The sequence below is a fragment of the Pinus tabuliformis genome, chromosome 3_2 (genome assembly GCF_031772625.1).
Source record: "Pinus tabuliformis cultivar Carrire ecotype Pingquan chromosome 3_2, CPIR1, whole genome shotgun sequence".
NCBI lineage: Eukaryota > Viridiplantae > Streptophyta > Pinopsida > Pinales > Pinaceae > Pinus > Pinus tabuliformis.
Window position 1 is genome coordinate 1,128,444,485 of NC_142302.1, and position 144,179 is coordinate 1,128,588,663.

At 37.4% G+C, this 144,179-nt stretch overlaps 1 protein-coding gene and 1 pseudogene across 1 annotated transcript; both read left to right on the forward strand.

The window, feature by feature from the left end:
* Positions 1–14,892: 14,892 nt before the first annotated feature.
* LOC149184641 (proteasome subunit alpha type-3-like) lies at positions 14,893–110,968 on the forward strand. The gene is made up of 11 exons (XM_089417639.1): positions 14,893–15,128; positions 32,421–32,503; positions 32,610–32,649; positions 32,839–32,922; positions 34,156–34,229; positions 34,425–34,511; positions 34,683–34,767; positions 53,880–53,926; positions 54,117–54,182; positions 55,097–55,187; positions 110,430–110,968. Exons 1-11 carry the CDS (start codon positions 15,108–15,110, stop codon positions 110,499–110,501), a joined length of 750 nt encoding a protein of 249 aa, XP_089273765.1. The 5' UTR covers positions 14,893–15,107; the 3' UTR covers positions 110,502–110,968.
* Positions 89,074–99,531, forward strand: LOC149184642 (uncharacterized; annotated as a pseudogene).
* Positions 110,969–144,179: the final 33,211 nt, after the last annotated feature.

Sequence of the window (144,179 nt, forward strand, 5' to 3'; positions counted from 1 at the left end):
CAAATTGTTTAATACAATTATCAACATTATTGAGTATATCTTAATTATAATAACAATAATATGTTTATGCATAGACATTATTCTCAGATAATTAAAATATCTGATTGCACAGCCAGAAGCATTTACATGCTTTAGTGATTTTTGCTATTTCAATGTCCCAGTATAACCATGACAATTTTTTTTTGCCTCTATGGGATTTTTTGACTATGATTTTACATTGAAACCTCCCATAATCTCTACAAAATTGCCCCAAAATTTTTACATACTTGCAGCACATAGAAAAACATAATATTAAAAGAGGGCCCAGTTTCAGCTTGGTGTTCTGGATCACGTCTTGCCGCAGAATAAACCATCTCTGGATGCAGTGCAACCAGCCTCCTCCGTCTAGACTTCCATACTAGTATCCATGTTACCACATTTGGAACCCAGGTCACCCATAAACAACTTGTTTCCACTGGCATTCAACTTCCACATGAGAAACTAAAACTTTAAACCTGAAATCTTCCTGTCCATTCTCATTTGCAACTACTCATATTTTTTCTCCAGCAAATTGAATTTCACTTCCTTCTCGTGTTCCACAATCTCCAACCTTCTGGTTGAGAGTTCGACCATGCCTATCAACACTTTGATAAAATTATAAAATGATTGTTTCCACCTTTCTAGCTCTAGATCAGAGGCATGTCCCCCAATCATAGCCATATTCATTCTTACCAGACTCAAAGTTTGAAAGCACTGGACGAACCAAGAAGTAGAAGGGAGAAGTGAGGAGAAGCCAAAGAGCTCGTGTGAATTTATCATTTCTTTCGCACTTATTGATACAAGTCCTAAGAGGAGGCATTAATTTTGAATCTTCTCAGATTCATAAGTTTACAATAGAAGAGGGATTCACCATACAAAATACTTCCAAACCATAAGAATGAACCAAAGAAATAAAGAATAATGTTATAGGGAATTTCGATCGGATAAATGACATGAATGAGCCCATCAAATCCCAATTAAAATGAATCTTTGCACTGTCTGGTCTGCAATAACTAAAGATCAAAGGAAGAGACATGGAGTACTCTTCCCCTCCATGTATAAGAAGCCACTTGCAGACAATGCCATTTGGATGAGATACTTTACTCCACACATTTCTTATGCCCATTCCATCCCATTCAATGATGCCCCCGTGACTCAAGAAGCGGCTGAGATGATTCACTTTCACATAGGAATTGGATTAAGGGATGGGGGAAAAGAACCCACGATCATTATTAATATCTAATATTCCTAGATCGAGCTCTGCTCCACGATTGGCCAACCTATATGCATCTTCATTTAAATGTCTGGGGATGTGGAATATGGAAATCTCTTCAAAGTTCTATATTTGCAATGAAATCCTTTTCACCATTATTGTGATGGAAGAACCTCTTTCATAGTTCAATTTGGAGATCAACCTTATGACTACCATTGAATCCCCAAGAACCTTTAATCTCCTTACTCCTTTGCATATGACGATGTCCAGACCTTTCCATAATGCCAAATATTTAGCGTGATTATTTGATGCAATGCCCAATCCCTAAGAAAATTTAATATTTGATTGTTCTCTGGGGTTGAAGATCACCCCTCCCACTCCTGCCATGCCTGGGTTTCCTTTCAAGGCTCTGTCTAAAAACAACATAGCTGATGATTGAATTATTTTTTCGGATTAAAAATCCATGACTCCCATTCTTAGGTGGGGGATTTTAGGAGCATTTGGGTGGGGATTGAAGCTGGCAAGTTGATCTGAAGGAGTATGGATATCTATCCAATTCCTCTCATCTGAAAATAATTCCTCTACAACCGATGCTTTGAGGCCTTGACTGAAATTGACTCAAAAAGTAGGAAACGGGATTTCGTGGTTGTGAAATGAAGAGAGGGGAGCTCTTCCTTAAAGATTGTTTTATTCCTTTCTAACCAATTAGAACAACACAATAATTTTGGCAGAGACACCCAAATTATCTTAGAAAGAGAAGACTACATTCTCTCACTTGGGAGATTTTTTGTCCAATTTTCAAACATATCCTGCCAACTGAGAGGAATAGAGTTTACAACATGCACTTTTTCAAAATCCAATTATTAAACAGATAAGGAGAAGGAATAATGATGGAATAAATGAGGAATAGATTCTTCCTCAGATTTGCAGAGAACGCACCACGAAGGACCATGAATATTCCTGCGCTTGAGATTTTCAGTAGTAAGAATTTTCCAATGAACCATCATCTAACAAAAGGAATTTACCTTAGGGAGTGCATCTTTATGCCATATATTTTTCCAAATTTTCAAGGGAGCAAGGTGTGGGAGCTTGTGCAATAATAACCTGAAACCTTCCTCGACAGAGTAATGAAGGGATTTATTAGGTTTCCATGTTCAAATATCCATAAAACCATAATAAGTGGGAGCAATGCCTTTCAGAGAGGAGATCAGAGAAACCCACTGATTGTGAAGATACACCCGTGGAGCAGGACACTCCTAGCCTTTCCAAACACTAGACTTGTCCTATATGGAAATGCCTTTTTGTAGAAAAACCTATAGACTCACAAGCTCATGTAATCTACTAAAACAAGAGACAATAATCTACTTCTACTCTTTACAACGGAAGCCCATAAACATTGAGCAAAAAATAATCAATAGAGGAAGAGAATCAAAGGCATATAACACAATAAATATCGGGGGAAATCCACAACTCAAAACCCCACTATCTGTTTTGTATTAATCCGGAAAATCGAGATGAAAATACAATTCTTGTTCTCTCTAGAACAATCCCAGCACTTAGCAAATTCAATCTCCAACTCATAAGCAAGCTCAAGGCCAAAGCTTAACCAATTCACAAGCTCTCCAAGTCTCTATTCCAATGTGTAACACCTATGAAGGATAGCTTGTATTTAAAGGGAAATAAAGCCTCTAAAAATAGCGCAATCCCTCAAGGATCAGTTCCTGAATGCATGCACTATCAGTGCAACTCAGAAAAATCTAAAACAATTAGTACACTGTCCCTGCACTATAGTCTTAATTGGGTCTTTATAAGAATCAACATGCACAAGTTTCTGATGGTGGAATCTTCAGTTAACTAGAGTAGCACTAATTCACTAGTGTCCCAATTGACTGTTTACTCACTATTAGTTCCTGAAACTGATTGGAACTAATTTAGCTGGACTTAACTTAATAAACTGAGTTAACTAATTACAACTCATTCATAACTCATCCTTAACTCTGTTGGGTCCCTATAATACTAGTGATTACCCCATTACTATTGTAGTTATACCCCTTATTTATATTGTTGTGCCCCTATTACCCCCATATTGTTATTTCTGTGCCCCATAGAATCCCTCTATTATTATTTTTGTGGCTTTATATTATTATTGTTAGGTCGGCTGGATTATATTGTGACTCCTTAGACTCCTATATATAGAAAGGAGGTTTTGTCATTTGTATCATCCAAGAATTGTTCATTTATGTAATGTAAAAGAGGTTGCCCCCTCGAAGAGGCTGAATTCTAAGGCGTTGATCTATCTTTTCTATCTTTTCTTGAGCTGGTTTCATAACATTTGGTATCAGAGCTTTGGATTCTAGGGTTTCGCTGCTCCAAACAAGTCATCGTGGAATTTTCGCTATAACTTTTTTCCTGTGACGTTTCAGAAGTCGCAAAAAAAAACCCATTTGAGAAGAAATCGCGCTGAACCTTGGGTCCGAATTTCAGATCTTTTCGCGCGATAATTGCGGAGATATGCTCTGAGGAAGTTGGTCTTTTTGCAGACTCCTGAATTACATTCAAAACAGGTGACCTGGGGAAAATTGTCATAACTTTCTCTCTAGGGATCGGATTGAAATTTTGTAAGAAGGTACAGAAAGAGGATGGACTGTAGTTTCTTGTATGTGTGTTTTAGATTCAAAGGTTGAAACAGTGACTCGTGGCACGTCATACAAGTTCGCTCTACTGAACCAGTCTAAAAGCAAGTCACTGTGGGAGATTTCACATAACTCTTACTTGGAGAATCCAATTTGGCTCAGACTTGTGGCATTGGAAAGAGGACGCAGAAGGCTACTACAGGTAGCAATTTCAGAACTGGATGATTCGAAATTACAGAGATACATCAGATTCAATATCAGGCTTCTATAAAGTGAAAAAAGGTGTGTAGTTTTTTTTTTAACTTTTTATGTAAGCTTGGTTTAACAGAATTCAAAGGGCATAGTAAAGCATTATTATCGGTAACTAATGCCCCGAGGAAAGAAAATGCAAACACCTAGTAAGGAACCTGAAAGCTCTAGCATGACTCATGAAGAAGAGGAAGAAATGCAACATGATATATCAAAATTACAAGAACAAGTGCAACAAATGTCACGCTCACAAAAGCTAACAGAAGCTAAGATAAGTGGCGTGGAATCTAAGATAAATGGCGTGGAATCTAATATAAAGGGCATGGAAGCTAAGATGGAGGATTCGATGGTAAATTTGAAGATAGATTTGAAGACAGACATGGAAGAATTGAAGAACTTGCTACAAGAAAGGGTCACTAATGGTGAAAATGTAGTAAAGGAAACTCATGATGAGAACAAAAGAAATGTTAATCATGATTCCATAGACTCTAATGTTGGATCGAAGACTCACCATGTTCCAAAAATCGATATGAGGAAGTTTGATGGCAAGGATCCCGCCACATGGATATTACAGATGGAGCAATTCTTCGATCTCAATAATGTGCAAAACACACAAAAGGTACGTATGGCAACTTTATATTTGGAACCAAATCAGTTTGTATGGTATCAATGGCTTTGTTCTCGTAAACAATTTATCACTTGGGCAATTTTTACGGAAGAATTGATAGCACATTATGAGGATACAAAAAGCAACACTTTTTTTAGCCAATTGATAAGTCTCAAACAAAAGGGTTCAATAATGGAGCACATTGAGGAGTTCCAAAAATTGAACATAAGGGTAAAAGATATTCCAGAGGAGCATAGGATTGATGTGTTCATAGGGTCTTTAAAGGATAATATCCAACATGATGTGCGCCTTTGGGAACCTGATTCATTAGAGAAGGCATTCAGGTTAGCAAGAAAAATGGAAAGCAAAATTATGGCAACTAGGAAGCATACCATTCACAACTATAAAGATGGAAGTGTTGTTGCCCATAGTCTTCCACAACCTATAAGGTTGACACCACAACAATTGGAAGAAAAAAGAGCAAAAGGGCTTTGTTACAATTGTGATAGCAAATACACAAAAGGTCATAAGTGTGCTGAGAAGAAATTATTCTACATAGATTGTGAAGAGGAAGAAGAAAAGGAGCAAGAAAGGTCAAAAGAAGAGGATATATTCCAGGAACAAAGCCTAGATGAAGAAAAAATAAATCTGACCATATCTTGTAATGCATTGGCGGGAATTACCACTCCTCAAACCATCAAGATAGAAGGACAAATCAAGAAGAAAAAGGTAATAGTGTTGATTGATTCAGGAAGCACCCACAATTTTATTCATTGTAGGGTAGCAAAAGAATTGAATTGCTTCCTATATCCAGCACCAGAGTGTCAAGTGATGATTGCAAATGGAGGAACAATAAATTGTTCTGGAAAGTGCCATAATATCAAGCTATCCATGGGAGAATATGTATTGACTAGCCCAATGCTTTCCATTCCAATGGGAGGTGCTGATGTTGTACTAGGAGTCCAATGGCTACAATCCTTGGGTACAATAGCTTTTAATTTTCAAGAACTTTTCATGAAATTTTCTGTGGAAGGAAAGGAAGTTGAATTAAGGGGTATTGCAGGGAAACCAGGAAAGATAATCAGCTCTAATGGCATGACAAAGCTTCTAAAAAAGGAGCAAAGAGGTGTAATTGCACAATTATGTTCGCTAGATGTTTCCACATTGGAATCATCTATTTCTCCAGATCTCAAAAAGTCCTGGACAATCATTCCAAGGTATTTGAGACTCCCAAAGGTCTCCCACCTATGCGTGATCATGATCATGCTATTCATCTGATTCCAGGAAGTGTTCCTCCAAACATCAGGCCGTACAGATATCCATATGTCCAAAAAAGTGAAATTGAACGTATGGTTGCAGAAATGCTAGAGGCTGGTATAATTCAACCGAGTCAAAGTTCTTTCTCAGCTCCAGTAGTATTGGTGCACAAGAAGGATGGATCATGGCGCATGTGTCCAGATTATAGGGAGCTCAACAAGCTCACTATTAAAGATAAGTTCCCCATTCCTGTCATTGATGAATTACTGGATGAATTGCATGGATCAATTTACTTCACCAAGTTGGATCTTCGTTCGGGATATCATCAAATCAGAATGAAGATTGAAGACATTCCGAAAACGGCATTTAGAACTCATGAGGGTCATTATGAATTTTTGGTCATGCCTTTTGGCCTTACCAATGCACCTTCAACATTTCAAGGTTTGATGAATTCAATTTTCAAACCATTCCTTAGAAAATTTGTGTTAGTATTTTTTGATGATATACTAATCTACAGCAAGTCTTGGAAGGATCATGTTGAACATGTTGACAAGGTGCTACAACTATTGGAGGAGAAACAATTATATGCAAAAAGATCCAAATGTTTCTTTGGAGTCCAGGAGGTGGAATATTTGGGTCATATTGTATCTCATGAAGGAGTTAAGGTAGACCCTAGCAAAATTAAAGCCATTAAGGAATGGAAAATCCCCACATCCATAAAGCATCTGCGAGGATTTCTTGGGTTGACAGGGTATTATCGCAAGTTTGTTAAGAATTATGGGAGAATAGCAGCACCTCTAACAACATTATTGAAGAAAGATTCATTTTCATGGACTCCAGAAGCAACAAAGGCCTTTGAACATCTTAAAGAGGCAATGTGCCAAGCACCGGTCTTAGCTACACCGGACTTCACAAAAACCTTTATTGTGGAATGTGATGCTTCAGGAAATGGAATTGGTGCTGTTCTAATGCAAGATGAAAGACCCATTGCTTTTGAAAGTCGTCCAATCAAGGGAAAGTTTTTAAGCAAAGCTATTTATGAGAAGGAAATGTTGGCAATACTCCATGCACTTAAGAAATGGCGACCCTACCTAATGGGAAGACACTTCAAGGTAAAAACGGATCATGATAGCCTTAAATACTTTTTAGAACAAAGATTATCCTCTGAAGAGCAACAAAAGTGGGTCACAAAGATGTTGGGTTATGACTTTGAAATCATCTACAAAAAAGGGAAGCAAAATGTGGTGGCAGATGCACTCTCAAGAAAGGATGAGGATGTGGAAGCATTGTTGTGTGCCATTTCTATTATCCAACCAGATTGGATAAACGAAGCAAAGGAGGAATGGAAGAATGACGAAGAAGTGTGGGCACTTATTCGAAAGCTACAACAAGATTCCAGTACTTCTGATACATTTAGCTGGCAAAATGATTCGTTATGGTACAAAGATCGCTTATACCTCTGTAAGAATTCCCAGCTAAAACAAAAGATTCTTATGGAATTGCACACTTCTCCCTTAGGAGGGCACTCAGGATTTTTAAAAACTTACCACAGGGTTAAGAAGGAATTTTTTTGGGATGGCCTTAAATCAGATATTCAAAAGTTTGTGGCGGAATGTTTGGTTTGCCAACAAAATAAAGTTGAAACAATTAAGACACCGGGTCTATTACAACCTTTATCCATTCCAAGCCAACGTTGGGAGGAGGTTTCAATGGATTTTATCACAGGTTTACCCAAGTCTGAGGGAAAGAGTGTCATCATGGTGGTAGTTGACAGACTTACCAAGTATGCACACTTTTGTGCATTATCACATCCATTTAAAGCCAGTACAGTTTCTACTGCATTTATGGAAACAATTCAAAAGCTACATGGAAACCCAAAGATTATTGTAAGTGACAGAGATCCCATTTTCACTGGAAATTTTTGGACAGAATTATTTTCTTGTCTTGGTACTCAGTTAGCTCATAGCTCATCTTATCATCCTCAATCTGATGGGCAAACTGAGATAGTAAACAAATGTTTGGAAGGATATCTTCGTTGCTTTGTATCTGATAAACAGACACAATGGGTCAAATGGTTGCCTCTGGCTGAATGGTGGTATAACACTTCCTTCCATACAGCAACAAAAATGACCCCATTTATGGCACTTTATGGGTACCAACCACCATCCATCACATCATATTTAAGAGAAAATTCTAAGGTTCAGGCAGTGGAACATCACATCGAACATCAACAACAAGTCCTCCAACTCTTAAAGGATAACCTCGTGTTGGCACAAAATAGAATGAAACAACAGGCAGATCAACATCGCAGTGAAAGAAGTTTTGATGTAGGTGATTGGGTATTCCTACGGCTACAACCATATAAGCAAATGTCCCTAAAGCAAGCTAAGAAGGATAATAAATTATCACCAAAGTATTATGGTCCGTACAAGGTGTTGGAAAAGATTGGTACTATGGCATACAAATTGGAGCTTCCTGCAGCTTCTCGATTGCACCCAGTTTTCCATGTTTCATGTTTAAAGAAGGTTATAGGCGACAAGCTCCCAGTTCAAACAATATTGCCAGAACTTGACGAGGAAGGAAAAATTATATTGGAACCGGAAGCAGTCACAGAAACAAGAACTCGACAGCTACGAAATCGATCAATTTCAGAGTATCTTATCAAGTGGAAGAACTTATCCGCTGAAGATTCCACATGGGAGGATGAGAATTTTATGCAGAAGTATCCAGAACTGCTCAAGCGTTGAGGACAACACTTTTTTGAAGGAGAGGGGCATGTTGGGTCCCTATAATACTAGTGATTACCCCATTACTATTGTAGTTATACCCCTTATTTATATTGTTGTGCCCCTATTACCCCCATATTGTTATTTCTGTGCCCCATAGAATCCCTCTATTGTTATTTTTGTGGCTTTATATTATTATTGTTAGGTCGGCTGGATTATATTGTGACTCCTTAGACTCCTATATATAGAAAGGAGGTTTTGTCATTTGTATCATCCAAGAATTGTTCATTTATGTAATGTAAAGGAGGTTGCCCCCTCGAAGAGGCTGAATTCTAAGGCGTTGATCTATCTTTTCTTGAGCTGGTTTCATAGCAAACTCCTATAAGTTAGGGAGAACATATACATGTCTTCTAAAAGACTTCCAATTCAAATTTCCCAAATTAATTAAGTTATTTAAACTTAATTAATTATTTTCAAATTGCTATGAGAAAAATAATTCTATTTTAATTCACAGTTTAATTCAAGGACAAATTAAACTGGAATTTCTTGTTGCCATTTCTCAACACTTTTAATCTTACAATGCCTTTCTTTGAAAACCATTCAATGAGTTCATTGATTTTAATATGGCCATTACTTATTTAAGTTGGGAGAAGGTTAACTTTTCAAAGATTGATTTGAGCCCCATTTCCTGCCTGCCATCCCAGGTTTTCAATCATTAAAGGGGTTGCAACCTTCCAAAGCTTCCATACATTAGAGCCATCACCATTCCACTGGGATTTTTTAGCTATGGGAAGACAAGATTTGTGGAAGTATTTATTTAGAAATGTCTCCTTCCACCATTCTTTGGAATTTGAAATCAATTTTCAAACATTTTTTTCCCCAATGCTAAATTCATGAATACTAGATCTTTAATCTCCAACTCTCCACAATCTCTTGGGAGGTGAACTATATTCTAATTTAACAAAAAAAAATTCTTATCATTGTTTTTACCCCCTGCCATAAAATCCTCTTGAGCATTGTACCAATTTGATTAAGAATGCTTTTAGGATAAAGGAGACCAGAACACAAATATATCGGAAGAGCTGATAAAACAAATTAGATTAGAATAGTTCTCCCGACTATATTTAATTAATTTGATCCCCAATATTTAATTTTCTTCTTAAATTTTTGAACAATCTCCTCCCAATATTCCCAAAAGGAGATCCCCAAATAAATTGGGACTCCTAGGTTTTTGAAGGATTTCCAACTTAGTTGAACTAGAAAATCCAAGGCTAAAGCTATCTCTTGCAAGGTTGAGTCAGAGCAATTCCACATGTAAAGATGGATTTTCCTTTTGTTCACCAAACCCCTTGAGATGTCTAGATAGTCATCTAATATCACCTTGAAACTTTTAACTATTATTTTTTATGCTCCTCCAAAAAGAATCATATCATCTACAAACTACTAGTGATTGATGTCTTTGACATTCCTGGCAATATTAATTCCCGACAAATACCCATTTGTTATAGCTTTCTCTAATTTATACTTAGACTTTCTGCCATAATGATATACAATAAGGGAGAGAGTAAATACCCTGTCGATGTCCTCTAGAAGTTTTAAAGAATGACGTGGCTCTACCATTAATCAAGGGGGCGATCCACGGAGACCCAATACAAGTTTTAATCCAGACAATGAATTCTCTACAAAAACCCAACTTTTCCAGAATGAGAAAGAGGAAAGAATGTCTTACCTGGTCAAAGGTGTTGGCCATATCCAATTTTAGTATAAAACATGGCTCACCCCAATCCTTACTCAAGTGAATGGCCTCTTGCACTAGAAGTTATCCAAAATGTGTCTTTGCTGAATAAAGCCCCCTTGGTTTTTAGAAATTATTCTCACCAAAATTTTCTTTAGTATCCCTACTATAACTTTTGATAATATTTTATAAGAGGCATTGCATAATGAAATAGGGCGAAAGTGAGAAAAAATCATTGCATTAGAATCCTTAGGAATCAAGGCTAGAAAGGATGAGTTTATGCTCCCTCCACCTTTGCCTTTGCATTTTGACCAATTTAACATTCTAACCATATCATTTTTAATCATAGGCCATAAAACCATATAGAAACTATTAGGGAAGCCATATAGGCCAAGAGCTTTATCTATATCCGTTGACCATATCTCGCCTTCATCAATCTCTTTGATGAGCTGGAGATTTTTGGAGTCACAGATATTTGGAAGAAATGTGGACAAAAATTCTTCATCCTTACAAGAATCCATCTTGCTTCCTGAAAAATATAAGGCATGGAAGTGTGGGAAGGCTTCTGCCTTTATTTCAGGGAAGGAAGAAATTTTCGTTTTGCCCTTGGGAGTAATCTCTCTCATCTTATTTCTTAATTCCTTTGCTTTTGATTGTTTGTGAAAGAATGCCATGTCCGGGTCACCCACCTTTAACCAAATGCTTATAGATTTAAGCCTCTAAAGTTCCTCCTCTTTTCGATTTTCTTGGAAGATCTACTTATTTATTTCCTTTTCCTTCTCCAGGTGCTAATACTCAACTTCATTGTTTTCCATACTTGTCAAGTGTTGCTCCAATTCTTTTACTAATTCGAATTTATGCTTACTAGGGGGAACACACACTTCCTTTTTCCAAGTTCTCAGAGCTTGTTTGACATACTTTAATTTCAATTCCCAAATAGAGACTGGATAACCACAAATAGGGGAAGTCTAAGCCTGTTTGGTGATGTCCACAACTCCCTCTTCCTTCAGCCATCCAGGGTTATATCTAAAAGGAATAAGACCCAAGTCTTCCTTCTTTCCTAGCTCCAACAAAATCAAATGATGGTCTGACTCACTCTGAGCCAAAATTGATGAAGAGGAGTCCAACCCTTGAATAATCCAAGAGTTATGGATTAAAAAGTGGCCAAGACGAGCCCAAATGTGACTAGAGCCACTTCTCCTATTCAACCAAAGTATTTACCTTTGTTGGGTCTGATATCAATTAGATCTCACTCAACAATGAGATCCTCCATATTTTCTCTAAAAGGGTCACATACCACATTTCCTCCTCTTTTATCAGAAGCAAAAATAACTGTGTTAAAATTGCCTCCAACAATAAAACCATGATTCCATTGTTCATCTTTGAGTGAGTTGAGCTTATCCCAAAATTCTACTTTATCGCCATATAACACTGGAGCATAAACATTCACTACCTTAAATATTTCCTTATAACCATTCCTTTCCAAACTAAGGGCTATCTAGTGAGAATTCTCTTGACTGCCAATAAGGAAAAATGATAATTTATCCCAAAAAATGCTCAGCCCCAGAGGCACCCTGAGAGCTCTATGAAACTCCACCATTGTCTTTCTAAAAACCATTAGTCGCATTCATAAGCTAAATATCTTCTAGCTTAGTCTCTGCAGAAAAAGTATAGAGGGCTTCTTTGCTTTTAACAAGTCTTTGACCGATAAGGATTTTGAAGGGCTTCCCATACCCCTTATACTCCATGATAAGAGCTTCATAATTTCTCAGGAGGTGATTGAGATTTGATACCACCTTCTACTATTCCTACTAAGCCCTTATTCCTCAAGGACCTTAATATATCATAAATTTGAGGTTTTTTCCCAACTTCTTGTTTTGCTCCATTTCATTCTCTTTAATCTCTTTTTTGGAGTGCCTACCCCATTTCTTAGTGGCGCTCTCAGTGTCTTAACTACTTTCTTCGTCTATCCCACTATAATTCAAATTCGAGTTTCTCATAATAATGTTTCTTGGTCCACCTTGAGGAACGCCCAAAACTTTGGGAGAAGATTATGACTACAAAATCTCATAGAGAATATGACCTTCTTCAACAAATGGAATGTCTCTTTTAGGGTTAGGGATTTGAGAAGTCCCAATCACTTATGTACCTATGTCCTTCGACAAGTCCTGATTTCACCCTCTTCTTGAGTTTATACCTCATTTCCACCCACAAGTGAAGTGGGTTGTATTTCCTAAGCGGGTTCTTCCAACTGATTCACCTCGGGGGACTGCGAAGCCCCAAAAGGGTTTGTTGAAGAGGAGGGAACATTATTGCCTTAGGGAGCATTGGTTATGCTCATCGCCACATTCCGCATATTACCTCCTTTCCTTTGGGTTTTCCATTGCTCCTCTTGGGGCTCTTAGTCTCCTTTATTGGCTTGGGCTTTTTTACAGTCCCAAGCAAAGTGCCCATATTCATGGAAAATCCAGGACTTGAAGGGAAGTTATTCATAGTCCATAACTTGGTAGTGTTTCCAATCCCCCACTATGAGGAAGATTTCAACAGGGAGCCCCTTTTCTAAATCAACTTCGACGCATATCTTGGCACATGCAAACTGACTGCTGTTAGGTTCAACTCTGTCTAAGTACTCTTTGAGATAGTCATCGCTTTAGCAAGAGAGGAAGCCGGGGAAATTTCACCCAAACTGGAACACCATTGGGGATATCCTCAACGGAGTCGAAGTCTAGAGACCATTTGTTCAGATACATTCCCCCGGTCCCAAAGAAATAAGGGTTGTTTCTAAAAACTACTTCTTTTTCTTCCTTTTAGCTCGAATATAAAAGCAAGAAATCATTCCCATAGGCGTAAATGCCCAAATTTCCTCTCATCATCAACTTCCAGGTTTTTTTGTCCGTTGCTTCATGGACTTTGATGACGACCACATCCCAATAAATTTTCTGACCAAAGGCCAAGCATAAAAGCCAAAGTAGTGCGACGAAAACTAGAAGGCAGTGCAACTAAAGGAATGCCTTCCACCCTTTACACGAACTTGGAATGCTAGCCCCTGGTCCGTGGTCCTCAGATTTTTTGGAAGAGATGTGATCAGGGCGTAAAAGGCCACCGCATCATCTGATGGAGGGGGAGGAGGCCCCTCCAGGCAGGCTATGCCGGAGACACATAAGGGAATTGAGTAGGGTTTTTAGGGTTGCAGATAAGAGCAAAGAAAAAAAAGCAAAATGATGAAGAATATTGATAGAATATTATTATTATCAACAAAATTAAAATTTAAAACTTGTATTCATCAAAATTTTCATCTTAATGTTTACCTTTTTATTGGTTTTCTCCATGCCATTCTCTTATGTTTCACCACTCTTGTTACAATGCCTCAACCTATCTACACATAATTGATAGTAGTGATAAAGATGCTTCTCATTCTCTACACATCTTAGGATTGAAGGCGAGATAATGGAAAGGCTAGACATGCCTATCTTCTCCATCCGCAACATGAGCACCTTTTCTAATATGTCGTAACTTTTTAATCTTGCCTAATTTCACCATAGATATCAACAACAAAAACTATTTTAAAATTTTTAATACTCTCCAAATAATAAGCTTTGATACCCATTCATGCTATTTGACTTCAATTTTTAGTCCCTAATAAAGTCTCTCCCCACCTTTATAAAATTAAGCTTTAATAATTAACTAACATAAATTCATCTCAACTTTATTAATGCATTCTCTCCCACCTTTATAAAATCAAATTTTAATAATTAATTAATTAACATAAATTCATTTTAATCCAAATTTATTAAAAACTTAAAAATAAGTCAATTCTTTCCCCTTAAAATATATAAAAATAAAATAAATTCATAGAATGATTTTTTGACAAATTTCATTTAAATGTACATTACTTTTTAAAATATAAATTTTAATATACCATGACCCATATGTTATTAAAAGTAATTAGGATGCCTTATATTAAATAATATTTCATTTTTTTGTAAGTTTGGTAGGACTCTCTTATTTTCAAGTTTTACATGTCCATTATTCACCCCACTATGGGGGAAGGTAGCATAAGATTCGAACCCAAAATCTCCCATTCAGTAAAACTTCATTCCACAACGATTATGACTTAAACTACCATAGAAAGACAACTTAATATTTCATTAATCCCATATTGAATATAGCTTTTTTATTCAACTTTTCACTTTCCTTGTCCATATCCATAAAAATTAAAAAATTGATAACACTATACATAAACAAATATTACATACCACCATTTTCACATACTTTCCCAAATTCAATAAACCTAGCATAAACATATATATCGAAAAAAATTAACTTCATTCATAAATTGAACTAAATAAAACTTGACGACGAAGTCATCGAACACACCTTAAATCAAAACACTTCGTTTATAATTTGACCTTTTATTATTAAATTTTTAGGACGTTCAGAAATAAAATGAAAATTACATATTTATTTTAAATTCAGTGTGTCAGGACGCCACTGGTCTTCTTCGCTTTTGCTTTTTTCCTGTTGTTGGTGGGTGTTATGAAAGCTTGATGAACAAGTAAGTCGTGAAATCTCAGAGTATCTCGTCTGAATCTCGGAGCCGAAGCCTAGGAGCTCGACATCACTAAGAACTATTTTTGCCTTCACGTGCTGAGCAGTTCGTAGGACCAATATGGGTAGCATTGGAACCGGGGTGCGTTTTATTTAATATATATTTTTTTGATCTCATTTTTCTCTGCTCCTGCCACATTTCATGCATAATTTTATCTTCAATAACCAGGACGTAGGACTGGATCTATTTGCCTCAAATAACTTCCATTTTCTGGTCTCCTCTGAACATTTCGAAAAAAATTAGGGTTTATCGACTCTTAAAGTTATAATAGGTAGGTTTAAGTACGTTTAGGGTAACCTAGGCCGTTCACTGTAATGGATAGCTTCAAGCCCCTTTGTGCTTCATCCGTACTTAAATCATTCAAGTCTCCTTACACGACAAACTTAGGGTTTTTTGGCTATTCTTGTTAGAGTTTGTTTATTCCCTGTTGGTATACGCGGGGTAGATCGTTATATATGTTAAAGTTGTTGTTACCGTAAACTCTAGGCGAGGTAAGAAGGGGTAGCTGGAACATCCTTCAATGCGATGGTTTACGGTTCAACCATTTAGAGCTACCTGTTAATTACCTGGTCAGGCAGCTCCATCTTTTACAACTATGGCATAGAGTAAAGTGCGATTCAATTCTCCAGATGTAAATATATTGATTGTTTTGTTTTCCCCGGTCCTTCAAAGCCTTAGTTTATCGGACTGTACAGAGGAAAAGGGCGAATTCGTATGTGTTGGGGCACTCGTACATCTTGGATTTTATTGGACTAGAATTTTGTCCGAAAGTAGAAAAAATTCAAATACCCTTTTGTCTTTAGCTTTTGGCCTCTATAATTGACGCGTGAGCTTTTCCATCTGCTTGTGGCAAGTTTGGTTCGCCTATAGAGAGTTTCAGACTTGGAACTCATTCTTTTGGACTATGAAGTAGCATATAACATTTGTTGTGTTTTTTTTGGGTTTTCTATGGGAAATATCTTTATATTCCATATGAGGTATATACATGTTTCAGTCCTCAGAAGGACTACAACAAGGCTTGAAACCATTACAACAAAGCTCATCATGTCACCTGCCGGAATTTAATGTCGGTGGGGAGAATAACAATCATTTCTCTGACCTCCTGAGATAAACCTAATTGACCATATAACATGGTGGTTGTGTTAGCATCGCAACCATTAATGACTATAACAAATGTAATTTTCCCCATACAATGGATGCATAATTTACAATTATAAAAAACTAAGGCTTTTAGCCAGATTTGGTTTGATATACAGACCAAATCTCACATTTCACAGGAATATTTTACTGCAAATTCTTTCTTAAAGGAGATTCTCAAACTATGGAATTGCTTTCCTAGTTTGACATCCATTCTTGAAAATTATATGCTTTTCTTTGTGTTGACACTTAGCTTATTGAAGCTCCTGACACATATGGCTGCAGGCATAATCATAATTACTTAATGGTCTGGTCTGAAATGGCCATTCAAAGATGGATGCGATAATTCTACAAAAACGCTCAAGCAAAAATACTTAATGCATAGATAGAATCTGAAATCAGCCATTGATAAATACAGTTATGCTACATCTACTTCATTGGGAGCAATTATGGACACACCATGAAATTTAAAGCTAAAGTTAACTGTTCCTCGTAATCGGCATAGAACAATTGAGATCTTGATGGTAGGACCCATCTGCTGCCTTTAGTGACTTTCATAGGGTACTAAATTCATGATTCTTGATGTTTTGGGTACTGTCAAGATTATTCTCATGTGTGGGGCAAGTGGGCCAAGTGATGGGGCTTTGCAGCTATAGATCCATGGTATTACACCCTGTTGAAGAATCTAGGGCAATTCATGGCTTAGTGATTCTTCTTAAACTTATTGATAACGTTTGTGTTGTCTTTCTCTATTTATCTTCGTTATGTTAGTGTGTTCTTCAAACAGTTATCAAAATAGAAGATCAACAATAGAACAAGTACACAATATGTTGGCTCCAAGCTAGGGCAAAACCTCTCCTCTTGAGAGTAAAACCCATGAATCTCTTCTTATAGATGTTTAGTGGATGAATACCAAGACCCTTGACAAAACTTTGACTAAAGATTACCTCCAATATGTTTGTCACTATCCCTTGCACTATTCGGTCTTCGTTTCACAGTCTCTTGTCTTTATGACACTGCACTCCTTCAGATTTCGGCCTCCTTATACATTTGCCTTCTTATCACAGTCCACTGCTTCTCGGCTACCACAGTTCTTCACTTTATCTTGAATGACACAGTCTTTGAGACAATTTGTTGAGTTCTCCGCTATACTGGCAGTGATAGGACAGCCTTATACGGAGAGAAGATAGATCATCCGAGCTTCATCGAGAGACAAGTGTCATCAAGAGATAGCTTATGTTCTGGGCTTCACCGAGGGATGACTTCACAGAGAGATAGATGACTTCTCCAAGAGATAGACTGTGTTCTGAGCTTCACCGAGAGATAGACTAGTATACGAGCTTCACCGAGAGGAAGGTATGTCACTGTGGTTCACTATGTATTTCTTCTTCGCTTACTTCTTCAGAGATGATCCGAAGTTTTGTCTTTGTGATGCCACTTCATATATTATATATATAGGTCAATGTTGACATACATTAGGCCAACTTGTGAGCCATAAGTTGGGCCGACTTATCAAGGAGATCACTGTCTTCATTTAGCCGACTTGTAAGGGATAGTGACACTTGTTTATTGAAGCGTAGATCTTTGACAACATGACTTCAATAATACTTATGTTAAGACACAAAATCCTAAAGACATCAAGAAGATGTCTTCGACCTATGGTAAACACATCTTGCTCATGAAACCCATGATGCAAGGAATAATAATAATTGTTTCTTTTCTTTACATAATATTATATTTACAAGTCATAATGAAAACCGAACCTAGTTACATTTTCTTCAACACCCCCTCTTAACTAGGGAGTTATTCATTTAAATGATACAAGGCTATTCATCACTAAAGAGATCTCATAAAAAGAGTCGGACTAGTAATCCATCTGTATAGCATCATGATAACCAACATTGTCACATAGCAAGGCCTTGACTAACAACTCTATCTCTTAATAGATCAGAGCACAATATTGGTGAGACCAATGATGATAGACACCTTCATCATTGTCTCTCAAGGTACATACCCACCCGGGTGTTCACTGAGTATGACCTTCTAGGACTATTCTTATCTTGGGTCCCCAATCCTCAAAGAATATCGGTCCTCTTGCCTACTCTTATCTTGGATGCCCTACACATCCTCAACAAGTATCAGATGCCAGATGATTACTCAATCCTCCATCCTTTCTTCAAAATGAAGACAAGGATGATGTGTCTATCTCTCCCTCTCAACTAGGGAGGATATGTCAACAAGCCAAGCTTATTTTCGAAATACATAAGTTTTTTATTGGGTAGAGACTTCGTCAGAATGTCTATAGTTTGATCATCGGTGGGGATATACTCCAGCTTCAGCACACCACCCGGTACCAACTTTTGAATGTAGTGGTATTCGTTGTTTATGTGCTTCGTTTTCCCATGAAATACTGGGTCCTCAGATGGTCTTATACAACTGGTATTATCACAATGTATGACGGTAGGGTCCTACTTGGCTTCATCACTACTTAATGCCACTGTCTCTTGCTTTTTGCTCATCCAAGAGACTATAGAGGATCCTAGGTTAAAACATCCTCTTGTAGTGCTTCTTCCATCCTTCTCGCTTCCACCCCAATTAGAATCAGTGAATCCTTCTAGATTTACACTTCTTCCCTTTTCATATTTTAGGCAATAGTGGATGGTTCCTTGTAGATATCTTAATATGTGTTTTGCAGCTATCCAACGCTCATGTCTCGGTTCTATTTGAAATTGGCTGAGAATGTTTACTGCAAAACATATATCTGGCTGAGTATTTACTAGATACATCAGAGATCCTACTAGTTGTCTATACTTGGTAGGATTTACTGGACTGGATTCAGAGTTTCTTAACATCTTCAAGTTTGTGATCATCAGAGTAGTCATGGGTTTGCATTCCATCATATCAAATTTCTTTAGTAATTCGATCACATACTTCCCTTGTCCTAGGTAGATTTCATTTGGCTCTTGCCAAACTTCTAGACCCAAATAGTAGTGAATGAGTCCTAAATCCTTCATGTCAAATTCTGTTGCTAGCAATTTCTTATATTCTTGAATTCTTTCTTCGATCCCAGTGATGAGAAGATCGTCTACATATAGAAGTATGATGACAGGTTCATCCATTTCTATTTTGATGTAAAGGTTTGGATCTGCAGTACTTTTCTTGAAACCCAATCTTTGCAAGTATGCATCCATTCTGGCATACCATGCCCTAGGAGCTTGCTTGAGGCCATAGAGTGCCTTCTTTAATCTACAAACGTGAGTCTTCCTTTCCTTTACTTCATATCCTAATGGTTGTTCGATATAGACTTCTTCATCTATGGTGCCATTCAAAAATGCTGCTTTGACATCCATTTGATGTACCTTCCATCCCATGGATGTTGCCAGAGATATCAGAGATCGGATTATGGTGTACCTTGCTGTGGGAGCAAAGGTTTCTTCATATTTAATGCTTGCCTTGCGTTTGTCAATGCTTCCATCGACAACGTGCTTGATTTTATATAACCATTTGGAGGTTACCACTGACTTGTCATCTGGTCTTGGGACAATTTCCCAAATTCCATTCTTCATGATAGATTGGTACTCCTCATTCATTGCATCTTTCCATTTTTGATGTTTGGCCGCCTCTTCCTAAGTATCTTTTTGGTTTCTTGCTTTCCTTGAAAGTTCGGTTTGCCGTGTGACCTTCTGCTTCTTGAAGAGTGGATAACCAGTAAGGTCTTTTTCTTCCTTCGGGGATAGTGATAGGTTCACTGGGACCTTCTTCTTCATGGTGAGAGATTTCTTCTTCATTAGATGCTTCCTCTTCAAACATAGGGAGATCCTCTTCATCAGAATGAGATCCTTGGATTTCTTGAAGGCAATGCTTTCATCAAAGATTGCATCTCTGCTTACTTCTATTTGGTGTCCTTCCTTTATGTAGATTCTGTAGGCTTTGGAAGAGTTGCTATATCCAACAAAGATTCCCTTCTTGCTTGTAGGATCTAGCTTCTTCCTTTTGTCCTTGGGAATGTGGATATATACTGGACATCCAAATATCCAGAGATGATCAATATTAGGTTTATTTCTAGTAAAGACTTCTTCAGAAGTGATATTGCCAAGAGACCTGTGAGGCCTTCTATTTTGAATATATATTGTGGTTTTTGTTGCTTCTCCCCACAAGAATTTTGGTAAATCTTGATCATGGAGCATAGCCTTGACACTTTCCTCTATAGCTCTGTTCTTACATTCAGCTACTCCATTTTGTTCAGGGTTGTAGGGAACAATGAACTCCCTCTTATTCCCAGAGTCTTTACAGAAAGCAGTAAGTTCTTTGGAAGTATATTCACCTCCATTATCTGATCTCAGGATCTTTATCTTTCTTTCTGTAAGATTTTCTACCTCTGTCTTGAATTCTTGAAATTTTGTGAATACTTCATCCTTTGTTTTAAGTAGATAAACCCAAGTTTTTCTTGAATGATCATCGATGAATGTAACATAGTATAGATGACCTCCAAGAGATTTGGACATAGGCCCACATACATCAGAGTGAATGAGATCCAGAATCTCTTGGGCTCTAGATGTGTTGTTAGCAAATGGTTTCTTTGTACTCTTTCCCAGGGCACAACCTTTGCAGACTCCTTCATGTTCTTCTTTAAGATTTGGAATTCCATTTACAATGGAATTTAGGGTTGGTAGAATTTTGTAATGGAGATGGCCCAATCTTCTATGCCATAATTCACATGGGCTTATCTTAATGTGGACAAGTGCTTGATTTTGAGGAGATGAGAGTTTGTATAGTCTGCCTTCTCTAACTCCAATGACTCTAGCTTTTTCAATGCTTGAATCTTTGGCCCAAACTACTACTTTACCATCAATAAAAGCAACTCTATCTCCCTTTTCTTCTAGAGATGAAACTGAAATTAGATTTTTGTACAAACCTGGAACATATAATATGTTGTTGAGATGAATGTTACCTCCACCTTCCAACGCAATTGATGTTGATCCAATTCCTTTGACGGGATAGCTCTTGTTGTCACCAAGCTCCACTGAGTATGAAGATTTTCCTTTAGACAAGGTCTTGAGTTGCTTGTGATACCCGGTCATATGCCTTGAAGCTCCACTGTCTATTACCCATATGTTTTCATCTTGGAATGTTTCGGAGAGAGCTGAGAACAATCCTTCATTTCTTGAATCTTTTGGATCTTGGGAAGAGAAGAATTTACTCCATACTGTTTTGAAGTATTGCTTGATTAGTCCAGCTAAAGATGAGCACTTCTTTACTAACTTTTCTATGATATAGTTGATCTCCTTCATGCCCTCTTTGAACCATAGCTTTGATACCATGTTGAAGAATCTAGGGCAATTCATGGCTTAGTGATTCTTCTTAAACTTATTGATAACGTTTGTGTTGTCTTTCTCTATTTATCTTCGTTATGTTAATGTGTTGTGCAAACAATTATCAAAATAGAAGATCAACAGTAGAACAAGTACCCAATATGTTGGCTCCAAGCCAGGGCAAAACCTCTCCTCTTGAGAGTAAAACCCTTGAATCTCTTCTTATGGATGTTTAGTGGATGAATACCAAGACCCTTGACAAAACTTTGACTAAAGATTACCTCCAATATGTTTGTCACTATCCCTTGCACTATTCGGTCTTCGTTTCACAGTCTCTTGTCTTTATGGCACTGCATGCCTTCAGATTTCGGCCTCCTTATACATTCGCCTTCTTATCACAGTCCACTGCTTCTTGGCTACCACAGTTCTTCACTTTATCTTGAATGACACAGTCTTTGAGACAGTGTGTTGAGTTCTCCGCTATACTGGCAATGATAGGACAGTCTTATACCAAGAGAAGATAGATCATCCGAGCTTCACCGAGAGACAGACGTCACCGAGAGATAACTTATGTTCTGGGCTTCACCGAGGGATGACTTCACAAAGAGATAGATGACTTCTCCGAGAGATAGACTGTGTTTTGAGCTTCATCGAGAGATAGACTAGTATATGAGCTTCACTGAGAGGAAGGTATGTCACTGTGGTTCACTATGTATTTCTTCTTCGCTTACTTCTTCAGAGATGATCCAAAGTTCTGTCTTTATGATGCCACTTCATGCATTATATATATGGGTCAGCATTGACATACATTAGGTCGACACGTGAGCCATAAGCTGGGCCGACTTATCAAGGAGATCACTGTCTTCATTTAGCCGACTTGCAAGGGATAGTGACACTTGTTTATTGAAGTGTAGATCTTTGACAACATGACTTCAATAATACTTATGTTAAGACACAAAATCCTAAAGACATCAAGAAGATGTCTTTGACCTATGGTAAACACATCTTGCTCATGAAACCCATGATGCAAGGAATAATAATAATTGTGTTTTTTCTTTACATAATATTATATTTACAAGTCATAATGAAAACCGAACCTAGTTACATTTTCTTCAACACACCCTTTCGAGAAGTATAAGTATAAGGGTGAGTGATTCATTCTTGTTGTCGTATGGCTTGGAAAGAGAGTCGAGAGAGCTTGTGAAGGGTCGAGAGGGCTTGTGAAGGACTAGAAGTGTTGAGAGGGCCGAGCGAGCCAACAGGGGTAGAGGATCTGGAGCAAGAGGCTCCTAAGGTTGAGTATGGACCAAGAACACCAACAATAGGGACATACCTTGTAGATTTGGAGGAGGAGCGAGATGTTCCTTTGAGCTCTACCAGGAGAAGGTCGAGTATGCCTCAGACCTTGGAGGGCAGAGAGCATGTGGTGGTCGGCAAGAGAGCATCTTGTGGAGGAGAAGGTCGAGTAGGCCTTAGACCCCTTGAGGGCCAAGAGGGCTTGTGGAATGTGGCTTGGCAAGAGAGTCGAGTAGGGCCAAGAGGGCCTAGAGGGTCGAGCAAAGCACAGAGATGTACAGGGGCACGAGACATTGAGAGAGAGATTCTCTAAAGTAAGTAAGAGATTTGCATGAGTAATATTGCAAGTTTTTTGTGAGTGAGATACTCAGTTATGCAGAGTCCGAGGCTGGAGTACGAAGCAGCAAAGGAGATCCAGATTAGCCAGATCGAAGACAATTATGGGGCTTGATTTGCTGGATCAGATCCAGGGTAATTGTTGTATATGTAATTTAAAAAAATCGCGATATTTTCTGCAATTTTTCTATTTTCAAAAAATCGCCAAAAAATTGCGATTTGATTAGAAAAAATCGTGACTGGCGGAAACAACAGGTTTTAAGAGCTGATTTTGGGTTTTTTTTGTCATTTTTTTCAAACAGTGGGCAATTTTGAGAGTTGAGGAGGAGAGGAAGTCATTTACAAAGGCAAGAGAGGAAAAAGCGAAAGAATTTAATATGCCAAGCAAGAAAAATTCGAGTTTGGACCAAGTTTCATCAGCAAAGCGTGGTTTCTAGGTATGGGCACCAAATTTGGCCTTTTTTTTTGGTTTTTTTCTTGTTTTGCTTGGGTTTGTATAACCCATTGATGTTCAACGATTTTTGAGTGGATTTGATTGTTTTTTTTCACTTTTGTTGCATAGAGTGGAGAGGGTTCATTTTGGTCAAAAATGCAAAAACTTGATTGTTAGATTTATAAGTTTAATTTCTTCTTGTGCTCTATTTTTTGCATCATTTTTGCTTGGGTTTGAATGTGCATTTTTTCCATTATTGTTGCATTGAGTTGAGGTTTTTTTTGTTGTTGTAAAAAATTCAATGTGTTGTATTTATTTTTATTTTTTTTAACTTGCAATTCTTCTTGTTCCCTAGGTTCAACTTCAAACTTCATCTTACATTAAAACTCAAGAGTTCAACAAAATTACAAACATGCCAAATCCTTTGTGGGAATTTAGTGAACCTGATGGAGGGTTTGACAGATCAAACTTGACTTGCAAGTTGTGTGGGCATCATATGACGGGGGGGTATATAGATTGAAGTATCACTTTGCACAAATCCTTGGACATGAGGTAGGGCCTTGCACCAATACAAATCTGGAAATCATCCGAAGAGCCCTCAGATCATTGGAAGAAATAGAGCAAACCAAACTGTCCAAGTCAGCTCTGAAGAGTCAACTAGCAGGGAATAGAGTGTTAGGAGGTGAATATGAGAGTGGCACTGGTTCTACTTCAGCATCAGTATCTACAACCAACCCTGTAGCTGCCTCATCATATTTTGTTCCTAGAACCACGTCTGGTTCACAACCATCTATCTCTTCAATTATTACAAAAAAAGAGAAAGAAGAAGTTGACAAGTTGTTGGGCAAGTTTCTTCTTTGGAGTGATATTCTTTTCAATGTTGTAAGGAATAATCCATTTTTCCATCCTGCTGCTGATGCTGTTGCAATTGTTGGCCCAGTTTCCATCCTGCTGCTGATGCTGTTGCAATTGTTGGCCCAGGGTACAAAGTCTCTTCTTATGATGACTTTAGAGGCCACATTCTTCAAAATGAAAAGGTTGACTGCACCAAGAGATTGGATGAGTTTAGGGCATCATGGGCACACAGAATGCACTGTGATGTCAGATGGTTGGACCGATCAAAAGGGTAGAAGCCTTATAAACTTCTTGGTTAATTGTCCCAAGGGGACAATGTTTATGAAATCTATTGATGCATTTGCACATATCAAAGATGCACGATTATTATGTGATTTGCTAGATGTGTTTATTTTGGAGGTGGGTCCAGAACATGTTGTCCAAGTCATAACGGACAATGCTGCAAATTATGTTGTTGCTGGCAAGATGCTTATGGAGAGGCATCCTACTTTATTTTGGACACCTTGTGCTGCACATTGCATTGATTTGATGTTGGAGGACATAGGAAAATTTCTTTTGTCAAAGATATTGTTGACTCATCAAAAAGCATTACAAAATTTATATATAATCATGCATTTGTGCTTCATTTGATGAGAACATTCACCAACAACAAGGAGTTGGTGCGCCCCACCATTACACGGTTTGCCACCAGTTTCATATCTCTTCAATCCCTCTTGAATTCTATGTGGGATGTGAAGAGAATGTTTCTTTCAGATCAATGGCGTGCTTTGGCATTTAGCCGCAAACCAGAGGGAGAGGCCATATGCAGATTAGTTTCATACCAAGAAAGCTTCTGGGTGGGAGTGCAGGAGGTGTGCAACATTACTGAACCTTTGGTAAAGGTTCTTTGATTAGTTGATGGTGACAAGCCCGCAATGGGCTACTTGTATGAGGCCATGGATAGGGCCAAAGAATCCATTCAGACCTACTATGATGATAAGGGAGATGAGGGGTTTCAGAAACAACTCCTCCTATGGGAAGTGATTGATGAACGATGGAACAACACACTCCATCGTCCCATTCATGCTGCAGGGATCTACCTGAACCCTGCATTTGCTTACCCTTGTGGGTTCTTATTTGATGTTGAGGTCATGGATGGATTCTTCACCTGTGTTTAGAGGATGGTGCCATCTCTAGTAGAACATGTAGAAATCTCCAAAGAAATGGAGATATACAAGATGGCAGGTGGCACATTTAGTTTTGACATGGCTGTGGTTAATAGGAAGACTAAAATGCCAGGTATTTTTTAGTTTGTGTCAAATTTCATTGTCTCTTCAAGTTCATAACTTCATACTTCGCTTCAACTTTCAAATTTCATTTTTTTTCTTATGTTTATCTTATTTGTAATTTTGTTGTAGATGCATGGTGGAGAAGCTATGGTGGCAGAGTACCCAATCTGCAAAGGCTTGCCATTCGAGTGCTCAACCAAACATGTAGCTCCTCAGGATGTGAGCGCAACTAGAGTGTATTTGAAAAAATACACACCAAGAAGCGCAACAGGTTAAAACTTAAAATATTCCAAATTTCCAATTAATTTTTTGAATTCATTAAATAATAATTTTTTATAATTATTATTTTATGACCCTTGTACAGGTTGGAGTCCCAACGACTTAATGACATGGTTTATGTCTACTACAATCTTTGAATGTGGGTGAGGCAACTTGAGAGGACATTTAATTATTGAATTGAGACTTCTGTGATCCATATCAATTTTTTTGAAGAATTCTTCGGCGAAAATCACATGGAGAAATTTCTGTCGACGCGTTTCGAACCAACTAGTGTGGTTCATCGTCAGGACAAGTTGAATGAGCAGATCAGGCTATTAGATCTGCTTTCAACTTAGAAACCTGCAAGCGTGCCCGTTCAAAACGATGAACCTTAGATGCAGTGGCTCCTCCGTGCAGGGAATTAATTATTGAATTGAGACTTCTGTGATCCATATCAATTTTTGCGAAAATCACATGGAGAAATTTCTGTCAACGCGTTTCGAACCAACCAGTGTGGTTCATCGTCAGGACAAGTTGAATGAGCAGATCAGGCTATTAGATCTGCTTTCAACTTAGAAACCTGCAAGCGTGCCCGTTCAAAACGATGAACCTTAGATGCAGTGGCTCCTCCGTGCAGGGAATTAATTATTGAATTGAGACTTCTGTGATCCATATCAATTTTTGCGAAAATCACATGGTTGGATGGGGTTGACACCACTGCTGCATGGAGGGTTGAGGCTGAGAAGCCTCTTATGGAGTCTGCTGCTGATTGGTTAGAGCAGGAGGTAGTGGATGGGGTAGAGGAGGAGGAGGAGCAACAGGGGGAGGAGGAGGAGGTGACACCGCCTACCTAGGCTACCCCTGCCACCAGTAGAGGACGTGGTCTACCTCTTGTAGCTCCTAATTTTTCAACTTCTATAGCACAACAGAGTCCACTGCCAACTCCACCACCATCTACATCTAAAGGGAAAGCTATTGCATTTTCTCACAAGAGGGGCAGAGGAAATCAATAGTATTAATTATTTGGTTCATTTCATTGTATATGACATTATGACTCATGACATGATTCATTGTTATGTGTGATGTAGCACTAGAAATGATGTTACACATCATATGTATTAGTTTTTTTATCATATTTATGTGTCAATGCATTTATTTTATGTTGTAGATGCTTTAGATATTAAAAAATTGAAAAAAAATGAATATTTTTGTGTTTGCCGATTTTTCCGATTTTTTCCCCTTGCTGACTTAATCCCGATCGCGATGTTCACACCATTCGTAATTTCCTTGAGGGCCATTGTCCCAGTAAGGGAGCCTAGGTAGGTTTTGAGAAGAATTTAATGAAGAACTGTTGATTGGGAAAAACTTGTGTGTAATATGTTTACTGTGCATGATCCAATTGCTAGTTTTATAAGTTACACTGTGCATAATTTGTTTCTAGTTAGACACATCTGTGTATTTCAGTTAATTAGTTGGGTTAAAGTTAATTTGAGACTGTTACTAGATTTGTTGTGTGTGTGCACCGAATCTAGTGCCCAAAATCTAACAATGACTGCTTTCCAGGGCTTAAAAGAAAAGCCCTCTCACCATTTTAGTGCATTGCATATCGCATTTTTTAGGGTGAAAAAGTGGAACTGCTTGATGTTGCATGCATGAGATTCATACGTGCTTTAGCTTGCTGGTGGAAAAAGATGATACAAAATCGTCTTTAGGCATAACCTTAGTATCCACTTGCTTCATATCTACTTGGAGCTCACTTCGAGAATAGACATTCCTATCCCCTCATGTCAATCCATCGAACCTCTTATGACAAATGAGGGAAAAAATTGCAAAATAGAAAGGCTTACGTCGAGCTTAGGGATTATTAGGCTCGAACCAGTGTTCCATTGGAACTCATGCCCCAGGGTGGGGGGCATGTTCCCCACGATTCCCACACTCTTAGGACGAGGGGGAATGCTTGGGAAAATGTTTCCTCGCATCCCCCTTTTGGGCAAACTTAGGGAGATGCACAAGGGAAATATTCCCCAATGTGGGGGATGTGTTTTCCCAAAACGGGTGCTTGTGGGAGTCCCAATGTTTTAAAAACCGGAACCAGTGACTGGACCGATCCACCTAATGAATCGGGTTTCGAACCGGAACTGGTCGAACCAGGATTAGTTAGGTCTAAACGAACCGGTTTTAAATAAATACATTAAATAATTAATTTTAATGAAAAAACTATATTTAAAACCATGATTCCAAGCCAATAGAGACAAAATATGCAAAGATTGCTCATTTATATACCATGTAAAGGTGAATATATCAAAATGGCACCGAGTGCAATACATATCATCGACAAAATACATAAGCAATGAGGCTCTAAATGGCCTCTAGAGTGCAAAAACAAAGCCTACAAACTATGGGGCCACTGGCCTACTACAAGTCTACATATATGATAATAGTGATCAACATTATCACTTGAAACTTCTCATGAGTCATCATGATCAAACTCAGTTGGTTGAGTCTCGACTCCCAAACTTTGCAACTGCTTGAGTCACAAACTTCTCTATTGGTTCATTGAATTGAGTCTCAAACTTCAGAAGTTATTCTACCCTAATATGCCTTATTGAGTCATTTGGTGCTTCACATGGCTTTACATGGCCTCCTATCCCAACCAAGTGTTGCTTGAACTTGTTAATACCCCCTCCAATAGATTTTTGGCAATATTTACAGATCATTTTGCCATCAATCATATCACAATGAACCCATGCAGTATCCTTGGCTGTTGGAGGCATGATGACTACTACTTTTAAACTCTTTGTTGTTCCATTACTCTAGCAAAAACTCAACACTCTCCAAGCTCCCAATCAAACTCACAAATACTCCAAATGAGATGTGTGAGACAAATGAGAGGGAGAAGGGCCTTTTAAAGGCTTGGAGAGGGTGTTTTTGGAGGGATAGAACACTCACTTTCCCTCCAAAACACCCTAAACGCTTGGGAAAAGGCGCTGCGTGGGTCCTCTGCAGCGCTGGCAGCTAATCGGCCAGTTTGACCACAAACCGGCTGGTTCCATACTAAACTGGCTGATTAGGTCAATTTTTTGGCAAAATGGTGGGTCAAAGCGGGTTTTTTTGTCGGTTTGACCCGGTGGGCTTGCTAACCGGCCGGTTTGACTAGTTACCGGTTCAGACCGACCGGTTTTTAAAACACTGGGGAGTCCACCCTCAAAAAGTGCTAGGTGTCTTTATGAGTGGGGAGGCCTAATATTCAACCCTAGAGCCCTACTAATGCTATGTAAGTAATGTTAAATTCTTAAAGTAAAAGTTTTTTACTTAAGATTTTCACATTACCATTAATTGACTAGGGAACTTTGAGAGGTTTTACTTCATTGGATTTCATATGGAGAAAGTAGAATTTTAGATCTCACTCAAAATCCAGCGGACTTAACAGTTTTCATGATTTCAGGATTGGGGGGATTACAATGTTTCCATTGGATTCTATCATGTATGAGGGTATGGAACTAGCATTTAATCAAGAGCACCAAGCCCTTTGTGTACCTTGATGTTGGTGGCATTGGTTATAGAACTCCTTTGTCATGACCTTGTAAAATTATACCCATCACCCAAACAGAATTGCACCCCTGCTATATATATGAGAAACTTTTGCATATTTGTGTATAATGGTTTGGATTCATATGGATTCACATGAATATTTACTTATTTCTTTTCAAAATTTGAATATTCATGTATTTTTTGGTTGACCGGTTTTTTGTTCTTTTTTTTTTTAAATCCAGTTCTTAGTTTTGGGTTTGACTGATTCAATCACCAATGCAGTTCTGATAACATTGATTCATTATCCATTATCCATTTTTAATTTTCAACTTTTGAGTCTTGACTTTAGATACTGATGATCTTAGACCAAGTCTTTGACTCGTCACTTTTTACTATTTTTGAGTTTGAGTAATTTCAATGTACTATTCCAGTCTCTAGACTTTAGTATCTACTATTTTTTGATGCTGACGACGTTAGACCAAGTCTTTGACTCGTTACTTTTTACTATTTTTGAGTTTGAGTAATTTCAATTTACTATTCTAGTCTGTAGACTTTAGTATCTACTATTTTGCTTAGTACTAATCATATTCTAGAATAATTTCAATTTACTATTCTAGTCTGTAGACTTTAGTATCTACTATTTTGCTTAGTACTAATCATATTCTAGAATAATGAACGATGAATTTAAATCAATGTATGCAATATTTTACAATTTCTATTTCACTGAATCATTTTTGATGTATGAATCAATATATTTCATTATTGAATTTGAATTATGATACATATATATAGATAGAGAGAGAGAGAGAGAGATCCCCCCATCCCCCCTTGAATTTCCCTAAAATTTGGAGGTGCTCCCACACGCCCCCCCTGTGTGTTTCCCTGTTCATGTGTTCTCCCATCCTGGAAACTTGGTGGAACGATTGGCTCGAACTGATGATTCCACCACATCAAGGTGACTCTCTATTGCTGATCATACTCCTTTCCTGCCCTCACATGGAAGAATTGATTGTATAATATGGTAACTAGCTTGGTAGATTAAAATTAGTTGAGGAAACTGAATTATTAATGGTGATGGATAATGATGAATTCATTCCCTCATCTGCAGAATGAAAGTATTTTTAATATATTCTGTCTTTTATAGACAACTAGTGCTCTTTACTATACAAGTTACCCTCACATGTCCTTCAATCAATTCTGAGAAAGCAAAATGTGTTTTCAGATGCGTGTTGCATGAAGGATAGTACTTGGTTCAACTTAATATAGACTAGATTTGTTATAAGCCATTGTCACTGGAGTGCATGAAAGCCACTGCAGACATTTAAAAAATCAAAAGGCTACCCAGTTTGAGCATTTGATGATTAAAGTTGCAATACCTGGCACAGAACACGTAAAGAAATTTAGTGAAGTCTAGAGATACAGTAAATTAAGATATTTTGTTGCAACTTTGCTTGCTCTAGCATTTGAACTTGATTTCCTGCAACTGCTACACAAATTTGTGATTTCCTGTTTATGCCTAAATACAAACTGATTCATAGCGACATTCATATTAGCACTTCTCTTGCCATATGTGTCTTAGGCCTTGACTTATTTATCAATACAAGCCCAAACCAAAATTAAAGTTCCAAGCTTTACCAATGGAATTACCTACCATGAACTTGAAACTACATAATCTTTCTTTCGTCCATAAAAAATGAACCCGTTTACATATTTCAGTGTCCTTGAAGTTCCTGATTCCCCATTTCTTTGCTCAGAGAATTTTTGATCGAGTGTTACACATGAAAGGAGAAATTCCATGATCAGGGCAATTCTTTTGAGTTAGCTATTCTGATATTATAGATGATACAAATCCACCTGATACAACTTCACTGACCCTGTCAATCTCATCTACCTTCAGTGCTATTCTGATATTATAGATGATACAAATCCACCTGATACAACTTCACTGACCTTGTCAATCTCATCTTCCTTCACTGATTTGCAATATGGTATTTTTGCTGGAAAAAAAGTAATTGTTTTACTGGTTACCAGAAAGGTGGGAAGAATCTAAGGTCTTTGATAACTTGGAAATCTAATATCCAGTAACAGTCCCATACACAGCAGAAACTGGATTATCTATTTTCCCATAGACCGGGCAACCTAAAAACTAATAACAGTTCCTTGATAACATAATCAAATTCCAGACTGTCCATGGTCTGTCAAGACCAATACTATGCCATATCAATGGCTTTCTTGTATTTAAACCAAAAACAATACATGGAACTAACAGAGACTACCTGATCATCCAAAAAGGCTTTTATCTGGAGGGCAGAGGTTTGCTAGTGAACTAAGGACTTGCTTCCGGTGCCTTCTCTGCTGGATTTCTCTTGGCAGGATCAATTCCATTGAGGATGACAGATGTGAAGCTGATATGTCTCCCCAGCTTTGCCCAATATGTGCCCAATTCAAATCCCAGTCAGTTTCAGTTTCTTGGAGGTGACTGCTGAGGAGAAGCATCTTGTCCTTAACTTTTGATCTCTTTCAGAGACTTGCTGTGGTGACTTGCTCAACTGTTCTTCCCAGGATTTCCATTTTCAAATCTAAATTCTGCTTTTTCCATTTTCCAGAAATCTAAATTACTATATTTCAGAGAAGACGTATTTGAGGTCCTAATAGTGTACACTCTTTTTTTTTTATTGAAGGTGCTATATGCACTCCTTCGTTTATATTTCGTATGTGTGAAATCACCAATTCTGCCTTTTGGTCACTTATGCATAATCTACTCTTTTTTTTTGAAGACAGGGTAGCTGCATATATGTTGTGGGCACATTATTTACTGTTTTGATGTGGGCTTTGAGCTGATAATGAGTCAAGGATCTCTCTTTTTTAGTTGGGATTGTGGCTGTGATAGTATTTACTCTTCTTCAAATGCTTGTGATGCCTTTAACATATGTCTGGTGAATGACAGTATGATTTGTCAGTTACAACATTCTCCCCAGATGGGCGAGTCTTTCAAATAGAGTATGCAACAAAAGCTGTCGATAATAGCGGGTATAAAATTTTTCCTTTACTTTTTGGTCAAATAGTTCTGTTTCTTTTGCAATTGCTTGAATCCAAAAAATAACTCTTGATTTTTGATAATTACACTGCATTGCAGAACTGTTATTGGCATAAAGTGCAAAGATGGGATTGTTTTGGTATGCTTTCTTGCATGTCTTATTTTCATTTCCTTATGTTCTTTACATTCACAGGGATATCATTTAATTTGTCTTTTCTGTTTTATATCTATTCAAGATGCCTTCTATATCTCCATCAATGTTGATGACATTCTATCAGGTAAAGAAAAATAAAACTCATAATGTTTGCTTCTTGAACAAGAATGGCAGGGGGTGGAGAAGCTCATTGCTTCTAAAATGCTTCTAGAAGGATCCAATCGAAGAATTCATGCTGTTCACAATCATGCTGGCATGGTATGGAACCGGTCTTCATCTTATTTAATGTTTATAGCAATTTATCGTCTTTTCATGGATATCTGATTGAAGATATTCTTGAATTCCTGAAATATGTCGATGAAATACTTATTGAAGACCTTCCCAACACCTGTTAGTCTTTCATTGTCCATCTTTTTTGGAATTTCTGGAAAAAGGGTGTTAAGAAAGAATCTTGAGTCTGGTCATCTTTTATGACATAAATCCCGTGGTTGTACAATTGTTCTAGCTTTATATTGCCATATTAACTGGATACCACCTGAAGTTATAGCAACAGGCCTGTGGTTTATGCCAGAGAAGTAAAACCAATCTGTTTATGAGTTCTATCCTGACTCGGTTCAAACCCATTATAAGTGGTTCATGCACAGTTTGCTCTCTTTGGCATAGAGTAAAATGACGAAAACATGGTTCCAGGTCTGAAACAGGGCATTTCTACCCTGAGTCGAATCTGCTAGTTTGATCTACTATAGCATCCTCCCTCACTCTGGTACTAATGTCATTGAGTTTTGGTGTAATACCTTGTGAGCAGTCTTTGGCTTGTGGTTGCTATCTATGTGATTGGAAGCCATCTCACTACTGTGGCATATTTCTATGTTGGGATTTCATTCTACATCAATGCTTCTCTTCTGGCAATTGGATTGTGCTCTGGAACAAGATAACATTCACTGTGTCCTACTTCCCGATGGCCTAAATTCATCCAAGTGAATCTGGATACATATTCTATTATGTTGATATTTAGTAAATTTTTATGTACCTGGCGTAAGGTCTGGCAGAGACTGATTCAGATGTGATTACCATGTGAATCATGGATAGTGTTTTTATGGATTTTCGGGTGTTTGCCAATTTCCAAAGTATCTTTGATCCTTGCTAAATAGTAAATAGTAAATACTACATTAACCTTGTGTACAAGCATAGATTGGTATGGAAATTTGTTATGGTTTTTGGTGGTAGCTAAAAATAGTAGTAATATGCTAGTGTTATTTCTAGTTGAAAGCTGATTGTAGTCAGGTCTTAAAATGGCTCACTGGCAATGCATTTGTCTGTCATTATAGCATTGGTAAGGGTATATTGCAATTGCAGATAGGGACCTGAAAAAATGGAGAGGGGGAGTTTGAACATATATGTCTTCAGCTCTGGTTTTCCTTTTAATGAAACTATGATTTTGCTTTTTTAATAACAAATTCTAACTGTTGCATAAATTAATATGTTGTTCAGGGTGTGGCTGGATTGGCAGCAGATGGTAGGCAAATTGTGGCTCGTGCTAAATCAGAAGCAACGAGTTATGAAAAGTATGAATTTCTGGTTTATTATAGTTAGTTTTAATATTGGTGCTCACCTGTAAAGTTTAGGAACTCCTTTGATATGAACCTTCATCTTGATTGATGAAGAAAATAATTTTTCTCTGGTAAAGATATTATCCTTTCTAGATGCAGATCATGGACTTTTATGGAGTTAATTAATTTATTAATATCTTTCACGTGCAGCACTTATGGTGAGCCGATCCCTATTAAGGAACTTTGTGAACGTGTTGCCAGTTATGTGCATTTGTGCACACTATATTGGTGGTTAAGGTCAGAATTCTGTGTCTATCAATAAAGAGCTATGCAGTATCATTTATCTTTCTCTTCATGATTTTGAGAGAGTATCACGAGGAATCTCTTGCATGACTGAATTTGGAATTGTGGACTGAGATTTAGGCTTTGTTTTTGCATTTAGCATGACAGTTATCTGTAAGCCTGCAGGCCTTTTGGATCTGGAGTTATCCTTGGAGGTTATGATAGAGATGGGCCCCAACTATATATGATTGAGCCATCAGGAGTAGCCTATGTAAGTCTGTTTGGTTCCAGTTATTCTCCTTGTAATCTGTTTGGTTTGGTTCTTCTTTCCTTATTCCAGTTCACTATTTTGGTAGCATGTATGAATGTCATACTGTAAATTAGCGTTGAAACTAATCTTGCAATAATCTAATACTATTATGAAACTATTATGTCATATCTTTCATACTTGAGTTGGGAGGGTCTTTCTCTTATTTTGGATGGATTGCATTGATCTTAGTAGTTACTGTTAAACGGCTCAATGGAAGCATTGAGACCTTCATAACCGTGACTCAGATCTGGGCACCTTGCTATCTGAAATGGGATTGGATTTGTTGCTCCCACTTATATGCTTAAAATGTTGTAACTTTGAAGCTATTGGCTTGTTATCTGAAGATATATGTACTGATTTTAAAGCACACACTTGCAGCAGAACAACTTCAAATGTGATGTGAGAAAAATGCCAAACTTGTATGGACCAAAAATTATGTTCTCAACGGGCTACTATCAGCTTTATAATAGATGCCACTAGTGTCTATTACCTGCTCCTTTGTTTTTCATAATGTGCACTGATAACTGTGAAGATGCAGTAAATGCATTTTGTTGACATAAGATCACAAATTAATGATTCATCAAAGATGACCATGGCTGATCTTTATGAAAATAAAATATTGTAGGCGGTTATTATGTAAGGTTTCCCTTCCATTAGTTAGTGTATATTAAGTAGTGCCGTGATGCTTGTAAATAGATCTATTCAATCCTATTTTTTGCAGCTTGTCAATTGTTATGTAGGTGTCCCTTCAATTAGTTAGTGTATATTAAGTAGTGCTGTGATGCTTGTAAATATATCTATTCCACCCTCTTTTTTGCAGCTTGTCAGTTGTTTTCTATGACTTGCAATAAAACAATTAACAAACACTAGAGTCTTAGACAATCTTGACATGTACCTTTTTATTTTGTTTTTGGTAAATTATATTAGTCAAATTGCGATACAAATTTTACAGAATAATCACAGTGCCTATTGGAATCTTGGATACAATTTAGCTCCTGAAACTGATAGTCATTTTTCTTGACTTTTAAACATATGAAACATTCCACTATTCGAGTATGCTAACCAATTGTGTAAGATATATCCAAATATTCTTACTTTTGACTGGCTTAACAGTTGGCTAAATGATGGATAGAGAGAGGAAAGGCCAACAGGTCTCCTTGTTTATCAGTCCACTTTTTGCACCTTCTCTACAATAAGTCCTAAATTGGATAGGTTCTCATCCAACTTCTCTAATAGATTGGATTTGAAATTGCCTCTGCCTCTTGTGTGCTCTACATCCTTTCTTACTTGGTTTCATTCCCTCCAAAGTTCATGAAACTAGATTTGGTCTGCAGCTACACTGAAGCAATTGTAGTTGACAAACAATTTGGTGGAATTGTGTAATGTTCTTACTCTTAAATTTCTTGAAACTCTGCAACTATTTAGATGAATTATTGAAAATAAGGCAATTGTAAACTGAAACGAAATTTACTTTCACCAAGATACAGAGTTTCTTAACAATCATTAAGCAGCGAAAAAACTCTAGAGACAAAAACACATGCACACAAATTGACACACTTGTTTACCTAGTAAACCCAAATGGGAAAACCTGCTTTTTTTGTTGTGGTATTTTATTGATAGTTCTTGAGCAATTGGATCTATTACAATTCACTGCCTTCTACAGCTAGCGATCTGTTTCTGAGAATACACTTGTTCTCCTGCTGAATAGCCTTGACTTGCCCTTGCAATCCCTGGTCTCTGCGCCTCTTTCCTTGCGCATTGGCAACCACTATTTCCTTGCACAAATCCTCCTATTTCCTAGCACAAATAGCTACTCCTATTTTCTAGCGCAATTCCCCTATTTCCTTGCGTACTTGTGGCCTCCTATTTTTTAGCGCACAAGCTCTTCAAATCTGCACACACACACAAAGAATGATCTCACAAAATTGTGATGATCCTCTGTCTTCGTCCTTCTCTTTATATACCCAATTCAAGCATGCAAGTGGCCCTAGCTCAATTTAGAAGCTCGAGTTGTGATTGCAAGTTAACTGAGAGTTCTACTGGTTCTCTCTCCAATCAACACCTGGAGTCTTAACTCATTCTCTCTCCAATCAATACTGAAGACTAACTCGTTCTAACCGAACTTGTAACTGCCACCTTGTCTTGTAGTTAAACTGGAGAAGACTCCACGTAACTGAAGTCTAACTCATGAATTCACACCATGCTATAGAAAAGACAAACTCATGGTCTTCACTAGCTAAGGCACAAGCCAAAAGACCTTCACTCGCTACATTTTCAACACTTACTGTTTATTTTTGGGACAGCTGCGGCCAGTGTTCCCAACTACTCTAGTTGGCCCTCAAAATAAATCGAAAAGAAGAAATTTAAAATTTAAATTTCTAATTTAATTTACTTCCAAAATGCTGAATTCGACCCCAAAAGATTAGGCCAACCCAACCATAAAGACATACCAATTGGGGCATCTTAGATCACTATAAAAAGGACACTCGACCTCCTCCATTTGAGACCCAATTCAGATCATCTTGTGAAGAAGAAATAAGCTGCAGAGCAAGGAAGGTTGAGTAGCATCAAGAAATAATTTGTTCTGTATCTTCTCATCTAGAAGAAGAGGCCAAATTACTTACCTGTGTGTTGGAGGAAGAGAAGAGGTTGAATGTATTAATCTATCTGGTGCTTCAAGGAGGCTGAAGTTTTGATCATATTACAGTGTGTGTAAGGGAGATCTGAGCCCTAGAAGAGGGCTAGATGATCCCTTGTTTAAGCCACATAAAGATATAATAAGCCACCGAAGTTCTAGGTCTAGTGTGTATTGAGAAAGAGGGTCGAAGCCCCAGGAGACCTTGTAATCTCAGGTTGATATAAAGGCAGGGCTGAGACCTTGAATGTAATGTCCCCAACCGCTTAGGAGGCATATGGGGTATTTCTGCTAGCCTAATAAAGTTCACGTAGGCTGAGGCGGGGGGGAAATTAACTAAGGGAACATGATTCACTTAGGGAAAACATTAATAAATGCTAAAGTCACAAAAAGGGGGACATGTCTTAGGCTAATGAAGAGTCACTTTTAATTTATAAAGTGAAAAAGCCACTAAAGTGACAAAAATGGGGACATGTCCTAGGCTAATGAAGAGTCACTTTTAATTTATAAAGTGAAAAAACCACTAAAGTGACTTTATAAAAATAAAAAGGTAAAAAATTGGCAAAAGTGGTGGACAAGTTATAAAAAGGGAAATGGAAGAGTTTTTTTTCATTCTAGTTGTTTGCCTTTTGAGAAAAATGAACTTTGGAGAGCTCTTGGAGAAGAGACTAGATTTTTGGAAATTCTACTTGCAAATTGCTAGTTTCAATGTTGAAACCATACACCCTAGCTAGTTGGAGAGTGAGATCACTCATATTTCACCATTGTGCTTCATTAAGGAAGAAGATTCAAAGAAGATAAAAGAGGTAAATGTGTTATCAATTGATTTTATCTTCTAACTTCAAGTTTCTTATATATTTTTGACAGACTGAGAATACCCAAGAAGACATCAAACTTCCAAGCTCATATCTGGTTATAAGGAGGACGAGTTTACTGTTAAAGTGGTTGGGAATCTTTGTTGGAGTGGTTGAGTTTATCTTTGGTAAAGGGTCGAGTTATTCTTATTGTAGTAAAGGTTGAGTCTACCATTTAAAAGAGTCATGTGGTTTCATTTGTTGGGCTGAGAATAAACCCAAGGAAAGGGTTGCGCATACCTTTGCTAGTGGACCAAGTTCTCTGTGGTTCATCTCTAGATTCTAGTTGTTTCTCAGAGCCACGACTACCACTATTCTCGGTCGAGCTTTGGACTGAAACCATTGAAGCTAGCCGCTCAGATCTCACATAGTGAAGAGGTTGAGTTATATATTGTTCTGCGTTGAGTTCCTTTAGCGAAGAGTATGCTTTCATTCCTTGCGAGGTGACTGTGGTTGCTTGGAAAGAGAGCATGAACCTCCTGTCATACTTGTGGTTGAAATTAACACCATTTGTGTGACATACCCTGTGCGTATTGAGAGTAGATTTGGTCACTGTACCTGTGAGAGAGTTACTACATATTGTTGATGTAACCCATATTTCTCATATCTCTGTTTACAATCATTTTATATGCATATATCAGCTTTTAGATTGAAATATATTGTGGTGTTTATCATTGCTGGTGTAGCTTGTGCAATTTTTGAGTTTAAATATAAGATATGTTGTTGGACTAAAGTATTTTCCATGGGTATTTAGATGATGTGATGTTTGATCATTCAAATAAATTTAAGAAAATCACCTACAACTATTAGTCTTGACAATGTTTGTCTAAATGTGCCACTGAGAACTCAGTTCAAACTCAAAAATTTTAAAGGATAAATTTAAGATATATCAGGAGGGTATCTTACATTGAAAGATCGTTGTTCATTAGAGAAGGGGCTAGTCTAGCCCTAGGAGTTCTCAAGTTAACTTATAAAACTTAGATTTTACTTTTTGAACAAATTTCTCCTAAGAAAAGATTGCGGGGTTTTTCCTTGGTCAGTGTTTTCCCAGAGTAAATTTTTGGTGTCTTCTGTGCATTGTTTTTTATTGTGATCTCTATTGCCCTATTGCATTTATGGTTGGATTTTTCTGAAGTGTAATTGCTTAATGATAATCTAGAATGTGCTAAAGTAATAACAATATTATTAGAAATAATTATCAATTTTAGAAAATTTGTGCTTGTCTATATTGCATGTGAAAAATCAACATGGTATCAGAGGGAGCTTAAGAAAGGGCATTGAGGTCACTACTTGAAGTGACCTACTTTGAGATGATATGATGGTATCATGTAATGGATCAATGGAAATTTCTTTCAAGGAACAATGCTTGACTAGAACTTGCACATGAAAAGGTTTGATGAGTCTTGGTATCGAAGCCCTAGCTGTAAATTGATGAAGTCTAGGACCGAGAACTTCATGCATACATTTTTCGTTTTTGTAAAGTTTGCAAGACAAACCTTCATTCATGACTCTGTGATCATAAATTGTGTTCAAGCAAGCATGGATTAATTGTCCTTTTGAGTTGATGCAATTTGAACGAGGTCTCTCGTTCTGTTCTGGCTCTAAGCAAGATTAAGCCCCTCTATGTGTCGAATCCAAAAGGTACATACTCTAGCTACAGGTTAGGTTCAAGATTGTATAAGTATTGCTTTGATGACAAAGCATTAAACCTACTGTTGGATCTTGAATTGATGGCTTCTAGTGAGGACTTGAAATGTTGGTTGTATTGATTGATTAGCTTGACAAGTTAGGCTTGGTGTATAAAGTCGAGCAAGCTTGGGAAGGAAAGAGTTCCCTCCAAAGTTTGTGTCAGTTTACGTAATATGTATGCAAGGAGTGGCTTGCAACAAAAGGGCATTAGACACACTATACTATATGGGACAATATGATAGTCTTCTACATGGGCTTTTAGCTGGTGGCCTTGTAAACAATCGAATGCAAAAGTAGCACTGATGACAACTCAAGCCATTTCACATAGGAAGCCCTCATCGAAATAGAAAAATCAGAGTTCTTGTAATCTATTATGCATACAATGGAATTTTCTGGTTGCATTCCTTGGAACACTAGCTTGATGAGAATCTGAACTAGGGACCAAAATATCAACTGACGTGCAAACTGTTGCTATATCCTAACAATCCAAGGACATTGTGAATATGGTTGATTACAATGCCGGGGTATTTGAGTGATGTAAATGGTTAAGGACGGGGCCAATTTTGTGAATGTGACATGTTTGCAAACTCCATCCACTTAGATAAGTGGATGCCTAGCCTAGTATGCTGGAGTTTATTCTTTACACATCAAGGGTGTCAAAATGAAATGAAGAGTGTCATTAATGTATTACGAGGAGAGCATGCTTAACGCTTCACTACCAACACATTACAATATTATATATTGAGGATTGGTTGTTGGAGCGAGTTCGTTGGAATGCCATGGTATTATCTTTTTTGAAGACATCTTACTTTCATGAAGTATTGGAGATTTGTAAATGTGGCTCGACCTGCAATATTTTGTCTTTGTTGACATGACCGATGAAGGGAATTGTTTCTTTATAGTGCCAGTCCATAAAGAGGCAGAATACAAGCCTTACAAAGGTTATCTTGGATCATTGATCTTGATATGTTTTGCTTGGACTGATATTGATAGTTTCACTGAGATGAAAGATCCTCGATTGACTGATAACATAATGGAATAGGGCAATCACCTTGTTGACAAATTCATCACATATGCAAAGGCATGGGGACTCTGACACGTTATTTTCCCACTTATGGTTTTGGACACTTGGTTATGTTTTATGCATTTGCGATGGATTTGAGGAATTGTCCCACCTATATTGACTACAACAGGATAATTTGCGATTCCTAGGGTTTGTAAACCCTAGAAGTCTAGAAAGGTCATGACTTGTATTGAAGTCGTGGTCCCAAGGGTTTGTGAAACCCTAGAATGAGACCTAGAGTGCCAAATGTCAGTGGAGGTGGTTCTTGATTCATCTTTCTATTAGCATAAAGATGTCACAACTTGCAGTTAAGCCTTTGGTGTAGCTGGATAACTTGAAGAAATCCTAGCTCATACAATTCATGCAAGAAAGGAAAGAAAAACAACATGCATTGGTAGTTGATGATGAGGATGAGGATGAGCATTTCTAGCTTGATGAGTTTGTAGATGGATTTCAATGATTTCTGCAAGAAAGCAAGAATCAAGTGAGGTCTTTGCAAGTACAACATGAAGGTTGCCTAGGCAATAATTATGGTAGCAGATGGAAGCATCGAGAAGATCAAAGCAAAGTTTGTGGCAAGAGGATTCTTGCAGGATCTAGCATAAACACAACTAGATCAATTTGTGTTCAAGAGGGAGAAATTGTACTGATGACCGAAAGAGCTTCTATTCTAGAAGCAACAACCCAACAAGTTTGAAGGATGCCATGTTGGAGGAAATCGTGCCGAGACTTGAAGGGAAGCCAGTGTTGATTTCCAAATGGTGATCAACAAGATCAAGCATGTAGTAGATGGCAACATAGAGAAGTACAAAGCGAGATTCATGGCAAGAGGGTTCTCTTAGAAAGAGGGTGAGGACTATGGAGAGACATTTTCTCCAGTCGCAAATGGAGCAATAGTGGAAGGAAGATTTGCTTCTGTGATAGAAGAAGCAGTTAGGATCACCATAGGAAGCTCTGCTTCAGAGGGAGCTGACCTCTGTGTTTGAGATGATGGATCCAGATTTGATGCATTACTTCCTTGGTCAAGGGAAGTATTGTATTGAGACCCTTTAGAGATTTGGGATGATAGTCTGTCATTGAGATTGAGATTGTTGGACTAGATGGGAAGTCTCTAAGAACAATATGCCTTCTAATAGTGGACCATACCAGACAACATCTATGATTCAGTGATCAGAAAACACCAATGGCAGAGGGAGCATCTAGGATTGCCACAACAAGATCTATTTCAGTGTTAGAGGAAGCACCCAGATTTGATGCATTACTTCCTTGGTCAAGGGAAGTATTGTATTGAGACCCTTTAGAGATTTGGGATGATAGTCTATCATTGAGATTGAGATTGTTGGACTAGATGGGAAGTCTCTAAGAACAATATGCCTTCTAATAGTAGACCATACCAGACAACATCTATGATTCAGTGATCAGAAAACACCAATGGCAGAGGGAGCATCTAGGATTGCCACAACAAGATCTATTTCAATGTTAGAGGAAGCACCCAGTCAGGGGGACTGGAAAGCAACTGTGTTGATGGTTCCAGTGAAGGAAGCAAGTTAGTTTATGGTTGAGCTGAGGCATGCGATGCAACATGTGTTGAGGTACCAACATGGTACAGTTGGATATGGATTAAGATTTGTCTAAAATGATGAAGTACAATTGCAAGGATATACAAATTCAAATAGGGCAGAGAGTGAAGAAGACAAAAATAACACATCAGGATGTTGCTTCAGTTTGGGCTTTGCTATGGTATCTTGGATGAGCAGGAAGTAGACATCAATTGCACTAAACACTACAGAGGTAGAGTATATTGCGACTAGTTTGGCGAGTTGTGAAGTAGTGTGGCTTCGAGAGCTACTCACAGGATTGTTTGATCAAGTGCTAGAGATGACCTTGATAGGTTGAAGCACATTGAGATCAAGTACCACTACATTCGAGACATGGTACAAAAGGGAGCAGTGAGGCTCTAATGCATTTCTACAGACAAGCATGATGCTGACATTCTCACAAAGCCTCTGTCCAAGGGTGAAGTTTGTATACTTTAGGCACAAGCTTCGAGTAGTTGGGAATGCTTCCCTCAATTTTTGGGAGTGTTGATGTTGTAGCATCAAGGGACAAACATTCTCCCTAGGTCAAAGGTATTGACCAGGTTACCATGTAACATGGTTAGCGAGAATGGCCCAAAGATCATCATGGCCCAGAGTGCTCCCCTTATCAGAAGGTTTTGATCATATTGCCAAGAGGCGCTTGGCTAGTGGGTAGAGTGAGTGCTGAAATGGTCCAAAAAGCATCAAGGCCCAAAGTGCTCCCTCGGTTAGAAGGTTCTTACTATATTGCCAAGAGGTGCTTGGCTAGTGGGTATAGTGAGTGCCTTTAGCATTAGGCAAGTGTATTACCATTCAATTGGCATGTAGGAATGGTAATTTCCTAGGGTTTCACCATATGTTAGACGTACTGACCAGGGTCCAAGTGATGACTTGTTGAGCATGATGCTTTCCACATGAAGTGGATAGGTAAATTCAATCTTTTCTTAGGTAGGAGAATTTTTTCAACAAAATGGACATTTGAAGAAGTCAAGGTGAATGCTTCCCTAGCTAAGAGGGAGTGTTGATTTTTGGGGTAACTCCGGTCGGTATTCCCAGCAACTCTAGTGAGCCCTCAAAAGAAATCGAAAAGAAGAAATTTAAAATCTAGATTTCTAATTTAATTTGCCTCCAAAATGATCTAGTTTGCCGCAAAAGATTAGGTCGGCCCAGCCATAAAGACACACCACTTGGGCCACCTTAGATCATTATAAAAAGGACACTCGACCCCCTCCTTTTGAGACCAATTCGATAATCTTGTGAAGAAGAAATAAGCTGCAGAGCAAGGTTGAGTAGCATCAAGAGATAGTCTGGTCTGTGTTTCCTCATCTAGAAGAAGAGGCTGACTTGCTTACCTGTGTATCGGAGGAAGAAAAGAGGCTGAATGTATTCATCTGTCTGATGCTTTAAGGAGGCTGAAGTTCTGATCATATTACTGTCTAAGGGAGATCTGAGCCCTAGAAGAGGGTTGGACAATCCCCTATTTAGGCCACAAAAGGAGATAATAAGCCCTAGAAGGAGACATTGTAATCTCAGGTTGATATAAAGGCAGGCTCGAGACCTTGAAAGACTGCTGTTCATGAGAGAAGGGCTGGTCTAGCCCTAGGAGTTCTTAGGTTAACTTATAAAACTTAGATTGTGCTTTTGTTGAATTGAACAAATTTCTCCTAAGAAAAGATTGTTGGGTTTTTCCCTAGTCAGGGTTTTCCCAGGGTAAATTTTTGGTGTCTTCTGTGCAATTTTATTCTACTGTGATCTCACTGCCCTATTGCATTTATGGTTGATTTTTTCTGAAGTGTAATTGCTTAATGATAATCTGGAATGTGCTAAAGTAATAACAATATCATTAGAAGTAATTATCAGTTTCAGAAAATTTGTGCTTGTCTAGGAGCAACTTCCTGATGTCCTCCTGCTTTTTAGGTGCACGATGTAAAAATGTTAGCCTCGTTTCTCTTTTGTGGCGGCATTCTGTGAAAGAATCTGGGGCAAAGTAGTGTAGTGTGATTCTTCGTTACTTGATAACAATTTGTGGAGTTTTTTTACTTTTCTTGTTAGCTTATGCTTCTTCTTCTTATTAGTGCATATGTCTGTACTTCATCAAACTACTACCAAAACAAAATAACAAGAACACAAAGTCCGGCTCTCTACCAGGGACAAAACCTATCCACTCTTGAGAGGAAAACCCTTTTTAAGTTTTCTCTTATTGAAGCTTCTTATTTGAACAACTGCCAAACCCTAGACCCTTGACTAGGATATCATCTTGATGCAGGTGGAAACAATGGCTTCAGAAATCTCAACAATCACCCTGCTGTTCACCCTTTCTTTACAATTCTGCCTTTTCCTTTATTACTGGAATGCCTTTGAAAAAAAAGGCCAAAACAATGCTTTTCCCCTTTATAAATAGAAAGGTTCGCGATTCATCGAGATCGCGATCTAAATGAGCCAACGGTCTAGATTAAATCACAAGTCACAAGTCGCCGATGTAATGTTTCCCCTTTTTAAAAGTCCCGATGCGATATATTGCGCTGATCGCGTCACATATCGGCAATCGCTATTTCCCCCGGCTTAAGGCCTTATCGCTCCCACTCAAATGCTCCGACGCGATATATCGGCAGTCGCATGTCGCAAGGTTTCAAGGGTGGGGCCTTTACCATACGCCACTCCACTATTGCGATGCGATATTTCGGGAGTTGCTAATCGCAACTCTTGAAGACTTGGGTCCGCCTTCCTCTTAAATAAACTTGCGATGCGATATATGGTGATCCAACGGTCGGGGATAGTTCGCTCCGTTGGTTCAAACGGGAATCAACGACTGAGATCTGATCTGGCTCAACACTATAAAAAAATACAAAAGCTCGCGTTTTTTCCGTTAAGTCTGTGTTTTCTATTGTGAAGCGTGAAAACAAAGAAATCATCAATTCTCTCTCGAATACAAAGAAAACAAAAGCATAATGAGGATTTCCACAGGCTTGATAAATAATCACGCGCACAGCAACAATTTATTCATAATAACAAAAGTTACAGAGTCTCGGCCTTGGCTCGATTACAACATATGAAAAGACCTCTGTTTCAACGGAAATCCACACGCTAATTCTTGGCTCTCGCTCACTCAATCCCTTTCTCTCAGTCCCTTTGTCTCTCTCTATATTACATTTTTTCTTCCTTTGTTCAATCGAAGATTACTCTAACTGTGCTTAACAACTCAATCTCTATTTTTAATCAATCTAACAGTAAATCTCTAATTCCTAGCTCTACCACACACCTATGCTAACAACTTATCTTTGAACCTAAAATAAGACAATTTCTAACTATTACAATAATGAAATACAACTCATTTCTTCAATAAGTAAAACTGACTTTTGACCAATCAGGTCAATGAAATTCAACTTGTTTAGCCACAACATGTGAACAAACTTTCACATTGCTAGCTAAGTCTGGATGCTCCTGCATCAGACTCCCGGGGAAGAAAGAAATCATCCTTCATACTTTCAGGGCTTACTCCATACTTTTGCAACTCTGCTGTGGTTAACCAGCTAGAATCCTCCACTGGCTGTCCTTTCCATTTGACTAGATATTGAAAATAAGTCTGCCCTCTGGTTCTTTTGGATACTCTTTTCTCCAAAACAGCTTCTACTTCTTTCTTAGCTATCTTTGGCATTTGTTCTTCCCAGTTCAAGGTTTGAACTTCATCTTCTGTAATTTCCTCCTTTAGCTTTGTCTCTGTCTCTTTGTATGGATACAAATCTGCAATATTGAAAATAGGTGATATTCCAATCCCTTCTGGCAATTCAATTTCATATGCATTAGCTGAAAACTTTCTTACAATTCTACATGGTCTTATCTTTTTCATCTTTAGTTTATTGTAAGTCTTAGCAGGAAATCTTTCTTTTCTCAAATATACCATTACTAAATCCCCCACTTGGAATTATTTTTCTCTTATTTTCATATCCACTCTCTGTTTGTATTTGCTACTGCTTTCCTGTAATCTACTTTTGACATTTTCTTGTAGTCTTTGCATCTGCTCCACAACTCTTCAGCTTTTGCACTTCTTGTCTCCTGTTTACCCAAATTGTGAGCTCATACACACCTCTTGGATTCATTCCAAAAACAATCTGAAATGGACTCATTCCAGTACTTCGGTTTGGAGTGTCATTATAAGCAAACTCAGCCTGAGCTAGTGCTAAATCCCATTGCTTAGGATTTTGATACACTAAACTTCTCAATATGTTTCCCAAGCTCCTGTTTACTACTTCGGTCTGTCCATCTGTTTGAGGATGGTATGTTGAACTAAAACTGAGGTTAGCTCCCAGTTTCTTCCAAAGAGTTCTCCAGAAATGCCCTACAAACTTTGTATCTCGATCAGACACAATACTTACAGGTAACCCATGTAATCTTACAATTTCTGAAAAAAATAGATTAGCAATATGTGTTGCATCACTAGTCTTCTTACATGCAATGAAATGTGCCATCTTGGAAAATCTATCTACTACAACATAAATGGAATCATTCCCTCTCTGGGTTTTTGGTAATCCCAAAACAAAATCCATGCTAACTGCATCCCACGGTCAGTCTGGTATTGGCAATGGCTGATACAATCTTGTATTTTGGCTCCTTCCTTTAGCATGTTGACATATTCTGCACTTCTCAACAAATTTCTTAACATCAGTGTGCATTTTTTGCCAATAATAAAAGCATTCACCTAAGCAAAGGTTTTATCTTGTCCAAAGTGACTAGATAATCCTCCACTATGTTTCTCCTTTATTATGTTTTCCCTCATAAAACATTTGGGAATACACAACTTGTTGCTTTTAAATAATAAACCTCCTTCAATGAGATAATCCAACCACTGACTTCTGTTATGAACTATTGGATTCTGAACTGTTGTATAGATATCTTTGAAATCTACATCATCTTTATACATTTCAATCATTTCCTTAAATCCTACAACACCCACTTTGAATTCTTTCACAACAAAACTTACCTTGCTCAATGCATCAACGACTTTATTTGACTTACGACTCTTGTGTTTTATCACAAAAGTAAAGCTTTGCAAAAATTCTACCCACTTGGCATGTTTCTGGTTCAATTTCGGCTGGTTATTGATGAACTGTAAGCATGATTGTCCGAATACAATATGAATTCTTTTGGCAGCAAATAATGTCTCCATTTTTTCAAGGCTTGTACAATAGCGTAAAACTCTTTATCGTAAGAAGAATATTTCTTCTTTGCTTCATTCAATTTCTCACTGAAGTACGCTATCGGTCTTTGTTCCTGACTCAGAACTGCACCAACTGCAACTCCACTAGCATTTGTTTCAACTTGAAATACTTTTTCAAAATCAGGCAAAGCTAAAATTGGTTCCTCTGTGATTTTCCTCTTCAACAATTTAAAATTTTTGTCTGCTGCTTCTGTCCACTTGAACGACTGATTGATCTCCTTAATTGTTTCAAGAATTGGTGCACAAATCTGACTAAAGCCTTTGATAAACTTTCTGTAAAAACTTGCAAGACCATGGAAGATCCTTACCTCAAATATGTTTCTGGGAATAGGCCAGTTCCAAATTACTTGGACTTTCTCTGGATCCATTTCAATCCTTCTTTAGAAACTACAAATCCCAAGTAAACTTAATTCTTCCTTCATGAAACTACATTTCTTCAGATTTATCAGTAGTTTCTCTTTCTACAGAGTTCTTAGAACCAACTTAAGATGCTCTAGATGTTCTTCTTTACTTTTACTAAAAACTAGAATATCATCAAGATAAACAATAACAAACTTGCCTGCATATTCCTTCAAGACTTCATTCATTAATCTCATGAATGTGCTAGGTGCATTAGTGAGTCCAAAAGGCATCACTAACCACTCATACAACCCACTGTTTGTTTTAAATGCAGTCTTCCATTCATCGCCTTCTCGAATTATTATTTGATGATATCCACTCTTCAAATCTATTTTAGTAAAATATTTTGATCCACTCAAACAATCCATTAAATCATCCATGCGTGGCAAAGGAAATCTATACCTGATAGTGATCTTGTTTATGGCTCTGGAATCTGTGCACATACGCCATTCTCCTCCTTTCTTTGGACTGAGTACTGTTGGTACAACACATGGACTAAGACTTTCTTTGATTAGCCCCTTATCCATCAGCTCCTGCACTTGTCTTCCAACTTCTGCGTTCTCTTGAGGAGTTAATCTGTACGTTGCTTTATTTGGCAAACTTGCTCCTGGTATTAGATCAATATGATGACTAATACTCCTGATCGGTGGTAATGCATTTGGCAACTCATCCACAATAATATCAACGAAATCATCTAATAGAATTTTAACTCCTTCAGGCAAATCATCCAAGTTTGTGGAAGTTAAAATTACCTTTGGTCTTCCCACAATAGCAAAATGCAACTCCTCGTTTTTCACTACCTCTTGTAGCAGCTCCTTTCCGCTTATCAGCATAATACTACTTCCAGGTGTTCCTTTGTCAGCGTCGTCCTTCAATGGCAACAATGTATGTTTAGTTCCATCCTTCTCCAGAGTATAAGTGTTTCTCCTCCCATCATGAATAGCTTTTCGATCAAATTGCCACGGTCTTCCTAGTAATACATGGCATACATCCATGGGCATTACATCACATAATATCACATCTTTATACGTACCAATTTGTATCTCAACCTTGCATTGTTCTGTCACAATAATCTAATGTCCTTTCTGTAACCATGACACTTTGTAAGGAGTAGGGTGTATTGTCTTTGCTAGTCCGAGCTTGTCCACCATCTCTGTAGAAACAAGGTTGTCAGTGCTTCCACTGTCAATTATTACTTTACAACACTTACCTTTTGATTTACAGTAGTTCTAAATAAATTCTTCCTCTGCACTGGTTCTTCAATCTCTTTCTCTGTCTTAAGCAAGGTCCTTCTCAATAACATGGATTCTCCTACTTTAGGGGATTCTTCCTTTTCCATAAGTCGAGGTGGTTTTGGCTTTGCCTCAGCCACATTCGCATTCCTCTGACTTGCTGGTTTATTATGAGGATAGTCCCATGACACATGTCCCCATTCTCCACATGTATAACACTGAATATCTCTTCCTTAGCCTCTTCCTCTGGGCGCAAATCTTCCTCTGTTAAATTCTCCTCTCTGTGATGGTCTGCTACTTGAACTTCCTGCTTCATGCTGATGTTGTTGTCCCCTTGGTCTTGTAGTTCTTCTACCTCTTATGGAGCTTCTTCCTCTATTCCTCTGATTCTGTTTTCTCAATATCTTCTCTTCTGCCTTCAAACTTGCTTGATAGGCATCTTCAATAGTCTTCAGACTCAACAAGCTGATCTCATCCTGGATGTCATACCTTAAGCCATTGATATATCTGGCTACCTTCTCCATATCATCCTCTGCATGTCCTGTTCTAATACTCAATCTATAAAACTCTTCTGTATATTCTTTAACAAACATTCCTTTTTGCCTTAAATTCTGCAATTGTTTGAAAAGATTTAACTGATAATCTTTAGGCATAAATTTAGCTTTCATTTTACTCACCATTTTATCCCATTGCTTGATCTTGGACTTTCCTTTTCTCGTTTTGGATGTTTGTAATTCATCCCACCAAATAGCTGCATGACCCTTCAATCTGGTAACTGCAAATTTCACCTTCTTTTTGTTGTCAGCTTCCTCTTCATAGTCAAAATATTTGTACAATGAACTGATCCAATCCTCTAGATCTTTTGCATTGAGACTCCCTTCATATGTAGGAATTTCCATCTTTGGTTTTCCTCCCACTTTCTCCAACATGTTGATAACTCTGGTAGTTTCATTTTCCTCCTCTTCTTCTTCCTCAGAAGATTCTTCTTTAGCACTGTCAGCTCCTTCATTAGGTGTTCTTCTCTGAGCAGTCTCAATTGTTTCCATTCTCGTACGTAGACTCCAGATCTCTTCCAGTAGAACTGCATTTGCTTCAAGTCTTCTTCGACCAATGCCAGCTCCTCTCCTTGGCGGCATTTTTTCTGCAATCAACCTTAACTTCGGCTCTGATACCACAAATGACGCAGGCGGAAACAATGGCTTCAGAAATCTCAACAATCACCTCGCGGTTCACCCTTTCTTTACAATTCTGCCTTTTCCTTTATTGCCGGAATGCCTTTGGAAAAAAGGGCAAAACAATGCTTTTCCCCTTTATAAATAGAAAGGTTCGCTATTCATCGGAGATCACGATCTAAATGAGCTAACAGTCCAGATTAAATTGCAAGTCGCAAGTCGCCAATGTAATGTTTCCCCTTTTTAAAAGTCCTGATGCGATATATTGCGCCGATCACGTCACATATCGACAATCGCTAATTCGCCTGGCTTAAGGTCTTATTGCTCCTACTCAAATGCTCCAACGCGATATATCGGCAGTCGCATGTCGCGAGGTTTCAAGGGTGGGGCCTTTACCATATGCCACTCCACTATTGCGATGCGATATTTCGGGAGTCGCTACTCGCAACTCTTGAAGACTTGGGTCTGCCTTCCTTTTAAATAAACTTGCGATGCGATAAATGGTGATCCAACGGTCGGGGATAGTTCTCTCTGTTGGTTCAAACAGGAATCAACGACTGAGATCTGATTTGGCTCAACACTAAAAAAAATACAAAAGCTCACTTTTTTTCCGTTAAGTCTGTGTTTTCTATTGCGAAGCGTGAAAACAAAGAAATCATCAATTCTCTCCCGAATACAAAGAAAACAAAAGCATAATGAGGATTTCCATAGGCTTGATAAATAATCACGCGCACAACAACAATTTATTCATAATAACAAAAGGTACAAAGTCTCGGCCTTGGCTCGATTACAACATATGAAAAGACCTCTATTTCAACAGAAATCCACATGCTAATTCTTGGCTCTCGCTCACTCAATCCCTTTCTCTCGGTCCCTCTGTCTCTCTCTATATTACATTTTTCTTCCTTTGTACAATCGAAGATTACTCTAACTGTGCTTAACAACTCAATCTCTATTTTTAATCAATCTAACATTAAATCTCTAATTCCTAGCTCTACCACACATCTATGCTAACAACTTATCTTTGAACCTAAAATAAGACAATTTCTATCTATTACAATAATAAAATACAACTCATTTCTTGAGAGATCCAACCCTCTCAGTAAAACTGACTTTTGACCAATTAGGTCAATGAAATTCAACTTGTTTAGACACATGTGAACAAACTTTCACATTGCTGGTTAATTCCGGATGCTCCTGCATCACATCCAAGCATAAGTAAAATCCTTCCTCTTTTTGCACTATAACGTTCGGCACATTGACCTTAGTGTCCTCCTTCTGGCACTTCGTTCTTCTTTCAACTTGTTAGTAACCTTGTTGAACTTGCTCTAGTGAAGACACTATTGATGAGACTTTTCTTCTTTATGATGGTTCCTTTATTCTTTCCACCAATCAACTAACTTGGATGTAGGGCTGTTATGACTGTATAAAGAGATTTGATTCTCGCACGTGTGACTGTTTTCTACCCTAGAAAACAGTCCCTGCAACTTCAATCTTTGCTTGTAGAGAGAGGCCTTGTAGACCTTGTTTGCACCCAAAACAGTGAGATAGGATGACCTTTACTTTTCTGCTGCTATGGCCGCAGGCAGACCTTCCTTAACCTCGCACGTGTGGCTGTAGCTGCTCTAGAAACTGTCTCCTTATCACGCTGCCCTTGTAACCCTTTTCCTTTGCTTTTCTTCGTCCTCTTTCTTGCTTGCGGATTTCAGAGTGAAGTAATCTCAAATGAGGAGTGGACAGCCTCTATAAATAGAGGTCTGTCCCTCCTCTTTAGGCCGACTTGACTGTCCATTAGGCCGACTTGATAATTCATCTTTTATTTATCATTTTGCTGCTTGGAGACTTCGTTGTGGCTAGGAGAGGATTTGACTATGCTTGGAGGTGTTCCCATGACCTTGTATGTTGACATATATGATGTAACATGCCCTCAAAGGGTCTCATCATAATTACATTTTGACTTTGACTTTCTAGAAGCACTTTAAAATGTGCTTGACCTATTTTCAATGAGCAAGAAACTCATTGACAAATAATATAAAAATAATTTCTCTTTTCTTGAATAAATACAAATATCAAAATTACATTTATGAAGACCGAACCTAGTTACATTTCCTTCAACACATTCCTCTGTGCCTAGTACCAAGTATCACTTCAATTAGTCCTTGTTTATGCTCCTTCCTCTTTCTCTTGCAGCTTCAATTCATAGTTAGGACTTAGAAAACTGTTGGGCCTCCTTCGTAATGCAGGTAATAATAGAAATTTGGAATACTGAGTAATGGGTTCAATGTTCAAGCCGCTAGTGCTCTTATAGTTAGTGATTCTTCTTATTGTTTTTCTCCACACCTGCTTGTGTTATACCTAGTCATTTTCAACTTCACTGCTCAGATTGAATAATTTATCCATGTCACTTTGTCTTTCTTGGAACGTGATTAAATTGACAGCAGTGTTGTAAAACTCTTAATTATCCCAATTTTTATGTTGTTTAGTTTTTCAGGTGTCTGAGTTTGCTAATTTTGCTGAGTTGATGTCGTCCTCCAATTTTTTGCTGATGCTGAGTTTTGTGATACTGGTCGACTGTACTTTAGTATATTAAGTAGGCCATTGATATTTCAGTTAAATCCATAGTTAATGGATTTATAGATACTATTTTCCTTTAGCTAAATTAACTGTTAAATTGGAGTTTCCGCCTATTCAGTGCCTTTCCAGTGCACTTTTCAGGCATTGAATTAATGCCATTTCTTTTGCTATTTTTAGAGGCTTGGAGCTTTCCCTTTACCTATTTGGTAGACAATCAAGCCTGTTTTGCTGTGATACACAATAATTCCTTTCGCTAATTCCTTCCTAGGTTTATTATTTGAAACCCTGTCAAAAATCAGAATCAATCGGAAGGAAGCTGGGCATGCATTTTGTCCTTTTTTTGAACTCCTTGAGATTAGTCCGTTAGTGGAGCTTAGATTCTTTTTTCCTGGGAGCCATTGGACTGGGCTAAACAAGCTAGGCCAAAATTGATCTACGCAGCTATGGAAGAACTATTGTAGTTATTTTCTCTTATTATTGTTATTAATAGCCTCTAAAATATGCCAGTTATATTTGAGAGTCAAGACTACTGCATGCAATTTAGGGAGAGGATTATATCAAGGAAAGATGTTATGTTATGCTATATCAGAAATCAGATGTAGGTTAAATATTTGATATCATGGAAATTGAGTCTACTCACATGGCATTCTAATGCATGTGCAGCGATACTTTGGGACAGCTATTGGCAAAGGCAGGCAGGCTGCAAAAACGTGAGTTCAGTGGATCATGATTTTAATTCATATCAATTTCTTATCTAAATAAGAGCGTCCTTTATTTGGGTAATATCATTTTCTTGGCCTAGAGATACTCATATACACTCTGTTGAGAACATTTTGCCTGATGCTTATTCTAGATCTATTGATGAAATACATTTTAAACCATCTGTTGAAATGTCTACAGTGAAATTGAGAAGTTGAAGCTCTCTGAAATGACTTGCAGAGAAGGAGTAATAGAAGTTGCAAAAATGTGAGTGTCGGTATCTGTTTCACAGACAGATGGCTATCAATTTTAATTTAACAGAGTTTTTTAATTCATTTTTTGCCTAGCAGTAATGAAATAGTACCACTAAAGTGTTCACATTATAAATAAACCTGAAAACTGATATGGGATACCTTATTTCTGGGGACTTTCTTACAGTTTGTGAGCTTGATCTAGAGGTCAATTGTGGCTCATCAAAGCTTCAGAAAGATTTAGAAGGTTTTATGGTGTCTTCAAAGCAATGCATGGTTTAGAAAGTTTTTTTTCTTCAAAGCACTAAAGAGGTTTAATGAATGTTTTTGGGTTTCTTCAAGGCAAACGAGAGATTCAGAAACTCACTGTTTAGATTCTTTATGTGTTGATTAAGTTGCAGACTATCCATATGGCTTTGACTGTTGCATACCGGTTGGAAAATTATCACCTCTGCCCATCGCTACAAAACATAATTATTCACTTAGAAAGAACAATGGCTCCAACATCTACTTGGAAATCACAGCTCCTTGAAAAACAAAATGTGAAAAGAATCTGTCACCTTTACGTGGGTAGACATCAGATAACTGACTCTAAAGAATTGAGGAATTGTTTGAAAATCAGAATGGGTATATTGCCATGCAGATTGTCATACAAAATAGGATAGATAAGAATAGCAGACTTTATGAAATTTATATTTTAGTTGTATTTTTTTTTGTTATTTCAAGTTTCATATATGCACAACTAACAAACTATGAGGTGGAGTAAATAAAACTATTATTTACCAAATTGCTTTTCATTTGCAAATTGAAGTACCTGTTTTTTAATATTACTGTAATTCTATACGTATGACCTAATGTTCTCTTTGTATATGGCCTAAGCATATTTGATTCTTTGAAAATGATCATATATGGAATACATGACATTTACAGCATATATGGAGTACATGATGAAGCGAAGGATAAAGCATTTGAGTTGGAAATGAGCTGGATTTGTGATGAATCAAAAAGGCGACATCAAAAGGTATGTTTGAAGCCAGAAATAGTAACATTGCAGCATGATACCAACTTTCTTTTATAATGTCTACTTTATTGATATGAATCAGGCTAAGTAATCTATATGGTTTGCCATCGTAGGATCTATCGTACTTTCATTCTTAATCTCTCTATTATAGTGTGAGACTGAAGGATTCACTCTCTATCAAGTTTTTGATTCAATCGTACATGAATATGCGGTCCATTACTTTATTCAAGGAAAATGTAAAAGTGAATAGGTCTGGTGGTTTCATATAGTATCCTTAATAGAGGTCTACTCTGTGATTGATGATCAAAATAGAGCAAATGTTTTTCCAGATATTGCTGCAGCATGCTTCCAAAAATATGACTTCCCTCTTCCTTTTCTTGGTTTCTGAAATTTCTATCCCATTTTTCATTTTTGGTAGGACAGGTTTTCTTTCTGGACATGTTTAAATTTCTTTTAATATTTTTTCCTTTTATATATATATATCTTTTCTGCTTTAGTACAAAAAAGTCGGCAGTCATGCATATGTGTTGGCATCAATGTTGCAAACATAGCTATATTATTGCTAACATCGCGATATATTGTGATGTGCCTTTGCTGGTGATAATATCGCTTTAAACTATTTGATATTTTCCAAGGTCGATAATATGGCAATATGTTTGCTATTTGATGGAAAATATTGCCCAATATGCAGAAAGATAGGTTTATAACCTGATTTTTACTTTTCTATTATTATTTAATCTCATTATCTAAACACAGTAAAAGGGTTTGACAGCAAAGGAGGCCTCCACTCTTCTTCTTTGGGCTAAGGACTAGGAAGATGGGGGTGGGGGAGGCGGATCTTCCCTCTCCTTCTTAATTTTTAGTGGATTGTGGGAGATCTATCATATTTAGAATCTAGATCCTTTTTGTCTATGCAGCATTATTGCATTTTGATTTTTTGAATGTTTTTTCATTTTTTTCCCTATAGGTTTAACCATTGTACTCTGATAATGTCGAAAACTTTGAAATTTGGACCCTATGTGGGAATATGATGATCCCATTGATAGGCATTATCAACAAAAGTTTAGTTGCAAGTTGTGTGGTAAGAAAATTATCTGAGGAATCAACCAATGGAAATATCACCTTGCATAAATTTCGAGACATGAATGTTGAGAATTATAGCTTGGACAGGAACTTTTGCACATTTGTAATGTGATCATGGGAGAAGTAGTTCAAGGTATTCTCAAAAAGTGATTCTATTTTGTAATTCATCTTACTAAAATAGCGAGTCTTATGTTTAGTAATTGAATCTAAAATTGTATCTCATACATGATGATATTTTTCTGTATCATTTGGTTGATCTTGATTGCTTACAAGCCTACATGGGTAATTGTGTTGAGAAAATTGTAGCCATGGTTGGTATTTCCATCAATAAAAATAAAAGAAAGAAAAAGGAAATTAAATTTTGAATTTATTGCACCCACAAGGATCAAGTTGGCTCCCCCTTTGATCGAGGTGGCTGGGCCCCTTGGAGGCACCCATTTGACCCCATTTGAAGACTATATATATGTGAGACCATCTCCTCATTTGATCATTGAATTGGCTCAAGGATTATCTCTGTTCTAATCGTAGAAAGAAGGTATAAGAGGATGAAATTGAAGGGGAGAGGCTTGGCACTTGTGGGAAGACACTTTACTGGTCAAATATTTCTTGGTACTCTGTTTTGAGTGATGTACTTGATGAACTGGGTATTCTCTCGTAAGGAAAGCTTTGATGGGTTTTCCCTTGTGGGTTTTGCCCTGGCTCAGACCTAATTTCTGTGTCTCTTGTACCTTTGTTGTGTTGTTATCTTTACTGCTTTTTTGATGTGTTAATGGTTGAATTTTCTTCTGTATCACTGCTTAATAATAATGGTTAATGTATATGTAATTGATGCTAACTAAACATTGGAGTAGTTATCTGTTGAAGAAAATAATTTTTAGTTGTGCCCTAGAAAATCAACATGGTATCAGAGCGAGGTTAAAGAGCAACTAATCTTTGTGCATACAAACTGAGTTATATGGTAACAAGTCTCTCCCGAACAGAGGTCCGAATTATTTACTCCTCTGTTTCATAAGGCTCGAGTTCCATACTGATCCAAGGTTGGAAGTGCGAGAGTTCTCTGAGGATCTAAAGCGAAGTTCTGGACTGGTTTTCTGCTGATACATAGCAAATTCTGACTTGTTTCCGTGAAGATCCAAAGCGATTCTGCTCAAGGGACTGAAGTTCTGATTGGAATTTTTTTTGTGGTTACCTCAACTAGTTCAAAACTCTATTCTTTGTGGCCTCACCAAAGACCTGAGATTTGTCCCTTGTTCGAATTATTTATGGCTAGAGGACTGACCTATGAGCAGAATTCCGAAGTGATATCATTGACTGAAGGTATTTCCTGGAGGTCCGAATCATCACAGTGACTGTGACTACTTTAGGGCCAAGTTGCCAGGAAACGCAAGTTCGGGTATGGGTACAGGGACGAGGACATGTATTGATACATCACTTTTTGAAACAGGGTGCGTGGGTTCAGCGAGGGTATATATATATATTTGAAATATGAATCATGAAATTCAAATTATGAATTTTCAATATTAAAATCTTCCAATTTACAGCAAGAAAAATGAAACATTGAACATTCACATTGAAATTTCAAATTTAATAACAAGCAGAGAGATGTGAATCATGATAATAGATATATATTATATGTCGAGGACTCCATTATCATACTACATTCAAAATTTGCCTGAAGGCATTTCCACACATGAAATAGAAAATTCCAAAAAAAATTGAAATTGAGCAATGAACAAGTCTCAAGATAATTGATTTGGCTTCCTCAAGCCATGTCATCACTCATCAACATCCATTTGATCATGATCAAGATCACTAAGCTCATCAGTCAGTAGGCTCTCTAGGGAGGGATACTCTCATCTGGAGGCTCCTGCTCATCCATAGCAACTGGAGGTAGCTCAATAAGACCATCTGGTTATATTGTTCACACATGTAGCATCATCTATGTATTGGTCCCATCTCTCGAAAGGACTCTCCTTGTAGCTTGGGTCTTTTCGAGATATGAGACGAAATGTGCTATGAATGTAGATTAAGTTCTCAACCCTCTTAGTTCTGTGACTAAGTAGGTGTACCCTCCGCATATCCATTTTTAGGGAACCACTCACCCTTTTACAAGGTACCCGTCACAAAGAAAGAACCCATTTTTAACTTTTAGTGTCGGGTTCTTCATACCCGAACCGGGTTTAGAAGGGTGCGTTTGAGAAGAACTTGAATCGGTTTCCGGTACTTAGGTGCGCGAATCAAATACAGGTACGAGAACCCCACCGCTGGGTTCGGGTACCCCTGCTTCACAACGTCAGGGGTTTACTAGGCCGAAATCCTAGTCCTGTTTATCATTGGTTGGAGATCATAATTAAACCAAGTTTATGCTCCGAGTTGACTACAATAGCTTTGATAGAAATCCAAGCTTGTTCTCTTATTGATGATCCAAATCCATGCTTTTGAGATCCGAGTATATATCCAAGATCATCTACAGGTGGAGTTTACTGTAGATAATAGTGTTCGAGGTTATTTTCTTTATGTGATTCGAGTTTTGAAGCATAGTCCAAAGTCTTGTGAGAAATCCATGCTTTTGAGATCCAAGTATATATCCAAGATCATCTACATGTGGAGGTTACTGTAGATAATAGTGTTCAACGTTATTTTCTTTCTGTGATCTGAGTTTTGAAGCATAGTCCAAAGTCTTGTGAGAGATTTTAGAATCCGAGTAATAAGTCTAAGATTCTGAGGAAAGAGATCCGAAGAAAAATCCACAATACGGTGTGTGTCAATATCAAGATTGAGGTTCAAGTCAATCTGAATTATAATCCATGAAGTCCAATCTATTGAGGAACTTCGACCGAGATCCAATGCTACAGGATTTTGTCTAAGAGTGATTCGAAAATGTTACAGGACTCCGCTCTTGGTTGTTTCTTGTTGGCAATCTCATATAATATTTATATACATCGTGGTTAATCAAGGCCGACATTGTCTTCAAATCCATTTTTTTTTAATTGCGAGTTTTGATAAGCCATGTCTAAGAGACTTCATCTAAAGAAATTTGAGTGGAGCAAGAATTGTTCTCCTGATGTGAAGGAGAGGTTGAAGCAGAATTTTGTGCGAAAGTAGCTCAAGCCTCAAGCATTTGGCATCAAGCCCGAGCCCTTTGTTGGAAGCCTGGATTTATGAAATCTAGTCCGAGCTTGCATAAAAGTCAAGACTCAAGACCAAGACCAAGATCTGAACTATGGTATTCGAGTTACCTTTGTTAGGTTTCATATTGTTAATTTTAGGGCTAGATTGTTCTCTCTTGTAGATAATTGTATTTTAAAACTTTTTCAACATTTTCACATTACATTCACCCCATAACATCATATCATCATTAACAATTATGTAGAGAGAACACTAACATCAACAATGCAATGGAACAATAAGGAACAATAGAAGAAAATCATACACAATAGAGACACCGGGATTCAGGTCATAAACTAGGTCAAAACCTCATAAGGGTCAATCCTGGATCATACAGGATCCTCATGAGATGGCAACTGTCAAGACAATTGAGGCATTCAGACTGCTTTCAGATATTTGTAAGTAGCATAGATCTCTATCTTCAAGAAGAGCACAAGTAACACTACCATACATCCATGTATCATTGTTATAGGTTTATTGTCGTACATTGCCATACATCACATTGTCATAAAGGCACTGCCACACAATACTACCATAAAGCATACTGTCATACATCACTGGTAATGCACATCATTGTCATAAAGTACACCCACACATCTTTATCATAGAAGCACTGCCACACATCATTAGATCATTGTCATATAGGTTACCATCATACATCATTGGCATACATCACTATTGTGAGACTACGACCATACATCATTGGAATTACTCTCAATACATTACATGAATGCGAGTTGCCTCAGAGAGAGTATATGCGAGCTCTTGACATGGCTTTAAGGAGTGAATAATGCCTTTATATAGTTGTTCCTCAGGGTGAATGGACATGACTTTTCACGGATCCGACATGAATTCATTAATGGACCGACTTGTAACTTTGGAGGGAAAAACACAAATTCAAATTTTCTAATTGAAGCCGACATAAATACTTGCCCATATAAATTTATGCTATATTAAATAATAATGATAATTTTTCTTTAATCCCATTTGAATTCTTTCTTTGGGGTGAGATGGGCTTCTATTGAGGTAGTTGGGTTTCCCTTTGGGGCAATTGGATTTCTCTTGGGGAAATTCATCTTTAAGTTGCCCCAAATTTCAACACATCTAACATCAAGTTTCCTCTATTTTGTAAATGTGATCTAATGAACTGGTATATGCCATTCGTATCCATATGGGCCTTCATGCTTGGTTTATTTTATCCAATTTTTGCAACGTTGCTCAAACTAGAAAAAGGTGATCACAAATTTGTGAAGAACTTGAGCCTGAAGTTCGTTGTATTGGTAACCTTCAAGTCTGGATAACCTTGCATACAAATGCAAAAGGCATGGAGCTTTGCAACCATAACAACCTTAGTGTCTGTTAAATATCATGAATCATCTGAACTGGAGTTGTGTTGATGAACTCGTCTGAGAATTTGGGAGCATACATGACTCAAGTTTGAACAATATCTCTATCAAGTGATCCATGATGAGGAATATGAGTCTTGTTAACTCGATTACGCTGGTTATATATCATAAGGGCAATAGATGGGCAAGTGTATCGATGATTTACTGTGAAATGACACAAGCATCCCATCATCATATGCCATTGACCAGGGCTACTTCCTCTGCTAATGAACTTGTCAAGTATTGAAATTTAAGCACATAACTGAATTTGCTGTAGCAATAGTTTAAGCAAGAAAGATCTTGGATAGAACCCGAGAACAGATACTAATCAAAGTTGAAAAGAAAGCCAACCATGATCTAGGGTTTGAGGTATTGAATATTGGATCGTCTACGGTTTAATTGATTGCAATTACGGACCAAACCCTTAAGTGTTGAGGATTGATAGGGTTTTTATTCAAACCCTAGCTAGGATACTCAAATTTGCTACTGATATTTAGATAAGCCTTGGTCACTTGATTGTGGTTTGTTGGTAGTAAATGTGAAATTGCTTGGTTGATCTAATACCTCTGCATAAGTATTCTCTGATGAGTAGGAACATAAGAAGTGCGATGTTGCATATATATATATATATATATATAATTGAAGCCCTGTATAACTGTTGGTGCTAATGTATGAGGATAGAATGTTGTGTTGCTACTGGGTTTGGCTAACTGAGGATAAAGTATTATTGTTGCTAAAACTTTGTCAAGTTTTGTTGTTGAAAGACATATATGTAGCTAGAGCTTATGAACAAACCCTAAGATTGCTTCCGCTGAAAGAAGAAACCCTAGCTTCTTGGTGATGATGTCGACAAAGTTGGACATCCTTGATGATGTGAACTCCTTGATGAATTGAACGAGATTGATTGGACCCAAGAATACTAAGGTTAGGAGGGAGCTGACACACTCTCAAGAGATAAGTACTTTCTTAATTGTTTCTATTATTGTTTCATTATGTGTCTCGTCTCTTTATATTTTGCTTGGCTGTATTTGTTCTTCCATGGCCTCCTAGTGAGGATTGCGGGTCCATAATGAACACTGTTAGGGCTGTGGTAGCAAATGAAGAAGGATGGAATAACAAAGACAAGAAGACTTGTGATTGGATGAGCTTTTGGACTCAAAGGGAGTAAACAAGATCAACTTGATTAAAGCATGTCCTGATGTATGGCGAAGAGAAGTGAATTGTCACTTCCAAAATGAAGATGGCTAGGGGTTTTGGAGAACGATGTTGATCCAAATTCGCTGAAGACTAGCCTACTATGTGTTGACGATATGTTTCTAACAAAAGCTAAGGACCTCTGTGCCTAATGTAAGAAGGAACTGAATAATGAATCATGAAAGTGTGACATCCTTGTTGAAGATTTGGCATGGTTGACTTGATGAATCCTTTTGATTGGCTCATTGAATTATTTGATGCATGAATTTGCTGATGCTATAGATGAAAGAGCACTTCTGAATGATGTGGTAGCCTGGTTGACAAGGATGTTATTGTTGCATAGCTGATTTGAGAAGCAGTTGAAGCTGTTTGCTGGCTTATGTATCAATCATGGACTAAGGTATGCCTCCAGTGATGATATGAGACTACATGAGTATACAGATGCAGATTGGGCTAAGAGTGTTACAGACAGAAAGGGCACATCAGGGTGTTGCTTTAGCTTGGAGTCTGCCATGATTCTTGGATGAGCAAGAAACAAAGATTTGTACAACCAAGGCAAAGTATGTTGTAGCTAGTATGGCTAGCTGTGAGGTAGCATGGTTGTGGAAACTCCTTGTAGAGCTGTTTGATCATGTGCCACATGCGACTGTGATATACTGTGACAATCAAAGCGAGATCATACTTTCAGATAATCTAGTGTTCCATGACAGGTCAAAGCACATCACGATCATGTACCATTGTGTCAGATATATGGTACAAAGAGGAGTGGTGAGGCTCCAACACATCTTGACATATGAGCAGGTTGCAGACATTCTCACCAAGCCATTGCCCAAATCAAAGTTCTTGTTCTTTAGAGACCAATTTGGAGTGCAAGAGAATGTGTCCCTCCTTTAGAGGGAACATTGTTGATTAAGAACACTTAGTATATGTTCTTCCCCCAGTCTTTTGATGAACCATGGACTTTATGGGGGGGAGGGGGGCTGAGTAGAGCAACTCTTGGATGTGAGGGTACTCCTTGGAGCCATGGCTTGGTTGAGTACATGCCCCTGTATGCATCCTACCCGCAAGTCACCTTTGTATCATTATTGACCAAGGGCCATGTTGAGATGGTTAAGCTTCTCTGGATTGCACCCATTTGGCCAGTGGGTGAGGTGACTTGTGTGTGTGTGATCTTTACCAAGGTCGCACGCGGCTGCCATGGATTTGGTTGTGGTAAATTAATCTCCCCTAAGTGTTGGATGCAGGTGTTCTCCCACTTGATCATTGAGGATCAAGCTGGGCGAGAACCAATTAGTGAACATAGGGTGTGTGATCTTTACCAAGGTTATATATGACTTCCATGGACTGGGTTGTGGTAAATCGATCTCCCTTATCGTCAATTGTGGATCAACCTTATTCTATGGATCGAGACATCATGAGATCTATGGTGCAGCCGGAAGAATACCTCCCTGGTTGAGAGGGAGTGTTGAGATTGGATTGTGATGCTATCTGCTTTCCTTATGATAAGACATGTACATATGAGAGAGAATGAAAAATTCCTCCCTAGCTAAGAGGGAGTATTGAGAAAAATTGTAGCCATGTTCGGTATTTCCATCAATAAAAATAAAAGAAAGAAAAAGGAAGTTAAATTTTGAATTTATTGCACTCACAAGGATCAAGCCTGTTGGGCCCTTGGAGACACCCATTTGACCCCATTTGAAGACTATATATATGTGAGATCATCTCCTCATTTGATCATCGAATTGGCTCAAGGATTATCTCTGTTCTAATTGCAAAGAGAAGGTAGAAGAGGACGGAAATTGAAATTGAAGGGGAGAGGCTTGGCACTTGTGGCAGGACACTCAAATCTTTCTTGTTACTCTGTTTTGAGTAATGTACTTGATGAAGTGAATATTTTCTCATAAGAAAAGCTTTAATGGGTTTTCCCCTTGTGGGTTTTGCCTCGACCTCAAGCCTAATTTCTGTGTCTCTTGTATCTTTGTTGCACTGTTATCTTTACTGCTCTTTTGATGTGTTAATGTTGACTTTTCTTCTGTATAACTACTTAATGTTAATGGTTAATGTATATGTAATTAATGCTAACTAATCATTGGAGTAGTTATCTGTTGAAGAAAATAATTTCTAATTTTTCCCTAGAAAATCAACACATGGTGTGTAATCCTTTTAAGATTTGCGGGGCCACACGACTCATAGTATGTATGTCCTTAAGGCTCATGCCATATGAGACTTGAGTCCATCAAGTTTGTAAACTTTATTGAATGGAGAAATGTGTTTGGATGAATGGAGGTGCAATTGGCTCATGCCATATGAGACATTAGTCCATCAAGTTTGTAAACTTTATTGAATGGAGAAATGTGTTTGGATGAATGGAGGTGCAATTTGAGAATCATTTGTGTATATAGATATATTTTATAATCTGTGCTATTGACTAAAAAATAATGTGCCCACTGATTTCTTTGACAAATTTACGAGCGTGCAAATGGAAATCATGGAATGAGTCCTATAGGCCCACAAAACTCATGTCTTTATGTCCACAAGACCTAAGGAGGTTTTAAGGCATGAGTTGTACAAGCTTGTAAGAGACAAATGAATGGAAAGATGCACAAAGAATATAGACGTATAATGACTTAAAAAGATCAAGTATTATATTGTTTAAGTTATTTGACACCAATGTTTGCAAAAATTGTGTCAGTGAAGATATTGCCTGGGGTTTGAAAAACAACTTATCGGTAACATTGGGAAAAATATCAACAAACTTGAAAAAATACAAAAGGATTATTATTCCTTTCAATTTTTTAAACATCTAAGGCTAACACACATCAAATAAATAAACACATTGCCACATAAATATGAAAAGAAAACTGATATATAAGATGGATAAGATGTCTAGTGATACATCCTACATCAATACTTAATCATGTCTTGAGTCTTTACTCCAAAGCCTCAACATGTCGTTAATGAATATAAAAAATGTATCTCATGATCATTAACCATCTTCAATAATATTAGATAAATAAACTAATGGTTCCCTCTATCTGTTTTATGGGAAGATGAAATGCCTCTAATAATGGCTTTCCTTTTAGATGAAGAAGGCATTAGCGTTGGCATTGGACTTTGACATCCTCTAAAAGAAGGATAAGCTAGAATCTGGCATCCTCTGCTAGTGCTACTGCTAAGTTCAACTAGTTCCTCCTTAATGATCCTATTAAACAAAGCTATATTCACATCCATCTAACGTATCCTCCATCCCATGACTGAAACTGTAGACATAATTTGTCTAATGGAAGTGTACATGGTGATTGGGGCAAATATCTCCTTGTAGTTATCTCTCTTTGTGGGAAAACCCTCTTGTTATGAACTTCGCTTTGAAGTTATCAATGCTGCCATTTGTAGCACGCATGATCTTAGCACTATATACCAAACATCACTCATCTTGATAGAGATGTACTTCTCCAACATGGCATCTCACCATATCTGGTGGCTTGTTGCCCCCTGAAAAGTTAAAACTGTAAGGCTCAGAATCAATCATGCTTTTCATCAATTCCATGTAAGTAGGAATTTTTGTAGAGGATTACTCACCTTAAATGTGTCTCCAGGAGTCATAATATACTCTTGAGCATCCCTTGATGTCTGTGTGAACCATTAAGGCCTCTTGACAAAATTGGAAGGGGCCAATGTCTCCTCACTTGAAGGTTGTTCAGCTTGAATTGAAAATTGTTGGTGTCTTTGGTGGCCTTGGCTCAACCTTCGAAGCTTCTTTCTCCTCATCGTCCATCACTGGAACGAGCTTATGTGGCTTCCTGAATGTAAATTCTTCCTCAAAATTTACATCCTTGCTTGGTACTTTCTTCCTCTACTCTGCAGTATAGACATTCTAGGCCTTTGAAGTCTCACTGTAAACCACATATAAGCCCTCCCTGTGGGGGGCTATGGGCCAGTCCTCCTTTTTATGTTTACGTGGATATAAACTGGACAATCAAAGATGAGGAAATGACTTACCTTTGGCTTCACACCAGTGAATGCCTCCTCTCGTGTCTTGTCCCCCAAAATCTTGTGAGGACACCAATTCTGGATGTAGACCAATGTGTTGCATGCCTCTTCCCAAATAAACATGGCTAAATCTTGGTCATGGATTCTGTCCTTATCGACCCCTATGATGGATCATTTGTTTTGCTTTGCAACCCATTTCACTGTGGGTTGTATGGAATTGTTAGCTTATTCTTTATTCTTGCCTCCTTATGCAAACCCTCAAAATCCTTGGAGGTATACTCTCCCCCATTGTTTGATCTTAAGACTTTGATCTTCTTTTGTTTGGTTTTCAACGAGATCTTTGAACTCCTGAAACTTATTAAAGAGCTCATTTTTGGTCTTTAAGAAGTAGATCCAAGTCTTGCAAGAGAAATCATTAACAAAGAAAACATAACATATGCTTCTTATTGACATTACTGACATTTGTCCATAAACATATAAATGTACAAGGCCTATAATTGATTTAGACCTATTATCGTTGCTTGGGAAGGTAGCCTTGGCATGCTTGCTAAGCGTGCACCCTTGGCATACCCTTTGTTGTTCAATGCTGAACTCTGGAAGCCTTGTTACTTGTTGGAAAATATGGTAGCCATGGTCGGTATTTTCATGTTGAAAAATAAATGGAAATTTGAATTTTTAAAATTTGCCTCCAAATTTATTAGGTCGGCTGGGCCCCTAAGAGGCACCCATTTGAACCCCACTTGAAGGCTATATAAAGGAGAACATTTCTCCTCATTTCGATAGATCAACTTGGTCTCATGCATCTCTGATCCAACGAAATTACAGGAGGGTTGAAATTTTATTAGGAGGTCAAAATTTTAGGCACTTGGATTTTGACATGGCACGTCATCATGATTTTGGTTACTGGCTTGGTTATTATTCTGCTATTTGTTATTTATGATGTATTGATGAATATGGAAACTCTCTCTCATAAGGAAGAACTTTCTAGATTTTCCCCTTTTGGGTTTTGCACTGGTTGTGTGCCTAATTTTTTGTGTTTCTTGTCTCTTTGTCTCATGGTTACTTTACTCTAAACCTATGTGTTGAGGTATGTAATTCAGTTTACTATGATGATGAGGTATGTAACTTGCTTTCCTTAGCAACTTGTGATGATGTTTTCTTGAAGACTGGAGTAAAATCTGAGTAATAAAGGGAGGGCTGAAAACCCTTGTTGAGGCTATGTTGAATTTTGCGATCTTTGCATACGAGTTTTGTGTAAATTTTCTTTTCTCTATAAATATAGACAAGTTCTAGTCTATATATTGTGATCCCCTTTGCAATTTTCATATTCTGTCATGACAAGCTCCTATCTCTGTCCTCATGCATCAAATCTAAGATCGTGTTCTTGTAGAGCATGCTCTCTCTGTGGATCAAAATTCTATGTTCCGTCTTACTCCAATATCATCTAGAATCTAGTCTTAGGCTGAGTTTTATGATGGCTCATTCAAACTCATATCTGACTTCGTCCTCCGATGTATGCAAATTTCCTTTGTAGCACTCTTATACAAATTTTCTCTATGTGATCGTATATCTTGATACGACCGAGAAACATTGTTGTGGTCCTATCATGCTAAGCTACAATAATGCTATTACTTTAGTTATGCTATTTTATAAAGGAGCCTGAATCTAACAAGTGTCCAAATCTTGTTATTTTCGTCTCTGTGGAAAATGGAATGAATAGTTTGTGCCCTCCGTTTAAATATTTTTAAATGCCTAGACATCTGAAGCTTGACAAGTTCTAATATCATCTTTGCGCAATCAAGGGTTCGAGCTCATCATTGTGTCACAAGCTTGAAGAATATTCAGACCAAGATGGGTCAATGACACCCTTAGGAGACTCTATCCTATGAAGAAAAGATAAGAAACCGAAGTCCAATCATATGCTATCTTGTAAAGTGAAAGGGAAAAGATTGATAGTGCTATACCCCCAAAGCATGATCCAAATTTGGATTGAAAGTTTGATCCTTTGCTGATGAGTAATGTGCTATTCATACAAGTCCTAGTCAATATGCATTGCAAAAAAGGTCGACCCAAAGCCATCCCTTTATATGTTTAAGACTGGAGAATCTATTATATAGCCTTGCTCCTATTTAGCCTTATGAGCTGTCAACAATGATGGATAACTAAGTGTCTCAAGTTGCAAGCTTGCAAAAGTAGTATCAAGCCATTGCTTTCGATGCTGCTTGCCTCTGCCTCTCTTGATGATCTTCAAAAAATTTTGTACTCTTATAAGGGTTTTGTTCATGTAAGCCCTAGGATGTGTAAAATCGTAGAATGTTGAAAATGATGAAGTGCAATTCCCCTAGGTCTGATTTATGAAGATAAGCATTAGCGTTTGAAAACCCTAATCATTAGGATTTAAAATTAAAACCCTATCAAGACAAAAGGCGTTGAAAATGAATGTACAGGGCTTATGGATTAACCCTAGTTCTTAAAAGATTTGACATGTTAATGATGAGGTTGATTTGTAGGTTGGCCAAAGGTTGAAAGGGAGTTGAAAAGATAAGTATCTTGTGTTTTTTTGTTTTATTTTTTAAATCGTTACTAATGACATGAACTCTTTGATAAGGCCCCCTTGATGACATGAATGTTGATGATGTGGATTTGTTAATGATGCTGAATCAATAATGATATGGACTCCCTGATAACTCCTAGTTGATGATGTGGATTCGTTGTTGATGCTGATTCAATGATGAGGTGTATCAAACCCCTTAAATGAATGCTCATTGCTGATATAGACTCCTTAGTGATATAGATGATATGTACTGCTTGATGACTTCTTGATGTTGATGTAGACTTTACAATGATATGGTCAACTTGTTAATGATGATATGATGATGACGACATGGAATCCATAAGGATATGATGATAATGATGATGTGGACTTGGTGATAACATTGATGATAATAATGTGGACTTGTTGATGACATGGACTCATTGATGATGAATTGAGCTAGACTCCTTGATGATGACATGGACTCGTTGATAACATTGATGATGATATAAACTACTTGGTGATATAGATGATATTAACTGCTTGATGACTTCTTGATGTTGATGTAGATTCTGTAATGATATGGTCAACTTCTTAATGATGATATGATGATGATGACGTGGAATCCACAAGGATATGATGATAATGATCATGCAAACTTGGTGATAACATTAATGATAATAATGTGGACTCGTTGATGACATGGACTCATGATGAATTGAAATAGACAACTTGATGATGACATGGACTCGTTGATGATGAATTGGACTAGACTCCTTGTTGATGGTATGGATTCGTTGATGATGAATTGGACTAGACTCCTTGATGATGATATGGACTTGTTAATAATGTTGATGATGATAATGTGGACTCATTGATGGCATGGACTCGTTGATGACATGGACTCGTTGATGTTAAAGACTCCTTGATAATATGGATTCATTGATGAACTCCTTAATGCTGAATTCCTTGAAGATGTGAACACCTTGATAATGTGGATGTGAACTCTTTGGTGATGTTGATGTGAAGATGTGGATGATGGACTCCTTGTGAACTCTTTGATGCTGATATGACTTCCTGATGATATGGACTCTTAATGATGATGACTAGGACTTCTTATTGTGGACTCCTTGATGATGATGTCGATTGAACTCCTTGAATGAATTTCTCAATAATGATATAGATGAGGTCAATAAGGTCAACTTCTTGACAATGACATGGACTCTGTGATATTGATGAAGATATAAATTCGTTAATATTGTAGATTCCTTGATAAAGATGAAGATATGGACTCAGTGGTAATCCTTGATGATGATAATGATGATTATATGGACTCCTTAATGACTTGGACTATGTGAACCCTTTGTTGATAATGAGAACTTCTTAATGATGATGTGGATTCCTTGATGACGTGGACTCCTTGATGATGTAGACTCCTTATTAATCAACTCTTTGATGATGGTATGGACTCCCTGATGATGTGATGAGATTGACTTGACTTGAGAAGGATAAGATTAAGAGGGAGCTGACACACTCTCAAAAGATAAATATTATCTTGATTGTTTCATTATGAGTCTCTTGGCTTGCTTGGATGTTCTTGTTCTTCCATGCCCCCCTGTGAAAATTGCAGGTACATAATGAAGATGCCAAGATGTGGCAAAATTGTTGGAAATATTGGAAGAACAATGTGACAAAAAGACTCATGATAGGCTCTGTACTCAAAGGGAGCAGACAAGATTAGCTTGATTGAAGCATGTTTCTATGAAGATGATTAGAAGTTTTTGAAGACCGACGCTGCTCTAGATATGCTAAAAATGAGCCTGTGACTTTTCTTCTATGTAGAGGACTTCTGTGTAAGAGGGAGCTGCTTTTGTGGTATGAACCTAGTGATATCCTTGGCACAATGGATTGCAAGTCCATCAACATCCCCCTGATGAATGATTTGAAGACGCTGCAAGACTTTGATATTGACTAGTTTGTTGATCTATTAGATGATGTTTGTTTCTGCTGAAGCCATTTATTATCTGTTGGATTCGATTATGGTTTGCTTGGTTCTACCATGGTTGTTGACGCCTACTTTTGTGAGAAGCCACTCATTATTGGACTCTACTATGGTTGCCGATGATTGCTTTTGAGAGCAGCCAATGTTGAAGTCTATTATTGTCTGTTGATCGCTGATGAGAGAATCCTCGGTTGAAGTTGAATGAACAATTGAATGTCGTTGTTTGTTGAAATGTTTGTTAAAGTACTAAGATCCACCATGGCTACATTTTTGATGTTGAACTTGTCGCTGATGTAAAGAAATTGGAATGACTCAAAATCCCCTTGAAGGAGGAGCATTACATAGCATCATATTATGGACCATCTCCTGTAGGCTGTGTGCTGTGAGACCTTGTGGTTCGAGAGATGTATTATTGATTCCTCCTATACGCTGTGTGTCGTGAGACCTTGTGGTTTGGGATATGTATTGTTGATTCCTCCTGTAAGATGTGCCGTGAGATCTTGTGGTCCGGGAGATGTAATGTTGATTCCTCCTGTAGGCTGTGTACCATGAGACCTTGTGCTCCGGGAGATGTATTCTTGATTCCTCCCTTAGGTTGTGTGCTGTGAAACCTCTTGGTCAGGGAGATGATTTGAGATGGATGCTATGTATCTTTCCTTATGATGAGACTGGTGATCTCTCCCTTAGGCTGTGCATTGTGAGACCTATAATTGGTCGGGGAGATTGATCTTGACAGAGAGAGATTTGTATTTGTGATCTCTTCCTTAGGCTGTGGGTTGTGAGACCTATGATTGGTTGGGAAGATTGATCTTGAGAGAGAGAGAATGAAAAGTACCTCCCTGGCTAAGAGGGAGTGTTGGAAAATATGGTAGCCATGGTCGATATTTTCATCTTGAAAAATAAATGGAAATTGGAATTTATTAAATTTTCCTCCAAATTTATTAGGGCGACTGGGCCCCTAAGAGGCATCCATTTGACCCCCACTTGAAGGCTATAGAAAGGAGATCATTTCTCCTCATTTGGATAGATCAATTTGGTCTCGTGCATCGCTGATCTTGCGAAATTATAGGAGGGCCGAGATTTTAGGAGGAGGTCAAAATTTCAGGAGGCCGAAATTGTAGAGATGGCCAAAATTTTAGGGACATGGATTTTGACATGGCACTTCATCATGATTTTGGTTACTGGTTTGGTTATTATTCTGCTATTTGTTATTTATGATGTATTGATGAATTTGGAAACTCTCTCTCTCTCTCTCATAAGGAAGAACTTTCTGGGTTTTCCCCTTGTGGGTTTTTCCATGGCTATGTGCCTAATTTTTTGTATCTCTTGTCTCTTTGTTTCATGGTTACTTTACCGCTCTTTCATGTGTATTAGTTGATGTTTTTATTCAGTATAATTGCCTAAATGATATTGAATTTAATGCTATGTGAAACTAATATTTAATTAATTATTTAAGTAGTTATCAAGTGAAGAAAAACTTAATTCTAGTAGGTGCCCTAGAAAAATCAACATTACTATCTCCTTCAAAATAGGCAATGCTTTATAATGTAGGTGTCTCCTCTTATGCCATAATTCACACAAGCTGTTATTGATACAAAATAGGGCTCAAATGGGTTCACCTTGTAACATGTACAAATATACTTCCCCTAATTCCTATCACCTGTGCTGTTGTTATGTAACCAACTCACAAAATAGAAGAAAAGATAGATCAACGACTTCAAAATCAGCCTCTTCTGGGTTAGATTCCTTCTTCCTGATAAGTGACCTGTCGGTTTGAACTCTACGACGTAGCCCTTATCCTCCTTAATCGAAATTGAAAGCAATTTTTTCTTGAGATTTGAGACAAACAAAACATCATCGAAATCTAAAAAGTAAGTTGACTCAATCTGACTCAAGCTAGAAGGGAATACTTCCAACACCTGCCACTAAATACTTGGCATCATCACGAAGCTCAACGTATACTCAAATTCCTATTCTTTTAGACTAGAAAACAAGTGCTAGGGTGATTGCATATGACGAGATGTTCCACTGTCCACATACCACACATTCGTTAGAATCATGTTGGTAGAAGGCCAAGTTATCAGGATTCGGATACGGATACAGATCCGCTAGTTTTTTGAAAATCTAAGATCCAGATATAGCAAGGATACGTCACGTACAATATATATATATATATATATAATTTTAAAAAACACCTTAGAGCTAAAAAATCAAATACTCCATGAAACCATCAAACATTTTTAGAACATTGAATGATAAATATGAAGATTGAAACATTGAAATGGTGCATCGTCCCTCATACAAAGTAACAAAAAGGATCATGATTCATAATATCATAAATGATAATAGTAAATACATTTACAGATCCTCAAATGGATCTATATCTTCTACATATTGCAACTCTACATCATGAATAGATGATGGGGGTCCTGGAATGTAGGAAGTTGCATCAGTAGGCTGGATTGGTGGTGGAACAATATCCTCAAGTAGGTTGAGGTGAGTCATGGCATTCAGTGTCAGGTTCAAGTCAGAGATCTCAGGCTCCACATCCCACATCCTGCTCGGACCTTTTTTATACTCTGGTTCAACATGTGATAGAAGACGGAGGTTGGAATGAACATAAACAAGATCCTCAGCCTTTGCCGCTCCCAACCTGTTTCGCTTCACTGAATGGATGAAGCCATATGTACTCCAATTCCTCTCAGCTAATGAGGAACTAACAACCTGTGATAACAACCTGGTGGCTAGAGTAGAGAGATGAATGCTATCCCCACCATGGAAGCCCCACCAAGTAATAGGATCAAGATGCCTTCGATCATCCATAGCTATTGGATCTGAAAAGCTACCAGTAGACTGTACAAACCCTCCAAATTCTTGGCGGACTTCCATTGCAACTCCCATATCTCTATAAATTTTCCTCAAAGCTATCTTGTATCCTTGTACCACTTCAGAATCTTTGTTTGGTGCTGTTCTACCAGGTAAAGACAAAATTTTAGAATGATAGTATTTAGGGTGCAATGCATATGCCAAAAGGTGTAATGGTGTGGTCATTTTGTTCCACCTTTCTGTAACTATGTCCTTCACTAAATAATAGAATGTTTCATAAGGGTCATTTTCACTTGCCCTGATAATTTCCCTTATCCTCTCCAACATACTATCAATGTTTTCATAAACTTCCCCCAAGCAAGGTGTATCTGTATCAAATGCCCTGATCAAGGTCAAGATTGGTTCAGTGAACTGTAGAAGATATTGAACCTTGTCTCACCATGCATCATCAAGAATGATGGGCTTGATTTTTTTGCCCTCTATCAGAAGTGGAAGTCCTCCATGATTCCCAAAGAGGGTCAATGACCATTGCTTGTAGTGCTTGTCTCACCTCCACAAGTCTCTTTATGACGAGTGTGGGAGGCAAAACGAGTTTTAGCAACCTACAAGTTTCAAAAAGTCAAATCTCAAATGGGAAACCATATATAAATTTGTAATTCAAAATAAGAATTTTTAATACAAATAGTATTGATTAAAAAAAGTACCCTAAGTAGCTCCAACTTTGCAAAACCTCGTTAAATGGCTTGGGACATTGAATGATTTGTTATGAACATTTGGATTTCTTTTGATGCTACATATATGTCATTAATCCATTCAATCTCACCAATCTTGGCAAGCATAAGGTTCAATAATTGTACTGCACATGGAGTCCAAAAGATGTGATCATATTGACCCTCCACAATGAAACTTGCAGCTTTACAAACCTGTGCGTTGTCCGTAATGACTTGGACAACATTATGTGGCCCCACACTTTCTATTGCATCAATAAGAATTGTGGATATGAAAGATGCGTCTTTCTTTATTCCACTGCAATCAACAGCCTTCAAAAACATTGCCCCTTGGGGGCATACTGCAACAACATTAATTAATGGGCGGTTTCTTTGGTCTCTCCATCCATCAGAAATGATGGACACCCCTGTTTCTGCCCATGTATCCCAGATTGCCTGTAGTTGTGTATCCACAGATTGTCTCTCTGATGCCAATAAGGTAGTGCGGACCTTTTCATATCGAGGGCTTTTGTATCCTTTTGGCACTTCATTATCTGCCTTAATCATTTGTTGCCAGTAAGGGGAACACACCAAGTTGAATGCTAGCCCATTTGCATAGATGCAACGAGCTACATGTTCATCAGCTATGTCTCTACCTTGATTATTGAAACACGCTTCAAGAGGGCCTAGAGTGGCCCTTTTATTAGATGTGGCAGCAGGCCTAGATGGCAATGGAGGCCTAGTTGTAGAGCTTTGCACAGGGTGTTTTCCCTTAGCAAGCTTCCTATTAGCAACTTCTTGCAAAGATGCATAGAATTTCATTTTTCCACAACTCAAACCTTGGCCAGGTTTGCCATTTGCATCTTTTGGCCTGGTGCATACTTGCACCCCTGTGTTAGTTTGATCGGTGAGATGGGCCTTCACTCTAGTATATGAGCCATTTTTTATATCTTGGCATTCATTTCACTTCCATTTAAATGAACCACCTTCGGGATTTTTTCCATTAATCTCCACATACTGCCATAGAGGAGATTTTGGGTCTGTTTTGATGATTTCCCCTTCACTATGCTCATGTTGTGAATCTTGTGATGGTTCCATTATGATAATGGTATAGACTCTATTGGTTACTTGAAACTGCATATAAAAGTCAAATTATAATATATTATCAATAAACAATTAAAAATTAAATTGTAAATACCTATGTTGCCAGGAAACGTGGGTTCGGGGACGGGGACGACATTTTTGGAAACAGGGTGCGTGGGTTCGTCGGGTAATATAATAATATTAAATTTTAATAATTATATTTTATAAATTATAATTAATAACATATGTGAAATTTGAATTTGTATATTTTTTCAACTTTAAACAAGAAAACTTTAATCATTTAAACATGCACGTCATTGAACATTCAACATTCACATTGAAATTTCAGAATTTATCACCAAAAAACTGTTCATTGTTTACATATTAATAAGAATCATGAATCATGATATATGTCCATTGCCATACATCATTGTGATCCTTATGCAGGAATATTTACGTATCTTTATATTTCTCAGTTTCTGTCAGTCACTTGGTTTTTATCTCCTCCATCTAGACAGGTATTTATATCATATCTATATTTATGTAACCCTTAGTCACTCATTCTGAGCCCTGTTCCTACCAACCTTTTAGATTAGGACATTATATATCATGGTATTGATAACCAGGCACACTACATATGTCATATACATAGTTAGGGGCAGTAATACGCTCTTGAGGCTCCCATTCCACCACAGCAAGCTTGTAAAACGGTCTACTATCCTAAGTTCAGTAATTTCAGCAATTTAAGAATGCTTATTCAACGAATGTCTGAGTTATAGATGTAGTATTAAGGTCACTGATCTTATTTTAACAGTGCTATGGTTCGATTTAACAATGAGGCACTAAAGGTACTCAAGAAGAGTATAGTTGGATTCATTTGAATGTGGTTTCCTGTAGCTGAAATGTGCATATATTTGTTTCTAGGGCAATCAAATCACTGAGCTATGCCCTGTCCAATGTTGCAAGTTATAAATCATTAAATTAAGAATATGTTATTCCTACAGGGAAGGGCCAACCTCTATTTAAGCCTTAACATGATAACTGGATTTTCAAAATCCGATTTATTTGTGAATAACATGATAACTGGATTTTCAAAATCTGATTTATTTGTGAATAACATGATAACTGGATAACTGTTTTAGACTATACCACTGCTGTTGAAATAAACTAGCTGAGTAAGAAAATTGAAAACGAAAACTTGAGGAGCACCGTAAAGTAGTAAATACCACTGCCGCTGAAGCTGCTCTGTCCACTGCCGCTGAAGCTGCCCACTTCCCACTGCTGCTGAAGCTGCCCACTGCCGCCGGAAATGGTAAACGGGAACGGCTCAAGCCTCAACCAATTGGAAAAAAGTTGAAACAAAAATGAAATCACGTATCGTGCGTTCAAAGAGAGTTAAAGATTTAGGGTTTTTAAAGTTTTTTACATTTGTTAAAAGTTAAAACTTAATAATAAAATAATTTTTTTTTTTTTTTTTTTTTTTTAAATTTCAATAAAAAAAATTATTTGAAAATTAAATTTTTAATATAGTTTTTTTTTTTAATGAAGAACCCAAAGAACCCAAGAACCCATTAAAGGAAAAGAACCCAATTTTTTTTTTTGAAGAACCCGGTTCTTTTGGGTTCTTTTGAGAAGAACCCATACCCGAATCCGGTACTTGGGTGCGGGAGCCCAGGACGGGTTCGAGAACCCCACCCTCGGGTGCGGGAACCCTTGCAACATAGGTAAATACATTAAAAAAAATTAAATTTAAATTTTAAATACATTTTAAAAATTTAAATAGCATGATGGCTTAGGACATTGAATGATGGCTTGAGACATTGAATAAAGTTAAATTAGTAATTTAAAATTACCACTAGACAATTAAAAAATTTAAATTAGTATTTAAAATTTAAATTTTACTATAGTCTATGACTCGTAAACTGTAAAACTAAATACTAAACACAGTAAAAATATATATATATCTATTATTAAACACTAACCTATGGTATAGACTATGGTATATGGTATGGTATATATCTATTGGTTACTTGCAACTACAGTGAATTAGTAAATTACTAAATAATAAAATAAAATTAAATACACTACACTATACTATATATTAATATAACACTACACTATATAACAACAAATGAATATTAAAAATTTAAATACCTTGTGTGCTGCGGCTGCTGCCTGACTGCCTGACTGTGTGCGGGCGTGAACAGATTTGGACCATGCACTTCAATGGGGCCTAGACTCAGCTAAGAAATGGAATTAGCATCACATTTATCTCACCCCGAGGAGAGACTTTGACCTTTTCCTGTAGATTGGAGTATGAAGCACCAATAACATTGCTGAACAGCGGTGTTGCGTGCTATGTGCAGGGGCCCAACAGCGTGAACAGAGGCTCAGGTGTTGCGTGCAGGGGGGCCGGCGGTGAGCCCGGAACAAATAAACGCGTGCAGGAGGGGCCGACTGGTGAATGCCGACAAAAGAAAAGCGGACAAAGGCAAAGCAGAGTCCCGACAAAGGAAAAGGTTATAATATATATGGGGACCACATAATATCTAACCCTAAAGCGAAAAATGAAGCTTTTCACCGCTCCCGGTAGCCACGAGCGGGATCCGTATCCTGGAAAGGCTGTACGTTTCCAAAAAGCGCATATTTAAAAAATATGTATTTCAGATGTATTTTTGGTGTATCCGTATCCGGATCTGGTTCAGATCCGTGGATCTGGCAATACTCCACTTGCCTCTGCCGGATCCGGTAACTTAGGTAGAAGGGAAAGATACTATTGATAATCTTTCTCAAACTTGGCAACAAACTCGTTCATCTGAGTTTCTGTAGAGGTTGCTACTTGATTCTGTCCTTCTATGTCTGATAGAATAGGGCTAGGTTCTCGTCATCATTATTCTTCCTAATCTTTGACTCCATCCAAGTTTCTTTCTAGATACAATCATCCTACAAACTTTCAAAATTAGGAAAAATTTCATGAGCATAGATACTTTCGACAAATGGTTCCATGATATTAGGAATCCATTCGATGCCATGTTCACCATCTTTGCATCTACAACCATCTCCCAACTGTTGCACGCTAATCACTAATGTGTGTGATCTTTGTCTAGTAGCTGGGAACATTGTCTGAAGTGGTCATCTCTTTTGATCTGAGTTTGTTTCACATTATCATCTTTCTGTTTATGTTCTCATTCTGGTAGAGGTTAACCAAAGCATTGACCATCTCTTTTGTCGTTTTCTTCTTGGATAGGTGAGGAATCAAGTGATCCTTTACGACATCCAAGGTCACCCTCCCTTTGCTTCCTTCCCGAGTTGCATGAAATGTGGAAATGTCTGGAAGTAACCAAAATAGAAATGCTTGGAAATGTGATCTCCCCAAAATGGAAACGTTGGTGAAACGTCATATATGCATATTATCTTGCAAGACAAATATTGACACATAAAGGACATTTTAGAAGGAAAACCATGTCTATAGTAAATCTCATTGAGGATTACACAATGCAAATCCAAAATTAGCCTTTAAAGATGAGGCTCTACATCCAAAATCAGCCTTTATACATAGTTGTATGTGTTGAAAATGAAATAAAACATGAGCTAAAGACAAGTACAATTACATATCCTAATAATCCTCGTCCTCATCAACAAAAGCAGAACAAGGTACTTGTTCAACAGAATAAGAGCATGGATTGATTAGAGATAAATTATTATGTGGAGTGAATAGAGATAAAATTTAGTGGTAGATTAATTTTTTTTCGTTATAGAAGGGTCCCACGCCCTTCTTGGGTGCTTGAGTGAGCCTGCACAAGCAAAAACAATTGCGTAAATGCGTGGATTTGCATTGAAACACTGGGTGTTTCAAAGAGGGGTATGCTAGGTTGGGGATCGCTTCCTGCAACATAACTTCCTTCTTGTTGTGTGATACCAACTACTGCAAATTTATAGGTGGAGTAATTATTTCTCAATGACATCCTAGAGATTGTTTTCTTCCAATAGTAGCGTTACCTCGACTTTCTAGGACAACTAATTGGAGGCACCATTTACTCTGTCCTCAAATCCGAGGTTCACCAATGCCATCTTTGAGGTTGTTGCACAAACTCCCAAATCCTAAAATAAAAACTTTGAAATTCTCTTACTTCTGGTCCTTATTCCTTGCGATAGATTTACTACAGCAAATCCCGAGGATTTCACGTAGAGACCATGCTCTCAAACCATGTCAATTTTTAAGCCCTAGGTTATGTTTCTCTTTATTAAATAAATTAGATCTGAATTTATTTAAACCTCAAAAATGTTTTTGAACATGAAACAATCACACATATAGTTGAAAAATGAACAATGAAAACATAAATACAATACACCGATAATTACACCCTCAATTCAGCTTTTCCTTTAAATATTCCAAGGTTTGGTATAAATAAAAAAATCAGATCTGCACTTAGTGAGATAAATCTGCATGTTGGTCAATTGTGTTGGAAAATGTAACTAGCCTCGATCTTCATAATGTACTTTTGATCTTTGTATTTGATGTAAAAGAGAAATAAAAATTATTATTACTATTTTTATAGCATGGGTTTCATGCTCAAGGTCAATTAGTTTTTAGGTCAAGGACCCATTGCGTGTTTCTAGGGCTTTGTCAAAGAGTCAAAGAAGTCAAATAATCATTGTAATATATAAAAGATCCTATTGGGCATCATGTATCAAGTCACAAGTATTTAATTGAGTCAAAGTCATGTCTAACGACCCTCCAAGATCAAGTCGACCTAGCCAAGGACAAGTCGGCCTACAAGAGAGGACAAGTTGGCCTCATGATGACAATTCAGCTCCAAGAAAAGCCGATTTATAAGAGGTACTCGACCTCATTTGTGATATCTCCAACAAGTTTGATCAAGAAAAAAGAAGACCTAAAAAGACAAGCGAAGAATAGGAGAAACAAAGGAAGGAAGAGCGAAGTGTTCAAGGATTGTTTTTAGGGCTACATCATCTCACATGTGTGAATCTAGGGCATCATTTTGCTGTAGCAAGACCGAAAATTACAGTCATGATAAAAGTTAAAGTTTGGGGCTCAAGAGGATAAATTTTGAAGGTCGAGTTATCAAGGAAAGAAGATCAAACCAAGCGCAAGAGAGAGAAGGAAAAATTCACCATCTTTTCCCCACATGTGCGAGTTAGGGTTTTTGCAGTAGAGGCCGAATATTACAGACTTGAAGCAGTGGTCGAAAATGTGAAGAAAACGCTGAAATCTGATGTTTTGAAGCAAGTTTGACTTGGCTTGATGTTGTGAGAAACAAGCTCATCAAGGAGAAGTTTGACTTGGTCTTGGAGGGCTCTTTATCTTGGGTCTTAAGTCTTGGAATTCGTCATTTGAAGATTCTATACGAAGAGAAGAATTCTTGTGGGTTTTCCTCTCAAGAGGAGATGTTTTGGCCCTGACTAGCAACCTATATTTTGTGCACTCTTGTCATATTGATCCTCATATTTTGGTCGCTGTTTGATGATAAGAACACAATAATAATCAAGTGAAAGAAGCTAATAACAAGTTCATCAAGTTAATTAAAAGAAGATCGCAAGCAATTATCAAAGAAAGAGAAATCAACCTAATCTAGTTGCCCTTGATTTCTCAAAAAATTGAGAATCTGCCCACCTGAATTGCTGTATAGTACTGTACTCAATGTGCTTTGGCCTTCTTCTCAACCTCTGCTCCTCTCTTGTGCTTTGAATTTGTTGAATTGACCTCTCTTTATCTCTTGAATCTGCTTGGTGCACAAAATGTCTGTCATCAACCTCTCCCATCTTGTTCTATTTATGGTTTGAGAGAGATAACAGATCTTCTCAATCTTAGCAACTAATATCCCAAACCTTAGCAACTAATCTTTTTAATCCTAGCAACCACCCTATGTCAACAATGAGATGTATGGCTAAGATTAGATCAAATATAACTCACTAATATTCTAGAATCTTTTGAATGTTTTATTTAGATTTCTAAGACTAAGATAATATAAGAATTTGACTTTGAATTTTATTTATTTAAGTGAAGTTACAAGATGGTATTATTTCCCACTTCTACTATGTGGTCACTAGGAGTTGTCTCGAACTACTTTTACATGTTTCCACCTAGCCTGTGCAAGAAGCTCTCATCAAACTAGACACATATGCCTGATTATATATAAATTTTCTGGTATAAGCAATTTTGCCCATATCCTTTAAAATCAAATCAATGCAATGTGCAACACAAGGAGTCCAAAACAAGGTCATTGAGCATCAACAACCAGCGAGCAGTGACATAATTAGCATCATTATCCGTCATGATGTGGACCTACTTGAATGAACCCAACCAACAACTCACATAATAATCTTGCACCAATAGATTTAATAAACAATGCTCCCCTAGGGAAATTAATCACGAATTTACGAAGGGTCTTGCCCTTTTGATCTGTCCAACCATATCACTACTAAAGAAATGCCCCTTGACACAATTTTAATTAACGAGGAAAATTGATTTCTTTATTGTAATTTTGAAGACAAGAGGTCTTGTTTGAAGGTAGAAGTAATGTTTATTTCAAAATGGGGTTATTAATGTAATTGAAACCTTTACTAGTTCAAGGGGCACTGAATTTACTAGTAAAGACTAAAAATGGTCAAATTTTGAAAAGTTGATATCAAAACACAATTGTAATCTTGAAGCTCAAAAATTGAGAAGAGTAAATTCTTCTCCAGTGAGAAGTTTAAAGTGTCAAGGCCAAGCCCTTAAAAGTACTATTTTTGCAGGAAGTTTGATTGTTTATGGTGCGTTGTCACTTGGTTTCATGGTGTGATAATTTTTTGAATGAATTGCAAATTTCACTTTTTTTTCAAGGTCATCTACCATTAGTAAAAATGTCCTAGTTCGTCAATTTATTTACTGATTTCGATCAGTTGGATGGCCACAAATGAGTCATGGCCACAAAGAAGTATAAATCCTAGAAATGCCACATGCAAAATACATTGATATATAATGAGTCATGACATGATATTTGTGATGGTGCTATTCTTATCAAGCACTCTAATGCAACAAGATTGACTAAATGGGAATTAAAAGATAAGAAAGTTCTTGCTTTGTTTTGATATTCTATACTATATAGAAAAACATACGTTTGTCCATATTGAGAATTCAACTTCTACTTGGTTTGCTTGGAATAGAGTTTGCAAGTTTTTTTGATACTACTCTTGCATCTCAAGGAATTGATTTACAATTGAAGTTGCTTAGGAAAATTTTACCTAATGGTGATAATGTGTTAGAGTATATTTCCATGATAAAAAAGCATACGTCAGAACATCTTCAAAGGTGGCTTTCCTAAAATTGAAGATAATTTTTTGATCTCTATTTTGATAAATGATTGCCTTAATCCTATAAGCACTTTATTGAAACTTTACAAGTCACTAATAAATTATCGACTGCATCTTTTGATTGACTTAGTGAACTATTGGCTCAACATAGTAAGACAATTGGAAAACAAAAACAATCTAGAAAGAACTTTTGTTTTCTCTAGTTCAAATATAGTTGAAAGCTTTGGAAGACAAGGTAGTAGAATTTTTGGAAATTATTAGAATTGGTTTTCTAATTAAGGCTATGGAAAAGGTCGTAGTCAAGGCTTTATATGGCTTGAAACAAGCTTCTCGAGCTTGGTATGCAAATATAGAATATTATCTTCAAACGGTTGGTTTTCAACAAAAATCAAATGATAATTTGTAATTTCAAATGCAAACTAGGCACTTGGTGATATTTGTACTTTGTTGATGACTTAATCATTACTGGAAAAATGAAGTTCACATCAAATAGGTCAAGGAGGAACTTTAAGTAGGCTTCAAAATGTTAGATTTGTGGTCACTTCATTATTATCTTGGAGTTGAAATAGACTAATGATTGAACAATTCTCATCAAATCTTCCATGGTCAAACCAAGTATGCCATTGAATTGTTAAAGAAATTTGGCATGAAAGATTTTAAACATTCTCTTACCCTGATGGAGTAGAAGTTGAAACTTTCAAAATTTGAAGGGGGAATTTGGTGGATAATGCAAGGTACCTGCAATTGACTAGAAGCTTTATTTAGCAGACAAATACTCGACCCAATTTGTTATATTTGTGTACATCCTTTCAAGACTTTTGCAGGATCTGAGGGGAAGTCACCGGAATTTAGGGAAAAGGGTACTAAGGTACAAAAGATTTTGGTCCTATCTATAAGAAGAACAAACATTTTATGCTTGTTGGATATTCAAATGCTGATATTGCATGTGACATGATAACACATCAACTTTAGGCTATTTTATGACTATGGGTTCAACAACAATATCTCGGAGTTGCAAAAAATAGGCAACAATTGCCAAGTCTTCAGCATAAGCATAGTACATATCATCTTGGGAAGTAGCATGTGAGATTTTATGGTTACACAAGATTTTACAAGATCTTGGTGTAACTCAAACGTCATCAACTATTTTATTGATTGACAATTACTCAGTAATAAAGACGGCCAAGAATTCAATATTTCACTCAAAGACTAAGCACATCGACACCAAGTACAATTTCATTAGATCCGTTGTTGTCGAAGACATCATCAAGCCTCAGTTTTGTCCATTTGAATAAGATACCAAACCTCTAAATAGAATAAAGTTCACTAAGTTCATAAATGTACTTGGTATTTTTAAAAATGAACTTTTGAATTAAAGGGGGAAATGTTAGCCTCATAATCCTAAAGTTCTTGAAGTCTGAATATTTTTTTTTTAGAAATTAGTTTATGTTCATTTTGATGTGAGTTACATAGGCTTTATCCCTCACTATATTTGTAATTTAGTTTTCCTTATTTAACAAAATTACGTGTTGAGTACACTTCTTCAACACTAACATCACATTGCATCTATTGACTTCCCATGAATTCATAAGCTCTTCCAATTTATGAGTGTAATCAACCTTTTCATTTTGAAGGATAGTCTCTCTCAACTTGTCATAGGTATGGACCTTGTACCTTGGGCCAACAATAACATCATTAAACATAGATTGGTAGAATGGGTTGTTCTTGGCAATGTTGAATGGAATTTCACTACGTAGAAAACATCCACCCACAAGCTTGTCAACTTCTTGTGTCTCCTTTATTTTAACCTCTAACTTAATAGAAGATTGTGTGCCACCTATGGTTCTAGGAACCAAAAAAGATGTGGTCGTTGAGGGCATTGTGGATGTGAGGCTAAGGAAACACTATCACTTCTTCCCCCCTAGTTCTTGCAAATCCTCCAACTGCAAGCTCAATTCTCACAACTTCCATGTTATCTTTCTTTTTACCAATATCTTGAAGTGATTCATTGTGGTACTGCTCAATTTGTCATCTAGAATGTGTAAATTCTCCAAGCACCGGGATGATAGATTTGGGTAACTGGGAGGTTGGCCATTGCCAACTCGCCAACCCTCCTTTGTTCTTTATTTCAACTCTCCTTTCGCTCAAGAGAGGCTTCCCTAATTAGGGTTGCTGTACATTAAATCTATGAAGTGCAAGGTGATGTGAAGGGTAATTGCTAGCAAAAACATGTTTGAAAAAGTTGCAGAAAAAATTGGAAGGTAGGATTGGAAATTAGTGCCTAATCCATTGGGTGACTGGAGTCACAACAAAGGCACAAATGAGAGATTGTTCTAAAGATGAGAAAGAGGTAATATGGCTAAAATGTAAAAGCCAATATTACTCTTTTTTTGCTTCCTTATATTGCAGAAACACAGTCAAGAGTACTGCAAATGTAGACAACACCGAATACTTTAGAAAACTACAGTTAGTAAAAACTTGTATGTGAAGTTTCAATCCATCAACAGAGAAGGAAATGCATTCCTAAGCAAAGTTTGAATAATAAGACATGGAAGATGGGAGATATACACCAAATTCAAATCCATAAACTATATCTCTATCTAATTCAGCAACAATGGAAACAACAATGAGAGATACACAAACACCCTCACCCACAAGAAATCGTTGGTTCTCGAAGCACATCCAAGGGTTTTTCTATTAAGCTCCAAGGGAGAGAAGTTTCCTAAATCCAACCATGCCAAGAAGTGAGGGAAATGCACTTTAAATAGTGCCTCTAGCTTGTCTCACAATTAAAAGAAAATAATATATCCATTACTCTAGGAATTGTTGGAAATCTACAAGCCTTAAGATGAAACATGTATGAACAATGGGAGAGATGGCCCACACACTATGGCAATAACCATAACAAAAATAAATTCATCAAACAACCAAGTGAAAAATGTGTTTTGTGGGCCAATAAAAGATGCATAGACCCATAGCTCCATTTAGAAGGTAGCATGGATAAATGGTGGAGGCGCCAACCAATGTTGCACAAAGCAGGGTGTTTCTTGGAAGTGAAGCATCGCGGAAGCATGCCCATATCACATATAAGTAAGCGAAGGTGGAGACGTGTTGTGAGGGAAACTTGACGAACAAAGACCTAGGGGAACAAGGAATGAAGGAAGGCAGCTTGACATCACAAGACAACAAGACATATCGCATAATGTGAAGGTGTGGGTTGCGAATGTGAGCGAGATCACTCGTCACCCGAGGAAAAAGGCAAGTTCATGGAATGAAGTTTTGGGTTTCCGAGTTGCGTGCTGCAATAGTTTGTGCAGAACTGTAGCTTGTTTGTATTGCATCATGTGGGCAGGCTTGGGATGTGGAATGACCTTGTAAGAACATTGTGTCGCGAGACATGAGGATTATGGCATGACCTTGTAAATGTGAGTTAAGTTGTTGTTTGGTGGTAGTAGGCAGTTTGCTGAAACCGAGTTGTAACATTTGTAGATTTTTATAATGTAAAGAGGTTATCCTCACACTTGTGTAAATTTTTTGTACATGGTTGTGTTGATGTTATTACACATATGTTGATGAAATTAAATTGGTAGCATACTTGTGAAACGAATCTATGATTACAACTTTGTGAAGTAAGACGAAGTGATGTGTTGGCATTGTGGTCGGGTTAAGATTGCATGTTAATTCCACAAACATAATATATCTAACTCATGATAGAATTACAAGTGCTAGAGGTATAGTCTGTGTGTAAGTAGTTGTAAGTTGGTCAAGCCATTATGATGAACCATGCCGGTGCCACACGCCTAGAAGACTCGATGCGCCTTAACTTCTGGACTATTTCTCTAGCCCTTATACTTCTGTCACGTGTTAGATATATTATGTTTGTGAAATTTGTTGAAGAATGTAACTAGTGTCGGTCTTCAAAATTGTATTTGATGAAAAGAAAGAGAAAATAAATTTATTGTAAAAAAAAATTATTTGAAGCATGGGTTTCATGCTCTTTTATTTATTTCTAGGTCAAAGCCTCCATTGAAGGCTTCTAGGTTTTGTCATGAGTCAATGGAGTCATTGTCATCTTTATTAGACCCCCTTGGGCTTTTGTATCATGTAAAAAGATTTATTTTTGAGTCAAAAGTGTCATTTGTCACCTCCACACTATGTTGGCCTTTTCCTCATGAAGTCGGCTAGGATTAGGGATATTTGACCCAACATAAAGAGTATATATAGAAAGGCAACTTGACTCATTTGAAGTACACAATCAACAAGTTTGATCTAGAAGAGAAAGAGGCAAAAAAGAAGACCGGAGTTGAGGAGAAAGAAGGAAGAAACTGGGGAAGACAAGAACCGAGTTTTTGGGCATCTCTCTCTCACAAGTGCGAAGTTACTAAACTATATCTGGGGCCGAAATTTCTGAATCTACTAAAGTTCCAAAATTCTGTAGCTGGGGATCGAAATTTTGGATTGAAGCTGCATTCAAGAAGCTGACACTTTGAGATTTTGGCAGGGATCATCTACTGAAAGGAAGGGTTGACTTGGTGATTGGAGGAGGTTTTTGTCTAGGTCTAATTGGTCTTGGATTGTTTCATCTTGATTTGAATGTACCAATGGAAGAGTTGTACTGGGTTTTCCCCTTGGAGGGCTTTTGCCTTGGCTGAGTGTCAACCTACATCTTGTGTCTCTTGTTCTTGTGATCTTCGTATACATTTAATTTGGTAATTGCTTGATGAAATATAAACTAACAAAGAAGTAAAGAAGCCAACATAAATCACAAATAATTATCAAGAAAGATGAATCAAACCCTAAGCATTGATTTCTCAACAAAATTAACATTCAATTGTAACACAAGTATAATGCCAAATATTCATCCATCAACATCATGTATCATCTACAATAAACTGCCACAATGTTGTGTATAAACATTGATATAAAATGTGCACCAATAATGTGTGGAGTGAGACCCTCTTGGTCCACCCAAATATATCAATATCAAATATAATATTTCTGCAATAATACAATGTACATCAATGGCCAAAGCCTCCAAGTATTCTAGGTGTAAGCTTCACAAGCCTAGCTTCCCAATTTCCTGGCAAATACCTCTAAAAATCCCACACACTCTAGGTGAGCACCCTCAAGGTAGGGCAAGGGTTCTCAACCTTTCCGCTGAATCAAATGATAAATCACCCTAAAACGGGTGGTTAGGGTCGCTGTCACCCTAACAGGTCACAAAAGACATTCGCTCAGACCTACGGTCTGATTTCATTGTGCCACACGTCCACTCGTACACATCCTCCTTTGTTGTTGCACCAAAACTCCTCTAAGAAACTTTCGTCCTTCTTAGTTATTCATCTACCCTACCTCACGGGTAGTTAGGCTCTCCCATCCATATATGGAAGTTCTAGTTGCGGTTTCACATATAAGTACACGCTTCATAATGCAGGTTGAAATCGTAGCTTTCATATAGGTACAATAGATTTCGATGCTTTTGATATGCTTCTCTTCCAAAGATTTTTGGAAAATCATGATTCTTACACTTTCAATATTCTTTGCTTCCAAATGTTTTTGGAAAATCACGCTTTCGACTCTTCGCTTCCAAAACACATCCTCACTTCGTGCAACTTTTGTTGGGGCCTCCTACATCATTTATCAATGCTACCTTCTAAATGGAGCTATGGGTCTATGCATCTTTTATTGGCCCACAAAACACTTTTTTCACTTGGTTGTTTGATGAGTTTATTTTTGTTATGGTTATTGCCATAGTGTCTAAGCCATCTCTCCCATTATTCATGCATGTTTCATCTTGAGGTTTGTAGATTTCCAATATATATATATATGATCCAAGTGGAAAGTGGCATTCATCCATTGTATCCATTTGCAGTATTCACCCATGGTAAAAAAATGTAATTCAGGGAGGCACTGAAAATACTATAAATAATGGGTGTCACCTTTCAAAAGGACATTTAGGTTCCATGGTGTAGATGTAATAGTGTTTTCCTTCCCATTTAATAAATAAATGTGTTTTTATCATATTGTTTGGTTTTTTATTGCCTTTTTCTCTCTTTCTTTTCAATGTTGTTCAATGTTTAGTTTCATAGTAGGTCCTTGATCTTAGCCCCCGAGATCTGTATCAGTGGTATCAGAGCAGGTTACGATTCCATGGCAACCAGGGTTTGAAGTAGGTTTTGTCAAAGTTGAGCGATTTGGTGATCAATGCCTATAGGGTCTATTTATCAATAAACATTTTCTTTAGAGGAGGACACATACAACCCACCATTCAAAAGTTGTGGGCTGGATGGCAATGTGTCCAGTGTGATTTGCTCTTACAATTAGGGTGACAACATCCCCACTTGTGTCCATAAGAACGTTCTCAGAGGTGCTTCGAAACTCCTCAGCATAATCATGAATAGACATTGCGAAGCACAGAGCAAGAGCAGAAGCTCTGATCCACCCTATAAAGCCCCATGAAAACCCACCTGGTTTCTTAGAAATCTCTATATTTTCCAAAATGATGACAAAGGATGACTATCCATATCTTGTAGGGTTTGCTATGAGATATCTTCCACAGGGGAGCCCCATGACGGCCTCTGCTGAAGAAAACTAATCAATGACATACCACTATTGCTCCTCACTACTAAACCAATAAGAAAGACCCCAATCAGGTGAGCCACGCTTCTCCCCCTCAGCCTCCTTTGTCTACAACATCTGAATCGCCATAGCCCTTAGTCCCTATGTCGCCCTCTTGGTAGAAGTGGGTAGTATTCTGGTAATGGCGATTTTGACGGTAGGGTTTACGGTCCCCTACATCCTTGACTTTTTGCAGCACAAGCAAGGTGTCTTCTTTGGCATTTGATCAACCCTACTCATCTCGCAGTTGGTGTTCATGCTCGGGGTCTCGACTCTCTTTGCCATATATTCTTGGCCACTATACATACTTGTCGTGCTCGTGTGCTAGAAGGCAAATTTTGATCGGTGTGTGTGGGATTTGCTTCAATTCCGGTGGCTCCAACTTGAGAATCCGTCCATAGTTGTAACACGAGTGATTCCTGTTCGCTTGTATTACATTCACGTCGGTTATCTGGCCATGGGAATGGATCACACGCTTTATTATTTTATTATTACGATTCTCTGCATCTTCTATTTGCTATATTCTTTGCCTCGACAGTCGTCTTCCAAGAACAAGGCCAAAAAACAATATGGCAGTGAGCTTGCAAATGAAGTCCTGATTCTTGGTCTGCTTGAATGCACACTTCATGCCATAACTCTACTATTTTTGCCTCTGTTGCTTTACATCGAATCTCATCATTCTGTCATTTCTTCTTCCATGGCCAGTGTTCCTCTTCCTGTTTTTGTTTTGTGCCTTTGATGTTTCAACTATGTGTTAGCTTTTGGTGCATTGTGGTACATTTCAAAGGATCTTGCTTCGGTTCAACAAATTCGGGTCATGAATGGTGCAATTGCATTGGTAGTTGCGATTATGTGTCTAAAAATTAGGGTTTTCTTTTATTCCTTGGGCGATATTTGCATGTTGTGTTTCCATGGAATTATGTGCTGGTGGCAATTATCATGCCAGGAGGTGCATTGGCAGCAAGAGATAATGGGATTGGTCTAGTTAATGATGTTGTTGGCTCGACTGCATTCACTGGCATGTGAATTTTGGTGGGCTTCAATAGGGTCTATTGCCACTGACATGCCACTCAAGTTCTTGCCTGTCCTAATTGTTGCTGGTTTTTATATATCACAATTTTTCATCAAGAAAGACCTATCATCTTATGTCATATTTGTTGTCTTAGCAGGCTTTCCAATTGCTTGGTTTGTTGTACACAACCACTGGGATCTCAATATAGTGTCTAAGCCATCTCTCCCATTATTCATGCATGTTTCATCTTGAGGTTTGTAGATTTCCAATATATATATATATATATATGATCCAAGTGGAAAGTGGTATTCACCCATGGTATCCATTTGCAGTATTCACCCATGGTAAAAAGATGTAATTCAAGAAGGCACTGAAAATACTATAAATAATGGGCGTCACCTTTCAAAAGGACATTTAGGTTCCATGGTGTAGATGTAATAGTGTTTTCCTTCCCATTTAAAAAATAATTGTGTTTTTATCATATTGTTTGGTTTTTTATTGCCTTTTTCTCTCTTTCTTTTCAATGTTGTTCAATGTTTAGTTTCATAGTAGGTCCTTGATCTTAGCCCCCGAGATCTATATCAGTGGTATTAGAGCAGGTTACAACTCCATGGCAACCAGGGTTTGAAGTAGGTTTTGTCAAAGTTGGGCGATTTGGTGATCAATGCCTATAGGGTCTATTTATCAATAAACATTTTCTTTAGAGAAGGACACATACAACCCACCATTCAAAAGTTGTGGGCTAGATGGCAATGCGGCCAGTGTGATTTGCTCTTACAATTAGGGCGACAACATCCCCACTTGTGCGATAAGAACCTTCTCAGAGGCGCTTCGAAACTCCTCAGCATAATCATGAATAGACATTGCGAAGCACAGAGCAAGAGCAGAAGCTCTGATCCACCCTATAAAGCCCCATGAAAACCCACCTAGTTTCTTAGAAATCTCTATATTCTCCAAAATGATGACAAAGGATGACTATCCATATCTTGTAGGGTTCGGTATGAGATATCTTCCGCAGGGGAGCCCCATGACGACCTCTCCTGAAGAAAACTAATCGATGACATACCACTACTGCTCCTCACTACTAAACCAATAAGAAAGACTCCAATCAGGTGAGCCGCGCTTCTCCCCCTTAGCCTCCTTTGTCTACAACATCTGAATCGCCATCGCCCTTAGTCCCTGTGCCGCCCTCTTGGTAGAAGTGGGTAGTGTTCCAGTAATGGCGATTTTGACGGTAGGGTTTATGGTCCCCTACATCCTTGACTTTTTGCAGCACAAACAAGGCGCCTTCTTTGGCATTTGATCAACCCTGCTCGTCTCGCAGTTGGTGTTCATGCTCAGGGTTTCGACTCTCTTTGCCATATATTCTTGGCCGCTATACATACTTGTCGTGCTTGTGTGCTAGAAGGAAAATTTTCTGATTGGTGTGTGTGGGTTTTGTTTCAATTCCGGTGGCTCCAACTTGAGAATCCGTCCATAGTTGTAACACTAGAGTGATTCCTGTTCCCCTGTATTACATTCATGTCAGTTATCTGGCCGTGGGAATGGATCACACGCTTTATTATTTTATTATTACGATTCTCTACATCTTCTATTTGCTATATTATTTGCCTCGACAGTCGTCGTCCAAGAACAAGGCCAAAAAAATATGGCAGTGAGCTTGCAAATGAAGTCCTAATTCTTGGTCCGCTTGAATGCACACTTCATGCCATAACTCTTCTATTTTTGTCTCTGTTGCTTTACATTAAATCTCATCATTCTGTCATTTCTTCTTCCATGGCCAGTGTTCCTCTTCCAGTTTTTGTTTTGTGCCTTTGATGTTTCAACTATGTGTTAGCTTTTGGTGCATTGTGGTACATTTCAAAGGATCTTGCTTCGGTTCAACAAATTCGGGTCATCAATGGTGCAATAGCATTGGTAGTTGCGATTATGTGTCTAAAAATTAGGGTTTTCTTTTATTCCTTTGGGCGATATTTGCATGTTGTGCTTCCATGGAATTATGTGCTGGTAGCAATTACCATGCCAGGAGGTGCATTGGCAGCAAGAGTTAATGGGATTGGTCTAGTTAATGATGTTGTTGGCTCGACTGCATTCACTGTCTTGTGAATTTTGGTGGGCTTCAACAGGGTTGATTGTCACTGACATGCCACTCAAGTTCTTCCCTGTCCTAGTTGTTGCTGGTTTTTATATATCACAGTTTTTCATCAAGAAAGACCTATCATCTTATGTCATATTTGTTGTCTTAGCAAGCTTTCCAATTGCTTGGTTTGTTGTACACAACCACTGGGATCTGTTTGCAAGTTCATCGTTGCAAGCGTTGTGCTGACCATGGTAATTCCAAGCCTAACGCTTCTTCCTCCAAAGGTTTGTATTGTGACAAAATGTGGTCTTATAATCCACACATTGGTAGTATACTATATTGCGAATCAATTAATTAGCTATACTAGCATCTATTACTTTGGTTTTGAGGATGATGTTATTTACCCCAGTTACATGATTATCATAATGACAGTTTTAGGGTTGGCTTTGGGAAGAGGATTGGCCTTGGACAATTGAATTGGTCCCAAGGCAGTTTGGATTTTGACATATTTGTATGCAACAAAACTGTTAATGCTTGTTCTCACTTCAAAGACTATTCTGTGGGCGACAATCATCCTATTAGTGGTTGTGTCTCCTCCATTGCTTCTTTACAAAGACAAGGGTAAAACAACTTCAAGAATGAAATTGTGGCAAGGTTTTTCATATGTTGTTGTTGCTACTCTCTCTGTCTAGCACTGTCGACAAACAATCTTTGAAGTTCTCCAGTGGTGGAATGGAAGACCACCATCAGATGGTTTGTTTTGAGATTTATTTTTCTATTATTAGGTCTAGCATGTGTTCACATTATTGCATGACATTTCTCCCACATCCAGTTAGTAAAGTGTATACTACTTCTGGTGGTGGTTGTTGGTGTCTTGCTTATATTTATGCAACCTCCATTGCCAGAGACATGGTCATTTCAATCTAAATTGATGCACATACATGAGCAGTCTATAGATGATAGTTCCATCTATGGTTTAGTCGCCAAGAAACCATCTTGGCCATCGTGCTTACTTGCTTCATTGGCTACAATTACCAAAACTATTCCAGTGCAATACATTGTAGAGCATAGACTACTATACATCGTGGTTGTTGGGATCGCATTTGGCATTTTGTGCTGATTTCTTTATTCAAACTCCCATTCTACATGCCTTGCTTGTTGGAGCTATGACATGTGCATTTGCCTTTGTGGTCGTTACACACTTTCCTTTGACATCAAGCCTGAGGTTTTTATCTAGGTGTTTGCACTCCTCGTTGCACTTCTATCTGTTATGTATTTATTGGAAGGTCAATTGAGGTTAACCAATGCATAAAATGGAGAAGATGAGAGGTTTGTTGCACTGTTAACCCTTGAAGGGGCTCAAATATCTTTGTTGGGATTGTATGCAAAAATTTTCATAGCTTTGGAAATAAAGATTGTGTTGGCATCATTGACGAGGGAGAAAGATTTAGAGAAAGGAAAAGTGCAAAATTTCTCAACTAGAGCTTTGGTTTTGTTCCAAATTGTCGTCTACTTCAACAACATCGAGCATTAGTGGCATCTTCTTTCACAGTAAAGAAGCTAGTTGCAGAGAGAGCATGAATGCCTTCAAGTGGCAATGTTGCAACTATGTTATGTTTCTTGATCTCATTGATTATGAATGTCCATTTGACTAGGGGCTCCGATGGGGCAATTTTTATTTTGGTACCAATTGTTGAAGAATGTAACTAGTGTTGGTCTTCATAATTGTACTTGTCAGAAGAAATTTTATTATTAAAAAAAAATGACTTATTAAAGCATGGGTTTCATGCTTGGGTCAATGTTTTCTAGGTCAAAGCCTCCATTGAAGGCTTCTAGGTTTTGTCTTGAGTTAGTAGAGTCATTGCCATTTTTATTAGACCCTTCTTGGGTTTTTGTATCATGTAAATCTTTTTTGAGTCAAAAAGGTTTTTTGTCACCTCCACCCCAAGTCGACCTTGTCCCCATGTAATCGGCCTACATTAGGGCAATTTGACCTAGCAAAAAGGCTATATATAGAGAGGTAATTCGACCTCTATTTGTCACAAACAAGTTCGATCTACAAGGAAGAGAAGTAGAAAAGAGAGGAAGTAGTTGGAGAAGGACGAAAGAAGCTGAGAAGACCTAAAACAAGTTCTTGGGCTATCTCTCACATGTGCGTAGTTTTTGGGGGCCAAAATTCAGGGTTGTAGTAGCTATTGGGAAGCTGTCACTTGGAGATTTTGACAAGGATTATCTATTGGAAGGAAGGGTTGACTTGGTGATTGGAGGAGGTCTTTTTCTAAGTCTAAAGGGTCTTGGATTGTTTCATCTTGATTTGAATCTTCTAGTGGAAGAGTTGCACTGGGTTTTCCCCTTGAAGGGGTTTTGCCCTGGCTGAGTGCCTACATCTTGTGTCTTTGGTTTTTGTGATTTTCAGATCCATATAATCGTTTTGCCCTGGCTGAGTGCCTACATCTTGTGTCTTTGGTTTTTGTGATTTTCAGATACATATAATTTGGTAATTGCTTGATGAAAGATAAACTAATAAAGAAGTAAAAGAAGCCAACATAATTCACAAGTAATTATCAAGAAAGAGGAATCAAACCCTAATTCCTATAAGCATTGATTTCTCAACATGGAATCAAAGCTAAGGTGGAAGAAGGTTGAAGATCACTTTGTTGGCTATCATTTGAAGAAGGGAAAAACAATCTTGGAAGAAAAGGTTACTCCTCTATTGAAAATTATTGGAAGATGGGCCTCAATATCATAAAAGTTGCAGGACGCTGGATTGGAAGGATCATCTACAATCTATCTAGGAGAGTCAAAAGTGAAGGATTCTTGGTTGCACTTACAAGTACTCTTGATGATGAGAATGCATGGATCATTGATAGTGGAGCCTCAAGACATATGACAGGAGAAAGTGGACAACTTCATACTCTATCAAGGGAACCATCATCACATGCAGTGGGGCTAGGAGACAACAACAACTATGCAGTTAAGGGCCTTGGGTATACATCATTGAAGTTGGAAAGTGGAGCAAAGCTACACCTCAAGAACATCCTTTATGTCCTAGGTTTGAAAAAGAATTTACTTTCCATTTCTTGCTTAGAAGATAAAGGAGATAGGGTTGCTTTTGTAGATGGAAAAGTTTTGGTTTTGGGAAAGGATTCAAGTATTGAACAGGCAAAAGTTATTGGAGTTTATGAAGGAAGATTATATAGTGTTATAACACCATCTCCTCAAGCCCTAGTTCATATGGAAATAAACCCTATTGAACTTTGGCATAGAAGATATGGGCATATTTATTACGAGATAATGCCCTCTCTTGGTCAAATGGTAAAAGGCATCCCAACATCAAAGAAGATCATGAAGGAGTATGCAGGGGATGTGCTTTAGGAAAGAATAGTAGGAAACCTTTTACAAGCATTGATACAAGGTCTAAGGAGATACTAGACCTCATTCATTCCGATGTGTGTGGCCATCTTTACTATGTGACCTTCATTGATGATCACTCTAGAAAGACATGGCTCTATCTTCTCAAGACAAAGGACAAAGTATTTGAAAAGTTCAAGGAATTTAGATCCGAAGTTGAGACCTTAACTGAAAGAAAGATAAAGACTTTGAGATCCGACTGTAGAGGGGAATACACTTCAAAAGCGCTGATTGCATATTGTAAAGAAGTAGGTATTAAGAGGGAGCTCATTGTTCCCTACAACCCCGAGCAGAATGGAGTTGCAGAAAGGAAGAATAGAACCATTGAAGAATGCATAAGGACTATGATATTTGATCAAGATCTACAAAAATTTCTATGGGGAGAGGCAGCCATGACAATAATATATATACAAAATAGAAGTCCTCATAGAATCCTTGATCATATGACACTGGAAGAAGCTTTCATAGGGAAGAAGACATGTGCAGACCATCTTCGAAACTTTGGGTGTCCCGCATACATCCATGTTCCAAAAGACAAGCGAAAGAAGTTGGTCTCAACAAGTATAAAAGGGGTCTTCATTGGCTATAACCTTTCTTCAAAGGCCTATAGAATCTACATCAAGGAAGGAAGACAAATCGAAGTTAGCAGGGATGTTATATTTGATGAAAACCATGCCTACAAAAGATCCAAGGATATACCAATTGAATCCGATGAGGAAGATATATCGCTATTTGAAGAAGAAGAGCATCATGACAAGACAACTACAAACCAAGAAGAAGAAGAAGGACCAAGTGAGCCTATTCAACTTATAATCATTCCCAAAACAAAGAAGAGGCCAAATTGGTTAAGAGCTACACTTGAAGATGCCGAAGGACATGAAGGATCTTTTAGAGAAAGCAAAAGACCGAAGATATATTCAGGATATGCAACATACATGACGAAATTAATAGAAGCATAACCAACTACCTTTGAAGAAGCCACTCATCAAGAAGAATGGAAGAAGGTGATGCAGGAAGAATATCAATCCATCATGAAGAATGGGGTTTGGGAAATCATTCCTAGACCAAGTGACAAATCGATTGTCACCTCCAAATGGATTTACAAAATCAAACATGCCGTTGATGGAAGCATAAACAAATACAAAGCTAGATTTGTCGCAAGGGGTTTCTCACAAAAAGAAGGAATAGATTATGAAGAAACCTTTCGCCTACTACCTAGTATACTACAATAAGATCTTTGGTTTCGCTAACTGCTACTATGGGATGGAATATCCATCAAATGAATGTCAAAACAATATTTCTAAATGGAACCATTGATGAATAAGTATACATTGAACAACTGGAAGGCTTTGAAATAAATAGCAGGGATACACATATTTGCAGACTCAAGAAAACTCTATATGGCTTGAAGCAAGCTCCTAGAGCTTGGTATGCAAGAATGAATGCATATCTATCAAGGATTGGGTTCGTCAAAAGTTTTGTCGATGTAAACCTCTACATTAGGATAGTGAAGAATGAACTTGTCATTATACTACTATATGTGGATGATTTGTTTATTACACGTATGGAGTGTAGAATTCTAGAATGCAAAAAAATGTTGGTAGTAGAATTTGAAATGAAAGATTTAGGACTCATGCACTGTTACTTGGGCTTGGAAGTCTGGTAGAAACCTAGTGAGATATATCTTGGTCAAGGTAAATACATAATTAAAATGTTACAAAAGTTAAATATGTTGGATTCCAAGCCTATGACTGCTCCCATGATAACAAATCTCAAGAAGTTGAGAAGCTCTGACTCTAGTCTCATTGATCCTACAAGCTACTGTAAGTTGGTGGGCTCTTTGATGTACTTGGTGAATATGTGACCTGATATATGTTTTGCTGTAAATTTTCTTAGTCGATTTCAGTTGGAGCCTCGTCATGACCATTAAATCGCTGCCAAGCATATCTTGAGATACCTACGTGGCACAATTCATCATTGCCTGAAGTATGATGGAAAGGAAGTCAAGTTAATAGGTTTTACCGATTCCGATTGGGGTGGTAGTGAGACTGATGGAAGAAGCACTACTGGTGGCTGTTTGAATTTGGGATCTGCAAAGATTTCATGGATGAGTAGAAAACAAGATGATGTTGCATAAAGTAGTGCTGAAGCAGAACATGTTGCTACATGTGAAGTAGGAAAATAAGCTGTTTGGTTAAGAAAATTATTGTTAGATTTGTTTGGAAAGCATCTAGATCCTGCAGTGATAAATTGTGATAATCAAAGTAGCATCAAGATGTTTGAAGACTGTGTATTTCATGCCAGGACGAAGCATATCAACAAGTACTACTACATTAGGAGTTTGGTAAAAGATGGGGTCGTGAAGCTACAATATATTCCAACAGATGAACAAGTCACTGACGTATTGATGAAATCTCATCGAAATTAGAAGTTTGAATATTTCAAAAGCATGCTTCGATGGGTTGATGTTACAAATTTAGTTGATAGAGAGAGACATTTGGCCGACCTATATGTTGATGTCTAGATCTCGAAGTAGGGAGGGTGGCGTTGGTCATGGAGCTTCGACCTTGGATACACACCTAGATCCATGGGTTGGTGATAGAGCTTAAAAGCATGATGGTATCTAGAGTGGCTAAAGCTTGATTTCACCTTAGTCCCACCATATTACAACACCCTAGTCATGTATTTAATCTGTAGCACTACGTGTGCTAGAACTCTTCGTAGTTCATATAATTTTGAGATCTTCCAGGTACCTTTATATATGTAATTATGAATACCTCCCTAATTAAGAGGGAGTGTTGAAGAATGTAACTAGTGTCGGTCTTTACAATTGTACTTGTAAAAAAAATACTATTATTAAAGAAAATGACTTATTAAAGCATGGGTTTCATGCTTGGGTCAATGTTTTGTAGGTCAAATCCTCCATTGAAGTGTTCTAGGTTTTGTCTCGAGTCAATAGAGTCATTGTCATTTTTATTAAACCCTTCCTGGGCTTTTGTATCATGTAAAAATGATTTTTGAGTCAAAAAGGTTATTTATCACCTCCACACCAAGTCGGCCTTGTCCCCATGAAGTCGGCCTACATTAGGGCAATTGGACCTAGCAGAAAGGCCATATATAGAGATGTAGTTCCACTGATTTGTCACACTCACTCAACAAGTTCGATTTACAAGGAAAAAAAGCAGAAAAGAGAGTGAAGTAGCTCGAGAGGGACGAAAGAAGTTGGGAAGCCCTAAAACGAGTTCTTGGGTTATCTATCTCTCACACGTGCAAAGTTTCTAGGCAGTTGTTGGGGTCGAAATTCTGAATCTACTGCAGGTCCAAAATTTTGTAGCTGAGGGCTGAAAATTTGTTGCTGGGGGCCGAAATTCTGGATTGTAGTTGCTACTGGGAAGCTATCACTTGGAGACTTTGACAGGGATCATCTATTGGAAGGAAGGGATGACTTGTTGATTGGAGGAGGTATTTGTCTAGGTCGAAAGTGTCTTGGATTGTCTCCTCTTGATTTGAATCTATTAGTGGAAGAGTTGGACTGGGTTTTCCCCTTGAAGGGGTTTTGCCCTGGATGAATGCCTACATCTTGTGTCTCTTGTTCTTGTGATCTTCATATACATATAATTTGGTAATTATTTGATGAAATATAAACTAATAAATAAGTAAAAGAATCCAACATAATTCACAAGTAATTATCAAGAAAGAGGAATCAAACCCTAATTCCTACAAGCATTGATTTCTGAACACCAATATTGTTGTTGCTTAACCAAGACTAACTTTTCTATGCTTTTGGAGATAGACAATGATATTTTCCTTTGACTACAAGTCTTTCTTTATATTTGGTATCATTTTCCATACATAGATTTTGGTATGAAGTATGACATGGATATTCTTCTTGGGGACTTGACATTGGAGGTCTAGGTTGCGATTTATGCTTTTAACATTGGCGGTGCTTGGGACAATGCTAAAAAGTATATTGAGGCTGGTGTATTCGAGCATGCCGAGACTCTTGGGCCAAAACAGTCTGATCCCCACAAGGTTGATGTCATTGCTGACACCATTGGAGATCCATTGAATGGCACCTCTAGACCATCTCTAAACATTTGATAAAGCTTATGGTTGTTGAGTCACTTCTGTTTGCACCTTTTTTTGTCTTCATGTACACTTGGTTTTGGGTCATCCTTAAACCCACAATTATGGGTTAACCACACAAAACCATTGTTTTCGTCAACACTTGACGGACTGTAATCGTCATGGTTATGGTTTAACCACACAAAACCCTTCTCCAAGCTTGTCATTGACAACACAGTTTTGGCCCTTGGGTCATCTAGAAGCCCACACTTATGGGTCAACCACGCAAAACCTTTGTCTTTGTTAACACATGGCACATTGCAATCACTTGGTTATGGGTCATCCACAAACCCACGGTTATGGGTTGACCACACAAAAACATTGTCTTCACTGGCATTTGGTTATGGGTCATCCACAATCCCACGATTATGGGTTGACCACACAAAACCCTTGTCTTCACTAGCATTTGGTTATGGGTCATCCACAAACCCATGATTATGTGTCGACCTTGCAAAACCCTTGTCTTCACTGGCATTTGGTTATGGGTCATCCACAAACCCATGATTATGGGTCGACCATGCAAAACCTTTGTCTTCATTGGCATTTGGTTATGGGTCATCCACAAACCCACGATTATGGGTTAACCACATAAAACCCTTGTCTTCAACAACACTTGGTTATGGGTCATCACAAACCTACAGTTATGGGTTAACCACTCCCATTGGCTCATATCTTCTTCATCAAGGCCACTGACTCACTAGGAGTTGTTGATTTTTCAAGTCTTTCTAATCTGATAATTACTTCTAATGATTCTTTAGCCAATTCTTCTTTTGTCCCATTTATCATTAATCAATTACACATAGGAAATATCAACAATTAAACAATAATGACAGTAGGATCATGAAGAGACAACCAAACACAAGAGACAAAAATTTACCCTAGGAAAATCCTAACTGGGGAAAAACCCAACAACCTTTTCTTAGAGAAATTGTCCAATTCAACAAGAGATGCAATTTGATTTCCAGTTAGAAACAAGGTCAAACTGACCACAAACATACTTAGGTGAAACCTGGTCAACCAAAGACAAATTCGGCTTGTTGTGAATTCGATCAACTATGCTTCAAGAGATTTTGGTCTACTGCCTCAGAAGAATCCTAGTCTGCTACCTCAAAAGAATCTCGGTTTGCTACCTCATAATTTGTTCTTCTAAACTCCCACGTGTGAACAAAAGATGAGTATATGTGATCCAAATTGGTGCCTTGAGGAGGAGGACGAGTAGCCTTTATATAGTCATCTCATGAGCCCGAATTGGTGTGTCATGTAGGCTGGCCGACTTGAACTTGTGGAGACAATTAATTTGAATTTCAAAAATTCAATTTCCCTCTTTTGAAGCCGACTTGAAGTATACATTTATATTTGTCATTTCTTTCATATTTTGAGGGCTTAAAAATTTATGAAGACCGACCATAGTGACAAAAATTCAATAGGAGACACATTTAGCAGTAGCTTCTCATGCGGGCACTAGACGCAATGGGGATCATTGCTTCCTAATGGGGGAGGAATTGATCCGAGTGGAAAGTGGTATCTGCCTATGGTAAAAAGATACAACTCAAGGAGGCATTGAAAATATTATAAATAACAGGTCTCACCTTTCAAAAGGACATTTAGGTTTCATGATGTAGATGTAATAGTATTTCTTTCCCATATAATAAAGAATCAAGTTTTTATCATATTGTTTGGTTCTTATTGTTTTGCTTTCTTTCTTTCGTTTCAATGTTGTTTAGTGTTTAATTTCATGGTAGGTCTCAGATCTTAGCCCCCATAATCTTATTTTGCATTTATATATTAAAAAAACATCCAAAATACCAAATTAATTGCAGAAGATATGAAAACATGCATATTTGTACATAAACCAAGATAGATATGGCATCCATAGTACATCAATGATTAATTATTCGAGCATCATCCATCTAGATTCTAGCAATTCCAATCAAACATCAAATTTTTGAGCATATAATAGAAAGTGGATCATTAGAAGATAAAACATCAAATAACTTATCTAACAAGATAGCAATTTTTGACATGACCAAATAATAACGTTTACAAAATAGGCCACGTGGCTACCACCAACTGCACAATGAACTAGGAAGATTGAAAAGTTCAAATTCACAACACTAAAGTCTAAGACTCTAATCTATCATCTATAGACTATGACAAAAAAAGTAGTGAACTGTGAATCTATCTACTAATCTCTCCTCCTTACACCACCACGACCACTACGTGAGCCTCCACGTGGTGGCAATGAAGAAGATGGTGGTTGTGGAACTGAAGATGAAGCCCTGCTGCTTTTGTTGAAGACTGGAACATGGGGCCATTGCACTGGATGGGGATGGCATCTCAACACAATCATCATCATCTTGGAAAAGAGCATCCTCCAATTGCTCTAAATACAACACTCTATCCTCCAAATTGTCCTTTGGATTTTTGTCTCGAACCTTCAAGTCTTTAGTTTTCTTTTCCTCCTCATAGTAATGGGACAACAATTGCAAGTTGTAACAAACATAAACCAAGCTCTTTTCCCAATTTACATTTATCCCATTTCTTTCAACACTGTGGATGAAACTATAGGTGCTCCAACACTTCTCTGTAGAAGAAGTGTTTAACACCTGTGAGAGCACTCGTATTTCCAAACATTGTAGATGTGGAGTAGCACCGCCATGCATGTTCCACCACTCTTGAGAAGACAGATTCTCTCTATCTCTAACTGCGTGAAATGCACCAGTGGCCCCTTTCCTTAAACTCACCCTTAACTCACCCTCGGTCCCACTTAAACCACACGTTAAAAAAAATAGCCTCCCCGTGGAACCGTCCGCGTGCCATCAGGAACCTCATGGGAAGTGTATTGGAACTATGTCGGAATCGTGGTTCAGCTTGCGGAACTGCGAACGAAACCATCATGGTTTCCCATAGGTCCAAGAACTGTCATGATTCCCATAGGTCGAGGAACCATGATTCTACTTGTGAATCACTGTTCCATTTTTTCTATATGCGGTTTGGGCATTGATCTGCACGGTTTGTGGTTTCGACCTTTGAGTTGTGGGGCGCGGGGGGGGGGGGGGATTCCTGCAACATTGGTCCAAACTAACTCATAAGTATGTAATGGTTGATTGAAAAGGCAACTACATGGTACATCCTGTCGAATCATCTCAACAAGTTTGTTGTTCCCCTTAACCACATTCATGGGCAAACGAAAATCTAGCTGACCTGTACAATAATATGTGAAAGCGGTCCCAGTTGCCTCTAGAAGACTATTTATGGAAAAGCTTGTCCCATAGGTCGAGGAACCATGATTCTACTTGTGAATCACTGTTCCATTTTTTCTATATGCGGTTTGGGCATTGATTTGCACGGTTTGTGGTTTCGACCTTTGAGTTGTGGGGCGGGGGGGGATTCCTGCAACGTTGGTCCAAACTAACTCATAAGTATGTAATGGTTGATTGAAAAGGCAACTACATGGTACATCCTGTCGAATCATCTCAACAAGTTTGTTGTTCCCCTTAACCACATTCATGGGCAAACGAAAATCTAGCTGACCTATACAATAATATGTGAAAGCGGTCCCAGTTGCCTCTAGAAGACTATTTATGGAAAAGCTTGTTCCATGGTACACACCCCAAATGAAGCGCCGTGGCTTCATGGTCCACCATAATATTGGCTCCATTGAAAAAAGGTAAATTGATTTACATGTCTCATCCTCGTGCCCTAATTCGTAGGTTGATACAATGTTAAACATGAAAATCATTGAGAATGTGGGCATGTGACTTCATATGCATGGCCCTCAATGTTCCTCTTGAAAATGGGTGGGCAAATGAAAAAATAGGTGGCTTGATGATGGTTCGTTGCTCCATGGTCTTAGTTTATACAAGGTGGTTCTTTCATGCCACAGTTGATAAGGTAATATGTGGTTCACATATATAATAATCTTTGGAAATGCATTATAACCAAAACAACTCCACAACGATTGGGTCAAAAGGACACCTCTATTTCAAATGATATAGCATTGAGTTCATACCATGTCCTATGGTATCCTTGCCATTACAAAAGGGGAATCATGACAAGGTGGCTAGAACCCATAATTTTATTAAGGTGGCTTCTCAATAAATAAAATACATTATCATGCCTCCGCATGTGTGTTATTATTAAGCAAATGGGGTTAAAGATAGGGTCGATATAACTTTTAATTAAAGTGCTTCACCATGGTATATAGGATTTGAGTTCATATGGTGGGTGAATCCCCTCTTAGAAATAAAGTGGTTCATTATAGTATAAGGTAAAAATAAACAAAAGGTTTAATAAATAGGTGCCTTTTTATACCTGTGAGCTCCTTGTAGATGGATGAGATGAAATATATGGTCAGACTTATGAAAGGATCATGGTGTAAAGGGTGAACATATAAAAGGATGAAACTCATAGTAATGTTGCCAACACTAAAAAGATTTAATGAATGGACGTAGGGGGTGGCTTATTGGCTTGTCAAATAATATATTGCATCCACATGTATGTCAATGGGGTATACTTCACAAAGGTTTTTTACCATGGTTATAGTAGTGAATAAGCCCAAGTCACTAGAAAAGGAGTCCAAGGGAAATCATGACAACATCTACTAAGGATATACCATAGAGTGCCTCACCACTAACCAAAGGATCCCTTGAGACCATAAAGTTTCACGCGACCATGAACCAGGTACCACCACATAAGTAGCAAGCACAACACCTAGGAGAAGTGAGACACGGCCAACTGAACATCTCAATGGTGCACAACTGAAGAAGCCTTTTATCAACATCCCTACTTTTTGAAAGTTAGGATCAAAATGTTGCCCTGCAAAAGTTTGATTCATGTCACCAAGGGCCACATGTACAATCTTGTTGCAATATAGGTGGTAACGCATTGGCAATATGAATGGTTTATGGGGTAGCATCTAGGTAGATTCCCACTTCATGTCCCATAATTTCATACCACGCTCGAAGCTCGAGGGGCTTGTTTTATTCCGTCAAAGGCCTTCACCAACTTACATACCAGCTTTTTTTCTCCTTAAACATATAATCCTTCAAGTTTCTCCACATACACTTCTTGCAAATCCCCATTTTGGAATGTACTTTTGATCGAAGAAACTTTCAATTATGATAGCATCTAGGCAGATTCCCACTTTCATGTCCCAGAATGAGTGCCTTACAAACTTTGCACATGGTTGCATGTTTTTGTTATTTTGGGGCAAATTATTGGATATTTTCTTGAGCAAGTCAGAGATATATATTGATGGACAGAGCTTCAGTGGAGCAAGCACCCCATAGTTGTAGGTTCAGTGTAGTATTTGGAGTAGCTATGGGAGGTTGAGTACCCCCAAAAGGTATGGTTATGTTGGTTTTTTCAGACTTACACTTTTCAGGATCTAATTATAGTTTTAGGCACCATTTGGGTTGCTTTACACGGGGTTTGAATTTGAAGCACCAAAATGAGAAGTTGTTATTTTTATTAACCTGTCTTTTTAACTATTTTTGGGAGTGGTCCAATTGATAGGATGATTACATATTTGAGAACCCGGTTCAGAGATTTACCTATGGCTCCAGTTTTAGTGGATTTCAAGCTGGTGTTATAATGTTATTTTTAACATGGTCACCAATTTTTTGAATACCTAGTATGGCGTGCATTACCAGGGTTAGATTTCAGGGCATTCACAACAGTTTGAAATTTTAGGGATAGGTTACATTTTGCAATGGTAAAGAGGGTCTTGGTGCGGTGGTGTACTAGCTATTTTAGAACATTAAGAGCCTTGAGAAGTTTTCATGTGACCTTAGCTAGAGAACACTTAGTCTAGGGAAGTCGTTCATGCTATATTTATGAGCCTACATTGCTATGTTTACCTAGAGAGTGGTGTGCTTTATTCAGGGAAGTGAATTATTTAAGGCTTAATTTTAGTGAATCCTCTCCTTACGAAATTTGTAGGGTCTATTTTAGCTATGAGAAAGTGCATTAAAAAGAAAACAAGTGTATTTTTTCCCGTAGGTGGTTATTCTTTTCCAAAGAAAAATAATGTACTTTATATTCAAAAAGAAAATAAATAATACAAGACTCGAGTGCTATAGCACTATGATATTTGTATAGAAAACGACTTCTAGGATCAGTAAACATCCATTCTTTCATCTTTATTATCACCCAAATAGCTTTATGCAAACTATCATTATCTATCTCGACTTTTTACAATCACTATTATAATCATCACATAATATGGCTGTTATTTGTCGAAACTAAGTCTTGCACAATCTCCAAAGGTAGTCATGAAAAGTAAGTTATATACTCTGTTGGGTCTTTTTCGAGAACCATCATTATGTTCATCCAACCATAAGTACCCAGACTCTTAAAGAATACCCTATTTAATCAAAATGTTCACCTCTGTGTTATGTTCTCTAAAAATATAAGTGAAAGTAATATGATCAAATTCTGAAGTATTTTCCAGCACTTGAGAGGCCATCCCCCATAGATTAGTATGCTGCAAATTTTGAACTTCCATAAAGCTGCAAATTTTGAACTTCCCTTGAGTGTGCTATCATTAATAAGGACTAGAGTGCTATGAATTCTACTTTATTATTGGAAACACTCGCCAAAATTGCCTTCAATTTTATAAAATGGAGTTTTGAGAAATATAAAATTCCTCCCAAGCTACATATATTCTCCTCCTACTGGCATGCAACATCAATATCTGTCGACTAGAAGTTCTCCAATGTGCCTTGTCCTTCTAGTGGAACCGAATTTCATTAGTTGATGATACAAGGATTAGCTGAGACATGGAAAGTAAGTTCTGGTCTCTCAAATTTTAGCCCATTGCACACCAACCAAATACCCTGCCAAATGAGAAAAGGGATTGCTCTCAAACACTTCAATTCCCTGCTTTGAAACTAGGTATGCGAGTAGGAATCAACATTATCTTCAATCCATATGTCATCCAAATTCAATCATTGAGAAGTGTCCTCCCAAATGTAATAAATATAAATACAAATATTAATTTTAATAATAATCAATTTGAATTTATATTTATTACATAAAATAACAAGGTATTGCTCAATCAAAGCAAGATTGTGTCTAGGGACTTAAGCATATACATCTTTTTGATACAAATTTAGCAGCAAGAAGCCTGTAAAATCTCATCCAAATGGATTCTTTGGTAAATAATTGTATTACGAAAGTACATTGCTCCAAAACCAATGTTGGATTATATTAGGAAGAAAAAGAAAAATATAAAGGGTGACTCTAGCCACTAGAAAGCCTTAGTATTTTCATTTCCAATCATTGCTAAATATCTTGCTTGGTGGGTTGGGACTGGCAGGCAGGTTAGGGTTGGTTCTAATGCCATCTTGTTTTATAGAAATAGCATTTTCCTTCACGAAGTCTTGATCCTATCCTTTCATGGTAGAGGGATATTTACGGTAGACCAAGTTTTCAATGTATACAGAATAGATATTTCGCATTGAGGTTGGCAATCATCAAGGTTTTTGGATTTAGAAGGTGAATTTGCAGCCAGGTGGAACACATACTTGGAGGAGCTTAAGAAAGGACATATTAGGATAAGAGAGTCAAAGGATGAATTGGGTTGGTTAATGAACAAGAGTGGAGGACAATACACAAGGCTAGGTTATATAGCTTTGAGATCCAAGGCTCAACCAGAATAATAATAATAATAAAATTAAAAAAAAAAAAAAAGAAAAAAAAAAGGAAAAAGGTGGTTATATTCAAAGATATGGTAGGTTCAAGTTCCTATGAAGACAATTCTACATATGGGGTTGGCTTTGAACAATCTTGTCCTAACCCAAGGCCACGCATGTGTGTTTTATACAAACATAGTGATGGAGGTAATACTCATCTTGCAATTTTTGTATCCATTGACAGTACAGGTTTTTTATTTATAATAAATATAAATACAAATAATAATAATCAATAATTAATAATTAGTGAAGAGACAGATCCTAATTAAAGGACATGACTCTTAATGAAAGGGCACTCCCATTGCCCACGGGGCATAAAGCAGACAGTGACAAGGTGTTATGTTAAGGCACTTTGTGGTTATATAGCTTTGAGATCCAAGGCTCAACCAGAATAATAATAAAATTAAATAATAAAAAAAAGGAAAAAGAAAAAGGTGGTTATATTATATTCAAAGATCTTGTAGGTTCAAGTTCCTATGAAGACAATTCTACATACGGGGTTGGCTTTGAACAATCTTGTCCTAACCCAAGACCAGGCATGTGTGTTTTATACAAAAATAGTGATGAAACTAATACTCATCTTGCAATATTTTATCCATTGACCGTACAGGTTTTGGTGTAATAAATATAAATACAAATAATAATAATCAATAATTAATAATTAGTGAAGAGACAGATCCTAATGCAAGGACATGACTCTTAATGAAGGGGCACTCCCATTGGCCATGGGGCATAAAGCAGACAGTGACAAGGTGTTATGTTAAGGCACTCTGTGGTGTAAAGGTCACTGGTTCGAAACTCCATGGGCAAAAATCCAGCCATGCGAAGGACTGGTGTGGCCCAGGCTAGGTGCGATTCCCAGGTGATTTTGACGGCTTAGATGCCCCTGGATCACGGCTACTCAAGCCACAGGTTAGGTGTGCCAGTCATCTTATGACTCACATTACCTAGCAAGCAAAAAAAGAAAGGGCACTCCTACTAAGATATATATATATATATATATATATATACCTCATTGTAATCTGATTGTAGCATTTCTCATACATTTATTCAATATAAATTTATTTTATCCTGAATGGATTTCTTTATATACCAAATATTTTGGATATTTAATTGGTGTGCCATATTGGTTGTCACATTTTACTAGATGATTACTCCCTGTATCTGACTTTCCATAGAAAGTTAAAACAAGACCTTCGGAACCTTTTTTGTTCCCCTCGGGTGCGAGTGCCAACAATTGCCCGTATATAATGGCATCAAGCATATATTTAGCAAGAGTTAAGCTACTACCTTTAGAAAGTGACCTATTGCACCAAAAAAATATCTTTGATTCAACTCTGCCTTGGAGACACTGTTAGTCCTATATGTTGTATCCATTTGGTTTCAAGTAGTTCCTAAATACTTTATTCCTAAATCCAAATCCACCGAGAAAAAGGGAAATAGATGATTTAATGTTTGCAAGGAACCCTCATCTATAATATGAAAACTCTTGGTAGATTTATTTAAATTAATTTTCATTTCAGTGGCCTTGTTGTAAAGTTGTAGAATTTGTTTCAACACTTACCTTAAACAAGTAAGCCATTAGTGAACAATAGGACATCATCAACAAAATGTAGTTCTGTGAGTAATTCCCTGCCCCCAATCTTCACCACTTCTAATTGACCTTGCCTTCTGGGCTCTTGTATAGCTCAACGTAAATCTTGAACTACCAACAAAAACACATAAGAAAAGAGAGGCAGCTCCATCTTTTTTTAACAACAAACGACATTGACATGACACATTGCATTATCCGATTAACTAATAGTAAAGTTATACCTATATGTATTAGAAGTAACCTCAAGTACGACTAACATGTCTTGCGAATGCATTCGAGAGGTCTAGCTTTAATACCATACCTGAAAGTTTCTTCGATCTAATGGAATGTTACAGTTCTTGTGCACAACCAATGGCCTCGTGATATTGTTTGCCTTCCAAAAAACCAAATTGTTTTGGGGAGATGAAGCCTAATAGAATTTTCTTCAGCCTAATTGCAAGTGCTTTAGATATTATCTTATAAATGCAATTACATAGTGAGATAGGCTTGAAGTCATCAAAGGATACTGGCTTACCCACCTTAGGGATAAGAGCAATGAAAAGGAGCATTGGAGGAACCATCTACTTCTCTAGTTAACATGAATTCCTCAACTACTATGCACGGATGAACAAACACGAGATCAGGAGGGGGCAGTAAGAAGGTGCCTCTGTGCCTGCGTAATTACAGAGTGTGGGATGGGAATCCGAATACCTATGGATATGCCAAAGCTGACAAACATGTGAACATTAATTCTAGTTAGACAAGGGTGATGTTCTATACAATACCAATGAGAGCTCACGAGTACAAGTTTTTAAGCCATTTCGGAGTTAGTTAGGGGGTGCCTCCTATTATTGGGTGTGATGATTAGCTTTGTAATCCATCCTAATTGATGCCCTTGAGCTTTGCCAGTAGTCCGCACAATCCCCCAGGATATGATTAATGGGGGAATATGTGGAGCCTCCCTGTCCTTCCACTTTGACGTTGGCATTTATGTCTGGAATCTATTATCTCCAGTTGAAAGACTATTAGCTGGAAGGCGCTGTGAGAGGGCTTTGGCATAGAAACCATAGCCTGGATCTCCCACAGTGGAGTGGTTTTTTCTGCCTTACTGTTGAGGAGCTTGATCACTACCTGTAAAGTCCCCTTTCAACTGTAGCTGGTGGATGCACAGATATTTGGTGAAGAGGATCCCTCGCACTAATGCCTTGCTATTATTAACATTCCATAAAATTCAGGACATTTAAACACCACCGCTGTTGTATACTCCCTATGCATGTGCTTTTTGTTTGGACTCACTGTATTTTGGGCAACACATCTTAATGGAGTGAAATTGTCTGACAGAAAGATCTTACAAACTACGAGTGAAATTGGCTTTAGATTCTGTTGCTTATTCTACCATGAAATTTACTTGACATTCTGTTGCAATTCATTTTTGCAGGTTCCAGCAGATCTTTTAGAAGAAGCCAAGGAAGCAGCGAAGGCAGCACAAGAAGACATGGATGCAGACTAAACCAGAAAAGCTTTTTCCCATTTTCTTCGTTGAGTAAAGTGCCATGTAGTCCAAAGCATTAACATATGGAATGAAAACATCTCAAAATGATAATCTTTTTCAGACGCTGCATTGTACCCCAAAATGAATAGGATTATTTTTCTTGTGGGGCAAAAATTATTTATTTTCCTAGAATTATTCCCAACGTGAGGAAGTAATTTTTAATTTGGCTTTTCATTCTATATTCCGTTGAAACATCACATTATGCATTCTCTTTTCTTTTCCGAGATATTAAACCAAGGATTTGAATATTGTGACTGAAAGGTGCCTACCCCATAATTTGGCAATTTAGGCAAGAGATATTTGCGTTCTAAACTAGAAGCAAGGTTAACTACTCTTTTCGAAAGGCCAATTATTTACCAAGCCTGGTGTCTTCTGACAGTATTTTTTTAACCAAGACATGATACCTAAGCTGATTTATTTTCTAATGCTGGCGACTGCATCAAAGACCTGTATTTTAATTTTATTTTTTTAGTTGCATTGGTTTATATCGGCGTTTTTTTAAGTATTTTTATTATATTTTAATATAGACAGGAATTCCACTGTAGAGTGTAAGCAGTGAGCTCTGCCTCATTTGGCATGTTCCCTACAGGTCAAACTCAACTTGCTTTTGCTGAAGAAATACACGTTTTACTATTCTCTATGTCAGAAAAATCAGACCGGAAAATTATATTTGAATATAGACAGGAATTCCACTGTAGAGTGTAAGCAGTGAGCTCTGCCTCATTTGGCATGTTCCCTACAGGTCAAACTCAACTTGCTTTTGCTGAAGAAATACACGTTTTTCTATTCTCTATGTCAGAAAAATCAGACCGGAAAATTATATTTTAATATAGACAGGAATTCCACTGTAGAGTGTAAGCAGTGAGCTCTGCCTCATTTGGCATGTTCCCTACAGGTCAAACTCAACTTGCTTTTGCTGAAGAAATACACGTTTTTCTATTCTCTATGTCAGAAAAATCAGACCGGAAAATGGTTTTGTCTCTCTTGTAATACAGGGACGCATAAATGGGATTTCTAGCCACCTGCTGTAATGGACTTCGGTAATTCGTAGTCTGCGCTGCATTCAATCTAACTTAAAACGATATTGCAATATCTAGATGTGAGAGATTATTTGGGCTGGTGGGATCAGCTTGAGGTTCATGTTTAGATCTTTCAAACTGAATCACAGGGTTGCGTTACGATATGAACATCAACTAATCTCGTATTTATTGCTGCTCAAGTGTCTTTCATGAAATCACTGCACGGTAGAGCTTGTTAAAAGTGCACTCAGCGGGGCATGATCCAAACTTATTAAAAGTGCACTCAGTGGGGCATGATCCAATCAGTACCAATTTCATTAGCTTGGGATTATCACATCATGGATGACTCTGATATAGAATAACACACTGTTCCATGTGGACACATCCCCAGGTTGGTGGGCGTGGCCCCAGGTTTCTGATGCTCCGGGGATTTGATTTGGGTGCCTGAGAAAATGTTTCCCACAATCCTCGTGGGGAAACACATGGGAAAACGTTTCCCAAGGGATGTCTTTTGGGCATGTGCCCTCAAAAAAAAATATTAGAGTGAAAAAAAAAAGATTATAGAATTTCCGTTGGTTTTTATACGATGAAGTTGCATGGGAGGAATTGTTATTCTCGGGTTTTATCATTATTATTTTTATTTATGCAGTTTTAGAAATGTGTACCCTAAATTAAGGACCTCGATGTTCCGTTGTCTCTCCTAAATTTCTCTAAAATCTGGGGGTGCTCTCACATGTCTACCTTTCTGTGTTTCCTTGCTCCCGCTCACCCATCCCAAAATGTTGGTGGAACATAGGAATAACATGTGGAAACAAGAGAAATGGAAAAGAGAAATATAGGTGCACGCTAAAAATAGTTGCTCGTTTCATTGAGGTGGATGGTATAAGAGGAGAAATATGGGTGCACATAAAAATAGTTGCGTGTTTCATTGAGGTGGATGGTATAAGAGAAATACACTTAAAATAGTTACTCGTTTCATTGAGGTGGATGGTATAAGAGAATTGGATAAGAGGAATGATATGGAAGTTTTGGATCAATCAATAAGAATCGGTTTCATTTTTTTTTCCGTGTGGTATTGGAACTATGTTACAAAATGTTACTCGACTGCGCTTACATAAGAATCAGTTTTATATGGGTCAACATTTTCTTTTCCATGTAGTATTGGGACTATGTTACAAATTTTGTAAGATAGCAAGATAAAATCAAATGTAAATTAAACAATTTAATTACATATAAGCAATCAAATATATATCTTTTTTTAAAATACAAAAATAGTATCGGCGTGTTTATTTTGAAATAGGGCTTTTAGAATTTTAATTTAATCATCAATAACTATTAGGTGGATGATAGGGATTTAACCTCCATAAAATATTCCTGAATATTCATAGTAATATACAAATCAATGGTTGAGATTCATCTCCAAATTTGTTTTGCTCTTTTTACCCTTTTAATTAAATTGATTAATTAAAAAAATGTCATGAACAAGTGTCATATGAAGTGAATTTTTTTCCGACATGTGTTACTGATAAATCATGACATTGGTCCATGGTATTGGAACAAAACCTATTTACAAATTAAGAATCTCCATGGTAAAGTTGAGGCAAATTTCCATGGTTAAAAATCTTGTTTCATTTTTTCTGAATGTATATATGAGGAATTTATATATTAATTAATTATATTATTATTATTATTATTTATTTATTTTTCTCGTTCCCTGCAACCTAGAGGAACCCAACAGCCCACCTGACACGTAACTACCAGTAACCTTTGGGGGGTTATGATATGTCCTCCTCATAGCCCGGGTTACTACAGGGGGATTTGAACCTGGGCCTTTCAAGTTTCAACAATTTCACATTTCTTGGATTAACCAATTGAGTTAACTCATTATGACTATTAATAATAATATTTTAAAATAAAGTTTATATATATATATATATATAATTCTTTTTTCCTTTTTCTCTCGTTTAAATTTTAGCAATGGAAAATGTATCATGAAATGTGTGTTTTGATATTTATTATATATTGATGCCTATAGACAATTACCAACTATTTAATTTATGACTACATTAATAATCTAATACTTAATTATATATACAAAAATTAGTATAATTATAATTTAATAATTGAAAAAATTCAGTCATGAATAATACTTCGAATATAATTTTTAAACCCTTTCCCTTCAATAAACTAATGATACTACCAAAAATCGTGTATGATGTCTGTTTTCAAAGATTTTAAATTCGATCATATGAAAGCATACAACCTTACTAACAAGACAATACGTGCAATTGGTTAGATAATTTAAAGTTAAACCTTTTAATTTTAAAGGATATACCTTGCACTCTTGTGAAATAATTTTATCAAACTTAAATTCAATTGCACTTCATATTGTGATACGCTATCGGATTTTCTTCACTAAACTGTAATTCCAATTCCACTCTTTTTACTATTATGTAATTGATGTAAGATTCCTTTTTTTTTTCAATCGACTCCTTCCCATGAAGATGGACTACACTAGATTGATCTGAATGAAGATGTCATTTATCCAAAAATCAATCTTAGAAAGTATCCAATTGTAGGACATTGACAACCGGCCACTATTATAAAGAATCATACTGTAGGACATTGACAACCGACCACTAAAACTTGAGTGGGCCTAATGATTAAGAGTATGTGTTTCCTCTTAAAAGGTCACAGGGTCAAAACCAAGGGGGGTCAAATCGTTGCGTGGAGGTGGGTCCTTTGTCCCACAAACAAGGGGGTCTCATACACCAAATTAGTGTCTAGCTTGGCCCTGAGCTTAAAATTGGATAATAATAATAATAATTGATTGATGCAGTTTTATTTCATGTTCTGCAAATTTTATCATTGATTTTCATATATATTTTTATATTAATTTCCTGGATATGATCATAAAAGGTTGTTGTGAATTTGAAATTATTAAAGATGATGAAAAGTAAAGTGAATGAATAGTTAAAACCCTAGACTTTTATAGAACATTTAGGTTTACCTCTATTACTAAACAAAAAAACATGAACAAACTATTTATTGACATATAATGACAAGATTTTAGACCATGCATTCCAACAATTGCTTTTTTGTCCAATACTTTTGTCTCTATCATGAACTATTTAAGGTCAAAAGGGAGCCATCTTGTTTATGTACAAGTGCAACAAATGAATAAGGGTTGTGGCATGAGTTAATGGAAAGTTGGTTAAGTTCTTTCAAAACCCTACATGGCGTGAGAAACACACTGATGTTTAATGCAAGTTAGACTCAATAATCATAGTTTTTAATCCCTATTTATCTAAACAAGCCCTACCATTTTCACCATGAGGGTATAATCCTATTAGCTGGATTCATAAGGAATTGAAGCAGAATATGTGGCTGTTGCATCTTGCCGCACACAACTACTTTGGATGATGCAAACCTTGCAAGACATTCAGATCACATGTACTCCACCCATCTCCATTCTATGTGATAATACAAATGCCATCAATATTTCAAAGAATCCAGTCATGCACTCCATGACCAAGCACATACCCATCAAATATCATTTTTTACGTGAACAAGTGTTTGAACAAAAAGTCAAATTGGAGTATGTTCCCTCGAAAGAACATGTTGCTGATATATTCACTAAACCACTGCCCAGAGAGATATTTGAATATCTCAGACAAAAGTTGGGAGTAGTTGCTGCATCATCCTACTGTTAAATCCTATTTTTCAAAGAAAAGTTGTTATACGCGAGTTTCATGAAGTGTAGTCATGTACATACGCGGGTTTCTGTGGGCGCAGTCGCGTATATGTTGGTTTGAGGAAAAGAAGTGGGCCAGACTCAGAAAAAAGGGGTTTGATATGGTTTTGTCAATTATTTGCTCTATTTGATGATGGTTACAATCCGCTGATAACATGTGGAAATATGTTGGCCCTCATAAGTTGTTGATAACTTTATGTATATCTGATTGATGATGATGCATTGATATTTCTTACTGATATATGCAATAATCAGAACTGACAGTGAACATCTGGCACAGGTTCAAGGGGAGCATATGCTTCTAATAATGCATAGTTAGCATTATCTTAGAAGATCTTGGTACAGATCCGCAAAATTGTTTTGATTCAGGTGACTCTTTTGATGATGGAAATAGAGAGGCTGTTCATCGTGATGTTGCTAATGGTGCAGATCATATATGGTGTATGATAGCGGCTGATGACTATCATGGCCTTGTTTAGAACGGTTGTCCTTATTATAAATGTCATGTATATCATTTAATGTAAAGGTCATGAAAAGACCTAATTTGTAACCCCACTATGCATGGGATAGATGATGTAATATTTCTTGTTTTTGTCATGTATAAACAATTGGTATATCCCCACTTGGTTAGGTGGATGAGTCAAATTTGGTATATCTCCACTTGGTTGGGAGATGGATGTATGAGTCATTGGTGATAGGAAGATCATCCTCACATAGTTGATTTATAAAGTCTAGTTATTCTTTTAGAATATCTTCTTGCAAACTTTGCTAATGCTCAGGGGGAGCATGGACTCAATCATGGGAGCTCAATTAGTACATTTCAGCATATCAGAGAATTCAGCATGTATTCCCGGGGAGCATGACCCCTTTGCCCTTGATGTCAAAGGGGGAGAGTGACTTGGAGTTGTTGTTGCCATCAAGTCCAAAGGGGGAGATTGTTTGCATTATGATACAGGTGTTGTCTTTGATGGCAATTCACTCAGATGAAAGGTCACAGTGCAACAGATTAACAACAAAGAATTACAGATCAAACTACAAAGAATGAAGAAAGAGAGGTATAAGCAGATTATGTCGCTGCTGCATCTTGCTGCACACAACTATTTTGGATGATGCAAACCTTGCAAGACATTTAGATCACATGTACTCCACCCATCTCCATTCTATGTGATAATCCAGATAATCCTATTAGCTGGATTCATAAGGAATTGAAGGAGGTTTGCATGATAAGATGATTTAACAACTTGATACACAAGGGGTATGGAAGTTGATTAATTAGACATCCTGATGTTGAGAGTGTGCTAGCTCAAGGGACAACACTATTATGGAATGCCAATTTTTTTAATTGCATGTAGATTATATGATGGTTGGGAGTCGATGAATTTATGTGGGTATGATTAATAAAGACACTAATTGTTGAGAAATGTGATTAGTATCGGTCTTCGTAATTGTATTTGAGTCATGATGTAATGTATTGTCAAAAGAAAGAAAAGAAAATCATTATAAAAGAAAATTTTATTTTTATGAGCATGGGTTTCATGTTCTATGTATTTTGTTTCTAGGTCAAGCCTCCATTAAAGGCTTCTAGGATTGAGTCATAAGTCATTGCCAATGTCTTTATATTCTAGACCCTTCTTGGGCTCTTTGTATCAAATAAAAAAATTATTTTATGTATTTTGGTCATGTTATACTCCACCAAGTCCGCCTGCCCTTCTCTTCAAGTCGGCCTCAAAATGAGCTTCGAAGAACTATAAATAGCCATGCATTCGACCTATTAGGATATATATCATCAAGCAATTCAATCTGAAGTTTGAAGAGCAAAAAAGAAGAGCGAAGAAGCCTTGAAAAAGAGGGAGAACCAAAGCGAAGGAGTGACACTTGACAAGAAAAATCAAGCTGAAATTCCAAATTTTTCTGTCACACGTGCAAGCTAGGGTTATTGCAGATTTGATCTGTTGCAGGGCAAAGTTCAGGAATTGCAGAGGGCCAAGACCTTATTTGACTCAGATCTAGGAAGGATGACTTATGTTGACTCTACATGGGAGGGTGACTTGGTGAATTGATCTGATAATCACCCTATGAGTGATCTCAGTTAAGAAATATTGAATAGAGGTATTACAGACTCATGTGCTGGTGTGTGTCTATGTTATTTAAGCAACGGATCGATCAGATTGCAAATACACAGGCACTTGAAATGGAAAACAACAAAGAAATACAGTAAGCAAATACAAGAACACAAGAAATTAATAAGGATTTCACCCTATCCTTCAGGGCTACATCTCCGGTCCAGCTTTCAGTGGTGGCCTTCTTTTATTGTGTCTTGAAGCAGAGAATTACAATGCAGGAGCTCAATATGAGTCTCCTGAAACAGATTGGCTTGGCAGGGTGGTTCTTGGATTCCCCAAAACCACTAGAGTACACAGACTCTTTTCTTTGCCAGCTCTTTGACCTCTCTGGTCTGACAGATCCTCTCAGGGATGGCTTGAATCTCTCAAGCTCTCTGGTGCTCGACGCTGCCTTTGGTCAGCTCGACCCTCTGTCCTCTTTCTGCTTTTTGCTTCACTGGTTCTTCTCTTCTCTGTCTTCTGTCTTTGGTGTTCCGTCTTTTGGTTCCCAACTCATGCCCTCTGTCCTGTCTGTACATGGCTTTAAAGCCATTCGAGCTCATGGTGGTTCGCTTCCTCTTCCGCCTTTGTCGAATCGCCTGCTTGCAGCTGCGCTTGGAGTTCCCTGTTTCGGCGCCATCATCAGGCTCTCAGGGATGGCCACTTGTCCTCCTGCGAACTGTGCCAGCTTGCTTCGTCGGTTCAATTCTTCGGTTACGTCGTGGAATGAGTCTTCTGCCACCTTGGCGGTCAAAGCGGACCTCAAATTCTTCTAAATCGCGGCTTAACCCTCCGTCAATTCCATCTTCTCCATCGGGCGCGATCTCAGCCGTTAGATCTGGAGCCCTCAGATCCGACGCCATTCGCTCGTCCCGCGCGGTTGACTAGCTCGACCGTTAGCACGCGATGAGCGGCGGTTTTCTCTCTCCTTCGCTTGCCACGTGTCAGGCGCTGAGTGGAATCGCTCCTTTTTCATCAAAACTGCTTACCGCCCATGGATGCCCCCGATCAATACCATCGGTTTTGGAGCGGGTCCCACCTTTAGCGCTTAGCCTTTTGTCCCACGGTTTTCCCAGCTCCCATGTGACCGAGTGCTCGGGGCTTCTCCATTTTGAGGGTTTTCGCCCAGCGATGCGCGATTAGCGCTAATCGTGCATCAAAAACTCCCTCTGTTTCCTGATCCGGGCCTCCCAGGGGCTAATTTCGCCTCCCACGCAGTCTCCATGGGCCTCGGTCAGCACGCTTTGACTGAGGTCCTTGTCGTTCCACGCTGGCTGCCACTGCCACTGGTTTAGAGGTGCTTTTGATCATTGTTTTAAATTCTTTGAAGTCTGTCTCGACCTAGTACAACCATGGCTCTGTTGATCATTCTTTATGGATCCAATTCGAATCACGGCCTTCCCACTAAAAAGCTTTTGGACCAACAAAAGTTGGTTTTCTTTCAAGCATCGACTAAGTGAGGGTACTGCTATCTCACTTGCCCAATCTCAATCCACTTCGCACTACTCGGCTTCGAATCTTTGAGTCCAATTCTGAGGTACTCAACATCTCCTCTACGCGTTGTCCTCACCTTCCTGTCTAAGACTGTGTCTTCCTGCAATTCATTCAGATATTCAGGTAGCAGGTCATCAATAGAAGGCAATTGACTATGCTCTTTAGGGTCCTAAACCATTGAAGGTTCAAACAATTTCAAGCAATCTGCATTTACGACTGAGTAGATGTGCATTTAAGCTGGTAGATCAAGGCGAAAAGCATTTTCACCAATTTTCTCAAGTATCCTAAAAGGTCCATACCTGATAGGCTTTAGCTTTTTACCTTCACCTTGCATCCTGTCCTTGCTGATATACAGCCAGACCTGGTCACCAACTTGGAAACTATGCTCCATCCGATGTTTATCATGCCTAGCCTTGTATTTGGCCTGGCTCCTTTCCAGCTATTCCTGTACTGCCTGGTGGATCTCCTGGATCTGTTCAATGAACCTAGTTGCCTTGTCCACATCACTATGTCCGTCAACTGTGGTATCTTTACCAAAGACAAAATCCAAAGGAGACCTTGGTGCGAAACCAAAACAGGGTTCAAAAGGAGATTTATGTGTATAAGAATGTTTTGCTCTGTTGTAAGCATGCTGCACATAACACAAGTGTTCATCCCAAAGCTTAGGATGTTCGCTGCAATATCGTATGAGTAGTTGGATCACCATCCTATTAACTACTTCTGTCTGGGCATCGGTTTGTGGATGAAACGTTGTGCTTGGATATCCATCAGCTCCCACAGACTTGACCAAAACTTCCCCACAAATCGGGTATCTCGATTAGATACAATAGAAGTGGGTAATCCAAAATGAACCCACACATGTTCAAAGAATAGTTTTGCAGTTTGTTCAACGGTAATCTGCTTATTACAAGGTATCAAAATGCACATTTTGCTGAACCTGTCCACAACCACATACAGATAATCATGACCTTTTCTAGACTTAGGTAGTCCCCCAACAAAATCCATGGAAACACTTTCCCAAGGGTGAGAAGGAACTGGTAATGGAGTGTACAGGCCTAGTTTTCTATTGTTGGGCTTGCTTTTGGCACACATAGTACACCCTCTCACATATCTAGAAACTATCTCATTCATTTTTGGCCAATAACAAAATCTTTGCAGCTGTGCAACTGTTTTACTTACCCCAAAGTGACCTGATATCAGAGAAGTGTGTGCCTCTCTAATTATCTTTACTCTCTCTGTTTGTGGAATGCAGAGTTTCCCACAATGATACAAGAGTCGGTCCTTCACATGATAATCCAATTCTTCTACCTTTTTGCCTTGACTCAAAGTTGCATATACATCTTTAAAATCTATATCTTGAGCATATTGTTCAATGTAACTTTCTTGTAGTACAGAATTATGCTTAAGTATAATAGATGCATTTATAATGGGTCTAGATAACATATCTGCAACTTTGTTATGTATGCCCTTTTTATATCTGATGACTAAATGAAATTGTTGTAGAAAGAAAACCCATCCACCTGTAATGTCTTGATCGCTGCAACTTAGTTTTGGAGTGTAGATATTGAAGTGGTTGATGATCAGTATGTATCACTGTCTCTTTGCCCATTAAATAATGTTTCCACTTTTTCACACTCTGAACTAATGCATACAATTTTTTATCATATGTAGGATAGTTAACTACTGCATGATTAAAAGTCTCGAAATGATAACATATGGGTTTACCGTGTTGTGTCAACACTGCTCCCATGGCATAGTCGCTGGCATCTGTTTGGATCTCAAATGGTGTTTGTAGATCAGGCAGTGTTAGTGCAGGTGCTGTACTAATCTTTTCCTTTAAGTTGTCGAAGGCTTTCTGATGTTTGCCTCCCCACTGAAACACCTTGTTAAATCCTGTCAAAGCATGTAAGGGAGCTGCAATTGAGGAAAAGTTAGAAATGAACTTCCTCCAATATTGTGTTGCTCCTAAGAAGCTTCTCATTTCTGTAGCAGACTTGGGTTTAGGCCAGTTTACAATCACTGCCACTTTAGAGGGATCTATTTTCAATTCATCACCCCCTACTATATGACCCAAATAATTTAGAGAGGTTTTGCCAAATTCACATTTGGAGAGTTTAACATAAAGTTTTTCTCTTTTCAAAACATCTAATGTCTGCTTAACATGCTTTAAGTGTTCCTCCCACGTTTTACTAAAAATCAGAATGTCATCCAGATACACAATAACAAAATCATCAAGAAAATGCCTGAGTACATCATTCATTAATCTCATGAAAGTAGCAGGGGCATTGGTCAAGCCAAAAGGCATAACCAGCCACTCATACAATCCCTGCTTTGTTTTGAAAGCAGTCTTCCATGCATCTTGCTCTGCAACTCTGACCTGATGGTATCCACTGTGCAAATCCAGTTTGGTGAAATAAACAGCTTCCTTTAATTGATCTAAAAGATCATCTATGCGAGGAAGGGGATAACGATTTTTTATTGTTATCTTATTCAGTGCTCAGTAGTCAATGCACATTCTCCACGAGCCATCTTTCTTTCTCACCAAAATGATTGGTGACCCACACGGTGATGTGCTAACCCTGATAAACCCCTTCTCGAGCAACTCCTCCACCTGCTTCTTGATTTCAACATTCTCTAAAGCAAACAACCTATACATTCCAATGTTAGGCAATGGAACATCTTGCTGCAAAATAATATCGTGTACTATTTCTTTTTTGGGTGGCAGACCTTTAGGTTCTTGAAACAGAACATCATACTCTGAAACAATATTTTCTATATCAGCTTGCTGCTCAGTATTACAGCCCTCAAATACATTGTTTTTATTAGGTTTCTTTTCCTTTACAACTATTAGTAAGAATTGTTTGCATGAATTTATCATTCTTTTCATCTGCCCTGAGTTTATGAGAGTATAATTATTTTTGAGCTTATGAGCTTTTACAAAGTATTCGATTCCATCTTTAACAAGTAGATACTTGTTCTCAGCTCTATAGAAAATGGCTTTTCTATCATACAAGAAAGGACTGCCTAAAACAATTCCACATATATCCAAAGGAATTATGTCTAACTCAACCTCATCTACAAATGTTGACCCAAAAGAGAACTTGAGTTTGCACTGTCTAGTCACTTGTAGTTGTGCTTTATCATTCAACCATCCTAATGGGTATGGTTTCTTCTGGGGTGTAGTTGCTAATCCCAACTTCTTTACAATTGCTTCAGAAATCAAATTTACTTGTGAGCCACTATCAAACAAAGTATCAATTTTCTGATGTTTAGAAACAACTCGAATATGGAAAAGCTCATGTCTTTTTCTCTAATGTTCTTCATCAATAACAGATTGCGCAGAATTACTAGTAGATGCTTCAGAATTCTTACCTTTTATACCTGTGGCTGCAATGATTGTTTCATCTCCCGAGTCTGACCCCAAATCTTTCTGAATAGCTACAACAGTTTTCTTCTTCTTGCCCTCGGACTTCTTAGGTCTCAGCTCTGGATGCAGAATCCAACAGTGCTCATCATCATGCCCATCCTTTTTACAGTGAGTGCATGAAGCTTTGCTTTTCTGTGCAGTGTTAGCCTTCCTTGCTTTCCACTTCTGCTTTCTTTTCTCCTTTCTCTTGCTTGCAGTGGGTTGGGATGGTCCTCCAACTTTTGGATTTCCATTCTTTCCTCTAGCCTCTAGATGAGTAGCTTGTACAGATACCTCATCTATACTAGTGGGATTAAACATTAGGATGGTATGCCTCATGAAGTTGTGTAGACCACCAATGTACTTCAGAAGAGTCTCTGATGAGTCTAATGAGATCCCTAGAATCAATGCTCTCTTTCTAAATTCTTGAGTGTACCCTTGCACACTTTGCCCTTTCAACTGCCGAAGAGTTTGCCAACTCATCATGGCTTGTTGCATGTAGGCCAATGGATAGAATTGCTTCTTGATGGCAGAAACAAATTCACCACAGACAGAGATAGTCTTACCGTGTCTTTTCGTGTCAGCTTGGGTTCTGCCTTCCCACCAGACTAAGGCAATGCCTCCTAGGCATAGGCTTGCCAACTAAATTTTGCTCTTGTCTGAGTTGATGTTCTGCACTCTATAATACACATCAATTTGTCTAATCCAATTGTCCAATTTTTCAGCATTTAGCTCTCCATCATATATAGGCAAGTCGAATTTAACATCTAGCTTAATCAAATATGCTTTCTTATTATGCATAGAGCTATTAGGAGATGTGAGCAAGCTTTCCTCTTTCCCTTTTTCTTTTGAGTGGTCATGGGAATGAGATTCATCTTTTTCTTTATCTTGTTTAGAACCTGATGAATCTTCATCCTTATGCTTTCTAAAGTCCCTATACATTTCTTCTACCATAGACTTTATAGTTAGGAAACTCTCTATGAATTGAGGGTATGGCCCCACAGAACCTTCCTCTGACATTGTCTTTTGAGGATAGACTCTCCCAATTTCAGGATTAGTTTCGACCAACTCTCCTTCTCTTAATTTGAGCTTTGATCTAGTGAGCATTCAACAGTTAAACCAACACAAGCTTGTCTAACCTTACAGCGTAAAGCTCTGATACCACTTGATGTGATAATCACCCTATGAGTGATCTCAGTTAAGAAATATTGAATAGAGGTATTACAGACTCATGTGCTGGTGTGTGTCTATGTTATTTAAGCAACGGATCGATCAGATTGCAAATACACAGACACTTGAAATGGAAAACAACAGAGAAATACAGTAAGCAAATACAAGAACACAAGAAATTAATAAGGAGTTCACCCTATCCTTCAGGGCTACATCTCCGGTCCAGCTTTCAGTGGTGGCCTTCTTTTATTGTGTCTTGAAGCAGAGAATTACAATGCAGAAGCTCAATATGAGTCTTCTGAAACAGATTAGCTTGGCAGGGTGGTTCTTGGATTCCCCAAAACCACTAGAGTACATAGACTCTTCTCTTTGCCAGCGCTTTAACCTCTCTGGTCTGACAGATCCTCTCAGGGATGGCTTGAATCTCTCAAGCTCTCTGGTGCTCGACGCTACCTCTGGTCAGCTCGGCCCTTTGTCCTCTTTCTGCTTTTTGCTTCACTGGTTCTTCTCTTCTCTGTCTTCTATCTTCGGTGTTCCGTCTTTTGGTTCCTGACTCATGCCCTTTGTCCTGTCTGTACATGGCTTTAAAGCCATTCAAGCTCATGGCAGTTCGCTTCCTCTCCCGCCTTTGTCGGATCGCCTACCTGCAGCTGCGCTTGGAGTTCCCTATTTCGGCGCCATCATCAGGTTCTCAGGGATGGCCACTTGTCCAACTACGAACTGCGCCATCCTGCTTCGTCCAATTCTTTGGTTACGTCGTGGAATGAGTCTTCTGCCACCTTGGCGGTCAAAGTGGACCTCAAATTCTTCTAAATCGCGGCTTAACCCTGCGTCAATTTCGTCTTCTCCATCGGGCGCGATCTCAGTGGTTAGATCTGGAGCCCTCAGATCTGACGCCATTCGCTCATCCCGCGCGGTTGACTAGCTCGATCGTTAGCGCACGATGAGTGGCAGTTTTCTTTCTCCTTTGCTTGCCATGCGTCGGGCGCTGAGTGGAATCGCTCCTTTTTCATCAAAACTGATTACCGCCCATGGATGCCCCCGGTCAATACCGCCAGTTTTGGAGCGGGTCTGCCTTTAGCGCTTAGCCTTTTGTCGCACGGTTGTCCCGGCTCCCATGTGACCAAGTGCTCGGGGATTCTCCATTTTGAGGGTTTTCGCCCAACGATGTGCGATTAGCGCTAATCGCGCATCAATAACTCCCTTTGTTTCCCGATCCGGGGCCTCCCAGGGACTAATTTCGCCTCCCCCGCAGTCTCTATGGGCCTCGGTCAGCGCACTTTGACCGAGGTCCTCGTCGTTCCACGCTCACTGCCACTGCCACTGGTTTAGAGGTGCTTTTGAGCACTGTTTTAAATTCTTTGAAGTCTGTCCTGACCTGGTACAACCATGGCTCTGTTGATCATTCTTTATGGATCCAATTCGAATCATGAATTATAGGGTGCCAATGTTTTGGTCAAAGGTTTAGGTTATCTCATTTGATTTGATTCTAAAGAAGAGAATAACTATTGGGCTTTCCCCTAGGAGAGGGGTTTTGCCCTGGTTGAGTCCCTACATCTTGTGTTCATTTGTCTTCATGTTTTTGGTAGTTGTTTGATGATAAATAACATAATAATGACAAGGAGAAGTGTAATCAAATTGGGCCGAATGCTACTAAAAAGAGTGGTATTCAATGGGGCCCATCTTTTTTGGGTATAATCAAGTTGTTTTCTCAAGAGAACCCAAATTGCAAAAGCCTATTAATTCACATTACATGTCACATTTTCAAGTATTGGCCATTTATATATTTTATTTTACTTTTTAATTTTAATAGTTTTTTTCGTAAGATTATAATAGTTATATTGCTATAAAAAATATTGGTATACATTGGCGATTTCTGCTATTGGTTTGCCACTTAGGAAACCCGACTAGTGGCGTGGACACAAAAAATTATGATTGTTAATGTTGTTTTTAACTTGAAAGTTTGATAACAAAGAAATTACAGAGTGCTATATAAAAAACCAAAGATGGATTTGAAATCATGAAAAGGCATTGAAAATTAAATTGCTGCTACATTGTGGTGCCTTGTTATCTTTCATTTTGTAGGGGTTTCCTATGGGCCAGGCAATTGTCACTCTTTATCTAACTTTGATGTAGAAGGATCCATGTCTATCGGTCTATTAGTTAAGTGTGATCTATCTATTGATTTTGTCCACTTTCTCCAAGAGCTCTACCATGCATGTGATAATTTCCTTCTGAGTGTTAGCCCTATCTATGAGGACTCTTCCCATTAGAATTTTTATGTGTCAATATAGATTGACAATTTGCATGTAGGAGGCTCTAGCTTTGATAGAGTTTTCATGTTTGGGATCTAGTCTCTAGTGCCCTGCTCCACATGTCTGTCAAGAATGTACCTTCGGGATTGCCTTACTTGTTTTTCCATGTTAGATATTACTCTTTGAACAACCATAGGGATGATGTCCCTGTATCTTTCCATAACTGCTTTAGCTGTTGATTGTGCATGAGTACCGCAAATAGAGATAGGATTGAAGTTAGGAGGAGAGGAGTAGCTAGAGCATCCCTACTTGCCTCTACAAGGCGACCCAAATAATATGTGTTTGGCCATGTAGTGGAGAGGGAAAACCAAAGGATGGGAAGAATGGGAAAGTGATTTGACCATCAATAAATTTTAATTGGTCCAAGTCTTATTAATATTTTTTCTCTCAACCACTGACCTTACATGGATGGTTACATTGCGTTAATCATGTTGGTCACTTTGGTGAACAATATTGAATCACAAAACATTTTTACTTGTTTTCTAAATTTTGCAAATTAAGTAGTTAATATATCCCTACAATTGGAACCTATCATAACGTACATCTTTGTTATATTTCAGTTCCACCCTAATGAAATTCAAGGGTGTCATCACCTAATTGAGAATGGATGTACAAAGTAAAAAACGGTTGGGGGAGAATTCAATGTGATCAACGATTTAGGTGTTGTTATGTGGATGGTGTTTCAGTTATGGAGATAGGTTCAATGATAAAATTATTATATTCTATTACATGCATGCCTTTGACAAAAATATTCACTAAATGACACTTCTTGCTTTGTATATTTTTGTTCATCATTGTTATCTATGAAAACAAAACAATGCTTAGTGTCTAAATCCAAATAAGAACTAAAACACCTCAATTGTGCATGTTTCCAAATCATGTCTTTGATCTTACATCATTGTCTTTTGAGTTAAAAGAAATTAATTTACAAAAAATGATCTTACATCATTGTTTGATGGTTGGGAGGTTCATGGTAAATACTTTTCAGCAAATTTATTCAACACGTCACATTCTTATTGGACATAGCACCAAGATTTACTCCAATGTAATTGTATATCGTTTATAATGTTTATCTACTCCATTATTCAATGATATTATGTTGTGGCTATCCCCAATTTCTTCAATCACTCTATTGACAATGTCACTTGTATCTGATGACAAAAAAACAAACATGGTGGTGGATATGTGGTTTATTGTGAGCACTTGTTACCAACGATGTAAAAGTATGTGTGTATTGTGTACCTTACAACTATAGTTTAATTAGTGCATATTTATTTATTTATTTATTTATTTGATCAGTTACATTTGGATTGTAATGGGTTGATATTGCAATTAGAAATTTTCATGTGTCGTTGTGATAACAACGATGTGGTTGTAGGTAAAACTTGTATGCTTGAAGTATAAATTGTTCAATATGTAAAAGTCACCATTTACTCATTGTTGAAAGAAAACTAGGCTATGTTTTATTCAATGAAGTGTATAGCTCATATACCTTGGGTTAGTGAATTATAATTGTTGTGTAAATATCATTAGACCACTAATGAATGTATGCTACCACTCCTAGCATGCATTGGCCTTGGCAAGTGTGATGTTAATAGCCCTATCCATTATCATGTTCTATTTTGCGCCCATAGTGGCTAAGCATTATGATATGTTAGTGAGATGAGGGTTGGCATATGGAGGCCACCATATGATACCAAATCCCCACAATTAACATGGTTAATGAAGATTATAACAATCTTTTCTATATATGGTAGAAGTATGATTCAACATCCTTATAAGGTCTATTCGAACAAGTTTTGACATGGTGTGTTCATTAGAGGAATTATCAGGTCTAAAATGTGCCTCCTAGGGAAATAATAAAATAAGATTAGATTACTTTTCAACTCATATTTTCAACTTATCTCCCTATGGGTTTACTCAAATTTCGAGCAAGAAGACTCGTTGGATGCATAATTTTTTATTCTTCATCCAATGAGTACCCATGTTGCATACTTTCCATGAACCCTCTTAAACGAAAAATGAGAAATACATCAAAAATGTGATTGCAATCACGTTTTTTCATGTATATCTCATTTTTCGTGTAGCAGGGTCCTTCAAAAGTATGCAACATGGATACTCTTTGGATGATGAATTAAATTTTGCATCCAACGAGTACTTCCACTTGTAATTTCAATAAAAAATAGGGAGATAAGTTGAAAATACAAGTTGGAAAAGTGTTTTATTATTTTTTAATATTTTTATTTTTTTACTCAAAAAATGGTGAATCATCCCCCATGGTTGACATCATCATCTTAAATCCTATTGGTTTTTATAAAGTTTATTTTGGTTGTACATTTTTCTTAGGAGGCCCATTTTAGACCTCAAAATTCCTCGAATGAGTATTTAGAGTAATTGCATTATTAATGGCCTCACCAGATTTAGATTTTGTAGTGATATAGAAATTGCAACATCAAGATCAATGTGCAATATAATTGGCCCACCCATCTATTGTAGTATTGGGCATTTTTAAGCTATATTAACACATGCATGAACAATGGTGGGCATGGGATGATCTCCACCATTTGTAGATGACTGGAGAATAATGGCCACAAAGACCACTTCATGACCAAATATGGTCCTCCCTATGCATCCTTTTCATGATTGTTTTGGGGAGGGGAGCTCGAGCTTGACCTTTCACAATGTAGATGAGACTGCCTTTATCATTTTAATCTATTAGGGTTATTGTTTAGAGGGGAAACCATTGAAGCCTTGATTGAAACTTGAAAGTTGTAAAGTCAATGGTCGCACATTTCACAGTTATATTGATGATTATGAAGGTATACATGTCTCTTGCTTAATTTTCACCGTAGCAATGATCAATTTGGCTTTGTATGGATTTTCTTCTTGTTATTTGTGGTCATCTTGGAACTGATTCCTATCCAATTCAAGGAAGGTTAACTAAATCCTTGTCATTTATGTCCTCAACTTCTTAAAATCCCAATATGTGGAACTCTATATTATAAGAGGCTCGTTCATCTACATCCTTGCATTTGTTTAGGTTTGGATTCTTTCTGTGCTAGGCACACTAGGTATTAAGCCTAAATGAATGCCTTAAATTTTAAAATCATGTCCCTCCTTGTAATCATTGTTGACTCTCCCAAGACCTCTATTTTACGACCTATAGTACTGTGATGACTCAAGATTGAAATTATTGTTATGCATGCAACTATGTTTACATTTGAAAATCAATCAAATATACATGCCATGGCTATTGGGTAGAAATTTTGGTATCCTATAATTAATGCAAATTTAGAAATTTCACCTCAATCTTAGGTTTCTTGGATCTATTGCTTGTGAGGATTCAATGTTAAGATGGGCCAAGGTATTCCAACAATAATTAATCAATGTCATGGAATTAACGCTCTAGAGGTGCTCCACACTATATGAAACTACAAGGTTTTGTCTTTACTATATTCTAATGCAATATGAATGATATGCAATTAACTTATCATTTAACAAAACCAACACAATCGATCATTGTACGTTGGGTAAAGGAAATTTAATCTATACTAACCCATTCAAAATTAGAACACACAGAGCAAACATCTCTAACTTTGAATGAAAAAAGTGACAAAAAATTATTTATTATTTGAAAATTTGATATTACATAAGCAATGGCCAAAAGTATTCCAATACTAATTAATTAATGTTACAAAATTCATAGGACGCTTATATTATCAAACTAGATTTGTGACATTTTGGAGGTGCTTTGCACTGTGCATGCAACCACAAGTTTTGTATTTACTAAGATGTATTATAACTAATTCTTCATTTAACAAAACCAACACAACCAATCATTACACATTGGGTGAGGAAATTCAATCTATGTTAACCCATTCAAAATTAGAATGCCTAGATAAACCTGAATGAAAGAAACTAGATATACTAAACAATTATTAACAATATCTTTAGAAAAAACACTTTTTCTCTTTACATCAAGTGAGCTACCTTGAGAACCAATTTAATCGAAAGCCACAACAATTAAAATAAAACAAAACATTCAAATAAAGTAAAACCAATCTCCAAGAAATCCATGAGGTAGTCTACAACTCATTGAAGTAAATAAAATAACAAGTGAATGATAAAAAAACTAGAGGGAAATCTATAGACATGGAAGTAAAATATGACAAGTAGCAAATTAATCTATGTATATAGAGGATTTACCCACCATTGCAACTTCAAAGCATGTCGTTCCTTCAAAGCAAGTAAGGTGTTGAAATCCTTAGAGGAAAACATTATTTACAAAAAGAAATTAGAACCGAAAACTAGATATTATCTAATTTTTTTGAATTGCATTGTCCCCCATGATTTTATTTTATTTTTACTTTGTTGAATTTGAAATGTAGATTATAGCAGCATATATGCCACTTCTTTTCAAGCAAATACATAAAGCAACTCGAGAAAATAAATATCAAACAAGTTTACTTCAATGGAACAATATTCCTAGTGTTTAGGGCATGCTTCCCAAGTATATAATATCTCTGAAAATATTACAATAAATTTATTGTAACAATATAATTTTCTATTTTTCGATTTTATATATTTGTTAAATCGTTAACAAAATATGTTATGTCAAATCAACATTACCAACACTAGAGAATATTCAATCATCAAAGTAATATATGTTGAAAATCAAATCTACAATTAAGTAAAGTTTGGACAACATCAGCACTTTATATACATAATCATGACGAAGTACAATTACAGACAAAAAATTTCATAGAAACTCATACAAGTGATGCTCTCCAAACCCTAATAATAGAAACCATAAGAAAACTATAGCATCAACTCCTATCAAGGAATCTCTTCCAACCAAAGTTGGTTACTCCATCAAATTTCCACAACAACTAACATACACACCAACAAATCCTCCTTAGTATTTGCACATCACGCAAGTGTATAAGATAATCTCCCATATTTTCTCTATCAAGAACTTACAAGCAGTATTAAGGTTTCCAAATGCCACAAAGACCTAGATATCTTCTTGTTGACCACTGGAGTGGCACCTGATGATTACATGAAAACTCCATGCCCAAGGATGATCCAGAGGACACTTGTACCATCAGATATTGTCACTCAACAGAGTTTTTTTAACTCTACTTCTATCTTCTCATCATCTTTCTTGTACCGAGATTCCACACCCTACAAGGAATTGTAATAAGTGATACTAATAATGATGAGTTTTGAGTCTATAACAAGCCTAGGATGTTGGGACTCGATCAGCAAACGAGTACACCGTGGAGAGTTTTTTTGTTTTCGTTTTTGTTTTTTATTTTTTGTTTTTTGTTTTTTGTGTTTTGTTTTGTTTTTTGTTTTTTTTTGTTTTTTTTTTGTTAATTATCCCTCCTTTTTCAGAGGCGGATAATTTTCTGGGTTTTTTCACTCACTTTTTATCCCAAAGCCAGGGTGACGGTTTGAAGGTTGAGCTTTTGACACATATTAGTGTCTAGAGTCAATGTATATTACCATACTAGATCACACAAAAAATTTCGTGGAATTTGGCTAGGTCTAGGTAGTCATTTTTAATTTTTTAGATTTTTCGCAGGTCAAAAATTGCAAATAAAATTATATTTAAATTGTAATAAGTGTAGTCTAGAGAAGTTGTATGGGGTATGAGTAATCAAAATTACACTTCTCACCCTCAAATTTCTACTATAACACACTTTGAGGGGTTAATAATGTGTTTTGGACCCTCAAAACCCATTTTTCCTAAGTTTAGTGGGAAATCTAGCAATTAATTAAACCATAAATTAAATAAATGGAGAAAAATAAATATCCAAACATGCTAAATGTTGTGGAAATGAGGTGGAAAATTATAGGGGAGTTAAAGTGAAGTCCCAAGCTGATGTGGACTCCTAAAATCAAAGAAAGGACGTGCTCAAATAAAATCGAATTTCTGACATTAAATGAAAATGCTGCTTGGAAATTCGAATTTGTGAAGTTAATACACATTTGGGAGGATTTGGGAGAATATTTGGTGGATATTTTTGTGGGAAATTATCCCCACATGGGTTACCACCCATATACACTAGTCATTCCACCTCAAAATTCGAATTTGGCACATAAGGGAAGAAGAAAATGATGTCCACTTGCCAGAATTCGATTTTTACACTTGGCGTTGGAGCTCCATTCAACAAATTTGAATTTCTCTTTGGGATTGTCACATCATGCCACTTCTTTAATCACTTCTACATTGGGATTAGCTCCAATGTCATTTGTCATTGTCATTCTTCATTGGTATTTGCTCCCAACTCTCTATATAATAGAGCCATGGGCTCTCACATTGTATAAGATTGTTACTAGCTATTGTGCTTGCGGAAACGTTGTTGCCTTGTACACTTTTAGAAATATCAATAAAGACTTTGGGGTTTCATTCATGAGGTTTTCCTCCTTTTCGAGTGTGATGAATTGTTGAGCATTGGTATAATTCCTTTTACTCATGCTTTGATCTAATTTGCTTCCATGTGCTCTTGTACATTTGTTAATGTAGAGCTATCTTGCATTAACATTTGATTTAGAAGTATGCTCTTGGTATAGAATGCTCTAGTTGGTTTTAAATAAATCTCTAGAGTTTCTTATCATTGTTTATTGCTAAATCTATATGGAACTAATTCTTGATTGAAGTTTTGTAGAGGGAACATCATGTTGGGATTACAGAATCAAGTGTGAGGGGAAGTCTTTGGAGAGACCATCCCACTATTGATACATTCTTAAAGGAACTCTCATTTGTTCTTTGAACCTTCATAGTTTTATCTTACAAAGTGGTTTTGCAGGGATTTCGGCACATAGCTTGTACACAAGCCGAGAACTTTTAAATTTAAATCTCTTTTACAAAACATTGTACTTCATTTCTTTCATTTGCTATCTAAGAGCTTGAAGATGGCTAAGCAAAGACGAGAGTTTACTCTTACTCTTTAGCTTAGCCTTTTGTAAATTATAATTGTACATATACGTTTTATCTTGCTGATTTTTCCATTGATACTTCTTATTTTGCAGCGATTGTTTGGATTGTTTGCTAACTCCTGTGTGGCAGATTTTGAAGAGCAACTTCCCGCAACATCTAACAAGTGTTTGCAGGACCTTTGTCAAGTGTTGGGGGTTCGATTTCCAAGGATGTCGTGAGTCTTTTTGAGGCTTATTTTGGCCAAGTCAAGTTCACTAGAGGGTTGCCCATTTTCCTCTTTAAGCCGTGGGCATTTGGAGGAAACTCACACCTTGTTTCCCTTGCATAACTTTTGTGAGATCTTGTCACTTCTTTCTCAATAAAGGATGTATAGTTTCCAAGTTTCAAACAATTATTGTGAGGACTCTCCTTGAAGTATAGTTGAGAACTTTGAAGGGCCCTCTTCTCATTGTAATATTAATAAAAGATCTAACTTGCTTGTGGGAGCTTGGGATTTCTCCCATGGTATCCTATCTCCCCATTTAGAGGGAGGCTTCTCTTGGGTGGATTGACATTTGCATGGTTTAAGCTTTCATCCTTCATTCACTTACATGCATGATTTAATTGGGAATTAACACAACCTCACTATCACATTTCATTAAGTTAAAGTTTGTTACAATTTCATTTGAGCTTTGCATTTTCTTTCTCATTGTTGCTTGGAGCTACAAGCTTACACTTTACTTTGGGAAATTCATCATTTAGATGCAAGCATTTTATATTCTTAACAAACTTTGATTCCTTTCCATTTACCTTGGTAAATTGTTTCATGAGCACTTGAATACATGCTTCAATTTTATGCTACATTGTTATCTTGAAATTGGAGCAATTTTTTGTCATTGTCTATTTGAAACAAATTTTACTTTTAAGCAAATTACTTGTATCATTTTAATTCATTGATGAAACACATGCAACACTTGTAAGCTAATTTTATTCCTCCAATTGAAGTTATAATTGCAACTTATTTTGAACACTATTTCATTTTCAACCATTGCAAATCAATCTCTTTGAAGCATTTGCATATATCATTATTTTAATTTGGGGAATTAGCACAATTTGCATTTTATCTAGGCATTTTAGTGTAGGAAGGCCCCAAGCCTCATTAAAATTTTACCTCCGACATAAGTTGGTTGAAGTAGACATCTTAGGGATCCTCTACTCCTCTATTGACTCCTCACTGTGAGATCCATATCATTGGGCGAGGGTGAGGTTTGAGGATTGAAGAGATAAATTGTAATCTTGTTGTAGAGATAATTAATAAAATTAACCAAGAGCACTTTCCATTACATTTACTTTACTTGTTTCTTGATGGTTTGAGTTTTCATATGCAAAGCCCATTCCAAAAGCAAGTATTGTAATAATTTCAAACAAATGTTTTCTTTTCATGTTTCAAGCCTAAATGCATATTGATGTCTTGGTTTAGCACTTCCTTTCTTTTACATTTCCAAGTTAATTACTAATTTTTGGGTTTTGGCAAGATATGTTTCACTATAAAGTTGATTATCTCAAAAGCATTTTGTGTCTTACATATCTTGTGCTAACAATTATTATTTACATTTCAGGGTTACTTTGTTTACTCTTTTGAGAGTATTGCATTTTATTTTGAGCAAATATATCTTTAAATTGTTGAGAAAATTCCTTATAAGACACTGATTTTATGGTTTTTTTTAATCATATTAATGATTGGCATTGTTATTTCAAGTTGCTCACTTCATATTTGCTCATAAATCCTTAAATGTAATCCATTTTCACTGTAACACTCTCCTAGAAACTCATATCTTTTAACTTAACTTTTCATTAGGGACCACCCCCCTTAACTAACCTAGGAGATAGCTCAAACGGAGAGAGTCGGGATTAGTGTGACAGCCCCTCCTCTGAGTTCCCTGCCACCAACCACACCTTGTGGGGTTGAAAGCTTTTCTCACTGACCTGTAGGTAGGTGTAGGCGGCAGGGTCAACATCTTTGCGCCGCTGCCGGGGACAAGTCTTCTTGTACCTGGGAAAAATCGACTAACCTTTTGGTTTTAGCATTTTGAACTTTAGATTTTGGAAATCGGAAAGGTGCGAAGCCGCCAGAGGAGAAAAAGGAGGGGCCGGGGGGCAAGGAAATCTCATATATAAAGAATCGATTTCTCTCAATATTTAGACACGAGACCATCCATAAGCCAAGCTATTGGCGGGAGTGATTTCGCCACCCGAGCGTACATACCATACTATGGCAAGCGGGTTCGTTCTTAGCTGCTACTCCACTTTGTTGGCCATGACTCAATCGATTGAACAGCCCCTGCTCCTTCCGTTATAAGCTGAGTCACTCCTTGCTGTCCCATCCCGAAGTAAGTATGCTCCGGTCATCAAAGGTCTGCGGGTGTTTTAGGTAGGGCCCGTTCACCTGTCCGAGAGGTACGCCCCCAGGATTCTTGCTCAAGTGGTGACTCCACTCAATCCAAATTTTGCAAGAGTCTAGGAGAAAATCAAGTGGTCTAGTTAGCCCCTCTCCTGATTCTGAAAGGGTTTCTAGAGAGAGGTTGAATAGACTTTCTCGTAGTAGAGATCTTCTAGTCTTTGGCAAGAGGCTATTTCTGATATTCATTTGCTTTTTCAAGAACAAGTAGAGCCTAGCATCATGAATGATCTTTTTGCTCCTTGTGACTTCACTAACATAAATGGCTATCCTCACAATATCCCTAACAAGGCTATTGAAAAGTTGCCTTCCTTTGAAGGTAACAATGCCATTAGTGTTACATCACATGTGAAAAATTTTAATGTTTGTATCTTTAAATGGTGTAATACTCCTAATTATGAGGATGTGAACATGAGGCTTTTTGTTTTATCTTTAGAAGAGGATGCTCTTGATTGGCTCACTGAGCAACCTGCTAACTCATATAACTCTTTACAAGCCATTTTGACTGCTTTTTTAGATAAGTTTGGAGAGAAGAAGGAAAATAGGCATTTGATCAATGCCATTAGCAACATGAAGAAAAATGAGAATGAGACCATGGAGGAGTTTAACAAGAGATTCAATGAATTAGTAAAAAGCATGGTTGCTACTGTTAAACCTCCTTATATGCTCATATCTAGATGTTTTTGGGGTTGACACTGCCTATGAGTTGAGGATGAAGGAGCCTATGAATCTAAGTGTAGCTCAATCTGAAGCCTTGAAGATAGAAAGGGCTAGAAAGCAGTCAGGAAAATCTGAAATTCCTGGTTTCAATAAAGGGCCATCAAAATCAAATGATTACAAAGGCAATGCCAAGGAAGGGACTACACATGATCCTATTAAAGAATTAACTCAACTCATCACGAGCATGGAAGAAAATCACATCAAAGAAATGCGAACCTTGCAAAATAGGTTGGTGGCCATGGAGAGATCACAAGTGCAAAGATTCCAAACTAGGCCAAATGATAAATGGCAAAATAATAAAGGCCCTCAATGGGAGCATAGGCCTCCAAATCCATTGGAATCCACCAACATGGTAGATCAGATTCCCCCTTTTTGTAGGCCATGTAATGAGTTCCATGACGAAGCCACATGCCCATATGTGAAGAGAATTATGGAAAGTGGCATGTTAGGAGGGACAAGTGGTCAAATCAATATGTTCTCCATGGAAGATCAAATATACACCTTTGAGAGAAATCAAGAGATTGACCATAGGCCTAATAATCATGGGGTTTACAATATGATTGCAGATTTTTATGAGGTCACTAAGATTTTTGGGGAAAAACCTACATCTGGACAGATTCTTGTTATGGAAAAACACAAAGGGATGACTTATTAGAGAAGGGATATCCAAGACCAGAATAATCATAGAAAATTTTCTCCTCCTACTTCACAATTGAATTTTGACTTAGACAATTGGTTGAATAATGCAAAGGTTTCTATTCCAGTGACAAAAATTTTAAAGATACCATCTCAAAGGGCGATGTTACTAAGTGCCATTGAAGTTACTCAAAGGGAAGAAAAGCCTAGTGACGAACCAGAAGATGAGGAAATTGTATTGAAAAGTATGAATTGTTATGTGGGGAATGAAGATCATCTACCATTTTATGTTTCTTTGATAGTGAATGATCATCTTTTACACAACTGCATGCTTGATTCAGGGGCTTCATCAAATGTCATGACCAAGAAAGTCATGGAGCAACTGAATTTAAGGGTTTCTAGGCCCTATCACAACATATGTTCAATGGATTCTAAAAGAATTGAAGTGTGTGGGATAATTAAAGATTTACAGGTTTTCCTAGCTGCATACACAAATAGAATAATGACTATGGATATTGTTGTGATAGATGTTCCAGATTCATGGGGAATGCTCCTATCAAGAAAATGGGCATCAGATCTAGGTGGCAGCCTTCAAATGGACTTATCATATGCCACCATCCCCATGCCTGATAATACCTTTGTTAGACTTGATTGAGAGTTGGAGAAAAGATATCATGTTGAAGATCCAAGGAAACCCAACAATGAGATTATCTATAGATCATGCTAGATAGGGAGTGATGTAGTGTTGACAAATTTCCTCCCCCCCTTAACAGAACAGATTCAAAACGAAGAAATTAGGCATAGCTCAAAAAGCTTGGGTACCTCAAGTCTTCCATCAGAGCATTTTCATGACAAAGTAGTAGGATTGGCAATAAATGCATCATCATCACCATCGAAAATAACCAAGAAAAATAAGAAAAAAGCGAAAAAAGAAAAAAGATATAAAAAATGAACCACCAGTTTTGAGCAGAATCAAGCCTCAACGCATCAATAATCAGAAAAGAAAAAGGAAGAGGTTTGGTATATCTGATGGCCACAAACATGTTAATATTGGGGCAAGTCATAGTTCCAAGATAGTTAGAATTGGGCAAGGCAAATCAAAGAAAGAACCTATGGACTTGCCTGTGAGTAGACAAGTTCTCAAGATGGATTTCACCGAAGACATCTGATGCCATGGGGCATCTTTTTGTATCATATTTCTAACCTTATCTCGTGTCATTTTTGTTTAGTTAGTTTTACTTCATGAATAAATTGTCATTTATGCTCTCTTAGAATAAATTTCCATTTCTTCATTTATGTACTTTATTTCATTTGATGATATTTTGAATGGATACTGTTGATATATGTCTTTTGTCGGTTGATGCAGATTTCAGGTTCTTGCACACTATCACTTTGTATCTAGCATGCATGTCCATATGGAGCCAAATGTTGACCACTGGAGTGGCACCTGATGATTACATGAAGACTCCATGCCCAAGGATGATGCAGAGGACACTTGTACCATCAGAGATCGTCACTCAATAGAATTTTTTAACTCTACTTCTATCTTCTCATCATCTTTCTTGTACCCAGATTCCACACCCCACTGGGAATTGTAATAAGTGATACTAGTAATGATGAGTTTTGAGTCTGTAACAGGCCTAGGATGTTGAGACTTGATCAGCAAACGAGTACACCTTGGAGTGTTTTTTTTTGTTAATTATCCCTCCTTTTTCAAAAGCGAATAATTTTCTAAATTCAAGATTATTTTTGGATAATTACATTATTATTTTTATTTTTAAAAATTTAATAAGATTGATTAACAATAAAAATAGTTTTTTCAAAAGTTTCAAATAGTATAGAAAACTTTTTGAGAGATTCCACTAATATGTAGATAATTTTTTTTTAATAATGAAATATATTATTTTCCATTATTGTAATTATTGTTTTTATTCTTTATTTTTCATTAATTTATTATTTAATTTATTTCTAACCATATATGTCAGTGTAAAAGGGTTTTATATTTTTTTTAAGTAGAAAGTTATCTATATCATAGCTAGTTTTAGTTCTTTATTAACCGTGATAAGATTTTGAAAATTTTGAGATTTGCTAAAGTGCCTAAAATAAAATAGGGATATTTATTTAAATGAAATTTGATTTGTCAATCTTTCATAGCTTAGTTTGTGTAAAATTTTCTTGATTTTTTATATAATTGTATATTTTAATTATTTTCAAAATGCTTCACTTTAAAGAGTTATCATATTTTATTTTCACTGTTATATTTCTCATTTATTTTTGTTTTTTACTTTCATTTATAGTAATTTATATTATAAATATATTAAAAAACACGAAAAAAAAAGTAGAAAAACTCTTTTAAATATAATTTTAAAGACCATTTACTTATAATTATATTTATTGATTTTCATTTTTAACTCTTTAATAAATAAATTTTATAAATTCAAAAAAAATAATATAACAAGTGAAAGGCATTGAATCATTCACTTCACATATCAATTTCAATATAGTTCTATTTTCAAGAAATACACAACGAAAGTCGAGGGTATTTTTAAAGATTTTAAAACCAGTTACCAATCCTTGACCACCTCTGGCTTAGTCTATAAGAATGATTGAAAGTTCATACTTAATTGTTACAATTTTCAATATATATAAGTTGTAAACAAATACTTTTTACAAAATAATTTGTTGATATCACATCCATATATCATAATTATTTTATTGTTTTATTTTGTAAAAATATATGTAAAATATTGATATCATTTATGAGTGAAAATTATAATTATTGTAATTATATATTTTTTGTTTGTTTTTTCAACCTAATTGAGAATATATTTTGGATTTTGTTTTTGTTTTTGTTTTTTTTCCTTCAGAGTATGAATGTGTTATTGCATAGAAGTAATTTCTTTTTTATTGTTGTCGTATTGGTTTGGTGCTTAAGTCATCTGGTGTGGCATGAGAGAAGCTATGGCAAGCGCCTTAGGGTGTGGGGAAGGGCCCCCTACTCTCATAAGTGTGGGAGGTGGGGGAGTTAATATGCAAACAATAAACATTAAGTGTTTGTATATTAATTCCCACCACCCCCACATGAGGGGGAGTGTACGGGTTTGAAGGGGATAAGGGAGAGGGGGAGGAAAGGGGGCAACAAACGCCTCTTTCAAGAATGTGGTCACAGGGGATGGAGGTTTTGGTTCAAGCCATTCAATGCAAGCACCTCATCAATTGGCGTTGAGCCTAAGTCATGCAAACAAAACAAAGACGATCCTCCACTAGAGGTAAATTAGCAAAACTGAATGCAAGCGAGATGTCTCTCTAAGGCAGTCAAGGATCCGAAACATGAAGTAAAACCAAACAAAATTGAGAGCCACATCTAGCATATGAGAGATCATGCTCACGCCTTAGTATGCAAGTTCATCGACATTTGGCTAACATAGAGAGCATTGATTGGATGGATCCAACAAAAATGGTCAGGTGGAATGTGGCAGTCCCATACCGGGTTGGCTTTTGTATTCATTAATAAGAGGTTTGTTCCTTGGTATATTTTGTGTAAATGTACTATTCTATGTGTGGACTCTATGGTTGATGTATCCTTGATATTTCTATTGTTATTATGTTGGTTATAAGCATGTATTATGACAATGATGATATATGGCTCTCCTCATGTTTTTGCTTGTAAATGAATGAACAATGTATTTATGACCTAATAGATGATAATGCAGCTAATGATATAAGGGAACAATGCTTCTTAGCGATTATCAGATAAGTATGAGACTCCTATGCTGAGATTTGTTGTTTAAACACATAGATTACATAATTGTGACATGTTTGACGAAATGTCTGTCATGGCGAGTAGGGGTCCAGTCAAGTCCTTGTTCAAGTAATTGCATTTTCATCATTATGCAGTTGTTATCTTTGAGTTCTAAAAATGTCATTGAGTTCTGGGTAGTGACCTAGGCTTTAGGTCTAAAAAAGTGGCACAAATCCCGGAGACCCAGGCACAAAACTAGGCAAAAAACTCCCTGGACGCATGCATACCCGCATTGTGGGAGCGTCTAGAGCCTCATTGATGCATGCTTGTCCATATCAAGGGAGCTTCTGGGGGTTTAATGGTCTTAAAATTTAGCTGGTCTCAGGGGTTGGCTACCTAAGTGGTTGGGATCATTGACTCTTGGGAGTTTTGTTGCTGATGTGGAAGATCTGTATGGTTTGTTTCCATTGATTCCACTTCCTTAAGGTCACCTAGGAGGTTGAATCCCATTGTAGTAGCATCTCATCACATGTTTACCCTGGTTCGCCGGTTACTTGGGTAGATGTGGGAGGAGGGTGTTACAGAGTGGTATCAAAGCCAGGTTGCGCTCTCTTTGGGTCCTATCTAATACCACAGAGTGGTATCAGATCATGGTTCACCACTTGGACTGGATGGGCAGAATGTGTTTGTCATGCATGCATGTAGGTTGTATATGTGTTTGATGTGTATGCATGGTGATGGTAATTTTTGTAGTTGTGTTGACATGTAGAAGTTGATGATGTTGTTGATGGGATGCATTTGTCATGAATGCATGTCGAATGTATATGCATTTGTTATGCATGTCAGTGTTTGTATGTTGTTATGCATGCATTGTCATGGTTATAGTTATGCATGTATAGTAGGTCAAACATGCATTGTGAGGTAATTGTATGTAGTTTGTGTCATCATGATGTTATTGTTATGTTATGATGTTGATGTGTTGGCTGAGAAAGAGCAAGAGATGTGAATAATCAAAGCAAGTTTGCAATACTAGACTTCGGGGTAAGAGCAGATCGTCAAATAGATTTGTATGTTGGGAATGCATATATGTAGGTTAAGGATTGTTATATGCATTATGGTTATGTGTATGCCTTTCATTCCATTAATGTTATGGTTACATACATCATAGATGCTAGTTGATTAGTGTAGTCATATGTACATGTGTCGGATAGTCATGAATGATAGTATTGCGTGGTTGTATGAATTGCTATTGTTGTTTTAGGTTAGATAACTTGATGATTATGTGATATGTTGTTGATGAGTATGTTATAGGTTAAATTGTTGTTGTTATATGATAGTTAGCTTGATGATTAAGTTATATGTTGTTGATGAGCATGATATATAACTTGTTGTTGTTATATGCTAGTAACTTGATGAATGAGGGGAATTTTGAGGTCTAAAATGGGCCTCCTAAGAAATTTATAAAATAATAGTTGGAAAAAATAAAATAAGATTAGATTAAATCATCAAATTTTAGAGGGAAAAAGGAAAAAACTATTTTTTCAACTTATCTCCCTATGAGTTTACTCAAATCTCAAGCGGGAACACTTGCTAGATGCAAAATTTGATTCCTCATCCAAGGAGTACCCATACTTTCGATGGACCATACTACACGAAAAATGAGAAATACATGAAAAACGCGATTGCAATCATGTTTTTCATGTATTTCTCATTTTTTCATGTAGCAGGGTCCATCGAAAGTATGCAACATGGATACTCTTTGTATGCGGAATTAAATTTTGCATCCAACGAGTACTCCCGCTCGAAATTTGAGTAAAACCTTAGGGAGATAAGTCGAAAATACGAGTTGAAAAAGTAGTTTTATTGTTTTATTATTTTATTATTTTTTAATATTTTTACTTTTTTACTCCAAAAATTGTGAACCATCCCCCATGGTTGACATCATCATCTTGAATCCTATTGGTTCTTGTAAAATTTATTTTGATTGTACATTTTTCTTAGGAGGCCCATTTTAGACCTCAAAAGTCCCTTAATGCTTAGGGTTATTACATTTAGATCTTGATGTTATATTTATCACACTAAGTTGGATTGGTCTATTCAAATGGTTAGGGTTATGACATTCAGGTATGATTCGACATATTTGTGATATGGTGTTGTACTAATCTAGATTGACTGTGCATATGCGATTGTTAGACATGAATGACAATTGTTTATGAGCTTATGACGTGAGCATGTTAGATAGTTACTATTATGTATATCATGACCTTATTTATGTTTGAGTTGATATGTTGTGAAGTTATATGGCGCTAATCTAAATTGATTTTGCAGACATTAAGGTATGAGTTTTCTTATGTCGTCTATTTGGTGTTTGAATGTTTGACTATGTCGTTTATTTGGTGTTTGAGTGTTTGGTGTCTATTATGTCATCTATCTGTTGTCTAAATGTTTGATTACTTGAATGATATGAGTATGTGTCTATAATATTTCTTGCCGAAATGATCTTGTTTTAAGATGGTTGTACTAATACATATGTGTTGAGACAACTGATATGTACTTGAGTGTAAGTAGGTGATAGTTGTAGCATTATGTATTATGACTGATGAATGTGAGTTGATTGTTGAGTATGACATGGTTGTTAGACTTGGTAAAGGTTGATTTCAAATTAATATACATGATGTCTTGATCTTTGGAACGTGAGATTGACATGTGTGAGAAGTTGTAGGGAAACATGCTTGGTATTAGCGTGAAAAGGTAATAGTTGATGTGTTTATATAACTAACAATTGGGTGATGTGGCAATGTGTAGTAATACTAAATTGTAGCAAGGAAAAGGTAAAAGAAATGAATTGGGTGAAAAATTCCTTTGGCTATGTTTGGAAATCGCAATTCCAAACGAATGAGTGCTTTGCATACAAGAAGTATTCTTAACCTTGAATTTGTTTGACATTATGAGGATATATGTTATATTCATAAATATGTATTTAGCAGGTATAGCAACTGGTTTTAGTTATGGCTAGATTCGTCAAAGGATTGGAGTCCCTTGTGAGATGAAGTGGATGTGTTCCGTTGAAGGCAACATGCTTGGCATAACAAGGTAACGTAACTGGTGTATTGTTATGTTTATTTATGCACTGACAATTATGTGTTTATGGTAATATGTGTCTAGTCAATTTAGTGTCCTAAATTGCTCTACATAAATTATCAATCCGGGTATCGTAAACTGATGAAGTGTGGTGCACTATATGTGCTTAGTTAACCTTTCTCTTACTTCGTTGTTTTATAGTTTATGTTGTTTTTGGGGGTTTTGTTTCTTATGCTTAAGGAAATTAATCTAAGAAAGAAAAGTTATGCTTCTAAGTGAAATCTCTAAATGTTAATGGACAACTAAATCTAATGACTTTTAATGTTAAAATCTAATTTCTAAAGAAGGGAGAAAAGGAAATGAACATTAGATAAAAACAAATCAAAACTTTGAACAGTTAGATTAATCTAAGCCGGCAAAATGTCTATGAAATGAAAGCAAAAATGATAACAGCTAAATGAAGTGTTTTATCACTTTGCTACACAATTTTGGGAGAACTACCTCCTTGTGATAGCATTTTGAGGGATCCAATACTTCATTGTTCTAAGAAAAAGTAAACATAAAAATGCAGAGAAAGACTCATTCATAAATGAAATACTTCACCACTTAGTGAACCAAGGGCTTTCGGAAATATTCACTTACAACATGAGTTACTAAATTGATAAGAAAATGGCATTAAGCTATCTAACTAATGAAAAACAAGAAATCTCATTCATAAACACAACATTTTGCCATTTAGTTTGAGGATTAATCATCAACGAAAGGCTATGGAAATATTTGTTTATATCATGAGTGGCTACACTAAGAAGAAAAA

Excerpts from the sequence above, each read along its gene's own strand:
- LOC149184641 (XM_089417639.1), top strand. The coding sequence starts at position 15,108 with ATGGGTAGCATTGGAACCGGG. Across the intron at positions 34,512-34,682 it reads ACACTATATTGGTGGTTAAG|GCCTTTTGGATCTGGAGTTA; the intron begins GTCAGAATTCTG and ends GTAAGCCTGCAG. Across the intron at positions 53,927-54,116 it reads GGCAGGCAGGCTGCAAAAAC|TGAAATTGAGAAGTTGAAGC; the intron begins GTGAGTTCAGTG and ends AAATGTCTACAG.